The following is a 132,705-nucleotide window of genomic DNA, read 5'->3' as shown; positions in this document are numbered from 1 at the left end:
CTGAGGTACAGTCTTGGAAGTTAAAAAGCTACACAGATGAAGAAAAGGTCTAAAGGGTTGGGGTGTTTTTTTTTACTCTGAGCTTGAAAGCCATGACGTCCGACTCAATCTGCAATGAATGGGAGACAAAAGGGGCTGAAATGTGCACAGTGACCCAGGAAACTTTATTACAGACCTTTAGCTCGTCTGGAAAGGGAGAGTGGGGGAAATGTATGTGCTGTGACAGAGCAATGAGACATAATCAGGAAAATTGCAGGACTCAAACAAAGCACATCAACTTTATTTCTTCGTTGATATGAATTATGAGAAAGGCTGTCCAAATTAACCCGATAATAATGCGTTAACGCAAATTCATTTTAATGCCACACGTTTCTTTAATGCATTAGCACAACTTGGATTTTTAGGTTGTAGCGGGCTCAGTTTTAAAGCTAGAGTGAGGATACTGGTATCGTGAAACTAGAAAACCTAATGAATCCACTGGTACCAACCATGTACTAGCTTGTCGTGAAGGAAATAACGTTCTAAACTTACGCTTAATTTTTGCGAGGAAAAACTGGCATGGCCATTTTCAAAGGGTCCCTTGACCTCTGACCTCAAGATAAGTGAATGAAAATGGGTTCTCTGGGTACCAACGAGTCTCCCCTTTACAGACATGCCCACTTTATGATAATCACATGCAGTTTGGGGCAAGTCATAGTCAAGTCAGCACACTGACACACTGACAGCTGTTGTTGCCTGTTGGGCTGCAGTTTGCCATGTTATGATTTGAGCATATTTTTTATGCTAAATGCAGTACCTGTGAGGGTTTCTGGACAATATTTGTCATTGTTTTGTGTTGTTAAATGATTTTCGATAATAAATATTTACATACATTTGCATAAAGCAAGCATATTTGCCCACTCCCATGTTGATAAGAGTATTAAATACTTGACAAAACTCCCTTTAGGGTACATTTTGAATTTATAAAATGATAATCATGTGATTAATTGAGATTAAATATTTGAATCTATTGACAGCCTTAATTATAAGTGTTTTACCCCAATGGCTTTCCATACAAGTAGCTCAGACAGGCAACATAATGTCAGCCCACCTCAGTCATGACCTCTCACCTACAGCTGCTGTTTTAACCAGCTGATTTCTGTTTCTCTTGAGTTAATCTGTGTGCAGCTGTCAGTGTGTCACCTCAACTGTTCCACACTATAAACCTCACACACACAACAGTTGCACACCGACCTCGTGAGAAAATTAAATACTTTGGTGCGTCACCTCCACAGTTAGGAAGGGTTGATGTAAAATGGGGTGATGGAGAAAAAACATTTGTTAAGAGGGATTTGAATTCAGATTTTATTCAGACAGTGAGGTTTTATAGGTAGGTCATACAGGGGAGGAGGTGATATGAGAATATCAAAATAAAGACATTGATTTTATATTGATTACAGAGGTTGGGACACACTGCAGGACCACAACACATGAAAATGCACCTAGTGACCAGAATGTACTCGACAACCCAGCTGTGAGTCTCTGAGTTAAAGGGATAGTTTGGGTGTTTTGAAGTGGGGTTGTATGAGGTACTTATCCATAGTAGGTGTACAGTAGATGTATAGTCTGTGTGTCCCCAGCACCAAGAAACAGACAGGAGTAATGGCAAAGCAATACAGTGTTGTGGACGGGGACAGCAGAAAAGCGTATTTTAGCCACCTAAAAGAAAGGTTCAAAACAGTAAACACTAAAAACACGGAAGTTAGCATCGCCCTAGTTCCCTTGACAAAAAGCCAATGGGATTTATCCATTGGCTTTTGTATCATTGCAGAAAATAAGCTCTGTGGCAAACAAACGTTTATGATACTTACATGTTTTGTTCAGAACGATATGCCCCATCCGTCTCGTACCGACGCTCAAGGGTGCCTTGTGTGTAGGTCTCGTACGCAGACGGCCGGGAAAAAGCATTGGTATTTGACGCCCTGGGAGTGACATTGGGCTGGTGAATGACATCAGCTGACAGGAAGTAAACATGGAACCAAGCTGTTGTCTAGCAACGCAATAGAGTGCTGCAGGAACGAGTCCTAAAACCCGGAAATGAGTCAGCATTTTAGTACTTCCAGTTCCCTCGTCTTGAAGTCAATGGGTTTTTAGTTAGATGCCTTAAATAAGGTCTGCGGTTAACACAAGCTTAAGAGATTTTAACGTTTTGTTCTACGATATAAAATACGTCAACAGTTGTGGAAATGTGTCTTAAAAAAGGCGAATGCTAACAAGTGGCTAAATGAGACTACTAAACGTCATCACGTCAACTCATCCGCCTATACAGCCTCCTTGTGTATACTCACGTTCAAGTGACTGTGGTGTAGTTTGTTTATAGCCTAATGTACTGTCTGGCGATGGCATTCACACTTCAAAAATCATAAAAGTGGTCTTCATTTGTGAAGATTATCTTACGGAACAAAACGCGTAACTATCATAAACCTGTGTTTGCCACAGAGCTTATTTTCTGCAGTAATCCAAAACTCAATGGAAAAACCCCATTGGCTTTTTGCCGAGGGAATCCGTGCGATTCACACATCAAGGTTGGCCTTAAAAAATACGGCATCCCTGCACCACTCTATTCCATTGACTTCAGACAGAGGGTAAATACAGGTATATTCAGGCAGACAGTATGAGGAAAATAAAGTTTTTTAAAAACATGTTCTCGTAGAAACACAAAATAAAAGTGCAAACCTTCTGATGAGCATTCCTTAAGGAGGATTAAACTGACCTAAGATTAGTGTCTCTGAGCACTATCATCAGCACCAGGTTACTGTAAGGATGAGCTCCTCTCATGTGATCTGGCTGGCATCATGAACCAGCTTCTGGTGTCAAACACTCTCTGCCCCCTGCTGCCCGTATTTAAAGCTTGCCTGTACAAAATTCATGGCAATCCAATAGTTGACCAAAGCAAACCAACATTGCCATCCCTCGAGCCACGCAGCTAATAGTTCAGTCTGTTGTACCTTAACTGGAAATCTGTGAACACTTATCTTTAGTGATGGAAAATAGCAAAATATAAACAATGTTGGAAACATGTTATCACTTATCTTTGGTAGTGGAACAGATTTATAAATATAAAAGCATGAATAATGCTGTCAAGTCTGTTTATGTTTCTAGACGTGTGGGAAAGTTCGGCGTGTTTCTCTGTGGAGCATCTTGGCCTGAGCGAGGGGAGTTTGTCAGCAGTTACTCCCACTCACAGCTCACTGACTCTGTGTCCCTGAATAAATATCTACAACCTGATCAGCAGGTTGATTTCTGACACCCAATAACATAGTGTGTCCCTTACTGGGCAGCTCTGATAATAAATACCAGAGGGATTCCACAGAGCAGAAGAAAAGGAGAAAGAAGAAAGGAATGGTGTGGGATGTCGGGAAAATGCTGAAAACATCTTAATGGCAGCTCGGACAGGAGGCCAGACATGAATGCCTTCGGACAGAACAAAGCACAGTCAGAGGGACGGACGGAAGAAAGGGGAAAGAGAGAAGAAGAAAGGGATGGAGAGGAGGAGAACAGAAGTGCTGGCTGGCTGTAAAGATTATCTGCCACATCGTCCATGACACCGGCATCCATACACAAGAGCTCATTAGCAGTCTGAGCCACACTTCAAGGAGAGCTCTTATTTTAGACGGCAAGCCGTGAGCACTACATACAGGCAGGGTCATTTTTCCTGTTATAGCCCCCCGTCATGTCGATGACTAAGACAGCCGCAGTCAGCACTATTACTGTATTGATTAATGGATAGTGTGGGATGCTATAAGAGGGAGTGGTGCTGGTTATTATGGGATTAAATGCAAGCACGCCCACTCCGGCTATTTAACTGCACCATGATCCCAACGGAAGAGGCTAAACTGAGCACAGTGGTTTTGTCAGACTGTTAACATTTAGCTACAACATTATGGATTTTTCAAACAAACACTGATTTCATTATAAGAGAAGAAGCAAGCTACAGTATTAAATGCATCCATTGCTTTGATGCATCACTGCAAAGCTCCAAAAGGTGGTGCGTACTCCTCATAGAATCATCACACTGCTGCATCAAATGACTCCTCACTCGAGACAGCAAAAAGACAAATCCATCTTTTTCAATAGTTCAAACTGGAGGAGGTATTCAGATCCTTTAACGGGGTTGGTCGACCACACTTTTTGCTTTCATTTGAATCTCTCAAAAACTGCATCCTTAATAGATTCCCTTTCAATGAGTAATGGAAACCTGAAGTGTCAGGTAGGGATGGAGTGACCTTACTCTCCTGAAGCTTAGTCTGTTCAAAAGATGTAGACAACTACGTCTTGTGCACTCCTGACAACCATCCCCATCGTGGGGTTGGTTATCACACACTGGGGGGTTGGTTGTCCCTCTGTTTTAATGAGGGAGAATAATAATAAATGGAGGCAATCTTAAAAATTAATTTAATTTCCATAGAAATGCAACCTAACAACCTAACGCACCTCCAGCACTAAGAGAACATAAACAGGAAGCATCATTCCTATAAGTGCATTTTTTTATCCTTATATAATAACTCTCAACTCATCCTTATGTCAACTCACTATCAGTTACATGTGACAAGCAATCCCCAACTGGGATTTTTTTTGCTAGCAACTAAGCTAACAGCCACATGTTGTAGCCTAGCTAAGAAATCTAAACTATAGCTCTCCCTTCATACTTTTTAATGGTAATAATTATTTTATTATAAACCCATTATGTAAAAGCTAGAAGAGAATGTGACCTCTGACCCCAATTCTGAAATTTTCAGTCCCATCTTTTTAACAGCGTCCTCCGGGGAGCGAGAGCTAATGAATGTGACAACTCTCCCCGTTCTCCCCTACTAATAGCACAGTGCTGTAAAAAAGTTCTACATTGAAAATGTTACTAAAATAAAAGTATGCAAGTGTAATCAGGAGAATGTACTTAAGTATTAAAAATATAAGTACTCAAAGCAGAAAAATGTCTCCCTGTGACTGTTACTGTATATTATATCATTAAATTATTATTACTCATACATTTATATAAAAGCAGGGTTTTGCTGTCGTAGTTGGTTTAGGTGGAGCTATTTTTTCTATTTTGTATGCTGCAACTAATGATTACTTTCATTCTGTATTAATCGGCTGATTATTTTCTCCATTAATCGATTGATTGCTTGGTTTGTAAAAAATTAAGAAAATAGTGGCCAGTCACAAGGTCTCAGAGCCTAAAGTGTCGCCTTCCCAATTGCTGGATCAGATATCGGTGACAATGGGGCCGAGCTATTCAATTCACTTCTACGTTTATATACTACAGTATATACTGTACATTATATACTGGCATTTTAATTCCCGTGTAAGTTTGGAGCAATTTGTTGCTGCATTAAAGGGACTATTTGTAACTTTTTAAGCGTATAAATGTAGCGGGTCGCCACACATGCACGTTCGCATATGCGCGCTCGCGTGTGGCTGGAGCCTCGTCTCCGCTGCATGCTCTCCATCACTCAGAATGCGCGCGCGTCCTCGCTGTCTCGCTCCACCTCTAGACGTGAACGCGCGCTCACTCCACACTGCAGAAGAGTTAGTTTAGCTCTGAGAATATCTAGTGAATGCACAGGGGACGTTTGTGCAGAAATAAATGCTGCAGCTCCTCCAGACCAACAGAGCTTTCCCGTGTCTTGTGAAGTGGAAGGAGCTCTTCAGAGAGTTACGTTACCCTCTCGTTACCGACCGGGTGCCGGTGTCTCCTCTGCTCTCTCCGGCTGCGGGTGGAGAGAGCAGGGAGACACGCTGCAGAGCCCCGCTGCTTCAGCCTGCACTTAGGCAGGAAAAGCCAACACTAGGATCAGCAGTGATTCATGGAGAGACCTCCGTCTGGTCAGCTAACATTAATGCCAAGCAGCTGAAATATAGAGTGATATTGTGGTTTTAGCTGACGTGTGTCGCCTCACTGTTTTGAGTGATGCTCGTTCAGGTATATTTAGAGCGAGCAAGCGCGAGCCCGACGCTGACTTTCGTTGATTTCACGGCCACAGGTGTCGCTGTTAAGAAGCATTTCTGAAAGTTACAAATAGTCCCTTTAAAAAGGTTTACACTTGAATAGTAATTCCTGATAATTTTGGAGATTTTTGTACAAAAATGCTAGTGTACGATTTTGATGAATTAATTATTTTATTTAATTATAATGATAAATATCAATTCAGTAAATGTATATCCATGTATTTATTTGTTACATTTTGTTCTACAAAGTTAGGAAAGCAATGTTTGAGTCAAGCCTGACGTTGCCTTACACATAAAAAAATTATACCAGACCCAATCACTTCCACACAGTGAGGCATACAGAGTATTAATTAAACACTGGTATCAGATCGGTACTCGGTATCGGCCGATACCCAAAGCCCAGGTATCGCTATCGGGACTGAAAAAGTCGGATCCCTATTAAAAATGATTGTAAATGTATTAAAAGGAAAAGCAGCAAAACCCTCACAGGAGGAATCATGAAATAGTTTTGCATGAAAAATGAATTATCAAAATAATTGGCAATTAGTTTTCTGTCTAATCATTTCAGCTGTATTTGTAAATAAGGTTTTATTTACCTTTACATGTAACTTCAGACCAATTAGAGAGTTGAAACCTTTCTATTGTACCCGCCTTATAGTTTATAGTCTTCAATCATCCCTAAAAGTTTGTGTATATCAAGTTGTTAAAATACAGCAAATGTGATTTCAATGTCATAATGTGACAAAACAGAGTCACAGGTTTATTGTCTTGCATGTAAAACAATATGCTTGATAACACGAGTCGGTAGCTCCAGCATGCAGCATACAGTGTCCCACTGTTACCCCCTTCCATACAAAATAAAAGCAGGGCAGAGTCGACCTCTAGTGGCAGTTAGAGTTTATTAAAAAAAAAAACATTTTCAATAAAGTGCCTCATATTGAAGGAAAATCCCAAAACTCCTCAGTTAAGAATAAACAAAGTCTGAGCGCAAAGATTTAAGTAAATTTGTTTAGAAAATGTGAATGACTGAATTTTTAATAAATACAGAATTCTCAGAATAAATATCCCCTTAACTGCTGTGCCCATGCTTAAGGTATTTGTATTTTTCTCATAATATTTTTGTTTTTTATTTCTTTTCTCTCTGAAATGTGTGTTTTGATACTTGTATTTATCTTCTGAGACACATTTTTCAACATTCAACTCTTTCATTTAAAAGTGGCCATATTTTAAAATTGGATAAATTGCTAAACAAATGGCCATTACTGAAGCTATTATTCATAAACTTTCACCCATAAAAAAGCAGCTGAAATCTATAGCAATACATTTTAGTAGTTTAAATTGTGGACACATTAGAAAAATATAGATTTCCTAAGATATATTTGAATTGACATCCTGCAAAGGATGGTTCCCACTGTACCGACACAATGTCATCCACACATTTCACATTCCCATGAGAATGGTGCAACCAGGGTTTTCAAACATGCAGTGCTTTGGTCCAGCAAGCTGTCCGGTTTAAGGGTGTCCGGTATAAGAGGGGTTGTAGGGCGTTGCATAAGGCTGACCCGGGTAGGGCATCATCGGCTGACCCGGGTAGGGTCCCATCGGCGGCCCTGCAGGGTATCCACCTGGTGCAGGATTGGCTGGATCTAAAAAGACAAAAACACATTATTTGGTTTGTTGTTACTGAAAAAAATTGTGTTGCTTTCCCAATTATTCTTTTTTCTAAATAAGATGTTGGCCTGTAACAATAATCATGAAAGGACAATGCTGGTGTTATTCTTTATTTTGTTACAGTCAACATTTCCAATGACAAGTCTTCCCTATCCGGTCTGTTTTTAGCAAACACTCCATCAGGAGCTCTAGGTCACCAGGAGGTGCTCTTGTGAGTTTTTACAGCTGCAGGTCAGTATGTGTGAGACAGACTCAAATGTTCATGGTATAGGAAGGAACATGTCTCCCAGTACAAAGGTGTGGCTCCTGTGTGGGAGAGGCTGCTCATTCCAAAAAGTGATTTTCCCCCTTTCTGTATTACCATTTCAATGTTTTCTTTAAACGATATGCTCAATGTTACTACTTTTAATAATTTTCAGTTTACTTTCTGAGAAATTATCTGTGCGTTCCAATACCCATACTATTATACTATTTAGTATGCCAGAAAAAGATTTAGTATGTCCCAATACATAGTACGTCAAATGCCGTAGGCCAAAACACCAGGATGTCCTACTACATCTGGTCGTATATTGCAGTATGCAAGCCAGCAGGCTTTTCTGGCTATTCAGACCCACCATCCTCCGCACAGTGGATATATGAGCAAGAAGGTCAAAGTTCAAGGCGCAATGCTATGATGAAGTAGTATGTCCTAATTGCATGCATACTGCATGCAGCAGTACGTACTTTGTAAGGGCAGATGCAGTATGTACTGTACAGTATGCAATTTGGAGCGTAGCCTAGGTTTTGTCCGTCAATTTGGCATGATGGACAAGTCTAAATACTACAATACCCATGAGCCTCGGCTGCCATTGCCTGTAAGAGGAGCAAAATCAGAGTGGTAGGGAATCCAAAATGCTTCATCATTGCAGATGTAAACAAAACGCAGTGTCATAGTATCTGAATTCACCCTAAATTGACCCAGAAATGAAAAGTGAACTGTTTTACTGTTATGTTATGTTATGTTATGTTATGTTATGTAAAATAAATAAATAAATTGACTATGTTTCTTGTCAAAATGCACACTTGGAGTCCGGTTAACTTCTACCATAACTTGTACCTTTGACATTTTATCAAAGAACCAGACATTTTTGCAACTCTGCTGGTTTTGGACAACAATGGAGCTCCATAGCACAGAGGATTAAGAAGCTTTAGGTACGCACATAATACTTATTAGTAAGATCAGTTCATTGTTAGTTTTGGTCTTTTTATCTGACTTGTTGACTGTAAATAATATAGAATATCAACAGACTTATTTATTTCAAAAATCTTATTGCTGTCAGTAAGTAAGAAACAACACTGATTTGTTAATGGGAATCAGATGACAACCATTTAAATATATAAATACTGTATCTGTAAATCAAAGTACAAACTGATACATATATACAGGTGGATTAGTTTGGTCAATAGGAGACGTCAAAAAGCCTGCTACACCTGTATACTCTCTGGGTTCAGTGGAAAATGTACGAGTCACTGCTTAGTTTGTGAATGTCATGAAATGACTCACTGTATGATGGTGGTGCTGTAGGCATTGGCTGGCCTCCGAATCCAGGATCGACAGGTACGGGCTGGTAGCCTGGGTGAGACGGCTGATATCCGGGGGCTGCTGGGGGTTGTGGGAATGGCTGCTGGGGCCCGTTGATTACGGTGGTGTTCGGAGCTAGAGGTAAAGTCATAGACTGAGTTTTGTTTGAAAATAAAGTAGGCCTGCCAATTCTCACACAAACTGTGACACAACAATGAAACAAGATCAAGTTTTTGTTTGAAGGAAAGGTTCGACATGTTGGAAAATATGCTATTCGCCTTCTTGCTGAGAGTTGGTTGGCTCCTCTAAAGCTCACTAATTAACACATTGTATCTTGTTTTTTATGGGCTTTGTTATGTGCCAGATATTTGTTTGATGAAAACCAATTGCCAGGCAACAAGTGGCGATACTAGGAAGTTACTGGCTGCCTGGCAACTGGTGCAGACCAGCAAGAATCTGGCACATAACCGCCAGTAAAACAGTGATTTGATGTTGAATACAGAATAAACAAACAAGATACAATATGTTAGTGAGTTAGTAATCGCTTGCATATACAATATAGTACAAAGTTTTAGACTTTGTTGCCTGCACAAAATAAACAGAAACCAAAGATGTGTCCTACTGTGGGATCCTCGGTTGCCTCCTTTTCGACACTTCTTGTAGATCAAGCAGCAAGGAGCAAAACAGCAGATGATGAGACCCACGCAGATGATAATGGGAAAAATAGACCCTAAGATGCTTCCAAGAAGTGTACCCAGTTTGCTTTTTTTGTCGTTGTCATTGTTAGTAGTAGTAGGCCTGGGGCGGAAGACACAGAAAAAAGGCATTTTAATTTCATCTTCTAAAATGCTGATTTTGTTATATACTGTAACTGTACTTTTTTTTTTTTTTTTTAAAAGAGAACCTATTATGCTTATTTTCAGGTGTATACTTGTATTTGTGGGTTTCTACTAGAACATGTGTGAATGCTTTAATGTTCAAAAACGCTTTACTTTTCTCATACTGGCTGTGCTGCAGCACCTCTTTTCACCCTCTGTCTGAAACGCTCTGTTTGAGCTGCTGCCCCGCAAAGCCCAGTCTGCTCTGATTGGTCAGCCGGCCCACTGTTGTGATTAGTCAACCGAACCAAACTCTTTGGACTCCCCTCCAGCTCCGCTCTCTCTAGTTTTGTTTGAGGGCGTGCCAAACTAGCCGCTAGGCAAAGTGTGTTACTTGGTGACGTCACCACATTACGCAAGAAAAGGCGGGACTTCAATCAAGGCATTTCAGGCAGTTCATTTGGCGTGGACTTTGGGCTTTGTAACTTTGCAGACTTTTAACATGCACAAAAAAACTATATAACACACTAACGGAAAGGGGAAAAACACAAAAGCATAATAGGTCCCCTTTAAACACAGGTTCAAAACAGGTTCACACCTCTCAGCACAGCGTCTTTGTGCATCTAGAGTTAGCCGGTACTTCCTGTCACTGCAGCAGGATCTTCTCGCACAGGTTCCACAGCAGAACTGAGGGCCACATGTCTGAGCTGGATGGGTTCGACCACTTGTGTCTATGAAGGCGCCACAGAAATCGTCTGTAACATGTAAAACACAGGGTTGTGGTGAAGAGTTGTGAGGGCGAGAAATTAAGCAGTTACAGTATAACATACAGCTAAACTAAACATACATGTACATACAAGCTCAAAACAAGTGTCACTGAGAAGTAAAATCAAAGTTATGAAACTGTGGCACCTGATAATTACCTGATTTAACTTGACTGAGTCATATCGGTTGCATTATGTGATGTCTGCATATGACTGAGGAAGTCCTAAGATCCTATACTTGTAGAAAAAACAACAAAATTGAACTCACCCGAGGCAACCGGGAGCAGGATCACCCACAGGACACACACAACGCTGGACAAAACCCTTGAAACCATAACTACTATGATGTAGTGCGATAAGGAAATGACTGTGACTCTGAAGTCTAACTACTGTTTCAACCTGTCTGTCTGTCCCACCCTAAATCAAGTAGCCCAACAGCATTCCTCAGAACGTGACAAGGACTTGCAGCTCAATGAAACATTTCTGCAAAAGGGAGTCCTGCATATAAACAAATGTTGTTTGGTTGTGATTCTTAGTGCGGCTACTTTTCTTATTATGCGAGCTGGCCAAGACGGCAGCATACAAACTGTGTTACAACACTAAATACAATGCAGACAAACAACAGGCCAAGCTTTTAAATGTTGTAAAAATGTTTGTTTTTTTGCACACTGGCTATGATTCACCTTCCTTAAGCTGCACAAATTAAGTAAAATGTATTTTTTTTTACATGAATTCCCTGTATGGTAATAAAGGAAACCCTTGAAATTGAAACCAGCGCCTAACTCAGGCCACTGGTAGTATACTTTAGCTTCTTAAGTTCAGTTTATTTAGCTGTGGAGTTAAGCAATACTGTATGTGCAAAAAAAGTCAACTCCACCCAAATTTGCTCTGAACCAGTAGGTTGTTTCCTGCCTCCACCCACTCTTCCTTGAACAGTCTGTTGACACTTTGGCACTTTACACATTTCCCAACTTCCCCCTCCACGCCCTCAGTAAATGTAAAACAAAATAATAATAATTTTACTTAATTTTACTAAAACATATGTTTAGTGGTTACCTCAACATGGACTAGCAGGCCTAAGAAGCCACTTCATATATACATTTAGGGCCATTTGCATGTTGTACCTAACTTTTCAAAATTAAACTTAATTTTCAGCACTGTATCTAATAACACATACTGTATGTTTAACTATTAAAAATGTGTAATGGTAAAGCTCAGGCTATTTTATTTATTTTTTTCATGGATTTTCTAAATGTAAGATGGTTCATATAGTAACATGACTGAGGTTTTAGCACAGCATTAGCAAATATATTAAATGCAGCCACATGGCATCAATACTAATAGCATTAGCACCTCCTAGTGGTTTACCAAAACTCTTAAAAAGAAAAACATAACATCTACGAAATCATTTAGGTAACAGGACTAAATGTTGAGATTGACATTCTCAGTCATACTTATAATATGATCAAAAATACAGAAAAGAAGAGTGAGATGACTCTTCACATGACTTTCAGGAAACTCAAATGATACCACTTCCTGTTGATCATGTGACTTGTGTAATGTCCCACATTTTTAGAGGGGGGAATAATGTATTAATGTAACAGGACTGAGTGAAAACATGAGGACATGAGGACTAAAATGTGTATTTTAACTTAACATATTGTGAATTTCCAATGAGAAAATGTATTTGTGTGTCTAAATTAGAAATAGTCACACAATAATAATAATAATAAAAAAAAACATTTCTGAAGGATTTTAATCATTATATTTCATGGTGAAGTGATGTAGAGAGTGGGGACAGGTATAACATATTATTTTATTACTATTTTATCAGTCTTCTAGGTAGTTTTTTATTAAGGTTTTACATAATATATCTTCAGATTGCAATAAGAATAAAATGCAGGACACTTTGCTTGATGATATAATGTATTATTAAGATACTTTTCATGCATATTTATGCAGGTAATGTCATGGTTGTCAGGTTAGCTCATTCAAATTTGTGAAAAACGAAAATGTTACAGGTGTGTTCTGTTCTTATTCTTGGCTAAGGCTCTGCAGGATAATTAAACTCACCCTCTTCACACACTTGTATTTCTTCAGTTTTTATTTTTAGCCATGCTAGTCCAGACTATCTCATAAACTATTGGATGGATTGCCATGAAATTTGGTGAAGACATTCATGTTCCCCTCGGGGTGAATTTTAATAGCTCTCATTATCCTCTAACTTTAATTTAACACCATCATCACCAGCCCAAGCACGGTCTCACAGAGCAGCTGGCATGGCTGTTCAGACTTGTTATCTGAGGGTCTAAAGAAGGTGTCATATATTGGACAGCTTGTAAAGCCACTCAGGGATAAATTGAGCTACGTAAATTACATTGATATATGTTTTGCCTTAGTCTTGTTATGTATTCACTTATTTAGTAATTTGTAGTTTCGTGGAGTTGTTAAGCGTAGACACAAGTGTACTTTGAGTTATTTTCTTCTATTCTGAAAATTCAATAACTCAAAGTTGGGGCAAAACAGAAAATATATATTTTATTGAACTCTGCAGAGGAAGTGGTGGGTTTTTAACAAAATAAAAGTAATGTACATATATTGTCAAAGTATAGCATCAATGACTATTATTCTTGGATGAGAAACAGATGGAACAAGAGTAAATCTCTGCTGGTTTGTCTTTCATAAAGAACACAGATGGCTATAATCCACACACACAAACACTCAAACCAAAGTCATTTTGAAGAAACAACACTGGCCAAAGGACTGAAATCACAGGCAGAACACATTTATAAAGACAGATTTCACAATAAGGGCAAGCCTACAAGGAAGTACACAAATCACGAATCGCTTGGTCGATGTAAGAACGCATGCACATTCCTCACAAATTAACTTTTTTTTTTGTAAATTACAAAGATATGTGAGGACATCGGGCCTTTTATTAGCTGGTGTGTCTCACGTCAGCTGGTAAAATAAAATAAGCCACAGCATGGATGTGATTGAAGGGTCAGTCTGAACGCTGTAACCGTGATACTAAAATGGAATATATTAGGTACTATGTTCTTTGACCTAAAGAGAGGAAGCTGAAAAATCAGGGTGGCTAAAAATATGACTCGTCACATGAGCTGTGACTGTACTTCTACTTCTCCAGGGTCAGCTGGTTCATAAGAAAAAAAGGTCACTTTAGCAAAACTGTTTTCAAGTCATTTCAGTCAGCAGAGAGCAGAGGTGACAAAGCAGAGCAAGGAAGGCGCATTGGTTTAGTTTTTAGATAAAACACAAACACAACAGACTACTTATACTGCTATGCTGGGGCAGTCTAATAAAGGCAATGGTGAGGACACTTTCCAGAAAGAAAATGGACTGGACAGGGGAAATAACACAATACTGAATAAATTAAAAAAAAGATGACCTTTAAAGATTCATAACATGCACAGTTCGGAACTAAAATTGAAAGGCTGCATATTGCAAAATAATGTGGCCTGTTGAAATAACAAGTTACACAACGCTATGTGAAACAGACAAATCAAACGTGCGTGAAAAACTAGAAAATGTGGTTTTAAATTGTTGTAAATTGCATGCACACTTAAGTTTGATAAAAGTAATGTGGCTAAGAAGGCACAATTGTTTGCTGCATTTTTGTAAGTATAATATTTTTTGTGGATGTTTGGTTGATAAAAAAGAAAAAAAAAAAAAATTCTTTTGGTTATTTCATTCAAAGCTGCCGATGCATTTCTGCTCACTTACGCGTTGTAACATGAAAACAATGAATGAAAACAACCTGAGCAAAAAAGGAGAAATAAAACTTTGTGTACACGAACACACAAAACTTTCCCTGTGAACGAGGCTTCTTCTGTTCAACTGACGTGATGAACGTTCCCTTTTGCTGGAGGGTTAAAATTAGACCCTTTTTCCTGAACATCGTTAGTCAACTAACTGACAATGGCATGCTTCCTGTCCATGATAAATCCTCAAGTGAGACGTACAACACACTTTGAATTTGTTCCCAAGTAACACATATAAAGCATTATAAAGTACATGAAAAAAAAAAAGGTTGAAATCACTTTATCGGTCTGAAATAAATTGGCAGAAAGCAATGAGATTAAAAAATCAAAACTCCTCCAAAGTTTGACCACTGAGTCTGACTGCTATCACTGTAGACGGTGAAGGAAGAGGTCGGGCAGGTTCGGCCGGCGGGGACTAGGAGGGACGTGTTGAGGCATGTTCACAAGGCTGGAAAATGCCAAAGCACTCAGTGGTTTTATGTGTAATTTACCAAGATGACCAAGAAGGAGCCACTAAGAAATATATAAAAAACAATCTCACCACTTGTATATTGTAAGTCCATGCAATGCGAGCCGAGAGGTATCAACATTTTCACTTGGCAACTCTTTCGACAGAACAGATGCACTACAATGGTTTCAAATGTGTCATAACATTCTCATATTTCACCACCAAAAGACATGAATCAAGACGCTCAGAGACAATTTGCATCTTCTGATTCAGATTACAAAAATTTCCAGTTCTGCCAAGTTCGAAAAATGTTGCAGCACGTTTAAAGTGGCTAAGAGCGTGGCACTGCGGTCCATTATCCAGTAAAATCCGGGTTGAATGCTGGCTGGGCTGAGTAGTCTGTGTGTGGGACTGGACCTTTGGGCTGCGGCTGGACAGGAGGCTGCATAGGGTACGGTGGCTGGCCGGGGCCGAACGCAGCCTGGCTGTAAGGCATCGCGCCGGGAGGGAAGCCAGGGCCGGCTGCACACAGAAAGAAAAACATGGCATGAACATGACACCACAACTTCAGTTCCGTCAAACAAAGTAACCACAAACGTTTCATTTCCTATTTTACAAAACACAGATATGACCCAACTTTATACCAGCAGGTGTTATTCCCCCTCCACTGCAGCTATTCTGAAGCAACAAAATTGCATTACGTGTTGTTGTTTTTTTAAAGTTACAGTGTCTGGGTGCTTTTCTATAGTATGCTGGGTGTTTCACTATGTAGTCATCAACTTTATTTCTGTCCATTTCCTAATGATCCTTTTTAGAAACGTACCTTACCTATATTCGCCCTGTTTGAAACGGTCTGTTTTAGCGCCTGTCTCTTTAAGAACCCCTCCCGAAAAAAAAAGAAGAGAAGTGAAAAATATGGTGCACCTTTCCAAAGGTAGTTCTCACGCCAGGGGACAAGGAGCCAAATCTGAATGGCTTGTTGAATCACATGTTTTCTGATCTAAGCAGCCCACAATAACTGACTGGGTTGTCTTATTTCACAGTTTGTGGGTTGGTAGGCACTCCAGATATCCAAATGTATGTGCACAAGCACTGGAAAAAGGGAGATTTTCATAATATGTCCCCGTTAAAAAGGTGGTTATCATTAAAGGTGAGCTGGTTCATTAAAGGTGCAGTTTTAATTTTGAGACCTGATTTTGATTTAGTTATAGTTGTTTGACAAAAATGTTTATTAGTTTTAGTCAAATTTTAGTAATTTCGATTTTTGTTAGTTTTAGTCTAATCCAGTTTATCATTCCCAAGTTATGGATGTTTGAAAAGAGAAAAATGTATTACATTTCCTCTAAGGCTGCCCCCTCTCAGTTGATTAGTTAACTAATCAATTGTTTTGGTCTTAGACAACTAAGATTTCTTTAGTCGATTAGTCATTTTTTAAACTTTCTTCATGCTGAATGACTTATTGCCAAGAAACTTATGAGCACATCTCTGATAAACACAAGATTTAAAGTGGTGCTTTTGGGGGATTATTTGTGGAGAAACAAAGTTTCACAGATCTGTTGATTAAATCAACTAATCTATTAGTAATTAAAAAATCGTACAAGTGTTAGTCAACTAAGAATACCTTCAGTCGAGGACAGCTCTGATTTTCTCATAGTTCTCATTTTCAAAGGCTACTTTTTTGCTAGCGTCTAGTCGACAAATATTTCCGGAGTTTGCTGACTAAATGAATACTGGTAGGGTGTTATAAAGGGAAGTTGTACAATCCCAACTGTAACTCTTTGTCTAGGTTATTAAAAATCCACACTCACTGGCTTCCTGATATGTTGGTGGCGGTCCTGCGGTGAACTGTTGTCCATGGTAGGCTGATGTTGGCATGGGCTGAGCTCCGTAGCCCTGAGGCATGGGTTGAGCTGGGTAGCCCTGAATCATGGGTTGAGCTCCATAAACCGGCTGCACCGGTACGGGCTGGTAGGTAGGTTGATACTGGCCCCCCTGGTAGGACTGAGGCTGCCTAGCTGTTGCGGCTGGCTGCTGGGGGTACTGCTGAGGAGCGGTGGTGACCACTGTGGTGTGGGTGGAGGTAGCTATCACAGCTGGAAGCAAACAACACAGAAACAGATGAGAAATACAGATAATATAAGCTAGGCAGGGGGTTAGTTTCAGTTGAAGTGGAGGGATACAACCATGCTGAATAGGGGTGGGGGAAAAAAAAAAATCGATACAGAATAGTATCACGATATTTTGCGTGGCAATATTGCATCAATACACAGACGTCAAGTATCGATCTTTTATCATGTAAACTATTAACCGCTTAACAAGCCGACGGACGCTAATCTGTCTTTCAGGCGTCGTAGCGGGTTCAGTCTCAGTCAACCATGTCATGTTTGCTTGTCGGGAAGAACGCTAAATTACACTAAATTTTGGCGAGGAAAAACTGGCATGGCCATTTTACCTCAAGATATGCGAATGAAAACTCTGAGATGAACAGTGTGAAAACTGTATCTTATTAGATAAAACAGATGTTGACAAACTGCATTTGAATTTGAAAAAAAGACAATAAATCACAATATATCTTATTGCAATACTCAGCATATCGCAAAATGTTTAACATCACAGAAAGATCATATTGTGACTTAAGTATCGTGATAATAACGTGTGGGCCTCTGGTGATTCCCACCCCTAATGCTGAACAATGAACAAAATAAAGGACTAAACTAAAACTAGCTTCGACCAACAATATCTAGTTTGGTCTGAGCCTTTTGTTTGATTTTCTGCTGGTTAACGTGGTAAATGAAATCACTGAGGCTGACATATAAACTAACAGCAGCAAAAACTAACCCAAATATATGCAGCATGTACGTCACAAGGTTAACCCTACATTCATTTTCAGAGCATAACCACCACCACCACCACCAGACTAAGAAATACACTTACATAATAGAAAGAACAAAGCATTACAACATTTAAACAAAAGGAAGTTCATGTTTCATACAAAGGAGACATTCGTGTGATCCACAAATATGCAGCGAGATTTAACTCAGACCATCACTTCTGTTTTTATCCACTGTGCAAACTGGGCAGTGACTGAAAAAAGGCGGACTGAAAAAACGCCCATAAAGTCAATAAGCTTCTATAAATGTTCCTGTTGCATGAATGCTACTTCATTTGGTGTCACAAGATAATGATGCATTTTACACAGGAGGGGGATACAGGGACTCAAGGGTTTTTTTAAACTAGTGTTTTAGTACAGTTTCATTTACACTCTAAAATCCCTCTAAACACTTTCCTCTGACTATCCAGCTGCCAAAATCCAAATAAAAATGTTTACACATTCATTGTTTATTACCTTGTCACACAAATTGAGCTTTATGAGCAGAAGTGTGGGCTTTATGGACTTTCTTTGCTGAGTTATAGACGTCTCTTTCCCAATGTAAGTCTATGGGAAAAAGCGATTTTGGGCCCAATGGCATCAAGAGACGGACAAAAAAGTTGTAGTACCGCCTTTTGGCCACTACGAAAATTGGCATCAACCACCAGCGCTCTTCCTGGGGGCTTGGCCCTATATTATTGGTTGTGGTTGTTGAGGCCGTATGCAGCCTGAAAGGAAGACCTGCAGACAGCACTCAGGACTGAAAATAGCACACCTACAGTGCATGTTTTTCAGGTTACACAAGTCGTAATTCACAATAATTTTATTCTTAGTAAATATGGTCATAAAAGGAGACTAGAATTGAACATAAGGCAGTAAAGGACGGTGCTAGTTAAGAAGACAAGTTCTCTATCAGGAAACTAAACATGACTTGGTTAGTGCGTTAGCAATATATAGATGTACACAGCTTTTGAAAAACAACTTCATCATGATTTGTTACTTGCTAGACTGTTATAAATATATATAAATACAGAAGGGGAGCAGGGAGTAAACGTTAAGTGAAATCGACAGCACTGTTTAAAAAACAAAACCCCCTGAGGGAAGAAAGATGTGTGTGTCAGTCACTCCCCCACCATGTTTTTTTTTTCCTAACTGAGTGGGTGTAATCATGACCACTTCCTGTAAATGACGTGGGATGGTCTTAAGTTTTCCCCACTGTGGTTGTCGTGGAAACAATGAGTCACACGAGGTGGAGCTCTGACATTCCTGGAAGTGATCCCAACATGCATCAGCCCGAGTTGGGGAATCCACATTCCTACTTGTGTTTTAGCCTACCGCTCTCTCTCTCTGTCTCTGCCAGAGCTTCGTCACGGCGTGGCAAAACCAGAACAAGCTGGCTGAAAAGACCAAACTGACAGGTAGACTGTCAGAGTGTGTACTACTTACAACGGTGTACATGCTCGAGTGTCAACACAAATACACATGTATAGGAATTCATTTAGAGAAGCGGGTTAAAGGTTGGACACGAATAGATAAGTGATATCCAATCTGAGTACTGGGGAGAGAAGAGAACAATAGAATAAATCTAGCAGCAAAAAATACTGATTTGGAGGACTCAAGAGACTGGAGCTAAATCCACCCTGTTGTAATGGAAAACAGAGGATGCAGGATGCCTGTTTCTGACTGCACAAAGCTCATAACAAATAAGTCGTGGGAATTCACATGCCAAAGATTTTTTAATGTTTTTTTAACGATTTTTTTTATGTGCTTTCTTACTTCGTTTGTAAAGGTGTCTATCCTCACCACCAAACTGAAAATATAAACAAATATTCAGCCCAATTTATATTGTGTCTATTTTAGTTTTTACTTTCCTTCCTTCCAATATGGTTGTCTCAGTATCAACCCATTTTTTTGTACTTTTTCTCTTAGGTATTAATTAGTGTCGCACAACTCGTGTTTCAGACAGACAAAAAAAACTAATTTAACCTTAAATCATAATGCCATAATCTGAATGAATTTGGAGTTTAAATACGATACCGAAACTCATTAAAATATAATACATAACCGAGACAAACTTAATGCAAAAATAATATTCTGTTAATTATACATGGCTTGCCAATTTAGATTTTAGTTCTTTAAATTTTGAGATTTTTGTTTGGCACAACAGCAACACAATTTGTTGTGCAGGTTGCTGTTCAGTATCAACTACTGTAGGGTATAATATTTTCTCGTTACATCTCCATGACTGTCACATCCCCCTGTTATAGAGAGGCGAAGTCCCGCCCCTTCCGGTGGACCCCATGGGACCTTATTTCGGAAAAAATATGAACGGTAATCAACGTTGCTCATGCGAGTACATCCAAGTACGAAACACACACAGGCATCGTAGCTTCATAGAAAGAGACGTCACTTACGCGACTTTTGGGTGTGTCGTCTTTCTAATGACGTATTTTCACAGTCTGATACTTCAAACGATTTGCAATAAACTGCGACTTTCTTCACTTGCAAAATTATATTTTAAATTGACAAAAATCATATGTGTGATTCATGTGGCAATTCAAACGGGATCAAAAAAGTATTTCATTCATTTATTCATATTTTTTTTCAAAGTAAGGTCGCATGGTGGTCCTCCGGAAGGGGCGGGGCTTCGCCTCTCTATATTAATCATGTACCGCTTTTTTTTTTTTAGTATTTAACTTCATGTTAAACTATTCCCTCTTCATTTCTGTCCAAGTACAGGTCTGCTCTGGTGACAAGTTATGTTTAACAGCTGCACTATTAATAGTTTCTAATTGTTTCCCGTCATCTTACACCCCCAATGACTCCGCTAAACTTGTTATCTTTCTGTCTGCTAATTTCCGACAGCAGGACCTGAAAATCTGCGGTGTGTAATTCTTGTTTTTCACTCTTTGGCGACATTTTTGTAAATGAGACTTCCCCACACAGGGAGCGGAACAGGTAGCCTTATATGGCAATTTTAGGGGCGTGGATTATGCTAATGATCAAATCTCACATCTACCCACCTCCTCATCAACAGGTGGTATTCATAACGCTGAAACAAGCAATTTACGACAAGTTTGTCCAGTTTGGTGAATCTGCAAACCTCATAAAAACAGTAAGAGAGGTTCAGGATAAAATGTTCATGCATGAGGCCCATTGTTTATGTTTGTTTGTCTCACTGTAAGATTACTCAAGACCTTTAGTCATGAATGAAACTTGGTGGACAGAGGCCAAGAAAGAATTCATAAATTTTTTTCATGATCTGGATTGGAGATGTAGATGGGACTGTGCAAGACAGAGGCTTGGTTGCATACCCTGTTGGGGTGTTTCCAAGATCATAAAACTACTTGCTTGCTTACTTACTTTTGAGTGCTTACAGTTAATGATGGGGGGCTTTCGCTCATGAAGACTGGTTGAGTTTGTTTCTGACGTCGTGTCTCAAAAACCTTAAAGTCTTGTGGGAACACGACAACTGCAGCAGTTAAACCTCAGTGTGTGCTGCTCAGAGGCACACAGTATACCTGCATATAAAGCAACGAGGACGCAGACCACAATTCTGTGGCAGGAATATGAAAATAGAGTCTGTGTGTGATGTATCCGTGCCAGAGACAGCAGGCAAGCACAGACAGCTTATATTTACACTTGGTCTGTCAAAGTTAACGCGATAACGCTTTAACGTAAATTAACTTTAACGCCACTAATTTCCTAAACGCATTAACACAACTTGTGATTTTTAGGTTGTAGCGGCCTCAGTTTTAAAGCTAGAGTGAATATAGCAACATATGAAACTATAAAACCAAAAGAATCCACTGGAACCAACCATGTCATACAAGCTTGTCGCCAAAGAGGTGAAATAACGTTCCAAAGTAACGCTACATTTTCGCGAGGAAAACTTTCATTGCCATTTTCAAAGGGGTCCCTTGACCTCTGACCTCCAGATATGTAAATGAAAATGGGTTCTATGGGTACCCACGAGTCTCCCCTTTACAGGCATGCCGACTTTATGATAATCACATGCAGTTTTAGAGAAGTCATAGTCAAGTCAGCACACTGACACACTGACAGCTGTTGTTGCCTGTTGGGCTTCAGTTTGCCATGTTATGATTTGAGCATATTTTTTATGCTAAATGCAGTACCTATGAGGGTTTCTGGACAATATTTGTCATTGTTTTGTGTTGTTAATCGATTTCCAATAATAAATATATACATATATTTGCATAAAGCAGCATATTTTCCCACTCCCATGTTGATAAGAGTATTAAATACTTGACAAATTTCCCTTTAAGGTTAATTTTGAACAAAAAAAAAAGTGTGATTAATCATGGACAATCATGCAATTAAATACTAAATAAAATACATCGATTGACAGCCCTAATTTACACCTAACATTTATTGTTCACTTTGATTTTAGTGGAAATGATGTAAAGATGAACGTTACTGTAATGTGAGGTAAATAAAACTATATGAAGTACTTACAGACTTACTATGTTAATAGTAGAGACAACAAAAAAAGTTAAGTTAAAAATAAGTTAATCTAAATTATATTAGGATCTAAAGACTGAGGCTGGCGATATTAAAAAAAAAAACAGGTAAATAAAAAGTTTAATTTTTTTTAAAAGGGCAAAGATTTTCCTTCAACAACTGGGCACTATAGTTTTTAGCAAATGTTAGTCAAACAGGAGTAAATAGTGTATTTGTTGGGGATTATTTTTAGTCACAGGTTTGGTGCACTATTTATGGCAGCAGGATATATACGCATGTGTGATTGACACAAAATAAACTACAGTGCCCATATTTCTGGTAATTAAGAAACCTGTTACTCCCTGCAATGCTGTGGCGCATGCCTGTGTGTTAATCACAGAGGGATAAGATATATATATATACTGTATATGTGTGTGTGTGTGTGTGTGTGTGTGTGTAAGTATGTATGTAAGTGGGATTTGTCGACTCGACAATAACAAAAATATAGAATATCACCGGACTTATCCTTTAATAACAATAATTTGATTAAATTTGATTAATATCAAAGAGTCCCATAAAGCTGTTTTAAAGTGTCTTAAAGCTGGATAAAATGAGAAAATGAACAGGCCCTCTTGTAAAACAGCAGTATTAATTCAGTTAGGGTGTGATCTTTCCATTAATGGAACTACAGTAGTGTTCAAGTTTGGCCTGAACTCCAAACAGCTATTATCACAGATGACAACACTGGGTCATTAACCTGCGGGATACACGGCTCGGCACAGACGATCATTAAAAAGCCAAGTGGAAACCTGCACAGCATGCAGAATGATGACAAATACAAATATCAGGAACTCCACAGCTCAGGACAGAGTTTACTTCCCTCAATAAACTACCTCTTTGTAACCGTCGTCAGTGTCGCATATGACTTTGGGAACGTTCTGTGTCTCAATGTCTGTGTTATTAGTCAGACTCAGTCACTGCAGTAATAAAAGTCATGTGGTGTGTGGGCCAACAGACCTCAAATCAGTCCCCTCAAGTTCTGTTTTCAAAACTAGACAGAAATACTCCAACACACTGGAAACCAAAAGTCTGACTTCTTCATTCAAACAAGCACACCAAAAATTCAGACACTGCATTGTACCTAAGTTGAGAAGCTGCCAACAGACAGCAACTCAAAAATGTTGTTCCTTGTTGGTTGTGTGCAGGAAACCTACACATGCAGCTACATGTCCCATTTGAGAAGTAGAAACCAGTGAATCTCTGCTGTCATGCAGACTGGCATGGCCATTTTCAGAGGGGTCCTTTGACCTCTGACCTCAAGATATGTGAATGTAAATGGGTTCTATGGGTACCCACGAGTCTCCCCTTTACAGACATGCCCACTTTATGATAATCACATGCAGTTTGGGGCAAGTCATAGTCAAGTCAGCACACTGACACACTGACAGCTGTTGTTGCCTGTTGGGCTTGAGTTTGTCATGTTATGATTTGAGCTATTTTTTTATGCTAAATGCAGTACCTGTGACGGTTTCTGGACAACATTTGTCATTGTTTTGTGTTGTGAATTGATTTCCAAAAATAAATATACAGTATATAGTACATATATTTGCATAAACAAGCATATTTGTCCACTCCCATGTTGAAAAGAGTATGAAATACATGACAAATCTCTCTTTATGATACATTTTGAACAGATAAAAAATGTGTGATTAATCATTAATTAATCATCATTAATCATGGACAATCGCGATTAATTGCGATTGAATATTTTAATTGATTGACAGCCCTAATAAAAATGTATGACATGTGGTTGGTTACAGATTTATCTTCAACCACAGGACTGAACCAATGTCTCTGAATCATATCACTACCAGTTTGAGAGTGGGCGCTATGGATAAAATTTGCTATTTAAGTATCTGTATTTTCATATTGTGATATCATTATATAGTAAATTTTCTGATAAATCAATTGAGAAACTGTTAACGGATAAATAGCCAGATGGGAACATCTGCTTTGGCTAATCCAGTGAATTAAATACCTTACGGATCTAGGTACTTCAGGGAATTGATGCAATTACTTTCACTTTCCTTTTGCCTATTTAAGTTTCTGTTCATCTGAAACACTTGTTAACACCCTTCTGTGTTAACCTGTGTTTACCTGTTCATGTAGTTCCAGGATGTAAACTTATAAGGATTTAGCTGGTGAACTAGTAAACAATACAAAACTTATATTGTCTGCTGGTATATTGTAACATCGCCCAATCCTGCTACCAGTCACTCATACCACCTGATCACTAAAAATGCAAAACTACTCCTTTAAGATCTTTCTGTAACCTGGCAGTTAATTTAGTTAACAACGTTGGACCGTCCACATACTGTAAGATGGCAGCAAAATTACATCTTTCTTACGTCCTTCTACAGAAAAGGAAGATGAGGCTTTGCTGATTTAAAAAAAAAAAAAGTTTAAATGTTTCCTAATTAGTGGTCATTTTGAGAGGTTTTCTATTGCTTAAGATATGGCAACTAAAAATGGAGACTAAAATGAGGTGTCAGTGTCTCACTGATACACAAATGTTTGCATACACATTATGTCGCCTACTCCTTTAAGTCTGCCAAATCAATACATCCCACCACGGCCTGTTTCGAGCTCCTGAAACATTGGCAGTTGTACATATCAAGGCGGACGAACTCGTGGCCAAAGAACGAGCCGCCAGTTCTGCATCTGAAAAGCATCACCAACAACAAAACACAGATTTAATTGCTAGTGGAGGGCTACTTACGTCTTGGCTTGCGGCACATGTTGTACAGGCAGCAGCAGGGACAGACACAGCAGCAGATGAAGATGAGCAAAATGACAACGAAGCCACCAATACCAAGGATCATGGGCAATGGAGAGGCATCGAAGTGATAGTTATCTCCACTAAAGAAGAAACAAAGAAAAAAATCATACAAAACAATATTTATGTTGCCATTACCTTACTGGTACAGAATAGTAGACAAAAAAGCTGAATGATGTCAATCCTTTAACACTTATAACACTAATGATAGTAAACGTTATCCCCTGTGCAATGATCACAACTGGAAACATAAATGCATAAATAATATAATAATTACATAAATAATACATAAATACTGAATATTTCCCAGTTTTGTTAAATCCCCTTCCCTGTTTTCTTTGCCGATTAAATTAACATCAGGCATGTAAGCTAAACATATATTTCATGAATCTGTTGTGTCAAAGGAGACTTCTGCTGCTGCAAGTTGCAATTGAGTCACATATTAGCTTCATGCCGGTGGTCGTGCACAGGAAGACACTACTTCCTGTTGCTTGACTGCATGATCATTGCAGAAATTGCTGCAACGACACAGGGACAAAGAGAAACTGTAGTTAAAGGCCATTTATCATACAGTATATTATAGAATATAATGGAATACCAGTCATCTTGTTTATCCTCAGTAAACCGCAGGAAACTATTCGTACAGCAGTATCTGTAGTCGCAGGAACCACAGCAAAATCCAGTAGAGCATATCTTGGATGATCCATAAGAAGAGGCTTGACAGTTGTTGTCCCTTGCTGTAACAGAGACAGAGAGCAGAGAAGGGCAGGAAAGGTTAGCCTCGCTACCACTGAAGACAAAGCTGTAGTGGTGATGAGGTGCCAGAGAATGGCACACATATGCCTCAACCCACTTAAAAAAAGACATCAGTGCTAATTTTAGGAGTTCATATATTAGTTTGATAGTCTAGAACAACCCAATAAAACTGAAACAAATAGTCCATTAATGGACAGAATTTTTTTACAGGAAGCTATTTCTATAATCGACTAGTTGTTTTGGTAATTTGTCAACCAAAATTGTCAAACATTTTATACTTCTATCTTCTCCAATGAGAGGATTTTCTGATTTTCTTTGGTTAACGGTTAAACAGTTAATTAGGAAAATCCCTAATGTCATACTAGCTTGTCACCAAGGAAACAACACTCCAAACTTACACTAAATTTTGACGAGGAAAAACTGGCATGTCCATTTTCAAAGGGGTCCCTTGACCTCTGACCTCAAGATATGTGAATGTAAATGGGTTCCATGGGTACCCACGAGTCTCCCCTTTACTGACATGTCCACTTTATGATAATCACATGCAGTTTGGGGCAAGTCATAGACAAGTCAGCACACTGACACACTGACAGCTGTTGTTGCCTGTTGGGCTTGAGTTTACCATGTTATGATTTGAGCTATTTTTTATGCTAAATGCAGTACCTGTGAGGGTTTCTGGACAATATTTGTCATTGTTTTGTGTTGTTAATTGATTTCCAAAAATACATATACAGTGTACAGTAAATATATTTGCATAAACAAGCATATTTGTCCACTCCCATGTTGAAAAGAGAATGAAATACTCGACAAATCTCTCTTTAAGATTAATTGTGATTGAATATTTTAATTGATTGACAGCCCTAATAAAAATGTATGAGATGTGGATGGTTACAGATTTATCTTCATCCACAGGATTGAACCAATGTCTCTGAATCATATCACTACCAGTTTGAGAGTGGGCGCTATGGATACAATCTGCTATTTAAGTATCTGTATTTTAATATTGTGATGTCATTATATAGTAAATTTAGATTTTCTGATTTTCTTTATCATACAACTGATTATCTTTTGGTTTTGAACAAAGAAAAAATGTGGATATGTCACCTTAGGCCCTGGGAGATTGTAATGGGCGTTTTACACTATTTTCCTGACATTTTATAGACATAATCATCAGTTGGTAATGACGATAATATTAAGTTGCAGCCCTACAATCTAATTAATATGTGTAATGCAGTCTAATACAACAGTTCTGCAACAAATCCTACATTCATGAAGGTTATTATGTTCATTTATTTTGTTGAAACTGTATAGACAGGTGTTTATTCAACTTTATGTTCATTGTATTGTGTTAAAGGGACTGTTTGTAACTTTTTACACGTATAAATCTACCGGGTCGGGATCCCATGCGTGCATATCGCTCGCAAATGCGCGCTCGCATATCGCGCTTGCATATCGCGCGCTCGTATATGCGCATATCGCGCGCTCGCATATCGCGCGCTCGCATATCGCGCGCTCGTATATGCGCATATCGCGCTCGCATATGCGCGCTCGACGTCTCCGCTCCTCTGCCTGCTTGCCTTCACCCACACAACGCGTGCGTTCTCGCTGTCTCGCTCCACCTCTAGGCGTGCATGTGCGCTCACTCCACACTGCAGAAGAGTTAGTAGCTCTGAGAATATCTAGTGAATGTACAGCGGACGTTTGTGCAGAAATAACTGCTGCAGCTCCTCCAGACCAACAGAGGTTTCCCGTGTCTTGTGAAGTGACGGGGCTCTGCAGCGAGAAACGTTATCGTCTCCGACCGGGTGCCGGTGTCTCCCTCCACCACGGTTGGGAGGCTGAAGCAGGAAAAGCCAACACTTGGATCAGCATTGTTTCATGGAGAGACCTTCGTCTGGTCAGCTAACATTACTGCCAAGCAGCTGAAATATAGAGTGATATTGTGGTTTTAGCTGACGTGTGTCGCCTCACTGTTTTGAGCGATGCTCGTTCATGTCTGTTTAGAGCGAGCACAGGCGCGAGCCCGACTCTGACCTTCGTTGACTTAACGGCCACAGGTGTCGCTGTTAACAAGCATTTCTGAAAGTTACAAATAGTCCCTTTAAACTGATAATATTTTGTCCACCTTTATTTATATCATTGAGGGAAAATTTGTCAGAGCTGTCCATCTTCACAAATACTGCAATAGATTATGATTCATGTTAAGACAGAACATTATTTATATGTAAAATGATCAGATTGGGCCATATTGACCACTAGCTATAGCTACAGCTACTACAGCTACAGCTATAGTAGCTATGGCTATAGTAGCTATGGCTACAGGAACTAGCACAGCCTTGACAACGGCCAGTTGACGCGTTAAATCTGTCCGTGTGTTGTTGACCTTCATTAAACCATAAAATCAGATGAACCGGGTCCGGTTGATTCACCTATTACCGTTAGCAAGATAGAGACAAGCTCCCGTTACAATGTTAATACACCGTTTGAACAATAAACGGTAACGTTGACTCTCCGTTACTGCCGTCACTGACAGCGCCCCCCGGATGACTGTGGTCGTTTTGTAGCCTCGGTTTCTGTTTAGCCCCGGTTTCCTTCTAGCTAACTGAGCTAACACGCAGTCAAATAAACAATACAAGAGGACAAAGAAGACAAATAAGCAGAGATTAGAGTTTAAAACAAAGTAAACTTACCGGATACAGCAGGGAGCTGGACCACGTATAGAGCCAACACAACAACAACAGAGAGCAGGCCTGACGCCATGGCTACTAGACTCTCCGGACGCAGACAGGCAGACAGAGGAGTGTTAGTGAGGCTGCTCTCTCTCGCGCTCCGGAGGAGGACTGAGGACCGACACACTGAGCCGAGCTGAGCCGCTCATCCTCCAGACACACGGTGCTGCGTCACACTGACGAAGACCCGCCCATGTTCCGGTAATGGTTGGTTATTTACACCCTTGTTCTTTATATATATATACTTATATATGTTTAAACACTATTACAAACATGCTGTACATAAAGTAACAGAAGAGGAGGAGGAGGAGAAGAAGGAGGAGGAGGAGAAGGAGGAGGAGGAGGAGAAGAAGAAGGAGGAGAAGGAGAAGGAGAAGGAGGAGAAGGAGGAGGAGGAGGAGAAGAAGGAGGAGAAGGAGAAGGAGGAGAAGAAGGAGGAGAAGGAGGAGGAGGAGGAGAAGAAGAAGGAGGAGAAGGAGAAGGAGAAGGAGGAGGAGGAGGAGGAGGAGAAGAATAAGGAGGAGAAGGAGAAGGAGGAGAAGAAGGAGGAGGAGGAGAAGGAGGAGGAGAAGAAGGAGGAGAAGGAGGAGGAGAAGAAGAAGGAGGAGAAGGAGGAGGAGAAGAAGAAGGAGGAGAAGAAGAAGGAGGAGGAGAAGGAGGAGAAGAAGAAGAAGGAGGAGGAGAAGGAGAAGAAGGAGAAGGAGAAGGAGGAGAAAAAGTAGAAGGAGGAGAAGGAGAAGGAGGATGAGGAGGAGGAGGAGGAGGACAATAAGTAGGAGGAGGAGGGGGAGGCGGAGAAGGAGGAGGAGAAGTAGAAGGAGGAGAAGGAGAAGGAGAAGGAGGAGAAGGAGGAGGAGAAGTAGAAGGAGGAGAAGGAGAAGGAGAAGGAGGAGAAGGAGGAGGAGGAGGAGAAGAAGAAGGAGGAGGAGAAGGAGAAGGAGGAGGAGGAGAAGAAGAAGGAGGAGAAGGAGAAGGAGGAGGAGAAGGAGGAGAAGGAGGAGGAGGAGAAGAAGAAGGAGGAGAAGAAGAAGGAGGAGGAGAAGGAGAAGGAGAAGAAGGAGGAGAAGGAGGAGGAGGAGAAGAAGGAGAAAAAGTAGAAGGAGGAGAAGGAGAAGGAGGATGAGGAGGAGGAGGACAATAAGTAGGAGGAGGAGGGGGAGACGGAGAAGGAGAAGGATGAGAAGGAGGAGAAGGAGAAGAAGGAGAAGTAGAAGGAGGAGAAGGAGAAGGAGGAGAACAAGTAGAAGGAGGAGAAGAAGAAGAAGTAGGAGGAGGAGGAGGAGGACAAAAAGTAGGAGGAGGAGGGGGGGAGAAGGAGAAGGATGAGAAGGAGGAGAAGGAGAAGAAGGAGGAGGAGGAGGAGAAGAAGGAGGAGGAGAAGGAGGAGGAGAAGAAGAAGGAGGAGAAGGAGGAGAAGGAGAAGAAGGAGGAGAAGGAGAAGGAGGAGAAGAAGAAGGAGGAGAAGAAGGAGGAGAAGGAGAAGGAGGAGAAGAAGAAGGAGGAGAAGGAGAAGAAGAAGGAGAAGGAGGAGAAGAAGAAGGAGGACAAGGAGGAGAAGGAGAAGGAGGAGAAGGAGAAGGAGGAGAACAAGTAGAAGGAGGAGAAGGAGAAGGAGGAGAAGAAGAAGAAGTAGGAGGAGGAGGAGGGGGAGACAGAGAAGGAGAAGGATGAGAAGGAGGAGAAGGAGAAGAAGAAGGAGGAGGAGGAGGAGGAGGAGAAGAAGAAGAACAAGATGAAGAAGAAGTAGAAGCAGAAGAAGAAAAAGAAGATGAAGAAGATGAAGTAGAAGAGGGAGGAGGAGGAGGAAGATGAAGAAGAAGATGAAGAAGAAGAAGTAAAAGAAGGAGGAGGAGGAGGAGAAGAAGAAGAAGAAGATGAAGATGAAGAAGATGTAGAAGCAGAAGAAGAAGAAGAAGAAGTAGAAGGAGGAGGAGGAGAAGAAGAAGAAGATGAAGATGAAGAAGATGTAGAAGCAGAAGAAGAAGAAGAAGAAGTAGAAGGAGGAGGAGGAGAAGAAGAAGAAGATGAAGATGAAGAAGATGTAGAAGCAGAAGAAGAAGAAGCATAAGAAGAAGAAGAAGATGAAGAAGATGTAGAAGCAGAAGAAGAAGAAGAAGTAGAAGGAGGAGGAGGAGAAGAAGATGAAGATGAAGAAGATGTAGAAGCAGAAGCAGAAGAAGAAGAAGCATAAGAAGAAGAAGAAGAAGAAGTAGAAGGAGGAGGAGGAGAAGAAGAAGAAGAAGAAGATGAAGAAGATGCAGAAGCAGAAACAGAAGAAGAAGAAGAAGAAGAAGAAGATGATGAAGAAGAAGATGATGAAGAAGAAGTAGATGAAGAAGAAGTTTTTTTTAATACTTTATTTCAAAAGTTCATCACAGTAGATTCATATACATGTTCAGATTTTTCATCACGATTCTACAAATATATTTTACAGTATACAAATATTCTAAAAATAAAATAAATTATACAATAAATAAAATGTAAAGAAAGGAAAAGATGAATAAAACAAAATAAAATACACAAACAAAAAACAATCAGGGTCTGTTAAACAATTGGAATAAATTTAAATGTCTAAACAATTTAATAGTTTTAGCCAATTTAGATTTTTTTAGTTTTAAGTTATCAATCAGTGTGTAATATGTTTTAAAATCAATATCTTTAAAAATAAAAAGGAGGGTATTCTTTTAAGCCATATCATTTTATGTATATAATATTTTGCTAAGATAATAATCAAATTAATTATGTAAATCTCATCTGCCGAAAAACTGGAATTGTTAACAACGAGTAATAGCTCAATCTTTGTTAGTATGATATCTTTTTCAAAATGTTTTGAAAGGTTCTTCTATAAATTAAACCAAAAAGAAGTGGCATGAAAACAATCTACAAACACATGTTCAATAGTTTCCCCTTCACAACTGCATCACACAAGTGCATCTATTCTTATCAGTTGCAAAGAACTTGCACATATTAGCTTTGGCAGGGTTTGGAATATTTGGAATTATATATTTATGAGGTAACAGAAATATAGTGTCCTATTGTTTTCTATTGAAATATAGCCACCTGTAATTACATATGGGAGAAGTAATATGTTCAAGATGATTTCTAATAAAAGCGTTAGTACACTTTCTATCAGATATAGAAACCCCATTAATAGTAAGGGGACGTACATTTAAGTATAGTTCTTCGAGACATATGCTTTGTGCTAAAGACACTATATTGTTAGGTATTGATCTGATAACCATATCAAACTCCTGACGAGAAAAATAAGTAGTCTAAGTGAAGTACAGTGGTGGTCTGATTGAATGTAACTAAATAAAGTACAGAGAGAGTCAACATGATCTGAGAGGAATCTGTATGTCCAAGAAACAATTAGTGACTAATGCAAAAAAATATCATTGTATTACAGTCACAGGAGTTAATATATGGAATAGGCCTAACTGTAGTAAGGGGAAACTGGCATAGTAAGACAGCGTACAGGATAGGTAGGCGAGGTTGTTTTGTTTTTTGTTGGAATAAAATCTACAATATTTCCCTGAAAAATGTATATATAGATAGATAGATAGATACACTGCAAAAAAAAAAAGTAAAATAACGGAAATTTTGCGGCAGCAGGGGCGCCAGAAAATGTCTGTTAAAAAACAGAAAAATACTGTCCGTTAATTAACATAAATAAACTGTAAAAAAAACCCAGTAATTTTCTTTATATAATTAGCCTTTATTACTGTAATCGTACAAGAAATATTTTACTTTTCACATATATTTATTGTTAGAATAGTCATACACCATAAATCTAAGACCATTTACATATAAATCACAAATGAAACATGTAATTTTATGTTGTAAAAGCCCAAATTTACATTAACTCAGAAGTTTTGCAAAAAAATCTGTATTTTTACAAGAAATCATTTTAGAATTCCATGAATTCTTTTTCTTCTGACATAAATTAATTGTTAAAATAGAGTCATAAACCTCTAAAAAACAGAATAATTATCTTTAAAAATGATCAAGAAAAGCTTAAATACAAATAATTAGAGACCATTTACATATAAATCACAAATGAAACATGTAATTTTTTTCCTTTTGTTTCTGTCATTTTGAAATACAGACAAAAAATGTAAAATTTCTTGAAAAAAACTGTTAAAAAAAGTTTATTTTTTACAGTGTAGATAGATAGATAGATAGATAGACAACGTGCATCACTCACACAAAAAGACATGGACAAGGTAGGTATGAAAAACACTGTATTTACAAATCTCTATATAAATGTACATACCAACTACTTTACACTAGATAGTAGACATAAAAAATACAATAAAGTAGTATTAAAGATATATCTCTGCTGTGCAAATTGAGAGTAGAATATGCCTTGTGCATTACCACTCAGAACATAAGTCTCCTCTCCCGGCACAGAGGAAAGTCATTGTATATTGATATAGCTGCGGCCAACAATGATTTCCTGTAGCGGTCCTTATTACAGCGGAGTTGAAGAAGCATCCAACTGAAAACACTCTGCTGTCTGACCAGTAGATCGTGCAGGAGATGTGAAGTGCTGTCCATTATTGCTTAGCAGTTTGTGCAACATCCTTCTCTCTCTCAACAACCACTTGGGCTCCAGGGCAGTCCCCAGCACTGACACAGCCTTCTTAATTATCACTTTGTTCAGTTATGTAGCGTAATGTTCGTAATGTAGAGAAACATACATGGAAATACTCAAGTAAAATACAAGTATGTCAAAATTAGGCTACTGATATTACTCTTAAGTGCAGTACTTGATTCAATGTAGTTACATTCTGTACTGCCAATGCTTATTATACAAAAGTAGGCCTGTAACTTCTGTACATTTTTGAGTGCACGTGTAACTTCTGCATGTAAGATTCTAAAATAAATTTAACAATATCCACAATTACAGTATCAGCAGAAATAATGAAGGTCTTATTTTGACACAGGGCCCCTCTGCAGGGCAGGTCTTCAAATCAGGTATAATAGGACTCATGAGGCCCTTGTAATGGCCCACAAGACTGTTTGCGTTATGGATTAATCCTTAGTTCATCAGTTGATCTAATCATTTAGCCTGTATTTTCAATGAACAGAAATTGTAAAAAATGGCCTCACAATTTTGATAGGCCAGAGTCAAAGCCAGATTAACCCTATAGGGGCCAAAACTGACCTGTGGGCCCCTATTGACCCCCTGGTTTCCCCCACTTTCTGTGCACTGTGTACATTAGTCAGTAATTTGTAATTAGTTTGTGGTCTCTTGATTAAACATTTGATTACATGTAAACACAAGATAAACCAAAAATAATAATTAAATACATTAAAACTATATTTTAACTCATGTAGGACAGGGCTTCTCTACAAGATGGGGCTTCAAAATGATATAATAATGCAGGTGTCACTGGGGCAGTTGCAGGTGTTTGATCCAGCCTTTGCCAAGGTGACATCTCTTCAAACTGCTGGTTTTATCTGACGACCAGTCCAAACCTCAAAGATATTGTATTTCACCAATTGGAACCAATTATATACATTTTCCTTTGATCACCTAATTCATTTAATATGATGAAGTGAAGACAAATTGGCTATTCTGTCTGATTATCAGGCAAGAGCCCACCACACAGCACAATGACATTGTGCGAAAACAGGAAACAGTGAGAGCAAGACATCTTAGTTTTTCACTGTCTCATGTAGACTCCATGCACGACTCACCCATCATTTTGCATTTTGTGGTTAGAGTTGGTTGTATCCTCTGACGTAGACAGACTGTATGTGCATCTGGCTGCTGAAAGCAAGATTGGGCCATCTGTTGCATTTGTGGTTGAGAGATCAAAATCCCCTCCCTGATTTTAATATAACCTAACATTTGGAATAGGCCTAACTGCAGTAAAGGGAAACTGGCATAGTAAGACAGGGTACAAGATAGGTAGGCAAGGTTGTTTTGTTTTTTGTTAGAATAAAAACTACAATATTTCCCTGGAAAATGTAGATAGATAGATGGATAGATAGATAGATAGATAGATAGATAGATAGATAGATGGATAGATAGATGGATAGATAGATAGATACATAGATAGATAGATGGATAGATAGATAGATAGATAGATAGATAGATAGATAGATAGATAGATTAACCAATTGGAACCAATTATATACATTTTCTGTTGATCACCTAATTAATTTAATATGATGAAGTGAAGACAAATTGGCTATTCTGTCTGATTATCAGGCAAGAGCACACCATACAGCACAATGACATTTGCAAAAACAGGAAATAGTGAGAGCAAGACATCTTAGTTTTTCACTGTCTCATGTAGACTCCATGCACGACTCACCCATCATTTTGCATTTTGTGGTTAGTGTTGGTTGTACCCTCTGATGTAGACAGACCGGATGTGCATCTGGCTGCTGAAAGCAAGCTTGTGCCATCTGTTGCATTTGTGGTTGAGAGATCAAAATCCCCTCCCTGATTTTAATATAGCCTGACATTTCAGTTTCATACATAAAAGTAGTCTATTAATGAGAGTGGTGATTATTATGCTTGACGTCCCATGGTTCCTGGTAACACACTTCTGTTTCACCTACTCGTCTAACTTTATAAAGGAAATTCAAAGAACATCTATTTGTAAGGCAAACGAGGAACTGAGAGATTACATTGTGGGTTTCGCAATATGGCGCATGTGAAACCAACAATGGTGCACAGATTCTCATACTTTATGATAATTTGTCTGGACTCTAGGGGGCAGTGGTGGGAGAAGTATTCAGATAGTAAAAATATGAAAGTATCATCAGCAAAGTATCCATTACGGAGCACAATACCTCCTGTCACTGTTATGTTCATAATTATTATTGAGGTGTAAACAGCATTTTAATATTGTAGCTAATCAAGGTGGAGAGAATTTGTATTATTTGATATACTGTTGGGTAGTTTGTTCTATAAGAGTGCATCATATTTTATAAGATAATCATTGATTTGTAAGTAAAATATGTAAAGTAACAAGGAACAATAGCTGTCAGACAAATGTAATGCAGCTACATCACTGCTACATCCTCTGAATATAGTGGAATGAAGCATAAAGTAGCACAAAATTGAAATACTCAAGTAAAGCACAAGTAATACAAAATTGTAACACTGGACTTAAATAATGTAGTACATTTCTGCTGTCAGAGTAAATATAAAAACTAAAGACATGTAGTAATTAAATAGTGAGCAGGCTAACCTCTAAGATAATAAACAGACGTGTATATTAATATTAACTTACTATTATAGTCTCACATTGTCATGTAAGGCCCCTCTGGCTGATGAACTTTCACTCTACTCACAAAAAATAAAAACTTATTGGACTTTTGCCAGTCTCAATTATAAAAAACACATGTAACAAATACATTCAGTATACATTTAAATTACATACACTGTATAAATATCATTTTATCAATCCACATATGTCCTGCATTTCATTCAGTGCAGTTTAAAAAAAAATTTTAAAAAGCATTTTTTATTTGTAGTGTCCCGGAAAGGCTAATAAAAAAGTCAATAAACATAAAGCCTACATAGGTTTCCTCTACCTTAGTGCTGAATGTATCTGTATCTGAATCACTGTTGTATTAAAACTGTTCTACAATAACATCTTGTTCTCTAGCCAATAAACCTCCATTCTGAATGTCACACATGAAAACTGCTTTCAGTCCAAGTCAGCTGGTAGATTTAAGTCAAAGATAGCAGGTCAAACTTTATAGCAATCAGTGTCAATGCTTAAAGAGACCTGTGGGGGGCAGCAACACACCATGACTGTCTATCTATGCTGAGGAGGTACATTAAAACATCTTCATCGACATATTCAGATATCACAGAAATATATTACAGATGAAATTTGCTGCCAAAGTTATTTGCCTCCTTAATTCAGAGGACAATTTGGAGACAAACGCTCTTTTAAGATATGAGATTGTAATTACTGTTTTGCAGATGCATGAAACCTATTTTTTGCAGATAGTAAGTATAAGATAGTAAGTTTATTTATTTACTTTTTTTTATTTAATTTATTTAAAATCATAAGGCTTGCAGTTGCTAAGCAAATATCTTCTTTTTTTTTTTTTAAATCCACTACTTATGTTTGTTTAGCATGCACTTTCATCATGGAGCACTGGTAAAAAAAAACACAATTGTGACATTATCCTCCCCAAAAATGGCAATGTGATATAACCAAATGTGTGTTGTTGTAACTTTTACAATCTAAGGGATTATATTGTCTTTGTTGATGTTTTTTTATTTATTTTTTTATTTTTCCCCTACCATTTATACCAATGAGAGTAGACCATAGGCCGGTATGAAAATAAAAATATATAACAATTAAAACGAAAACCGAGCAATATTCATAAAGGTAGGAATTATTGCAAGGCGGCTGACCGATAGGTGCACCTAATACATTTGCAACTGGGTGCATGCTGTTTATGTAGCCTATATTGAGTTTAACTTAAGTTTTTTTTATCCTATTGATCAAATGTTTGAGACACACTGAAGGTGTAAAAATCAGATTTAACTCCTCCATTTTCTGCCAAAATCACACAAGCTAACCCATGTGCACAGATCATGTTTTCTCACCAACCCAACTTCAAGAACATAGACTTAATGTACAGTCTATGTACAAGAACCAGCAATGTCTCTTTTTCAACACCAGAGGTCACATGTGCACAGAAAATCTCTCTACCCCACCATCAACTAATCTATTACAGTTCATGTCATGTCATGTCCATTCAATAACACTAGCCTGTATCAAAGTTGGGCATACAGCACAGGAGCAGTTTGAGATGGCACTTTTGCCATAAAGTTGACAGATGTGCATAGACATCTATACCTGTACATACTGTAGGCTACATAATCATACAGTATTTATTTATTTGCTCTGTTTGTATAGTTTACAACTTACAGAACACTTGACTTGCAAAGAGACGTTTTATTTTTATTTTGTTGGTCATTGGTGCTTTTATACATAGCCTATTATGTAGGCTAATATTTCACCTATTTTTTTCCACACACTTGTGTACATAATAGTTCTGTCTTTTCTTTATTATTTGTCCAGCTTTGTTGTCCTTGCTATAGTCGATATGTCTATGTCTGTGTAAGTACATTGAGAGAGAAAAAACAGTCAAATTCCTTGTGTGTACACTTGTATACTCATTTTTAACAGTCTCTTCTGCACTATATTCACTTTTTAATAGTCATGTATCACAGCTGTTACCCTGAACTATATTCAGTTTTAACAGTTTTTCTTCATCTCCTTGTTTTTTTATATCTGGTATATTTTTTTTGTACTTTGCACTACTAACTTTTTTACTACCTTTTTACTAACATGTTTTGCATTATGGAACTGTGAAACTTGAATTTCCCTCGGGATTAATAAAGTTACTATCTATCTATCTATCTATCTACATATTTAAAGGTGATTCTGATTCAATGTCCTTTTGAATTTGCAGAATTTATGTTGATATATGTGCTTTGTTCAAGATTGAAGATTCAAGGTGTTTATTGTCACACCGGTTATACAGGTACAATCGTGTGAAATGCTTTTTGCTGGGAAGCTCCATTAAAATAATAAGTTATATTACAATTATAAAAGGAGATACTTTGTACAAGGGCATATTAAGAACATATACACATCAGGAAGTATGAATATACATAGATAAGAAATACTTTGTACAAGGCATATTAATATATACTTAACATATACATTAAGAACATAATACAGTATATACAGTATAAGATATATTTTTGTGTGAGAAGGTGTCGTATGAATTAAGATAAGATAAGATGAACCTTTATTAATCCCCGGAGGGGAATTCATGTGTCAAAGCAGCAACATCAGCAAACATCAGCAAACAGAGTGAAACACAGGAGAGGTAAAGGTATACACAAATTATAAAAACAATAATAGAAATATAAAAGATACAGAGTGAATGTGTGAACATAGTGTGTGCAGTCCGTCAATAAATAAATGTAGTATGTACAATAAATAAATGTAATATGTACATATGCAGTCTATAAAGTGGTATATAGGATGTATAGTGTAAAGTAAGTGTAAAGTGTGCCAGTGGTTAGAGTCCAACATGGTTGCAGATAGTGCATGTTTAAAGGTCTTATAGTCCTCATAGTTCTCATATGGAGGTCAGCCTTGGTTGAGGAGCCTGATGGATACCAGCATGAAGGACTGACCCAGGCGCTTTGTGTTGTGCGGAGAGGGGAAGTAATTAAATAAAGTAGCCTATCCTTAATTAATTATACCTTCAAACATCTACATAGAAAAATTCCCTGCGAGGTGTGTTCATTTGATCTTATGGTTTGGATCACATGCATGAGTCACACAGCTGACTGACTGGACTGACCTTTTGACGTCAACGAGTAAGATCTCGCGAGACTTCCGCTGGTGTGAGCTGTTATAAGCAGCTGCACGTCCTCGTCCTCCTCGTTCGTCCTCAGTGCAGGATAACGAAGAAGTAGTCCTCTGCTCTCACCTTCTCCACTCAAAACTACTCGTTTTACTCAAAGCAGCAGCTCCTCTGCTTTTATCCAACACACTACACGACTGCTGAAGAGGATAACACCTTCAAGAGTGAAGTTTTTACGAGGTAAGTTGTTTTATTTGATCAACACTCCTGGTTGTTAGCAGCCTCTTAGTCAACGTTAAGCTAGCTGACGGTAAGCTCGGTCAACCTGCAAGGATCACAACATTTACACTCAGTTTAGCTCACAGTAGCTAGGATTTATAATGACGCATATATAATAGCTGGTTATTTAAGTAGTAAGGTGAGGTAACGTTAGATACAGACGAGTCGTGACTCTCTTCATGTGTTATAGCACCAACACAGGAAATGCTCTGCGAGTCGTTGGCGCGGAACAAAACTTTTAAAGGTGCTTTGTGAACACCTGCAGACTATTCAATGTGTCTAATAAATCATCACGTTTATAATATATCAGTAAGTTAAGCTATAGGCTTGTGTCAATGCCAGTATTGTGTATTTATACTGTAGGTAAACGGTGCACGGAAGGATATCAGGTTACACCGGCTGACGGAAAGTTTTCACTGTAACACCAGTGAAGACTTGACTGAAAGGAGAGAAAGAGAGAAAAAACACGTGAAATGTGATCAAAATTATCATCAACACAATCTAATTTGTTATTTTATTGACTTGTTTTATTAAGTAGGATTAATTGTGCTTCAGTGTTTGGTTTTACTGACTTGAATCCCTGTTCCTCGAGCTTGGAAACCTCTGGGAGTGATGACTCTGTCGAGGAATGTCCAGACATGACTTACTCTGGGGGGAAGGGTTATTATGACATAGGGATAGACGTCAGGTTTCCCCTTTTTACGCAACTACACTTCACTATAGACAGACTTCATTTGTCTAACATGTTTATTACAATGCAACACACACACACACACACACACACTCACTCACACACTTGTCTTTTTTGACTAGTCTTCTATTTACTGAAAAAAATAACAATAAAACATAAAATAAGACACATTTTCATACAATTTGCAGTCGTGTTTAGCAGCAGAGAAAAGTGCGTTTATGTCCATAGTAAAGTGCTGTTTGCATATATATCTTGTCCTAATTGTTTGTTATCACTATTATGTAGTCATATTATCTCTTTATATTAATGTTGTCTCTAGGTGGAGGCTTCAGATAAGCCCAGTGGTTTTATTTGCCTCTTCCTGCACTTTATATTTTTCATTAATTTTTTTTGTTATGTTGTATAGTCATAAATTGTGCAAAATAAATAAATAAATAAATGTCATGATCTGGCACCTGTTGGACCCCGGCAGTTCGTCCAGTAAATTAAATACGATTGTAATGTGACAGTTAATTTTGTAAAAGATACGTGACAAAAACTGGAAAACTATTATGATATTTAAGGTTTCAGTGGAGGTACTCACACAAGGTTTTTAACGTGTGATAAAATGGCCAAGATTTTTTAGCTTGATGGTCCATTACTGACCTTGAAAATAGTAGTTTGGCCAAAAAAAAAAGTCTTCACACAAAGTTCACCTTGAACGTTTCTGGCGCATTCAGCCACCCCTTGAGACCTTCAACAGTGAATAAAACTGACTTTCCATTAAGTGGACATTGTGTTAAGAATTTATTGTCAAAGCCTAGATTTTGTTTTATTGTTTAAAGAATGGTTCACCACATAAACCACAATATTTTCCCCCCTTTCCTATAACCCATGCCTTAAGCCTGGAGCACACAGCCCGCTTCATGCTCGCGTGACGGCAACGTCGCATGTTGTTTTTTATTTCGGCATCCATGTTAACAGGTTAGAGTGGACACACTGCCCGCATGAGACGCGCGTCAGACGCGCGTCTCAGCAACAAGGTGGTGAAAAGCTCCAAGTTGCCTGAGATGTCGGAACATCAGCATTTGTAATGTAAATTGCTGTCCCGCCCCAGATGTAAATTAAGTCGTTTTCGATAAAAGCCGCAACCTGGAATGCTGTAGAACAGGAACCCGAAACCCCCTGGAAATGTTGTTTAAAACTGTGCCAGTCAAAGTGAAGAGGGATTGCTGTAGGCTCTCTCTTACTACTAATGTATTTATTTATTTTTTTGTATTAATATATAGCCCACAGAAATCCCTCTTCACTGTCAATGAAGAGGGATTTATATTTATATATATATATATATATATATATATATATATATATATATATATATATATATATATATATATATATATATATATAAGAAGTAGACGAGTCGGGTGATGAAGTTACTGACGATCGCACTCGGACGTCTCAAACAAACGGCGCTGATAAATGAGTGACACATTTAAAATATATTAAGCTGTAACACTGATTATCTTAAACATTGTAAATATTCACTAAACAAGCATAATTTGGCGGTGTTTTATTTGGACCTATTGTCTCCTAAGTACATGTATAAAATCATTAATGTCATAATCATTAATGTATATATATATATGTATATGTATATATATATATCTATATATATATATATATATATATATCTATATCTATAGATATAGATATAGATATATATATATATCTATATCTATATAGATGTATATGTATATCTATATAGATATATATATATCTATATAGATATATAGCCCATAGAAATCCCTCTTCACTGTCAATGAAGAGGGATATATATATATATATATATATATATATATATATATATATATATATATATATATATATATATATATATATATATATATATATATATATATATATATATATATATATATATATATATATATATATATATAAATCTCTCTTCACTGACAGAAAAGAGGCATTTATATGGGCTATATATTAATATTTATGTATGAATTTATTTGCTTGTTTTTAATAATATTTACAAATTACCACACAGTTCTTACCCTTTTTTGTCTTAAATAAATCACATTTATCATGAAGTTAAATGGCCATTAAAAGGCAAACTCTATGTAGAAAGAAAGGGCTGTCAGCAACAGCAAAAACACAGCTGACAGGTAGCTGAGACGCTCCCGAGACGTGGGTAACTCGCGTCTAGTGTGAACACCCTAGGTGAGCATGACGCGGCCACGACGTGACGCTGCCGTCAGGCGAGCCTGAAGCGCGCTGTGTGGCCCGGGCGTAACAAATAGTTTTGGTCTGTCTGAACAACCGTTGACATTTGCTCTGGTCTCCAAAAAATGTTTGAAAACCCAACAGTAAACTCTCTCCTCAGCAATAAAATGACCGCTATAATATTCCACTGAACCTCATGGTGAATAGTTTCATAGGGAACAATTTTCTACGAATGTACTCCAAACGGCTGTCTTCCCTGCACAGAAAGAAGAAGCTGTTTACTGAAATGTGTGCATGTCATTGAGTTATGTTTTTTATTGTAGCATACACATCTATTAAACAGTAGTACAAATGGGAGAATAATAAAAAAAAAAAGATATATTATAAATAGAAAATATGTATTTGCTTGACCTATAAAACAGTAAGATATTGCATTTCATATATTGCATGTTGCATACACAAGTTCTGTATACATACAAAGGTACATACACGTGACACCAAAACGGTTTGAATGGACTGATTGCATTTCAGGTAAAATTGGGAAAAACACATTCCTAGGTTCCCACAATCCTTTGTGTTTTGGTTGTACTGTGAAAAACAAGTTTTTGCAGCGCGTAGAAAGAAGTATCTGAACTGTCCACAGCACAAGTTTCAATCAAGTTTCAACTGTCTCCTTTAGACCTCTGGACAATCATCATCACCACTGCTGACTATGGATGTGATCATGCGTCGCTGTCCGTTCCTGGCTCGTGTGCCCCAGGCCTTCTTCCAGCAGCCCAAAAAGTCTATGGTGGTGTACGCCCAGCGATGCCCCATCATGATGGAGCTGGCCGCTAAACCCATGGCTCCATCGATGGCCCGGGCCCTCTGCTCCTCCTCCTCCTCGTCCTCCCACCACAAGATTGAGGACATCATGTCTGCCAGTGAAGGTGAGGATGACAAAGAAGGAATAGAAACATATTTTTATCCTAATTCAATGCGGTAGCTACATTATATCAAGTGAAATATCTCAGTTAACGTGATGACTGACTAAAACTTCTTCTTGTCCACCTGCAGGCCGCAAACAGGAAGGGGAGCCCAAGCTGCCTGGTGGCCACCCGATGCCATCTTCAGGCCAGGCGGTGGCCTCCAAATGCCCTTTCCTGGCCGCTGAGATGTGCCAGAAGAACAGCAGTGTGGTCCGCCAGGTCGGCATGGAGTACCAAGAGGATGTTCAGGAAGTCCGCACTGTCAAGAAAGGTAAGAGTTGTTTAGAAATTGATTAGACTTCAGTGTTTCGGCCCATCTTTTTGTTCATAATTTGATACCATTTTCTTTTTGTCCTCCCTTGCAGAAGTGTCCCAAGTGACCCTGGCCAATACCATTAAAGGAAGCGGAGGGGAGAAAGCCAATCTGCTGAAGACCCTCCTGAAGCAGCGCCCTAAAAGTGTCACCCACTTGCTGCATGACAATCTGCCAGGCACTAGTAAGTTTGAGTTGTTAAGCCACCACATTATCCTCCAAGACTGTGATCATACTAGCAACTATTTCACTCTCATATTGCCGTTTACATTTTGAGTAAGGTGAGCTGAGACTTTCATCATGTCAGGCGTTGCTTCATCCGTCACAATGCAAGCCTCATTAAGCAAGCTTTGCCTTCCTGTTGTGTTGCAGTGTCCCGCTACCAATACGACGAGTTTTTTGAGAAGAAGATAGACGAGAAGAAGAGTGACCACACCTACCGCGTGTTCAAGACCGTGAACCGTCTGGCCAACGAGTTCCCCATGGCCGACAACTTCACTGGCTCCTTGGAGGAAAAGAAGGAGGTGTCCGTTTGGTGCAGCAACGACTACCTGGGCATGAGTCGACACCCACGGGTCGTTCAATCCATCATGTGAGTACTGGAGGAGTTGTTTGTGCGTGTGAGTGTAGGAAAAAAACACACATGAGTCAGTCACTTGGGTCCAGATGTGTTTATATGTAATGGGACAAATATTTGTCTTGGCTGTCCACGTCTCCTGTTGACGCTTTAGTGAGTTCACAGCACGTAATAATTGAATACAACCTGACACCTGTGGGTGATCCAGTCCATTGTTAGTGTGGGCGTAGAGTGTTAGTCTGCCATAGTTCACACTTGAACCTCATGGGAACCCAATGAGGTGGGATGTTTTTCTTCTTTTCCTTTCAGCTTGTTTGAGCTTGTCCAGCTCTCTTACCTCCTGTGCAGCAGTAACATCTTGAAACAAGGTGTCACTTACTACGTGGCAACTCTCCCGCTTACTTACTTACATTTTCTTGTAGTCTTACCCCTCCTTAAGCTTCCATCCAACATACATATACTGTAAGTGTGTGCGATTTAAAAAAAATAGATGGGATAAAACTAACTTTTGTGTATGTCTTTTTCTCTGTTTCCAGGGAAACTTTACGAAAGCATGGTTCAGGGGCAGGAGGCACCAGGAACATCTCTGGGACCAGTAAATTCCACGTGGAACTGGAGCACGAACTGGCCGACCTTCACAAGAAGGACGCCGCACTGCTCTTCACCTCCTGCTTCGTTGCCAATGACTCCACCCTCTTCACCCTCGCCAAGATGCTACCCGGTATGCAATAAGTCCGTTAGTCGTTAATTAATGTGTGACATTTATGTGCATTAGTCACTTTGTTGCCAACTGTCATTCTCACTTCCTCTCTTTCTTTTTTCCGAACTGTTTCAGGATGTGAAATCTACTCGGATGCGGGCAACCACGCCTCAATGATCATGGGTATCAAGAACAGCGGAGCCAAGAAATTCATTTTCCGCCACAATGACGTCGCCCATCTCCGAGAGCTTCTACAGAAGGGAGATCCCACAAAACCGAAGATCGTGGCCTTTGAGACCGTCCACTCCATGGATGGTTAGTTTGGGATCTTCCCCATTATTTTTTTTTTTTTTAAAAAGCATTTTCAAAACCTCCTTATTACCTGGTTGCTCATTGATTGTCATAATAATGTTCACTGAGCTGGTAAGAATGTCGATTAATGCTTAACTTTTTTTGCACAAGAACCATCATTTAATAGTTGTCTAGAAAAGGAAATGGATGAAATGACCTATTTCGTGCCTGTATTCTGGCTAATGGTTAAATGTTTACTTTCTATCCATCTTTCTGTAACACAGGTGCTGTGTGTCCGCTGGAGGAGATGTGCGACGTGTCCCACGAGTTTGGTGCCATCACCTTCGTAGACGAGGTTCACGCTGTGGGCCTGTATGGCGCCAGAGGAGGGGGCATCGGAGACAGGGATGGCGTCATGGACAAGATGGATATCATTTCAGGGACACTAGGTCAGCACTTAATCTCTACTAAAACAAAAATAATCATGATGTTCTAACTATGCATTTTGACTTTGAAGCCATTAAATGAACCATTTATACTTGACATGAATGGCTAGTTGTGTCAGTATCTTACCATTTCTATTTTGCTATATTTTTAATTATGTTTATGAATCACAACAGTTGCTCCCAGCTAGTGGGAATCTCTGTTTTGTTGCTATGCTCAGGATCAAGCCTCATCTGTGTCACACAATATGCCAGAGGGCTTAAAGAAGCCGGGGCTGCTCTGTTGTTGCTAGGAGACTGTGGGCTCTTGTTGCGCTCTTATTGAATTACTCCCTGCGTCTGTGTGACGCTGTCAAGCTGAAGGGACAATCATTTCTAACTGAGAGCTCTACAGCCCCTGTTTTTCCTGCTGCTGCCTATTTCAGAGTGATCTAGTTTGTGAGATTACAGCGGGAGGATTTTTCATAGACCACTGAGCATAATGTAGTGAGTGTTTTGTCTCCGGAGCTGTAGCAACTACCCAGATTAAAGAGTAACCAACTGTGTGTCATGTCTTCTTCCAGGCAAGGCCTTCGGCTGCGTGGGAGGCTACATCGCGAGCACCGCCGCTCTGATAGACACGGTGCGTTCCTACGCCGCGGGTTTCATCTTCACCACCTCTCTGCCACCAATGCTGTTGCACGGAGCCAGGAACTCCATCCAGGTTCTTAAAGGGGAGGAGGGACGCACACTGAGACGTAAACACCAGCGCAACGTCAAGCTGCTCAGACAAATGCTGATGGACTCGGGGCTGCCAGTGGTGCACTGCCCCAGCCACATCATCCCAATCCGGGTAATTTATTATTTATTGCCTAACAACAGGAAATTGACACTCAGTAGTCCTCAGATTCTTATCATCATGTGTGGCTTTTTATTATTTTTAGGTGTCAGATGCAGAGAAAAACACTGAGGTGTGTGACCTCATGATGAGTCGCCACAACATCTACGTGCAGGCCATCAACTATCCCACTGTTGCCAGGGGAGAAGAGCTCCTGCGTATCGCCCCAACGCCTCACCACTCCCCCGAGATGATGAAATACTTTGTTGGTAAGAACATCTAAGTAGTCTTTGTTCATGTATTTCAGTTAAAATGTAAATTCACCTTGTATGGACATGAAACTTTCTCTCAGTGATAAAAGGTTAACTTGACTTCCACTCTCTTTCCTGTTTTCCCCTCCACAGAGAGGCTGGTGCACACATGGAAGGAGGTGGGCCTGGATCTGAAGCCCCACACTTCAGCAGAGTGCACGTTCTGCCAGCAGCCGCTGCACTTCGAGGTGATGAGCGACCGTGAAAAGTCTTACTTCAGCGGCCTCAGCCACCCCATCTCAGCCTGCGCATAACACTACTCACTACCGCTGGCTAGAGACGGCACATACACACTCAACACCCATTCCTCTTATCACTGTCATAGAATGTATTAATTATCTTTGATAAGTCCTACACATATTATTTAAAATATTCTATGTTCAGATGTTCTATATGCTCAGAAAATAAAATATGGGAAAGAAAGCGACTTTGTTTGTTTGTGTGGTTTTTCTTCTTTAGATTTATACAGCCGCTGATTTGATAAAGGAACCATGAACAAGATGAGATTCTTCCATACACATAAAACCTTTGACTGCACTTTTGATTGTTTGTGTGTGCAACAGTTGTCCTATAGTACAAGGAAACATAAATAAAACTAATCATAATGTGTGTCCAGATTGTCATAATGCTGACTTAATTACATATAACAGAAGATTGTATTCATCAAATTAAACCTGCAGTAGGCAGAATTTCTTTTGGCATCATTGGGCAGAAATTCTATAATAACTTTCAGCATATTGTAACTCAGGTGTTCTGAGAGAAAACTAGACTTATGCACCTCCTCATGGCTCTGTTTTCACGCTTTAAAAAAATCTAGCCCGTGATGGGAAACTTTGACCAATCACAGGTCATTTCAGAGAGAGAGAGAGAGCGTTCCTATTGGCTGTTCATTCAACGGAGGCAGCTGTAAATTACTTGCGAACTCCGATCAAACGGTCAAATTAGGCAGCGCTGATCGAATATGAATTAATATTCTGTTACTGTAATGTCTATTTCTCTCCTCAGATGTTTTCAGAAACACACAACTAAAACTAAAGACCTTAAAAGTATGTAAATTGGTAGCTAGTCAATATTTTAGTGCTTCTCCATCAAAAGCAATCAATTATCTGGTAGTTGTAACATCAATAGCAAACATAATTTACAAATCACAGCTTTGGGTGGCCAAATTATAAACTTACCAGCCAATCTTTTGTGAATGTAGTTATGCATTTATTTTATTTATCTCCATACATGAAGTACTGTAATGCCTATTTCTCGCCTCAGATGTTTTCAGAAACATCTTGTAGTGTACTGTTTAGCTGTAAAATGAGTTCGCTCCGGCTGGTGGGCGGTGCTTGGTATTTCCTCAACTGATCTCAACATGGCTGCCGGGTCACAAACTTTCTCATTTTACAGCTAAACATGATTTTTATTTCAGATTACCTGTCTCATGCACTACTGTCAGGATATAGTGACCGTTTTATAAGAATAACTTTTTAAAATTATATTTGCTCCAATTCTACCCACTGCAGCTTTAACTGGGTGAACTGACACCTCAAGTAGCATTTAGTCACATGCTTCTGACCAGAGCTGGGGTCAAAACCAAAGTGGGGCCCATGGTTCGATTTGGTCCGCCAGATGTTTCTAGCGAAAAATATAAAAAAAAATGTTTTTATATAAATCACTGTTTATATTGGGGTTTCTTTGTGACGTAAAATACTCTTAAAAAAGGAGTGGCACACGGACAAAAGGCATTTCAATTAAGGGACCTTGGGATCCTCGTACCATTTGCATCTTAACACAACACAATAGGTGTTTGCTTTTGGCCTGTGGCCCACCGTTAACACAAAGTTGGGGCACTTCTGCTTTTGACGTGCAGAGGTAGAATGATTTCTAGCTGCTCTCGTAAGGCTATATTATAAACTGGGTCACAGCAATTTGTCTGGCTCAGCAGATGAAAAGACTAAATCTTTGTGTTGTGGTGTTGGTGACCTAATTATTTTGATCCGCTGGCCTACTTGCTCTTGTACACATGTATTGATTAATTTCCTGCGTGGTACTGATAAACACCTGGAACAAACAATACTATCACTGCAATCTGTAGCAAATAAGCAATAAATTAATGAATACTTCACATGGTACCCAGTCAATTTGCTGACAAACGGTCATGTATTATGTACACACGTAGGCAAAATTGTTGGTACCCTTCTGTTAAAGAAAGAAAAACCCAAAATGGTCACTGAAATAACTTGAAACTGACAAAAGTAATAATAAATAAAAATGTACTGAAAATGAACTAATGAAAATCAGATATTGTTTTTGAATTTTGGTTCAGCAGAATCATTTAAAAAACAAACTAATGAAACTGGCTTGGACAAAAATGATAGTACCCCTAGAAAAGACGTAAAATAATGTGACCATAGGGACATATTAAACTAAGGTGTGTCCTGTAATTAGTATCACAGGTATCTTCAAACTTGTAATCAGTCAGTCTGCCTATTTAAAGGGTGAAAAGTAGTCACTGTGCTGTTTGGTGTCATGGTGTGTACCACACTGAACATGGACCACAGAAAGCTAAGGAGAGAGTTGTCTCAGGAGATCAGAAAGAACATTATAGACCTTCATGTTAAAGGTAAAGGCTATAAGACCATCTCCAAGCAGCTTGACGTTCCTGTGACTACAGCTGCACATATTATTCAGAAGTTTAAGGTCCATGGGACTGTAGCCAACCTCCCTGGACGTGGCCGCAAGAGGAAAATTGATGACATATTGAAGAGACGGATAATACGAATGGTAACCAAAGAGCCCAGAACAACTTCCAAAGAGATTAGAGGTGAACTCCAAGGTCAAGGTACATCAGTGTCAGATCGCACCATCCGTCGTTGTTTGAGCCAAAGTGGACTTAATGGAAGACAACCGAGGAGGACACCAAATCATAAAAAAGCGAGACTGGAATTTGCCAAAATGCATATTGACAAGCCACAAAGCTTCTGGGAGAATGTCCTTTGGACAGATGAGACAAAACTGGAGCTTTTTGGCAAGTCACATCAGCTCTATGTTCACAGACGCAAAAATGAAGCATCCAAAGAAAAGAACACTGTACCTAATGTGAAACATGGAGGAGGCTCGGTTATGTTATGGGGCTGCTTTGCTGCATCTGGCACAGGGTGTCTTGAATCTGTGCAGGGTGCAATGAAATCTCAAGACTATCAAGGCATTCTGGAGCGAAATGTGCTGCCCAGTGTCAGAAAGCTTGGTCTCAGTTGCAGGTCATGGGTCCTCAAACAGGATAATGACCCAAAACACAGCTAAAAACACCCAAGAATGGCTAAGAACAAAACATTGGACTGTTCTGAAGTGGCCTTCTATGAGCCCTGATCTAAATCCTATTGAACATCTGTGGAAGGAGCTGAAACATGCAGTCTGGAGAAGGCACCCTTCAAACCTGAGACAGCTGGAGCAGTTTGCTCACGAGGAGTGGGCCAACATACCTATCGACAGGTGCAGAAGTCTCATTGAGAGTTACAGAAATCGCTTGTTTGCAGTGATTGCCTCAAAAGGTTGTGCAACAAAATATTAAGCTAAGGGTACCATCATTTTTGTCCAGGCCAGTTTCATTAGTTTGTTTTTTAAAATTATTCTGTTGAACCACAATTCAAAAGCAATGTCTGATTTTCATTAGTTAATTTTCAGTAAATTTTTATTTATTATTACTTTTGTCAGTTTCAAGTTATTTCAGTGACCATTGTGGGTTTTTCTTTCTTTAACGGAAGGGTACCAACAATTTTGCCTACGTGTGTATATGTATTACAATGAACTTAGTTTGCTCTTTTCGTGTATTGCTGCTTCAAACAAGTTGTTAGGTTTGAATGCAAGCAGCCCTTTTTTGAACAAATGAATATTGTAAGTATGAAAAAAATCCTATTTTTACATGCTTTATTTTCAGAAAGACATGTTTGGAAAATAACATGAATCTATGAATAACTTAATCAAATGCAATAGATTGCACATTGGGCCATTTTATCAGGTGAAATTGCACTGTGTGTGTGTGTGTGTGTGTGTGTGTGTGAAGGGAACCCACTAACCCTGTAATTCAGACGGAGATGACATAAAACATAGATGTTGCTGTGAAACTGGAGGTGACCGAGATTCACAAAATAACAAGGGTCACAATGGGTCACAACCAGACGTGCACACATCCTCAAGATCCACATAAGCCTCGGAGCGTACCATGGACGGCTCATGTTCGCTATGTTTGCAGAGCTGAGATGAAACACAGACAGGTGTTATGAAATGATTTGGATCAGTCTTTTATCACTCCTTTCTTATTCAACGCTATGGATGAACGTGTGCTTGCATGACTCTAATCGCTAAATCTTGCAGTTTATGCATTCAACTGTTTCCCGAGTGTTCAGGTGTTGTACAAGCCGCTGTTGCTTCACAAGAGACAGAATTACTGTGAAAATGGAAGTGAGAAATATTTGATGTTGCCACAGCAATGTGTAAATAAAGAGACTTCCACTTTTGAGTTGACTCCTCGTTGAAGCTTACGGTCATCACACAAACATGTTAAAGGGGATTTACTACATCATGTGGTGAAAAATGTATTTCTATGTTAACTAGATATTGTATTTATTCTCTGAAATTTGGAGTAAAGAGATATTTTTCTGAAGTAGAGTAAAGGCTGTAATAAAAAGATAAATCTTTTTAAATGAAAACATACTACATGTTGCGTGCAGCCAAATATCAACCATGAGTGTTGAAGTCTGGAATATTAGTCTGTTTGATTATTTTCTACATAATCTGTCAGAGAGGATCATTAATGGCAGCAGAAACGGGGCATAAGAGTTTTTTCTGTAACCGTAACCTGAGTTGAGAGGTGATAAGTCTCTTTACTGTTTGCCTAAGAACATCTTCAGACATACTTGCAGAGAGTTTATCTGGTGTCATGAGGAGATAACTTGTATTCAAAATGGCCAAATCAGCTCTTTAGGGTACAAAATATTCCAGTCAGGTATTTTATCTCTATGACATTTTGCAGTTTGTACAGTTTGTAGTGTGCACTTTACAATAAACAGATATGAATATTTCAAGAAAAAAAGTATTTCTACAAACCCAACCTCAAATCCGTTATACAAACACAGGAACGAAGTAAAATTATGTGCAATCAGGGCCTAAATAGAGAGCTCACTGTCCATGTATTGTTTGATGAGTAATGCTGTATATTTATGTATGTTTGTAAATTGTCAATATTAAACCAGATTCGGTCATGTTGGTAAAGTAATTTTGAATTTGAGCGGTGAGAACTATCAGGAGCGTGTAGGGTCAATAGTTCAGTCACATCCAACACAGTATTCTGGCTGATTGACTCCTCAGCTATTTTTATATCCTCAACTATGTGACTCACTCTCTCACTCTCTATGTGACCCATACAGACATACACAAAAATAAACTCAAGTGTACAATTGGCTGCATTCCAAGTTTTAGTTGTCACATGCTCATACGATCTGTGCAGTATAACATGCAGGGTGGCATACTCTTGAGGCTGTGCTAAGAACGAGAAGGTGCAATAAGATTAATCAGAATGAATAATGAGTACAATGAGTCTTTAATATGTACATATGTCGGTATATAAAAATGTAAGATGTACATATGTCAGAATATATAAATGTAAGTACATGTGTCAGAACTAGGGCTGTCAATCGTAAAAAATATTGAATCGCGATTAAACACGATTGTCCATAACTTTAATCTTGATTAATCACAAACTACAAAAAACAAATTAATTGACATAACATTTTTTTATCTGTTCAAAATGTACTGTAAAGGGAGATTTGTTAGGTATTTAATACTCTTATCAACATGGCAGTGGGCAAATATGCCTGCTTGGCACTGCTTTGAAAATGGCCATGCCATTTTTTCCTTGCCAAAATTTAGCGTAAGTTTGGAGCGTTATTTAACCTCCTTTGCGACACGCTCGTATGACATAGTACCAATGGATTCCTTAGGTTTTTCTAGTTTCATATGATGCCAACATCCAAAATATCATTTGCGTTAATGCGTTGAAGAAATTATTGGCTTTAAAATAAATTTGCGTTAACGCGTTATTAGTGTTTACTTACATATGCCACAGTTGTATTTAGAGTTTCATTTCGACACATACTCATCCTAAATGGGTGACAAATTAAAGAAGAAGAAAAAAATGTCTTCATGTGTCGACATGACCTACCAGATAAGCTTCAGTGCTTTTTGGCCTTGAATCGCTAAACTCTACTGACATTCCTCCAAAAGATAATAACGTTGATGGCAGTGGAGAGTGCTGCCTAACATGTTGGTCTAAAATCTACTTTAAATGGTCAGTTGGGTAGAGATGAAGTGACTGTGTGAATGGTAGCCTACAGTATATGAAACACACCATTTTCATTTTCATCAAACCATTCAATGACTCTCTTTACCTGTACGGAAGCACCTATATTCATTAAGTTTCTCCACCCATTTATTCAGGTTATAATTTGTCACCCATCTCTTTATTCCCACACACACACACGTACAATACAGGAGTTGATCATCAGCTTTTCACAACCAAACCGCAGAAAGCACATTTCTTATTTGTGGACGTTGCTCTCGATTGTTGATGTTATAGGACACGGTGCACTGTACAGTCCGTACCCATTTGGTTAATTGTTAATTGTTGGTTATTTACTTGATTGGTCTGTAATGTTCCTGTACGTTTGTCCCTGTTATGTTTTGAGCAGATGATTCAATAAATTACATTTATATTTTTGTGAGACAGTGTGTGAGTTAGAGAGATTGTTTTGTGTGTGATCTCCCTGACCCCCCTACTAGCTGCATGTGTTTCACCCTTATTATCCAACATTTCCATGACTACTGGTTCTTGCAACTTGACGGCCAAACTATCATGGTCCAGACAAAAGAAAGCAAGGACCAATGAGACCTACAGCAGGCTCACAGCTGAGGTTGAATGAGTCAAATACTTCTCACATTGAATAATTCAGTTTATCTGCCTGGTAACAAACGCTGAATGGCACTTTGGAAACTTCACAATGAGAAACCACACATCCACTGACCCGAAAAGAGGCTCGTTGTGGTTATTGGAGCTATTAAAGATCTGGGTAACACTTTACGATAAGGTACACAAAAACGTGAGTAGTTACTGAAACTCAAACTGTTATTTGTAATTTACAGCTGCCTCCGTTGAATGAACAGCCAATAGGAACGCTCTCTCTCTCTGAAATGACCTGTGATTGGTCAAAGTCTCCCGTCATGGGGTAGATTTTTTAAAGCCTGAAAACAGAGCCATGAGGAGGTGCAGAAGTCTAGTTTTCTCTCAGAACACTTGAATTACAATATGCTGAAAGGTTATTATGGAATTTTTACCCAATGATGACAAAAATATTCTGCCTATACTCTCCCTTTAACAGTGGATATATGAATAGTCGGTGCAGACCAACCCTGGAAACTCATGTTGTAATGTTGTAATGTCAGTTTATCTGTGGGGTCCACTGAGATATTGTAGCCTACAACAAGATGTTGTTCTAAATTGATGCAAGTTTATATCACCTGAAGTCAAAAATACAGAGATTAGTGTAGCTGAACAATGGCTCTGTGTGTTTATACCTACATGAAATAAATCAAGTAAGTAAATCAAATAAGAACCTTGTCATGCTGCGGTTGTGCAAGTGACAAAAAGAGCATTTTAACGGGCAGACTGTGCTTAAGTCTGGTATTTTTTTCCGGGTAGCAGAGGTGATCAGCCCACAGGCTACTGAGAAATCAACGAGACAGCTCAGCTGATTGAAGGCCGCTGTCTCTCTTTCAGAAAGGTCACTTCCTCATTACATAGAGCGCGCCAAGGTGTGTAGAGGAAAACAGATAACATTTACTAGTTAAACAGCCCACAGTCCGTCACCTAACAGTCTGCAGATATGCGCAGTCCCACACACGCATGAAGACACACAACACAATGCTTTGTTCTCATGAAATCTCTGACTGTAACCTTGTCATCGTGTGTCTCTGGGGCTGATTAAAACAGAATTAAATTTCAAAGTTTGAGACATTCCTCTGTATTTTCAGGGAGCGCCCCTTGTTGCAGCTGGGCTTCGAAAACAATACGTCCCTTATGAGGATTGCAGTGTCATCCTTCAACATTAATTTTCTTTGAGATGAGACATGATCATTTCATCCCTTTGCGTTCGACCGGCTTTCAAAGAACAAGAATAGATAACGGTGTTGCTCTATTGGGGTCAGTGTCCTTTGCTCTACTTAAAGATTTAAAGATTTTGTTAAAAAATGCAGAATGTACATGTTGTACAGAGAGGCAGAAAGTCCAACATCAACTCAGATATAAAAAAAAAAAGACAAAGTGATGCACCAGATGAGACCTGGTATCATTTCTGCTTTCCGTGATTCAAAGGAAAAAGTCTGTGACATTGTAAAAATAGCTTTGGCTGCTGTTTAAATATAATACCAGCTATAGGATTAATGTAAATGGTTATTTAAATAAGAATTGTCTTTTTATACAGTTTCGTGTTTTGGTTGTCTTTGACACTGACCTCATTATCTTGCAGCTGCCATCAGGGTCCAGAAAACTGTAGGTCCTTGGAGCCTCCAGGAATGTGACCATGTGACTGTTTCGCTGTTTCAGCTCATCTAATGAGTGCATGTGTCTGCATGAATTGCGTGCAATCAAATGTATATAGAAAGGTGCCTTAAGGATATGTAAACGCCTGTGCTACGTCATTGCTGGGATGAAAATAGAGGAATTAATGTGATTGCTGTGCAGAAGTTATTATACTGTATATTGAATGAAAGTCAGTTGAGGCCCAGTCTGTCACATTGTATTTATTTACAGTAGAAAAACTAATTTACACTCAGTACTGCACACTGATTCATTGCACATGAGCTCATCATGGTGACATGTACAATATAGGGGTTATTATGAGTAATACAATGCATTAAAGACTGTGACTCCTTCCTGCATATGTGTATTGACGTTGAATCACCAAAGACAAGCGGTTATTGCACTGGCTATTGCACAATTACCTCTGTTGTGGTGAAAAAGATCACAAGAGACAGGCCTGTTCTTGCACCGCTGTAGCAAAAAAAATCCCCAGAGAACTATAATGAAGACTTTCTGTCTCCGTTAAAGTAACCAAATAGACAAGGACATTGAGTTTGGCTCAGGTACAAAGGGTTAGACGCACTACAGTTGTAATTCCTTGAGACTATCATGTCCAGATACTGACTTTATCGTAGCGTGGGCAGTTTCACCTCTCAAGGACGTCTCCATCAAGGACAGAATACGTGCAGATACAAATATTCTCTTCTTGTTTTTGACTGAGTGAAACATGCCGTAATTGCTTTATAACACATTTTAAAAGTAAGCAAAAAAGTGCCAACCTATTCTCACGTTATATTCTTTGTTTAATCTTTGTTTGCTATTACACAACTGTTGCTGACTGTAAGGAAATACTACTAACTACCTGCGGTCTTCGTTGCGTGCAACATACAGGAACTACATTCATTTACTGTGAGTCTCTTTATGACTGTCAAAGTTTCCTCTTTGGCTTTCTGGAGCATGAAATCAGACCAGAAGGAAACTCTAGGAGCTGATAGGCTGCAGAACAATCTCCACCCTGAGTGGATTGTTGAAGGAATGAGGGCCAATTATCTGTCTCACACACACACTCACACCCCAGTCGGCTGTTTTAAGTGATGGCTGCCATTACGTGTGAAGCTTTTTCAGAGCACAAAGGCTGCAAACAACATGGCAGTTAAAATAAGTGCTATGTTTTGAGAGCAATCTGCAGTATGAAGCAGGATTCATACAATACTGGTGTCTTTGGGGTCATTCGGTTTAAAGAAAAAATATTTGGTGACGCTTTATTTAACAGGTCCACAGCTACCTATCAACTCCTAGAAAAAGCATCCTGGAAAGAACTGGAAAGAGCATTACTATTTTTTTTAAAGAAAAGATTCTTTTAAATCAAATATTATATTAATAATACTCATGTATTCATGTGTGATGATGTTAGTCCCCATAGCAGCTATTTCATTGTAGTGAGACCATTTTTAAAAACGTGACCTGACTGTATAAAGTGACCTGTGGTGACCTCTAGGATAATCACATTCTCATGAAACTTTACAGCCACAAACTAGAGACCTAGAGTATTCAGAGAGCAGTTTCTAGAACAAAAAAAAGGAATTCTTGCAGAAATCTCCAAATGTTAAAAGTTTTTTAATTAATCAAATATTATTAATAATATCAAATATTCATTATTAGAAATGTATTATTCGAAACTTAAATATCTGGGTATGTTGAATTTAATGCTTGCATGTCGACAAATTTCTATTTCATGTTCAGCTGACCTGAAGACACCTATAATTTGGACTAAATTATTAGTTTTTTCCACAAGACTTCTTGGAAATTATTAAGACATTATTAAGAAATCACATACTCTTAAAATAAAGCACTATTATTTTTGACAGTTTCTTGTATGTAACCCATTGGATCTAGCAGTGTATGAGGAGTTTGAAGTTTTGGATTACATTGACCTCGCTGCACGCTCACGGACACAGACGTGACTGGCCGATGTCCAGGCTCGCCATTCTGCAGATTCCTCTCCCTTCGTGTCCTTTCATGTCCACCAGTCCCTGGTTAGAATAACCTAACAGGTCATGTTACAGATCAGGGCAAAACAGGGACAACACTGGAAGGGAAAGCAAGTTTTTATTTCTTGTATTTGAACTGAATTTCACCTCTATTTGTCAAAATAAACTATTATTTATTCTTAATTAAAGTATAATAGTGATCATTATAGGTCGAGGAAATACACATGTTTATGTTTAGCCTGACTTTCTGTAGAAGTGACCTCGGCTGTTAGTCAAGGTTGAGTCCTTGTTATTTTCCTCATGGTAGCAGTGGTGTTACAGTAGTATTCTTGTGAAAATGTCGGTATCTTCCGTATTTGTTTAAACACGTGTTGCGTGTTTCAACCTTCACTCCAGTAAAAACCAGAGTCAGACTTTGCCCACGACCGCCCAAAGCCACACCAGGAACAAGGATGTGTAAAGGTAACAGACCAACAGGAAAAATCACTCTGTCCGTCAGCGGCCGTCGTATCAGATTAACGATAACTTCACAGTATTTAGACCATGTCAAACTTCCCTGTTCATGTCCTGTCTCGTTTGGTGAACAAAAGAGTATAATAAAACAATCTAGTTCCAACCCTAAAACCCATAAAAAGTCAACGGAATTCGGAGTTGGACTATAAAAAAGGCATTCAACTTTTCACTACACTCATTGAACTTGAACAAAAAGTGGGTCATTTTTTAAAGTGGAGACATTTCAATCCCACAATTCAAAACACCAAGAGCAACTGGCCATGATGTGCGTGACACCAAAATCTGATAAAGGGATAATATACACAGAGTCTTGAATGAGGTCAGCAGTTCCTTTTCCTCCCTACAGGCCAAGCAACATACCATTCTTCTTTTTTTTTTAGTAAGATAAAAAAGAATTAAGTTTCAATGAACAAATCTGTTACGCAACACTAACACCATAAAAGCCCAGGAGAGCATTGTCATGCATGCATTAATGTGATTTCAGAGTCAATAGAAAACCTGTTCATTTCTTTTCAGAAGTGTTGTTATAGTGAGCTGTGCAGTCAACTTGATAAATGATACTCTCTGTGATATGGTTCTGGGTGAGAAGGCATCACAAATTGCAGTCGTGACTTTGCCCTTATAACCGGTAGTGCTACCAACTTGTTTCCACACCATGCAGGTAAAAGGGTATCAAGAATCAAAAGACACTGAACCTTTATGAACCCTTTACCTTCATAAACGACTGGCATTACTACAGATGCTTGTTTCTTTTTGCATAATTCACTTCATTTCACAATTGTGTAATTTGTGTTTAGGGGATGTGGGTTCCCCACAATGCTTGTCATTATTCTTGTTTAATAATCCTGTTCTGATAAATGATCAGCCTGTTGAAACAGTAGAGGAGTTTAAATATTTAGGGAACCTTTTTTCATCGCACACAGCCAACACAGAAAACATTTTTAAAAAAGCAATACAGCGCATGCCTCTAATCAGGAAATTAGATTCAAACAATAATAAGTAAGAACATCTTAAAGACTGTCTATAAAAAGTCTTGTTGTAAGTGTCTTAACTTTTAGTATGTGTACATGGTATGGGCACCTGGGGGCTAAGAACAAAACTAGACTATCCATAATCACAAACATTGCCAGTAAATGAAAGAGCAAAAACAAAAAGCCAGACAAAGTGTGTCTGGTCCCACTCATCCTCTTTTTAAAGAATTTATAAAACTGCCCTTGGGAAGACACTAAACAGTAGATCCGCCGCAGCAACCAAGAACATTTACAAAATGTCTCTCATACCAAATGCAATAACTTTACTTAATTCATAAACACCATTCACACTGGGACCATGTCCGTTATTGTTATCTGTACTGTGCATGTTGTGCTATTTATTGTATTTACTGGGATTTACTGCAAGTTGTGTTATTTATTGTATGTATTGTGACTTACTATGATGTGTTTTAACCAACCTGTGAAGCAGGAGGTAAATTTCCACATTTATAGACAATAAAAATGATTATTATGATTATTATTAGTAGTAGTAGTAAATCTAAGTGGTTCCTGTTTTTATTTCCTGTTAATCATCTTGATTAGTGTTGTTCATTTCACAGCTCACAGTCACATGTCACAAGGCTGTCAGCTGGGAGTTCAACAGGGTTTTTCCTCCATTCCTTCACACAATAGAAGTCATCACAATTACGAGAACGCATTCTTCGTCACTGCTGCAGGAAGAGCACGGTACAATCATTAACTGCCACTTACAGTATGTCTGATGTCTAATATTTCTTTGACGGATCAGCTCCAGTCGTGGGAACGAGACTCTGCTAGAGCCATAACTCATATTTTGCAAATTTATTTCAAAAATCTATTTGATTATTCACTAAATTAAGAATGTAAATTTGCCATTGATCTCAAATAGTTTTTAATACACAGACCAAAACAAGCGTCATCAAAGCCTGCAATTATTTCTACATTCACATGCAGTAATTTATAATCACAGAGTAGAAATCAGAATGAAGCATGTTTTACATTATTAAACTTTAAGCTGAAGAAAGACCAGTCCTGACTGTGATGGATTTGACGGTGAATCTGTGCAGCCAATATGTTTTGGGGGAAAAATGAATCCTGTTTAATAGTTATTTGGCATAGTTTTCTTGTTGTTTCTAGCACTTGAATGGAACAGAGAACCACTGGACTCTCCTGTCAAATTCCCAATTCTTTTTTGGGATTTATGCAAAATTAAGGTTTGTGTAAACAAGCCAGATAATTATCTACATAAATTAGCCTTGTTAGTTTGAACTGTGAATTATCAGGCACTCACAGGTGTGGTTCGAACATTGAAAATTGTTTTGACCTGTCCTATTAAAAACATATGAAATCTCTTAGACTTTGATTTCTTCAGATCTTATTTTCCTACTTTATCCAAAATCCAGTTCAAAAATGTGTACGAAGAAATTACTAATCAGATCAAATACACAGTGTTCAGGCTCGCTTTTTCACACTTGGCATGATTACTAGTATTTTATAAGATGACAATAGCCCCTAACAGTAGAAGTCAAGGCACACATCACTCAGGTGAAAACAGAAATGCACAGAACAAGAAACAGGATGATCTCCACTGCTCTCCCATGACACTTTTATCTGTAACTACAAAGCAACACATTAGACTCAAAATGTCAAGTCAACCTTCTTCTCTTTAGGAATGTTCCTTTAAAATATGCAAGCATACAGTACACCTACATTTTTAAATGCTTTGTACACACCTTTCAAACGAAACGCTCTGTCCCAAGTACATTAGCATTAAGTGACAGTGTGTCACCAAACCCTGACATTAAGAGCTGTACAACCACAGTTAGAGAACAAATAGACAAAGGTCGTGCATTGAGCAAATATAATTATTTGTGTTGTCTGTGTCTCAGGAGGGAACATGTACCTGTACATTTTCAAAAGGTTTCTTTTCCATTATATAACCATTATATAACTGACAACAATGCATTGATGCCGTGTGCCATTAGAAACTCTTCAGTGGATCTATGAGTCTTCACATTTCTTCATTCATGAGCTAAATAGTTGTTTCAGTCTTGTCTCTTAAAATAAACCACCAGTAGTTTGGCATTGTTGTGATTACAGCCTGACACGCACGCCTCAAAGCTGTGGAACAACGCCGTGAAATTCCCTCTTTGAGGCTCTACGTGAGACGACGGAACAAAACCACGTCTTTAAAAATTGGAGGAAGGTAGATGTTGTGGAATGTTTCTCGCACGAAACCGATCCATCACATGAAAATCTATTGTGTGAGTTACATAAGAGCTTTCAAGCATGATGGATGTGTTGCTTTCTTCCCAAAAGGAAATCAAACTGCTTTATAAATAATATATCGGAAGGAACATAAAATTCTAAGAATCTCTTCGTTTGTGTGACTCAGATCTTGTCATACTTTTGGTCGCATATGCTGTCATCAGTAGACATTCACATGACACACATGGTTTCACACTAATTATTTCTAAGTGAGATAAGTTGTTGTTGTGAAGTCACTTTCTGTTACCAGTCAGAAGCATTACCTCGGCCTCACAGGGATATACTAATGGCAGCTGTTTGGTTTATATATATATCCTAAAAACTCAGTGAGCTTAAAATCTCTTTTTCAAGTGTGACCTGGCCAAGAAGGCAAACACAGACCTTGTTACAACAATAGAAACAAACAATACAAGCATATAAATACATCTGTCACACACCACAAGTGAGCAAACATGACATTAAGTTTGTGTGCAACACAGAAACAGCTGTAATGCACAAACGATTAAGTGAGAAATTCAAGAACTATCACATAGACCTAGAGTGCCACTTTCTCAATCCCTGAAAATGGACTTAAATTCCCCCGTAGTAATCAGCTCTGACAACTTCAGGTCCTTTGGTACATTATTCCAGGAAGAAGGAGCAGTATATTTAAAAGGTTTTTTTTGCCTCGTTCTGTTCTAACCTTTGGTACCAACATCTGTAGAATATTGTGAGATCGCAGGCCATATTGATTTTGGTTTGTGCAAATGTAGATACCAAGGGATTTATGAGAGCCAACCAATGTGAAAGTCTGCAGTCTGCAGTTTGATGTCCATCCATTATCTGTAACCGCTTATCCTATACAGGGTTGTGGGGGGGATGGAGTCGATCCCAGCTGACATTGGGCCAAGGCGGGACGGTGTACACCCTGGACAGGTTGCCAGACTATCACAGGGCTGACACATAGAGACAGACAACCATTCACACTCACATTCACACCTCAGGGGCAATTTAGAGTCAATAATTAACCTGCATGCTTTTGGACATGCAAACTCCACACAGAAGGCCTGGTTTGAACCTGCAACCCTCTTGCTGTGAGGCGGCAGTGCTAACCACTGCACTAACATGCCGCTCCATGTTGGATGTCACATTTTTAAAAAAATCTGTTGCACAAAATACCAAGAACAGAAGAATTACATATTTTACATCCAAATAACAAGTTCCTTTAACTAGGTCATATTTTAATTTAAGTGTATTTGTGAGAGGGGCACTTTAAACTAAAAGCCCACTGTGTTATTTTAAAAATGACAACAGCACATCCGTATTTGAGACCATTTTAAACTTGGTTCCATTTACAGGTCAGGTAAAATAATAATAATCATCTATACAGATAATTAACTAAATAATTGATTTAAACCTGCAGTAGGCTGAATGTTTTTGGCATCATTGGGCAAAAAAATCCATAATAACCTTTCAGCATATTGTACTTCAAGTGTTCTGAGAGAAAACTAAATTTCTGCACCTCCTCGTGGCTCTGTTTTCAGGCATTAGGACACCGGAGGACTCAAAGGCACATGATTTTTTTTTCAGATTACCTGTCTCATGCACTACTGTCAGGATATAGTGACCGTTTTATAAAAATAACTTTTTAAAATCATATTTGCTCCATTTCTACCCACTGCAGCTTTAATTATTTGGTACTGTATTGTAGTTATGTACCTCTCGACCTCCGCAATACGGTCTATTCCTTACAATGATTATACAATTACAGAAAATAACATTGTTCCTGGTCAAAGTTGACGGTAAGGGAGATAAGATAGGAGCTCTTTGCAGGTCATAAAGGACTCAAAGACTCCTACAGATAAAAGAAATAACATCAAAAACATCCTCTCTTCCTGAAAAGGAAACGGCGTGTTTGTGGACCAAGCCCAGATTTATTTTCAGGTAACCCTACCCTACTTCCCTTCAACAATATAAGAACAATGACCCTGAGTGCAGATACTTTGGACACGTTCACACAGTTTTCAGATAAACGAGAAGGCTTGAAAGTTCAAAGTTTAAAGCCTTGTAACCTTGAATAAAGTGTGTAAACCTCTATGTGGCGTAGAAAATCCCCTAGGTGTGTGTGTGTGTAAAACACCTGTTGAGTGTTTCTTAAAGACAACCCTACAGTTCCTTTACAAACACTGAATATGAGTCATAGGTGTTGTTAAAAGGATTCCAGTTCATTCGTCTGTTTTACTTCCTTCTAATACAGGAAACTATTATCAAGAAACATTCCCATCATCCTATTCTTGATTGGTTGCATTGCATTGTGCAAGGGTGTAGCAGAATTACCGTAATGTTGACAAGAGAGTATAAACCTATGGGTGTGCCTCATACAGAGTATATGAGTTGATTGTTTAGTGTAATTAGAATAAAAGAGAGGCTGGCAGAAGGAGAAATGTGTTTCTTAATTAATCAAATTCCAGAAAGGCATTTGAAAGAATCAAATCTACATCCTGCTTTTATTACATTACGGTAATGTCATTATAACATTTGAGTACTTAACAGGTGAAAAGCAGCCTGTTTTTGCATCCTAAAATGGAAACATGACTTCATGGTGTGCAAATCATATGAAAACAAAATAATTACAGACAGTCATGTGGTAAAGAAGGGAACTTATGGTAATATTTGTGGTTTGACTTGTTGGCTATGTGACAAAGCAGCCGTCCAGCTGAAACGGCCCGCAGGGGATGAAATGCCACATTTGAGTATTTGTCTGTGCAGTTTCTGTTTACTCTTTCCACCTGTTTTACATTTTTGCAGCGCTGCGTGCGGTGTGCTAATTGTATTATGAGTTATGACATAATTAATCCTCTCTTATTGCCAGGCCATATCTTATAAAACAAACAATACTACACTTCAGGTAAAATGAACTGATTTGACCTTTAGTCAGCGAGGTTAACTATGGTGACAACACCCTATAACTTGGCATTGGTGATATTATTAGCCAGGGAAAGCAAACAAGTGCCACAAGGCTTAAAAGTGTTTCAACCGGTTTGTGCTGGATAATTAAACATTTTTGAATATGCACCACTAAAGCACAATATTTACTAACACAATAAGGGCCTTAAGGTGGGTCCTGCTTTATTACCATAACCTTGAGAACAGAGAGCTGTTGTTAGACTATCATTTTTCACTGCAGCATGTGCTAATAGCAGTGGTGGAGGAAGGAGTTTAAACATTTACTTCATACTTAAAAAAATACTAAACAGCAAATAAAACACATAAAATATTACACAGCAAGTAAAAGTCCTGCATTCACACTTGTACCTATAAGTATAAGTACAGAAGTGTTTGCAACATGTAGTAATAATCAAAATAGTACACATTATGAAGCATGTCCACGGTCAGTGTTATATTATTATGTTATTGGATTGTTATTATTGATGCATTAACATGTAAGCAGCATTTTAATGTTGTAGCTTGGCCTGAAGCCAGTTTTAACTGATTGATATGCATCATATATTATGAAAAACTACTAAATGGCTGTCAATCAACAACATTTTTATCAATCAACATTTATTTGTATAGCCCTTTACGATAACCAAAAAGGTACCCAAAGTGCTTCACATTAACATAAAAAAAAATAACAGGATTAAAAAACACAACATATCATAAAATCATGTTGGATAAAAGTATTGGTGTACAAAGTACAATATTTCCCTATAGATTTTTTAGTGGTGTAGAAGTATAAAGTGGAATAAAAATGGAAATACTCAAGCAAAGTGCTTCAAATGTGTATTTAACAATCCTTGTACAAATTTGTGTTACTATCGCTATTGACTGCTAACATCCATCACATATTTTCTTACTGCCTAAAAATGACCTCTGTTTAAATTCAAGACAATGTTTTTATAGATTTTCAAGGACTTAATGCATCAATTTGTTATAAAATCCACTTTTCCACATCCTTGATACAAACACTACATCCAGCATGGTACACTGCTGACACCTGGCGGTAATGGTGCGTCACTACACTTTAAAATGAAAGTTTTCACTTCAATATCTAGATGGATTAATATCATATAAATGATTTAATCTTGATTTCTCAACTGAAAAGCATTTTATTTCATAAAAGTTGTACAATATTATAATTTTTCATTGCAGCATGTGCTAATAGCAGTGGTTGAGGAAGGAGTTTAATCATTTACTTAATACTTTATACTTATACTACACAGCAAGTAAAAGTCCTGCATTCACACTTGTACCTATAAGTATAAGTACAGAAGTGTTTGCAACATGTAGTAACAATCAAAATAGTACACATTATGAAGCATGTCCACGGTCAGTGTTATATTATATGTTATTGGATTGTTATTATTGATGCATTAACTGATTTATATGCATCATATATTATGAACAACTACTAAATGGCTGTCAGATAAAAGTATTGGTGTAAAAAAGTACAATATTTCCCTATATATTTTTAGTGGTGTAGAAGTATAAAGTGGAATAAAATGGAAATACTCAAGCAAAGTGCTTCAAATGTGTAATTAACAATCCTTGTACAAATTTGTATTACTATCGCTATTAGTATGTGTATAGAGTATGTGTATTTCAGTCTGTGGGGTGGATTTGTGGAATGGGTTAGATGATGGGTTGAAGCGGAGCACAAATATAAATCCTTTAAAAAGCTATACAAAAAAGATATTTTTGGGAGGTATATGGTTGAGGAAGAGTTGTGATAAGGGTTGTGTTAAGGGTTGGTTTATATCTACTTTTTAACTCCGGATGGATATGTGGGTTGTAAATAAACTTGGGATGCTGTTCATATATTTAATTTGGGATGTAAATAAATCTGGGATAGTTTATATATTATATTATATTATATTATATTATCATTCTATGATATATGAGCTATTAGAGGAGAAGTGAGAAAGGGGTAGGGAAATTTAAGTTTTACTTCTACCTATACTCCTTTTCAGACACTATTACTCTTGTTTTGTTTGTTATTATTTTGTATCTGTTTTTATTTATTTTTATGTTCGAAATAAAGTCTTTCATTCATTCATTCATTCATTCATTCTATTGACTGTTAAAATCCATCTCACATTTTCTTACTGCCTAAAAATGACCTCTGTTTAAATTCAAGACCATTTTTTATAGATTTTCAAGGACTTAATGCATCAATTTGTTATAAAATGCAGTTTTCCCACATCCTTGATACAAACACTACATCCAGCATGGTACACTGCTGACACCTGGAGGTAATGGTGCATCACATACACTTTATAAAGGAAGTTAATTTAAATTTACATTTTTTAATTTAATTTTGTTTTAATTTATTTATTTGCACATATATAAAACTGCACAAAATCCAGACAATGAAAAAGAAAAAACAAATATATCAGGAGAGTGTCAAAGGACCCCCCTGTTCTGTTAAGTGGAACTATAGTGAGGTTACGTTAGAGGATGTTACACTGTTACACAGATGTTACACATGTCTACTTAATCTGCACTCTTACACACACAGTAACGTAACACCCCCCCCCCCCCCCCCCCCCCCCCACCAACCCCAGGAGTTTTCACTTCAATATCTAGATGGTTCAATATCATATAAATAATTTAATCTTGATTTCTCAACTGAAAAGCATTTTATTTCATCAGAATTTAGTAGTACAATATATCATCTCTGTGATGAACAGGTATTAAAGGTGCAGCGGCCCCTTTAAGAAATCCGACCAGAGCTAGAGCGCCCAGTCGCGGCGCGTAAACCGAATTCTGTTGTTGTCAGCAGCAACCAGCTAATGTAGCTGTAAGCTAAGCTAACGTTAGCCTACCGGTTAGCCAGCACATACACTACCGTTTCTCTCATTCACCGGAATAAAGAAGTAGAGTTACGTTACAGTCGGTCGCTGCCTCGCTGTCACCGGCTGTTTGTTGTCAGGACATCAGTGAAGATGACTTCTGCCCCGGTGAGTGTACAGTAACTGTTAGCTAGCTGTATATGAGCTCACTGAAGTTGGTTTCTGGTTGGTAGCTTCACTGTCGCTGCTCACCAGCAGCTCAAAGACCAGAGTAGCAAGACAGAGTTATGTTATATGATATGGGAACTCTCCTCATGAACATAATTTACCCTATTTGTGTTAATAAATCATCATACATGAGGGTGATTGTACCCTTGTTGTTGGTATTGGGTGAAATGTCTGGTAAAGTTATTTCAGGCAAAGGGGTCCCTTGACCTCTGACCTCTAGTTAAGTGAATGAAAATGGGTTCTATGATACCCACGAGTCTCCCCTTTACAGACATGCCCACTTTATGATAATCACATGCAGTTTTGGGGCAAGTCATAGTCAAGTCAGCACACTGACACACTGACAGCTGTTGTTGTCTGTTGGGCTGCAGTTTGCCATGTTATGATTGGAGCATATTGTTTTATGCTAAATGCAGTACCTGTGAGGGTTTCTGATAATATTTGTCATTGTTTTGTGTTGTTAATTGATTTCTAATAATAAATATATACACACATTTGCCAAGCAAGCATATTCGCCCACTCCCATGTTGATAACAGTATTAAATACTTGACAAATCTCCCTTTAAGGTACATTTTGAACAGATAAAAATGTGTGATTAATCCTGATTAATCATGGACAACCATGCGATTAATCACAATTAAATATTTTAATCAATTGACAGCCTTAATAAAAAAATACAAAATCAAGTGAAATATGAGTTATGTGCAGTGCAGTGTGTTGCAAGGGTCCGGGTCTTTTTTCTTTTGGTCAAGATAGTTTGAATATTACATTTTAAATACATTTCAAGAACTTTCTAGGTACTAATGTAGGATGAGGATCCGTACAGGCAGGGTCTGGAAGTAACATTTTTCCTCACCTGCCACTGTGGCAGGTCACTAAACATTTCTACCGGTCACTCAATTTCTTTGTCTGCCACTTCTGAAATCTAAGTACAACACTGAGTCAGTGGTACCAGACTGTAGAATTATGGAATATATCATGTAACCTTAATCAATGACTATATTTGCTAACACTTCATTTTACAGGTCAGCAAATTTCATGGTAATTAGATGATAATTAGAAAGTTACCTATTTGAAATTTCTTTGGAATTACTGCCAAATTACCCCAATATTTACCTATAAATGTAACGAATATTCTTTATTATAAACATAATTTAATAATGGTATGTTAAAATAGCATCTCATGGTTAAAATAGGGCCCTTAGGCTTGAGGCTTAAATAAATTACCAACTATTGGGAAATAGCAGATTAAATAATGTTTATAACAAAGTAATTTTTGATCAATTTTGAGGTAAATATTGGGGTAATTTCACAGTAATTCCAAAGAAATTTCAAATACTTGCTAATTACCATGAAATTTGTGGACCTGTAAAATGAAGTGTTACCATATATTTAATTTAGGCTTTAGAATTGCTTTTTAAAAATAATATTTCTTAATATAAGGAAAACCTTTCTACCATGGTGGCAGGTGACCTGAAATTTTCAGACCGCTCCTCTGCCTGCCTGCCTTCACTCACACAACGCGCTCGTACCCGCTTCACCTCACGTTCATGCGCGCTCAATACACACTGCAGAAGAGTTAGTTTAGCTCTGAGAATATCTAATGAATGTACAGTGGACATTTGTGCAGAAATAAATGCTGCAGCTCCTCCAGACCAACAGAGGTTTTCCGTGTCTTGTGAAGTGCAGGGGCTCCGCAGAGAGAAACGTTATAGTCTCCGACCGGGTGCCGGTGTCTCCCGCTGGCTGCGGTCGGGAGGCTGAGGCAGGAAAAGCCAACACTAGGATCAGCAGTGATTCATTGAGAGACCTTCGTCTGGTCAGCTAACATTACTGCCAAGCAGGTGAAATATAGAGTGATATTGTGGTTTTAGCTGACGTGTGTCGCCTCACTGTTTTGAGCGATGCTCGTTCATGTCTATTTAGAGCGAGCACAAGCGCGAGCCCAACGCTGACTTTCGTTGATTTAACGGCCACAGGTGTCGCTGTTAACAAGCATTTCTGATTCTTACAAACAGTCCCTTTGACTAGTCTACATCCCTCTGTAATCCTAGTTGACATTGGGCGAGAGTGGTCTGACAATAACATATCAACAAGGGACCAACTTCATTATGACAATACTTTCTTTATTTACATATCTAGTTAGGTTATATAAAAAAAACACAAAAAGTACAAAACTTTACTAAATGTATGTAAGAGCTCCTCCTGCTCAATATAAAACCCATCACAAGTTCCAGAAGTCCTTTTTACCGTGTTCAACTCTCGACGCCATACTAACATACAGTAATTCCAAAGAAATTTCAAATACTTACAAATTATCAGCTAATTACCATGACATTTGTGGACCTGTAAAATGAAGTGTTGCCATATATTTAATTTAGGCTTTAGAATTGCTTTTTAAAAATAATATTTTAGGGTTAGGGTTAGGGAAGGGTTAAGGTTAAGGAAAACCTGTCTGCCATGGTGGCAGGTGACCTGAAATTCTTACCTGCCACAGCCAACTTTTACCCTGTTATTTGGCAGGTGCTAATTTCATTCCCTGCATACAGGTATGATGTAGTTATAATGGGTGAATGATCTGGTTATACTCTCCATCCATTAACTACTCTCCATCCCTCTAATCCCAGCTGACATTGGGCGAGAGTGGTCTGACAATAACAGATCAACAAGGAACCAACTTCGTTACGACGATAGTTTCTTTATTTACATCTCTAGTTAGGTTATATAAAAAAAACACAAACGCAAAAAGTACAAAACTTTCCTAAAAGCATGTAAGAGCTCCTCCTGCTCAATATAAAACCCATCACAAGTTCCTAAAGTCCTTTCACCGCGTTAGGTTAACTCTCGACGCCGTACTTGTCAAAGTGTCTCATGATGATGCCCAGCTCCAGCTCCACGGTCCCCATGGCCTCGGTGTGCAGCCTGTATCTGTCCGCCCCGCTGTAGATGAGGTCCGGGCTGCGGAGCTGCGGGCCTCCGCCGACAAACATGTGAGCCAGCTGCTCCTGCCAGGAGCCCAGCGGCCTCCAGGTCACACAGCTGACCCGGTGCTGTCCGGGGCTGGAGGGGACATGGCAGTACCCGTACCCGTACAGCTGGCCGCGGCCGAACGAGTCCTGGTGCCACACCTGGAGGTGGATCTTCGGCCAGCCTTGCAGCCCTTTAGTGGCGTAGTGCAGATCGATGGGGTGGCTCCAGTACGCCATGTCTCCTATCTGGGGGACGTCCACCTGGGTCTGTCCCTCCTTCAGCCCGGACAGGAGACGCCACGCTCCTCCTGTGTGGACTCCCCATTTGCAGAATAGGCTGTTCTGCGGGAAACCTCCGGCCCCGACGATCTGGCCTATAATGTGCAGCTCTGCCATGTTACAAATGCTCCCTTTACAAAGAAAACATGCAGCACCGAGAGTCCTCTCCAGTCCTCCGCCACTAGCACAACAGCTCTCCACGGTCTCCTTGGTAACTGCTGTCGACGCGGCGACTAGTGATGTGTTGGTCGAGAACGAGCCGGTTCAAAGAGCCGGCTCTTTTAAGTGAACGACGAGATCCGGCTCCCGTCCGAGAGCCGTTTTTTTTCTTCTTCAATTAATTCAAGGCAGAATGATAGGATGATCTTCTTAGCGCCACAGGCACTCCATGCGCTGACTGTGACTGAATGTTGTGTTAATGACGTCCGTGCGATCAATCAGGTGAGGACAGACAAGGATCATACCATCAAGCAGGGAGGGGCGGGCGCGCTGACGGTCTACAGGTACAGAGCAGGAGGGAGAGGAGGAGAGAAAGAGAGAGAGGAGTGTGGTGCGCGAATAGCAGACAAGATGAGTGACAGTTGGAAACGAAGCAGCATGTCAAATTACGGTATTCTGGAAATTATAAGGTGTAGTATAATTAAATTGAATAATTTAAGTGATATATGTGCACACACACTAATAATGGGTCCAAACAGCGCTAAATTTGGCTGAATTATAAAAGGCAGAAGTTGTAAAACGAAGAGCCTTTTGGGAGCCGAAAGAGCCGGCTCTTCTTGGTGAGCTGAGCCAAATGATGTGGCTCACTAAAAAGAGCCGCTAATTCCCATCACTAGCGGCAATATTCCACCCTGAGTGTGGTTTCTCAGGCAGCACTTCCTGTCACAATGCCAACAGACCCCTGCATTCTTGAATAGCATCTAAAGACCTAAAGCCTAACCTTTGCCAAATTAGTGTTAAGTTTTCAACACAATGCCAGATATCCAGCTAATTTGACGGGTGGAGATTTTTACTTGCGTTGGCACAACTTTGAAAACTGCCGCCTGACAGGCTAAGCGGAGGGCTTAATAAAGTTGTGAGGTCTCTGCGTTTGACGTGTTTCCTTGTTGGCATCGTTTATGAAACAAAATAAGACAGCCATAAAAAAAATATATATATATATATATATGTATATGGCATTTTCATAATAAATATAATACATATATATATTCTATATATAAATATATATATTCTATATATATGTATTATATATATATGGCATTTTCATAATAAATAGAAGTGTATATATATGTATATATATATATATATACATATATATATATATATATATACTCTATTTATTATGAAGACATCGCTGCATGTTCATTCATCATAATCAACCTGTTATGATGACTGAATTCAACTTCACCGCAAGCCTCAAAACGAGTCTTAATTTGTTGGTGTTTCTCTGGGATTTAATCAGGCTTTGGAGTCTAATAATGATAACACTGTGAAACAGCGCCACTCCACGGCTGTATAGTGCTTCCAACTCCAGCCAGTATATTTTGCTGCACATAATATTTGCAACAATTTCCCTTGGGATAAAGAAAGTTCTATCTTATCTAAATGCCCATGGTTTATTAATGATGTTTTCAACAATCAGATATGGGTGTAATGGGCCTTTATTATCACAGAAGACATTTAGACTAGTCATAGTATAAAAAGCACAGGTGTCACTAGTACCATTAACACAACAACTCTGCTGTGTTCTATTCACATGTCCCAGTATGTCATGGCAGTGTGACTGTGAGCCAGCATACACAACACCAGGAGCCTGAAACTGTATCAGCTACATAGAATTCAGCCATCATTCATTTTATTATCAACACCTGAGCTGACCTATTGTGACATGTCCAAATGTCTTAAGTGAAAAGGCCTGTTGCTCTGTTGTCCTAATACTTTTGGCTACGTAATGTATGTAGCTGGATTCTCAGTAGCATTTTTAATAGTCAGTATTTTACCAGCCAAAAGTTTATCCTGCATTACTTGCCTATAAGCTGTATTGAAAACTGAGTAGACTTATCTGTACAAACTCTTAACTCATTGCAGAGAATGCTATCAGTTTTTAGCTACGTATGACAATTAGGGGCCTGTTTGCTTATGTTGCCAGGCCACTGCCTATCATGTCACACACCCACACAGATTGAACTTTGATTGTTGCTTCTTTACTCATATTTAATGTTATTGACAAATACTCTGAAACAAGTGCTCACAAGCTTTAATATGTGGCTGATGAAACCTGTCTTCTGCCTTTTTATCCATACAGTCTGATCCAACTCTAGAGAGACATTTCAAGGGTCACAGGGACAATGTTACAAGTGTGGACTTCAGCTGCAACATGAAACAGATTGGTAACTGCTACTTCATTTTACTCTGTGCCTCTGTGTTTATCTGTCTGTGGCCAGATCATTTGCTGCAACTGATTTCTTTTTATTTTATTGTCTGTGTGGTATGGTTTCTACACATTTTGCTCAGTTCCCACACCTGTGCTCCCTCCCCTCCCAGCCACAGGCTCTCATGACTCCTGTGTGATGATCTGGAACATGAAACCTCAGATGCGAGCGTATCGTTTTGATGGACACAAAGATGCTGTCACTTCTGTTCAGTTTTCTCCCTCTGGCCACCTGGTGGCCTCTGCCTCCAGAGACAAGACTGTACGTCTGTGGATGCCCAGCATGTGAGTTTTCTAACTTATTCCACCTTTTGTTTTTTTAAGTACATCTCTATCATCTCTCATTATTATTTATTGTATTGTACTGGAAAGCTACCACAAAGGACAATGATACTGACTCATAAAAGCAACTAATCTCCTGCTTCTGCCAATACAGAAGAAGGCACACATTTCTGAACACCCACTTGTTTTAGATAATTTGTTTTAAACTTTAGTGTTGTCTTGGTGTTTGTTTGTTTGTGTGTTTATGTGTGTGTGTGTGTGTCTACAGGAAGGCTGAGTCAACAGCTTTCAGGGCTCACACTGCCACTGTGCGAAGCGTTAACTTTTCTGGCGATGGACAGAATCTGGTCACAGCCTCTGACGACAAGACCATCAAAGTGTGGACCGTCCACAGGCAAAAGTTTCTCTTCTCTCTCAACCAGCACATCAACTGGGTCCGCTGTGCCAAGTACGATGCACACACTTACACACACACACACACACACACATACCTGCACACATACATACAGTTTTCACAATTAGATATAACTATCTGGCTGCTGCAGATATTTGTTGTATTTACATATAGATATATCCTATACATTTCTGAATTGTTTTACAATTTGGGTGAAGGCAGCCGACGCTAATAGACTCAACAAGCTCATCAGGAAAGCAGGTTCTGTCCTAGGAGTTGAACTGGAGTCTTTGGTAGAGGTGTCTGAGAGGAGGATGCTGAGGAAACTACTCAGTATTAGGGACGACACCTCTCATCCCCTGCACACCACACTGGAATCATACCAGAGCACCTTCAGCCGTAGACTGAGATCACAGAGGTGCACCACAGAACGCCACAGGAGGTCTTTCCTACCAGTGGCCATCAGACTATAACTCCTCCCCCTTCTGCAGGAAGGACAACTGAGAACAAAAATAATATCAATATCATGTGCAATACTACTTTTTTCCATTCTCATGTGCAATATCACTGTTTAGTGTGTGCAATATTAATGTCCATCATGTGCAATGTTACTTCTTCTCTCATCTGTGCAATATTACTTCCTTTTCTGTTTTTTAGCTTACTTTACCTTTTTTATTTTACTTATCTTATTGACTCATTTAACTAAATGTATCTTACTTAATTTTTATTCTATTAGGGCACTGGTGCTAGAAATAGTACTTTTTTATTTTATACACTTGTATTCTATACACTTGAACTTGTGGTAATTTTGTTGTAATTTTGAGCAATCTCTGGCACAAGAATTTCTTTCGGGATTAATAAAGTTCTATCTTATCTTAACTTATCTTATCTTTAATGAATACATGTCATTAGTAAAAAGTGAAACTGAAGTCGTAGGTAATGGACAGTTTTTTATCTATAATTTTCAATATATTTTTTGCAGGTTTTCTCCAGATGATCGTTTGATTGTGTCGTCCAGTGATGATAAGACTATAAAGCTGTGGGACAAGAATAGCAGAGAGTGCATTCATTCTTTCTATGAACATGCGGGGTGAGTAATTGAGACCAGAAAAAAAGATGCATGTGAAAAATGTGGATAAGAAATCTTCTGATGTGTGTGGGAGAAAGAATTGCAGTGAGTGAACAAGAATAATCCATCTTATTGTGTTTCTCCTGGTATTTTTGTAAATGTTGAGGGTTTAGAGCATTATATACTTGTGTAATTTATTTATTTTTAAAACACTGATGTTTCAGCAACAACAACTTAAAAAGGCGACGGGTCCCATAACCATGTGTTATGTCAAAATCACTGTAACCAAGGCACTGAATTCCTACTCATTCATTACAACAAATGTCTCTGAAAGCATCCGCTAAAAGCCTCAATTGAGTGTTTTTGAGTTGTGTAAAAAATATTTGAAGAACAGAAAATATTCTCTGGTGGGTGTTGCCAAGTAATATTTTAGATCAAAAGTGTTGTGTTAGTTGAATTAACCTGGAATAATGAATTTGAAGTACTGTTAAAGCTTGGCCAAGGGCTTAATTTCATTAAATGTCATGTTTTCTTTCTCCTGAAGTTATGCAAACCATGTGGACTTCCATCCCAGTGGAACATGCATCGCTGCAGCCAGTACTGACAACTCTGTCAAGGTGTGGGACATCAGATCCCATAAGATGCTACAGCACTACCAAGGTAAAGACCCCTCAAAAAACGTATAAAGGAAGTATCTGGTTTATAATGATGTCATTTGAAGATCATGGTCAATTGCTACAGCGAACTACAATTTGAATTCAATCACTGCGTATTCGTAGCTTTAATGCAAAGTCATTATTTGAATTAATAAGGCCTGTCAAAGTTGACAAGTTTTATTAACCTCTTAAAAGTCCGACGGGCCACCGTCAGGCCCGGCGGCTATTCAATCTTTCAGAGGTTGTAGCAGGCTCAGTTTTAAAGCTAGAGTGAAGATACTGGAATCATATGAAACTAGAAAACCTAAGGAATCAATTGGTACCAACCATGTACTTTGCTTGTTGCAAAAGAGGTTAAATAACTCTCCAAATTTACGATACATTTTGGCGAGGAAAAACTGTCATGGCCATTTTCAATGGGGTCCCTTGACCTCTGACCTCAAGATATGTGAATGTAATGTAATGGGTTCTATGGGTACCCACGAGTCTCCCCTTTACAGACATGCCCACTTTATGATAATCACATGCAGTTTTGGGCAAGTCATAGTCAAGTCAGCACACTGACACACTGACAGCTGTTGTTGCCTGTTGGGCTGCAGTTTGCCATGTTATGATTTCAGCATATTTTTTATGCTAAATGCAGTACCTGTGAGGGTTTCTGGAAAATATTTGTCATTGTTTTGTGATGTTACTTGATATCCAATAATAAATATATACATTTGCATAAAGCAGCATATTTGCCTACTGCCATGTTGATAAGAGTATTAAATACTTAACAAATCTCCCTTTACAGTACATTTTGAACAGATAAAAAATGTGCGATTAATTAGTGATTAATCAAGATTAACTACGGACAATCATGTGCTTAATCACGATTAAATATTTTAAACAATTGACAGCGCTAGAATTAATAAATGACAACCACATCAACCCTTAAGACAAACATTTAGGGAAGCATTTACTTCATTTTTTGCTTAAAGAAACTCAGTTTATCCACTCTTGATGCCTTATAGAATAAATTAAATTCTCGGGCTTCTATGGCAAACCAAGTCAAAGTCTTGTCGTCCACTCCCACCCAGACTCTGCAACACAGCTAAAGTAAAGCCTCACCTTTAAACACAGTGAAAAATACAGCAAATTACTGAAATAACACCAAGATCAAATTAAGCTTTTTAAAGCTCACGGTTAAAGTGGTAATCAAGATTCCTCGCATATTCAATAAGCCAAATGTTGATGCCTTTTGTCAGTCTGCCTCTCGGTCTGATTGTTCTAATCAGCTCTCTTAAATGGATTTGAGCTGTGAGATCTAATAATGGATAATCACATCTGTCTGAGGAGATGGGGCATGAAGATAAAAGCTTTTCCTCTCCTCTCATGTCTTCTCCTCTCCACAGCGCTTCACTTTACATACTGTAGTTAATCACCAATTGTGCCAGCCTAAAGTGTGAAATTGTGGTCAAAATGTGGCGTGGTTACTGTTAGATCTCCATGAGAATTAGTGGTAGTAGGTATCATGTTTAGTTGTCTTTTCTCTTTTAGTTATTTTTGCCCTCTGTTGGGTGGTTAATTCAACTGGCTTTGAATTTATTAGGGTGTTTACATTGCTCACTGTCCTTGCGTGAACCTAAGCCATACCTAAAGAATACATCCCCCTGCTCTCAGTATAGTCGGATGCAGCCTTTCAGCATCGTGTTGCAGCTATAGAGGTACCAGTGTATCTTATATATGTCATAGCATCTTGTAGCCAGCAGAGGGACCATGTCGCTCGTCGAATGTCTTGCTTGTCCTCTCATTTGTCTCAGTCAAGAACCCAGTCACCAGATGGTAGATTGATTTCAGGTCCGGGGAAGTTTTGATTAGTTGCTATAGGCTACTATACTTGACGTAATGATATGTGCTAATGTAAACCTGATGTTAAGCCATTCTCAAGTTACACAGCAACTGAGGCACTGGGATGTACAGCAGCAGCGCACTTCAGTGGGATCCAGGCAACCGTGTTAGGAAGCATCTGGTCTGCTGAAGTGTCCTTGAGCAAGACAGTGAACTCTTAAAACACCCCTGAGGTGTTGGTGTATAACTGAATTTGTACTCTGACATCCACTTGTTTGACCAACACTATTTTTTTGGTGTTCTTATTATCTGATTTTTATAACGTGTCGTATTTTGTCTACGTCTCAAAAGTTAAATATCTTTAAAAATGTGTCAAAGTCATTGTTATTGTCATGATTTTAATCACAATGTTTAATAATGGCAGACAAAATTGAACATGTAAATTTGCAAAACACAGTAAAGCCTGATGAACAACAATGAGATTTTTTACTTTTTGTCTTTAACTGCACACAGGAATACACTTCAGTTTGAATTACAGTAACAATATGTCTGTTTCAGTCCTGTCATAAAGCCTGTGACTGTGTTTTCCAGTCCACAGTGGTGCGGTGAACAGCTTGTCTTTCCACCCGGCTGGTAATTTCCTCATCACTGCGTCCAGCGATTCCACAATGAAGATACTGGACCTTGTAGAGGGCAAGCTACTGTACACACTGCACGGACACCAGGTAAGACACACACACACACACACACGACACATGGATACTGTTTAGATATCCTACAGATATCCTACAGGCCTAACTGTGCAGTTAACCCAGTCATGATCATGATAGGTCATGTCTGTAGTCTGCTCTGCGGGTCCTCAGTGTGTGGACAGTTATGTGTGTGTTTGACATTTCCTTTGTGCATGTTTGATTCTGTGAAGTGTGTGAGAGTGTGCGTATGATGCCTTTTTTGTATATGGTGTATTTTAGTACTTGCCAGGCGAGCGGGCAGCCCACTCATAATGACTCATCTCAGGGTTGTTGGAAGGAAACAGAACTGCGTTTGTGCCTCCGTTCCTCTGGATCCTCTCTTCCTCCTCTTCTTCTCTTCTTCCTCCTCTCTTGTTTCCGTCCCGTGCTTTTTTCTCTGTGTGTTCTGGGGACGTTTTAGCGTTACCCATCGTCATCATCATCCTCATTTTCCTCCTTGTCCTTCTCTATTAACTCCCACCTCTCATGTACTCCCATTTTGGCTGGCTGGACCAGTCGGCCGGACGGCTCACTGACTGTATCTGTTTGTTTGAACAGCTGATGGACTGGCGTGCTGGCTAGTTGTGGAAATCAGTGGCTTGCCAGTACCACATGTGGTCCATCTGTTTATCTATCCCTCTGTACACGTTGCCCGTCTCTCATTTCTGCCTCTTTTTGTCTGTGTCACCCGTGCTTCTCTTCAACCGCTTGCCAAGACTCTTCTCTTTGTCAAGATAAAAAAAGCAATTTTTTCCCCTCTTCTCACTTCACACCTCCAAATTTGTCATCTCCTGCACTCTGTCTCCGTTTCTGTTGTTGTTCTTTTTGGCTCAGTGGTGACTTCGCCAATCTGTTGGTGCTGCAAGCGCTCGGGGTGTTAATTGTCTCTCCAGTCGCATAGCTTGAAAATGGGAGAGACCCCCATCTGTTCGGTGTGGGTGTTTAGGTTTATGTGTGTTTATGTGTCTGCTCGTCTGTGTATGTGCGTAGACCTATGAGCATGTACTGCATGTGAAAACACATGAGGGATCTGTGTTTTTTCTGCTGGATCTGACAAACGTGTTGTTTACCTCGCCTCAGGGGTTACCTACGTACCTGGCTGGGTTGAAATCTGGCTAATTTAGATTAATTTTTCTCTCTGCTCCGCTGTCTGACAACTGACTTTCACAGTGTGATACAAAACTTTTTAATGTAGAAAATCTTCAACTTAGTACATGAGTACTTTAGCTTTTAAAGACCCAACGAAAGAGATGACATGCTAGTGTTTTACATAGTTAAATGTACTCCTGCTTGAAACGGGTTGTAGGGTGGGACATAATGTCAGGTTAGATTTGATTTTTTGAAGTTAAAAAGTAAAAAATGGACACTGACAGCCTTCATGCTGTTCTATTAAAGGTACACTATGGAGGTTTTTTTTTTTGCTAATAGGAGTGCTCTGAAGCAATGGTTTCAAGAGTGGGTCCCTGCTTTGTTTGTATCCCTTGTATGTGCACAAATATGCATGGTGCATATGTATGATGTGATACACATTCCTGCCAATGGTTTCATGCTATTCCACCGATCAACAGTTGTTGGTAAGAAATGTAGCAATGCACCAACAAAGACAAGGAAGAAGAAGGAGACTGCTGGCAGGCGAACATGCTTGTAAACAATATGGGTTTCATATTTTTCTAAAAAATAATTTCTTGGGAATGCATTCGACATATTTATTTGGCCTTAAAATACACCACCCCAGTTTTAATCCTGTGTCCCTGTGTTAATATCTTATTATATGCCAAATATATGTAAAAAAAAAAAAAAAAAAAAAAAAAGGCCGGGCGCCACTCATCTGCACGTACTGCCCACCCTCCAGCGACACAGAGCTAGGTACACACAATGTGGAACATTGAATGCTAACATAACTTTGTTTACAGGAAAATTTCACAGGGTACCTTTAATAAAAAAAAAATAATAATAATATAGTGTACAAAGATGGCATCCGTTCATTACAATGAAATTTGCGTTGTTGCAAGCTGACGCCCAAATATACACCTTCAACACATTACTAGTGCTAATGCCAGTTAAAGGACAAATGTAGACCTGCAGGTTTTCTATGACGGCAGAGTTTTACTGTTAACATCCTAACGTTTATGATCAGATTTTATTGGTGAATCTAAATATGTTCCTGAGTGCAAATATGTGTAACATATGTTTATAGGAGGAGGAAAAGGCAGAATTTGGGACTAAAATTCATCATATTTTGATGTCCTAAGACCAGATATATAGTGATGCGCTTATCCCATTTTCTCCCCAATATCAATTCTAATGTGTAAATTGAACGTATTTGTTGACACTGAGTACCAATCTGATACCAACGCTCTCTGCCTTTTTTCAATTAAGTGCTTGTTTATCTCCTTTCTGAAGTGTAACCGGAGACATTCATATCCAAGATTGATTTTAATCATCTTTTGTTTGTTATTATTTTAGACGCATTACAAGGCCACGTCATTACAGTTTTATAGCAGCACAGACTAAGACACAGATCTGCTGTTAAATATATAATTTTAAAGAAATAACGGTGTACAAAACATAACCAGCTCAAGCATTTCATTGTTTTTGTTAGTCATAACGTTATGGAGAACAACATGTGGGACCTGTCTGGTTTCTGCAACCCTTGTTCATTTATCAGCATGCGCGTGTGTGTGTGTGTTTTATGTGTGTGTGTGTGTGTGTGTCTGGCCATGGCAAGTGCCAGCCTGGCAGCAGGCATTAGTCAGAGCAGAGACAGAACATGCTGTCTGTCAGGCCGTCGCGTTGCCATAGTGACACTGTCTGCTTCTCTCAGGTGCTTCTGGGAAACCATTCCTCACCCAAACCAGCCTGTCTGGGTGCCATCCGCAGGACACACAGCTCCTTTTTTTTCTTCCCAGCAGCCTCCCTGGCTGTTTCTTTTCCCTTCTTTTGTTTGTTCTGTCCTTCATCCTCTCTTTGAACACAGTCAGAGGGCTCAGGCTGTAATCGTTGACCCCATTCTGCATTGTGAGGTAGAGAAAAGAAAGAGAAAAACGAGAGCGTGATTTCTGAGTTTTTCAAGCTGGATTCTGTCTGCACTCCAGGTTCATATACACCCACACAGGGCATGCCAAAGTCTTGACATCCGCAGGTGATCGTTTTTTGGCTCTGACCATGTGTGACCTCACATCACCTCAGTCTCTTTGTTATTGATTGCTCTGCCACAGCCACACACGCCCACTCACTCCTCCACACACACAAACACACACGCACACACACACACACACACACACACATGCAGGAGTTTCTGTTCTGAGCAGAATTTTGTTTCCTCAAAGAAGAGTTTCCTAAATACTATAAGTTATAGACACAAAAAAACACTTAATCCTCTTCATTTTATGTTATATATAACTTTTTTGTGTTTGTTTTTATTTTTGTATTTTGATAAATTATGTAGTGTTTACTTCACCCTGTATTTAACACTTACACTGCAGCTATATTGCTTGGCAGAAAAGAAACATTTTTAATTATTCATATTTTTCAAAGGTAATATATGTAGGGTTAGAAAATGAATGAATGGGCAGAATGCAGCACATGGACTACACCATTTTCATAGGGATTGCTTCATTCTTTTCAAGGCTGCAACTAACAATTATTTTTATTATTGATTTAATCTGGCTATTTATATTATTTATCTATTAATTGTTTTGTCTATAAATTGTCTGACCAACAGTCCAAAACCTACAGATATTCAGTTTGTTATCACATAAGACAAAGACAGGCAGCAAATAATCACATCCGAGTAGCTGGATGTGGATTAGCTAATGTTTGTCATTTGTGCTTGGAAACTGACTCAAGAGATTAAGCAGTTATCAAATTAGTTGCTGATTAATTAATCTGTTCGACCGACTAATCGTTTTAGCACACTTCATGAGATCTGCTGTAGATTTCAACAGCATAGATCTGCCCATGCTTGTTGTGTATTTTTCTTCATTGGGATTTGTTGTTTTTTGAGCGCAACATTTCATAGCAATAATTACATTGTTTTCCTTTTCAACTTGAATAAACAGTTTGCAGCTTTATAGTTTCAGGATACTTCTCTTTGTAAGAAAGATAAGGCAACGTTGGGATATGTTTTTACTGTTTTATCACCCCCATTCTCATCTCTGTGTTTCTCTTTCCCCCCTCACTCCAGGGTCCAGTGACCTGTGTGGCCTTCTCCAGAACAGGAGAGTATTTTGCCTCTGGAGGTTCTGATGAACAGGTGATTACTTAGTCTTCTAACTGATCTATTGATATGACATGATATTGACAGTCTGTTGATATATTATATATATTATGTACTTTCCTTATACCTCTGATAGTGATACCGAAAGCTATATTGACAATTTATGAAACAACCGTCATGAAAATGAATTAAGAACTTGAAAAAGAGAAAGCAAAACTATTTTTACGCAGCACATTTCATTCTTTGTAGATAAGATTATTGGTGATTTGACTTTGGTGTATTATTGTGGAATAAGCAATAATTTATATTTACCTTACAGGTAATGGTGTGGAAGAGTAACTTTGACTGTGCTGAAGGCAGTGATGGTGCCAGGCTACAACATAGAACTACTTCCAGCTTGCAGACGCTACCTGCCAGCTCCACGGCTCACCCCGCTTTTAACTCCCATCCATCTGGGCTCCGCAGCCAGGTAAGTTCAAACAGCTGGAGACAACCACAGCAAACTGACAGCAAATCTGCTTTGATGTCCCATTTAGATCCAGCTTTACTTTTTATCCCAGACATGGACATGCAGCACATATCCTTCCCTTTCCCTAACACACATAACCCTTACATGCACACGTTGCTGTTGTCCTTAGTTAATATATCTGTACCTAGAGATCTCATCAGGAAGTCTTTACATCATGTGTCAGATTTTCAGCAAGCTTGGTTTTTAAAATGTAAAAATTAGTTTTGTCTGACTTCAACTTTGTCAAGCAGCAGCAGCTTTTTATTCATCTATTTATTAGGGCTGGGAGAAAAATCGATTCACCTTTTTTTCTACAATTTTGAAATTGATTTTTTAATGCCAGAATCGATAGATTTGCTTTATCTGAGTCTATGCGAAGGTAGACGGTAGTTACCGCTTTTATTGTTGTAGTCTGAGTAGCGTGACGTCAGATAGCTGAAATGAAAAAGTAGAAAACGGTGGAGGTTCCACGTGGATAGGACCTGCACCTTAACATTTTAAATCCAGCGTGGTAAACACTACACCTACAGTAAAGTATGGAAACATTTTGGGTTTCACACATTGCCAGGAAAAGCAGAGCTAGACATCATGGCTGAAGCTGCGTGCTAACTCTGTCATGGACAGGAAATGTTATCGTATTGCGGTAACGTGCGGTCAACAACTGTAGAGCATCCATATACTGACATTAATGTTAAATACAGTCAAAAGGCCCCAATGGAGCTGACCATGGATGTATAAAGAGAACGTAGCTGATGGGAGAGCTAGCGACGAACTTTGCAGAAGTATACACATGTGACTACATCAGGTTTTCAAAATAAGGTGTTAACAAAGGGAACTGTATATACAAAATACATATATGGAAATAAGATTGATGGATTATAGTCACCAGAAGTATAAAACATTACATGTTCCTTATAAATTAAAAAGAAAATACCACAAATTTCTTGAGGGAAATGTCTTTATTTTTGATTTTTGGGTTGCTGGAAAAAATGAATAATGCCTGATAATGGCTAATATATTTGACTTCAGGACATCTCTGACTACATACATGCTGAAAATCAAACATTTTTACTCTATCAATTTAGATATTTTTCAAAGTAAAAGTCCCTAGAAGTGTATGATTCAACTTTTTCCCATGGTCTAGTGTTAAAAAAGTTAACAAAAAGTGCAATAAATCGTGATATTGAATCGCAATACTTCAAAATTGAATACATATCGAATCGGCACACAAGTATCATGATAGCATCGAATCGGGAGATAGGTGCCCCACTGGCTCGCTCACGGCCGCTGCTCTGCACTGCTCTCATACGGCGGTTACAGCTGATAACGGTTTCCGGTCCCACCCTGTTTTAACCCTGTTACCTCTGTCAGCAGTTTTGCTGTGGTTTTCATTGTTAGCGCTGTTAACACAGTTAGCTGCGAGCCGTCAGCTCAGCCATCGCCATGTTGAGAGCCGTGCGGAGGCAGAATTGTTCCCAATCGCGCATGTATCGTTTATCACCTTAAAGGTTGATTATAGCACTGTGTGATCATCTGGAACTTTCTGATTTCAAGCCCAAGGATTTCCATAACCGTAGCGATTCTAAAACCTTTTGGCACTAGAGTCTACAATTAAGCAAAGTTTTATGATATTCTTAGAGCTTTACCAGTCGTGCGGCTAAAGTATGTATTTTTTTCCTGAGGGTTGCTCAAGCAAAACCCTCATGAAAACTTCAAAATGATGTAAAAGTGGGGTCATCTTATAGTTTGGCCACAGGGTATATACACACAAATTTATACACACGCACACACAAATATGTCCAAGTGCTCGCATTAGCACAAAAAAGACTAATTGAATGTGCACACACATTTGCATGCGTGTGTGGCGACTGGCACTAAAGTAAACATAAGGAAACACATGCACGTGCACAGATGCCCCTCAGAATTTCAAGCTGCCTGTGTGGCTGGCTTATTTCCTCCCTGCATATCCTTCCTTTGAAGTCTGCAGTGTGGCTCAAAGCTACATTCATATCTCACATGCAGGGCAAGAAATACCCCCTTATTCCCACATCTACACTTTGATATGGAGGAAGTTTTTTTTCCATCTCTCTGACCACATGGAATTAATTAAATATTAATCTGTGCTCGGTTTATGACTACGTCCTCAAAAACCGAGATATTTTACTGTTCCTCAGGTGAGTTTTGAAATTTGGATGATGACAAATTATGAAAATTAAAAACAGCAGTAAAAAGTAATGAAGTATGACTGTGTTTAAAACACTGTGATTACTGTGATTATTGTGTGTTATGAATTAAGTACAGTGATGAAATGAGGCACTGATAAACAAAAATGAAAGATATCAATGAAAATGCTTTCTTGTCGTATACAATCTCATTTTAGTGTCTTTAGATATTAAACTTTACTGCTATTAGTCCTAATGTCGATGCTGTACATGTGACACTCCACTATCCTGATTTATACAGTTTTTATGTAATATGACAACTAAGAGGCTTGGACAATATTCTGAGTTAATAAATGCCATGTCAGTTATATTATAACAATATTAAGATGGAAGCCCTCCAGACACTAAAGCTCATTTTGTGGCAGCATCGCCTCCGTTTTCATGACAGTAATTTAATAGAACATCAGTAGGAACATCTGCTTGCACTGTTTCCACCACACCCTTTCTGGCTGCTGTGTAAGTTTGTCCAAGAAGAAAGTGTAGTTATGAGTGATCGTACAGTTTCAAGCACAAAGCTTGAACACTTCATGATTTACTGTTTTTAAGTGTGGGTTTACTTCAGGTATCTTCAGACTGAATTCAAAGCTGCTGTTTTTTTGAGAGTTCAGGCTGATGTATTATCAACTAGAAAGGTGTACTCAGTAGCGTCGCAGATCTCCACCAGGTGTGTCTGCAACGAACACTGCTGTAATGTTTGATGGAATGAATACGAACCCCAATTGACCTTTCGCTAAGTCCCGCCCCTCAGATGCAGACTGGCCAATCATAGCGTAGCATCGGTCAGCTCAGTGCAGCTAAACCGCAGTTCACTGTGTAACGCTTCATGTTGACTGTTTTACACTTCCTCTGAACAGAGACTGTCTGTGCTGCTGTGTGTTTAGTTCTGTTAGCTGTATTAGCCCCATTAGCTATTAGCCAAACACACCACATGACTCTGCTGCCCACCAGCTGCTAACTAGTCTCCTCCTGCCGACATTAGAGGACGCGCTCTGTTGTAGTCAGCGCTCGGTTCAGTTGCTAAGTGGTTTATTCAAACTCAACAGAAACAAAATCAGACTCACCAAAACTTGGTTAGTCTTTTCACTGTTCCAACTAGGGATGTTCCTAACAACTATTTCCCTGACGTTTAAATGAAAGTTTAAAGTTAGGCTAGTTAACACTCAGGAAACAGTCAAAATTGATCACAATTTAAAGGGACTATTTGTAACTTTGTACGCGCATAAATGTAGCGGGTCGTCACACATGCGCGCTCGCATATGCGCGTTCGCGTGTAGCTGCTGTACCCTCCTCCTCTGCCTGCTCGCCTTCACTCAGACAGCTCAGCTCGCTCCACCTCTAGACGTGAACGCGCGCTCACTCCACACTGCAGAAGAGTGAGTTTAGCTCTGAGAATATCTAGTGAATGTACAGGGGACGTTTGTGCAGAAATAAATGCTGCAGCTCCTCCAGACCAACAGAGGTTTTCCGTGTCTTGTGAAGTGACGGAGCTCTACAGAGATTTACGTTGTCTTCTCGTTACCAACCGGGTGCCTGTGTCTCCTCTGCTCTCTCCGGCTGCGGGCGGAGAGAGCAGGGAGACACGCTGCAGAGCCCCGCTGCCTCAGCCTGCACTTAGGCAGGAAAAGCCAACACTAGGATCAGATCTAAATCATGTTCATGGAGAGACCTTCATCTGGTCAGCTAACATTACTGCCAAGCAGCTGAAATATAGAGTGATATTGTGGTTTTAGCTGACGTGTGTCGCCTCACTGTTTTGAGTGATGCTCGTTCAGGTATATTGAGAGCGAGCAAGCGCGAGCCCGACGCTGACTTTCGTTGATTTCACGGCCACAGGTGTCGCTGTTAAGAAGCATTTCTGAAAGTTACAAATAGTCCCTTTAATCTATAAAGTTAAACATTGTGTATAAGTTAATCACGTTAATCACTTTTTTTCTACAGCCAAATCATATTTTCAATGCCGTTGAAATCAATAGGTCCCCAGTGTCTGCTCCAGTCAACTAGTTAGGAATGCGCCTCATGATCCCCGTGTGTGGTGTAATGTTTGATGAAATATTAGTAATCGACTGCAATATTAACGTTTAAAATGCGTGCTGCGCTCATAGAAAACTCTGCTGCATATGAAATCAAGCACTTCCTAAACTAACAGCCAGCCAGCAGGGAGTGATCGATATGTTTTAGCTTCACTTTTGGAGAGCTGTCTACAGTGGCAGCCTGTGAAAAACTTTGAAAAAGTGTTGCAGCTGCAGAAGAGTTAGATACTGTTACTCATTTTGCCCAATTCAGGTGAAGAAGAGCATCATTTTAAGTCTTATGTTGATGCCAAGACTTGTTAATTAGCAGGAATGTAGCACAACGTGAAAGTGAAAGCAGTGCACTGTTGATTTAAGTTTGGGTAAAAGGTTTTGGTACAATTTTATTTATATTTTGCTTTTAGGAGATGCACTGTGAATAAGGACTAGTTTTAATGTGATTCAAAGATTGGTAAATTAGCAGGAATGTAGCACAACATTAAAGTGAAAGCAGTGCTCTGTTTATCCAAATGTGAAAGTGTAATTAAAATATTTTGTCCCTGAAACCAATGAATCATCTTGATAAATAATCATGATCTCAATATTTATCAAAATAACTGTGGTTATCATTTTTGCCATATTGGTGCATCCCTCGTGTGTGTGTGTGTGTGTGTGTGTTTGCGAAAAGAGTTAAAAAAACATGAAGGTGACAGAAAAGTTCAAACCCAAAGATTTTAACCTAAAGATAAACGTTGAAACAAACAGAAAGTGAGAGAGTAGTGCAGCTATTAGCAATGTTTAAATATTAAAAGACCTTGTCAGATGTCACACACACACACACACACGCACACACACACACACACACACACACAAAGGGGACAGGGTGTCACAGGCTGGCTGGGGAACCAATGGTTTGGATTTCAACCCCTTTGACTGCTACAGTGTTACTTACATCAACAAGGGCACAGCCAAGGTTCTCTCTCTCTCTCTCTCTCTCTCTCTCTCTCCCTCACACACACACACACACCCTCCCTGACTTTGCTTTCTCTTATTGATCGCTCTGCTAGAAGATCCACCCACAGTGATGCTGTCTTGCCTTTACACTTTATTGGAAATCAAGAATAGCACAAGACTCATGACTAATAATGAATGTAACAGGTGGAAAAACAGACATGGTGTGATATTAAACCAGTACTAGTATCACTAACTGGGAATCTTAATAACTTTGAAGTTTTATGTTAGTTAACGGCTTTGAAAGACAAATCTTTAAGCGAATCTTAAAGACTGTAGTACGTAAAGCATTGAATCCTTAGATATAATTGATATGGATAAAATGCAGTGGTAAGGAACACTTCTTATAATGTACATGTCAGTATCTTATTACATTGAAACTTAATTACAAAAGATTTAGGAAAATTTTCAACAAATGTTCCTTTAGCAGCTCGGTAATGACAAACAAGATGTTGATGTCAGATGTTTCTCTAACTCAGGATTAGTGTATGCAAACGTTTCAGCAGCATCAGCTATGTGAGGATGGTTATTGCTAACATCTCCTTCACATTGTCCTGAGCAGTGTAGATTTTAATGTCCTTTTTTCTTTGTGCCATCCCACGGACCCTTTGGGGCTCTTTTTCTTCTCCTCTGTCTGACTGTGCCTTTCTAAATTGATTTTAATAGCTCCTCCACTCGACAGCTGTTATTACAGACGTGCCTCGAAGGGTGATTAGAAAATGGGCAGTTGGATCTTGGGGAGAGAGATGATTAGTGCAATGTCTGAAATGTATTCTCATCTTCTGAGAACTCCTGTTCTTGTGAAACCTCACCGAACCCTTTCTTTGGGAAATATGTTTTTTCAAATACAGCTGTCTGATGCTTCAGCTTTTTACTTGACATCAGCTTGATTAAGAAACTAATGGTTCAACTGTTTGTGTTGGCTCTATATCTCCTAGAGAGAACATGCATTGACAAGACACATTTTGAAGTGATGTGTGTATGCACAGTCACTGGCCTTCCATAATTGCATAATCTGATAGACAGCAAAAGTGCTATTACAATAGCTATATGGAAATTGGTCTCATTCATGCCTGTGATGATAATGATGCAGTTTGTATGTGCATGCAGAGCATTTCAATGGCTGAGTAGATTCAAAATACAGAGGTAGGAATACATAATGTGGAAACAAATCAATGCAAACCCCCACGCATAAATATAGTGATTCATCAAGTTTCTGTAAAGGCAACAAGTGTTAGTTTGGCTACATATTAGATTTGACTGATGGAGGGAAACATGTCAGAACCGGCCCTGGTGGAGTTTGACCTTTTAGTTTTTTTTGGCTTTTGTTGACTGCTGCACGTTAAGCATGTTACTAGTGTTGCTGTTACCATGAGCGCTTGTTCAGTGGCAGGAATCGTATCCACAAAGATCACTCAGTTTTAATTGAAACTTCAAGTCATAATAAATACATTAAAAATTGATTGAAACAATAATAATACATGCTGCTTTGGCATTTCACTTCACACACTAATTCCTGCTAATACCAAGTAAATATTTTGACTGCGATGAGCACTATTCAGATAATGCTCTAATTTATTTACAGTTAGAGTGTATACACGCACACACGCACGCAAACACGCATGCACGCATTAACCTCATTAACCTCACTAAGCTGAGTTAGTTCCTGACATTTCTTTCATCCTCTTTGATGAGTTGTTATCTGCCAGTTGTTACAGTTAAAGTAATGGTAGTAGCTGCACCTGGAAGTGCCAGCTTCCTAGATTTTCCTTTTTCATGTATTATTTATCCATTCATAATTTATTATTAATACAGGCCCTTTCATCTCTCATAAACTGCCGCAAGTCTCAGACACGTGTTGCCTGAGAGGAAGCAGCGAGGAGAAAAATGTCACCAACTTGCCTAAATGTGTTCGTTTTCCTTCTCTCTTGGAAAGAGTCTTCAAAGGCTTTAGTTAGAGTTTAAAAGGAGAGTATTTAAAACAGAGAGAGGTACTCTAATTAGGGCTGAACGATTAATCAAATTCAAACCAATATCGCATCGCATGTAATAGACCTAGGGCTGCACGATTATGGGCCAAAATTGACATTTAAATAAACAGAGGCCATCTTTCACTTCCATGCTGTGCTATATTCCTAATGTACAAATCTTTGCATCAAAATGAGACTGGTCCTTCCGACAGCTCCCCAAAAGTGCTTGATTTGATATGCAGCGGAGTTTTCTATGAGCGGAGCACGCATCTTAAACGTCAATATTGCAGTTGATCATGTTCATGTAATTGTGCGAAGGCAAAATCACGATTACGATTAATATTGGATTAATTGTGCAGTCCTAAATAGAACGCAATTTTCAAACGACAAAAGCTGCGATTGTTTGTTTTTATTAATGCTACACAATCTACAATTCTGCAGTTTCATTTATCTTTTGTCCAAAGCGACGTACATCTGAGAGTTCATACGCAAGCAAGGATCTAGATAGGAGGGAGCAACGTGAGTAAGTGCCAACAACAGCTTCAAGTCCGATCGGACACGACTAATCTAAACGACTATAGGGTCGGAAACACCTAGCCTTGTGGGCTTCATGTGCACACACGCTGCCCTATGCTCCACGTGACCTATGCGAATGAGAGTATTGGAAGAAAACAAACTTGTAAAATATCACGTGCAAGCTTTGATGCTAGCAGTACTACCATGTGAAAAAGACCTTGGCAGGACCGAACACTGAAGAGCAAGCGGTAACTTTTTACTTTAGTGTCAAAGAGGAACAGCATGTCGGTTGTACTTATTTTGAGTTTAGACAAGAAGATGCTCTACAGCGGGGGTCTCCAACATGTCGCTCGCGAGCGACTAGTAGCTCGCGACAAGTTTCTGAGTCGCTCGCCAAAGGTTTAAAGAATATGTAAACAAGTTTGATAAGACAAAGTCACTTGGTAAACCTAAATTTCTATCCAATCCAGTTCACAGACATACCGCCTCCTTCTGACACAAACTGATTATTTGCCAATCAGCTGTCAATTAAACGAGTTACGCTGCTGCCAACTTTGGTGACATCAGTGACGTTAGGCGATGTTAGCAGGCTAGCAAGCACACACACCAGATTTGACAATGACCATGGAAAATAGCCAGGCCGAGAAAAGGCAAAAAAACATACTACTTTCATGAGGAATGGGAAACAGAGTTTTTTTTCCACGAATGTGAATGACGAGTGCATGTGAACTACAGAGGATGAAGGGAATGTGAAGGGAAGTGATGTGATACAGTGATATGTGGACAGACAGAAAATAAGGACAAGTTAAATAAGTAACAACATTGTTTTATTTTCTATGACATTAATCTGATGTGAAGTTAATAGTGTGAGCTTGACACATTGAAAATGTAAAGAAATGCATACAGAAAAAAAACATACACATGCTGCTGAATTTAAGATGTTTTGATACAAAATGCGAGTGTTGGATATCAACATTTTCTAAATGTTCACACAAAAGAAGCTTATTCAGCTGGTTTGGGTGAAGCTGAGCAATGTGAATAAATGTTACTAATAATATAAATATGAATAGCTCTCGGCTACTTTCATTTTGTCGAAGTAGCTCTTAGAGGAAAAAAGGTTGGAGACCCCTACTCCACAGAGTCCGGTATTGTCACAAGGCCGCATATGACGCTTGCGTGGCTAAAAACCCGACTACCAGTGTGTCAAGTAGGCTGACTACCACCCAGCAGGGATCACTGCTGTTTAGATGTTTAGAGTGGCAGAGCCATATGCAGGTGTTGAGATTTGATCTTTTTTATATTTCTGCATTTTAGTTTGTGTGATTTGTTACTTTAACTGACTGGAGATCTGTAAGATTCATATTTATTTTTCATATATTAATGTTCACAGCAGGTCTGTTGTCCTGTAGTGTTTTGTTGTTCTTTTTTTCAGATTTTATTAAAAAAGGTAAATCATGATGATTCTATTACATGTTTACCAGGCTTGAAGTTACAAGTTATAATATTCCACTGTGACTGAAGGTTTATAAAGATATGTTATTCATCTTGTTTCATCACAACATGCAGGCCTGGCCTACAGGAAAGAGCAGTTTATATGTTGACTGTCTCCAGTGTTGTGTTGGTCATACATTGAGTTATTGCTTGTGTACTGAATAATACAGAAGATAAGATAAAAAAAATGCATACTGAATCCCAATTGCAATATTGGTCTAAAAAAACTGCAATTTGATTATTTTCTAATATTGTTCAGCCCTAATTCTAATGTAGGAGAAGTGGATCTAATGTGCTGTTGTAAACTGACTTATTTTCAGAGAGGCAGAATATAGTAAACAGGATGTTCTTTCTGAAAGCAGCCGTGAAAGGAGTTGTGGAACAGACTGCAGCGGCTCATATGTCCAACAGCCAGACTGCATCTAATTAAAGACAAGCACAACATTTGAATATTATCAGCCTGTTTACACTCAACTTTACATTTCATATGCAAAAATTGAAATGACCAATGGGACCTCCGCCTCCTTTCCCCCTCTTATTCTGGGACATTTGACTGCAGATAATTAATGGTACTAATTTAATGTAAACAACAAAAACTAAATTGATAAAAAGTTTTGTAGGACATGAACGTCAAGCACTAAGCAGCAAGTTGCGCATGTTAATGTACACTCAGTTGCCAGGTAGCTAAAACTAATACAGCCTTAATACCCCAATCCTCCCTTTATGAAGGATATAATGTTCAGTTTTTGTTGAAACTGTTTAAGAAAGGGGTTGATTCAACTGTATGATTATTTTGGAGGATGTACTTTGTGGTGCTGCTGAACTGTATTGCATTATACAGAGAGGTGTTTTTATTATTTTAGCCTATCCTTATTAATATATGACAAAATAACTTAACACCTGCCAGTATAAAACAATACAGTTAAACCTCTCCAAACAAACAACAACAATATAACCTTCATAAAGATGAGGATTTATTGCAGGACTGCATTAGTTTTAGCTAGGTGTACCTAATAAATTGGCAACTGAGTGTATCTTCTCAACATATCCTCTTTCAACGTCTTGTATGATATCTTACGAAAAGTTATGCTTCATTTTTCGTGCGTTTTCCTACGTATGTCCAGCAACACGTGTTAATATCCGCTCGTACATGCATATAGTCAACAAAACTACTTAGTTAGGTTTAAGAAAAGATCGTGGTTTGAGTTAAAATAACTCCAGAAGTGGCGTAACTTAAGTACGGAAGTTACGTGACAAGTCAACGTTGACTTCTGGTTTCACATGCGGTACGAACGGCGGTCTCCTGGGTGAAAGTCCGGTGTTTTTTCACCCACCCATCCACCCCGACCTCCTTTCTTTGCAGCGTTTGTTGCTCTTTATACTTTCTGGTTCACGATTACATTGATTACATACGAGTTGATTTTGTTGGATATATAGGAATTACAGTGCATAACTCTTCATAGGTATAGCTACAAACGGCGTCTGACAACAACCTGATCTTCTACATTCAAAAATATTTTCCCATTTTCCAGAACAGCATTTAACAACTACAGTTCCCTCGAGGCTTTGACATCATGGGATATGTTGTGTTTGTATTCTCGCAAAATAATCAATTCATCATTAAAGACAGATACCTATTATTAAGCTTATAATATTTAAAGAAAACCACAGGTTAAGCCTTTCAGAAAAGACAGATCAAAGAATCTCAATGAGATAATTGTCGGCTGAGGCTCGTGGTGCAGTGGCCTGCCTGGACTTCAGCCCTCTAGTCTGAGTTTAAATCATCTAATGCGACCTATAGGTGTTAAACCCATCCCTCCGAACATCCAGCATTACACACAACCGCCTTTGCTTATGATTCATGTCACCAGGAAGAAATTGACTAATGAGACAGTAATGCTGTGCTTATTCATACAGAGGTAAAGGCCACCCATGGCTGCTGCCCTCTTCACAATCAAACCCACGGGGATTTCATAAAGAGCTAATTTGATATGCTGATCCTTTAATGTACTTGGATGCGACGCTCCGTGATAATTTGCCAGCGATGGGCGCTGTACCAGGAACATGCAGGCCTATTTGTTAAACACAATGAGCCATCTTTAAAATGAGGCCTCTCCACCTAAACATCGAGAGAGTGGGTGGTTCAGTCAGGCCGTCTCTGCGCTCAACACAGCTGAGCAAATTCTTTATGTGCCGCTGTTTCGGCGTGTGAGAAAAAGATGCATCGGTGTGTGCGTGAGTGCCAACCATTGCTGACAGGCAGATCAGCTCTCTCTGATCACATCCGCCCTAATCCCGCCATCCATCCCCTCCTCAACCCCATCCCCCCTTCCTGTCTCTAGCTTCACATCTGGGTCTCTCTCCCACTCACGTGTGCAGACAGACGAGCTGCACACTCGCAGCAGGCTTCCCTTCACAGCACACACACACACACACATCACTGCACAGCTCTGCTCGGCTTTAGGATGTGGATTGAAGAGCAGGGAGGGAGTTCTGAGACTGCAGTAGCTGTATGAACTTCTATCTCCTCCACCGTTATTTTATTCATTTACAGCTAGTAGGCTGCTGTAACTGTGCTATAGCAGACCAAAACTTTACTGGCACTCTCCTTAATTAAAGACTCAACGAGCGGTGAAACAATCCTCGAGGATATATTTAAGATCTAAGAGCATTGCACTGAAGACTGCAGTTTCTGATATAGTTTGTGGTCGTGTGTGTTCATTTTTAAAGCTGCTGGTATGGAAAGGCAGGTGGCATTGTTCTGACAGCGGGAGTTGAATGCGTTTGACAGCAGGGGAAAGAGGGAAAGGCAGGGGGGTGTGACAAGGGAGTGTTGAAGACAAGATAGCAACGGAGTTAAAGAGAGCCTAATGGTCTAGTGGAGCGAGAGAGCATCAGCGAGGAGGGAGAGGGAAAGGTAGCGAGTGGGGAAACGGGGTGAGCCCGTGAGCGAGCCAGACAACATGAGCGCATGCAGTGGAGACACAAAAAGATGAGAAGTGGAGGCATGAGAATAATGAAAATTTAAGAGCCATTAACAGACACCTGTTCATCCTTGTTACCGTACAGACAGAGAGAGATTAAAAGAGATGAGGATCAGGAGAAATGTGGAGAAAGCGGCAGACAAAAGAGTAGCAGGGAGAGAAAGGGGTTATATATATATAAAGAGTGGGGGAAGCTGTCAGAGAGAAATGGAAAATCAGAGTTTGCATTAATAAAAGGGTTTAGTGATTTGATTCTGTAAGCTATAGCCGCGGCCAAAAACATAAGTCAGAGCTGAGTCACATCACAGCTTCATTCATCAGAAAGCGTCACTAGCCGTTTGTCATGAAATGTTTGCTCCACTGTAATTAACTTAGATGTCAGCAGTTGGTGAAAAGATTTGTCTACATCTTATGTAGTTATATTATGACACCCACACTCCAGTTTCACCTAAAGAGAGAGATATTGTTTATAATTTAATTTATAATTGTGATTAAGCCTCAGAAGGCATGTATGAGTTATTGTCTTTGCTTGCAGAATGTTAAAACTTCAGCAGGCAGAATGTTTTTGGCATCATGGGGCAAAAATTCCATAGTAACCTTTCAGCATATTGTAATTCAAGTGTTCTGAGAGAAAACTAGACTTCTGCACCTCCTCATGGCTCTGTTTTTCAATTTATTTATTATTATTTTTTTTTTCAGGCTTTAAAAAATTTAGCCCGTGACAGGAGACTTTGACCAATCACATGTCAGATCTTAGTGCTTGTTTTCCTCCGGTCTGTGAAATCTTGCAGATGCCGTTAGGAGCACAGGAGGACACAGAGGCACATTTTCAGGTTACCTGCTTCATGTACTACTGTCACAGATTAAAATAAACTTTTTTTAATCATATTTGCTCCAATCTACTTCAGCTTTAAGATCAGTGGAGTTTTTTTTCACACTGTACAATAATGTACGGCAGAATACGGCTTCTTCTGTGGCCGAACAACAACATCTATTATAGCCAGCTGTGCTAGGAGTAATGTAAAGGAAAGGGCGGACCTGGATGATCGGAAAGTAAAACATAGACATTATCCTTAAACAGTCAATTTAAACTCAGAGGCATGTTAAATAGAGACAGCTGGTGTCAACACACAGTGTATTGTACTGGGTCCATGTTGTTGTTACTAACAGTATGTGTCTTCTTCCCGCAATTTTTTCAGTTGAATCGCTGCAATTCTTTTGACAAATTTTGATGCATCAGCCTGAATCAATCTGAAAATCCTGAATTACCAATCTAGCTCACATTTATTAAGATATAACATTAACTTGACTACTGAATAACATTCAATATATAAACAGTATATTATATTCATTCATTCATATATCTAATTGTATCAGCTGCATAGTTTGCCAGTTATGGTAATAGTAACAAACTCCAAGTAAATTTAATCTGACATTGTTTTTAGATCAAGGTCACAACCTCTAATGTTGACAGCTCTGCACTGTAGCTGCTTCAGCCAACAAGAGCTTTAGGCTGTCTACACGTAGAAGGATATTTTTGAAAATGGATATTTTTCCCATGTGCTTAAAAAAAAATTCTGTCCATGCGACCTTCGTTTTACAAAATATCTGTCCACACTGGAACACAAAACGTCGGTAGGTGGCGATAACGGCCCCTCAACAAATCGTCAAATAACAGAGAAGAAGATTCTGGTCATGCGTAGGGAGCTTATTTTCCTCAAACAATAGGAAAACGGTAGTAGCTAATTATTTCTTTATGCATATTTGATACCTATTTATTTGGTTACTGGCGCTTGCTCATGACACAAAGCAACAATGCGCATACGCAAATTGAGGAGATGGCGTCATTGTTTCCCAAACGCTCCGTTTTACATGTCCACTCAGATACAAACAAACTGGAGCTTTGAAAAATCTGCACCTTCAAAAAAATCTCCATTTTAGTGAACCTAAAACTCTCTTTGTGTTCGGACCAGAGGCCAAAAAGTAGAGGAAAATATCTGTTTTCAAAAATATCTGTATACTTGCAGACAGGGCCTCAGACCGACTATGTCACAGCTTTGAATCCCAAAGGTCCCAGTTCAGAGATATCAAGATGATGAGCTTAAAGTGACGATGCTGTGTGACTATAAGTTTACTGTGAGTTTCCAAACACTCTGTTGTCTTATCTTTTACATTTGACAAGTGCCAAGCTTCCTGTCTGAAATTGACGTGATGCGTTCAATTAGATTGTTGGAGAAAGAGACTCTGTTGCCACTCTGTTGGTCATGACAGTCGTCATATATTATATTGTAGCCGGTAAAATCAACAGTTGCCAGTTTAAACTTTTACCCGCTACACCTTTAAACCCTTTTGATTACGATTATGTCATGTAAATTGTAATGAAAAGCACTGCTCTTTGGGATTTCTACATAAAAACAATTAACCATTCAGCACTAAGGGTAGCATTTTAACAAATAATAAAACACCACTGTTTGGTATAAGTTCCTCCTCTTATCCTTAGCATTTTGTACCAATGTTGGAAAAAAATCATATAAAAGTGTTGGAGAATCCAGTTTCTCAATTAACACAATAGACGATTCTAATGGCAGATATTTTGAGTTTTCAAAGCACAGGTGTAACTAATAACATTACCGCTGGCTCCGTTAAATGTGCCAGCATGCATCATCATAGCAGAGCGCTGGCACTGGTGCAAGTACATGAAATGTAGCCATCGTTAATGTGATTAGTTACACCTGTGTTTGACTTGGTACACGTTGAGCAAACGACATGACTTGTGCTCTTTCTCAACTGGAAACTTTTACTGTTACTAGTGCAGTCATCACCGTCGTTCACACATAAAACCAGCTGAATGAAGTCTCACATGGTCAGATATACAACAGCGTCCCCGGAGCAGTAACGGTTTCTAGATGGATTCGGGGAGATTTAGCAGATGCTTGCTGCTACAAGAGGGTGAACTTGGCCTTTTAACTCTCAGTACATCAACCTGCCTGTTGCCCCTTTTATTGTGAAGATTTAGCATTCAGTTTTTTATATCCTCTGCTAAGATCACCTTAAATGTCTTTATCAGGTGTCTTTAAGGTGCTTTTGGTTTAGTTACAGCTATCCTCTGTTGGTGTGGCCCTTTTTACCCCACATATCACTCTATATATCCAAGGCAGGGAGAAGAAATTTTGAGTTTTACACATCTCTGTCGCTGCTTTTTTCACCTCTCTTCACTTTTCTGCTCTATTCTCAGAACATTTCAGGTGAGGAACCTACTCTATGTGTGTGTGTTTGTGTGTGCATGTACATACGTGTAGAGTGATGAATGGGTTCGTATGCAGCTTGCAGGGTGTATTGATGGCTCGCTGTGTCAGACTAAGAGTTTAATTTGGGCCTCAGGAAATTTTCCACTGTTGGTTTTTCCACTCCAGGTGATTCATTAGGAGGGTGGTTACTGTGTGTGCTGTGTTTGCACGCGCACGTGTGTGTGTGTGTGTGTGTACACTCGTGCGCACCAGGGTTTTCCCTGGCTCCGCGTAAAGGCTACGGCGGCACAGGACGTGTTGAGTTTGCCGAACAATATATTGTTTTAGCAATATAGCAATCAACATCGCCGCTATGTACACATGTCACATTGCAAAGGATGGTATGTAATAAGTTGAATAAAGGTACTGTATAAACTATTTTACTGTTTACTAGTCATGATGCCATAATTCAAGTGATTACAACAAGTGATTTTTATATTTTGTTTTTAAAGAAAGACGCCTTTCTTCATTTTCCGCAGCAACTTTTTCCCCACGATCACCTAGCTTTCCAAGCCATCAACAGAAACACCATGCAGGCGAAACCCTGTGTTTATCTGTATGCACATATGTCTACATCCAATTTTGCCTCTGCGTTTCTGTATGAGCATGTGTGTGTTTATGTGCGGACCAGTGAATGCTGTGTGTTTAAGCAGCTGTTTTAATACAAAGCTATAAGTCGTACTCTCAACAAGAGTTAATCCAGTCTTGGTGGAGCTTGTAGGCTCAGCAGAACTGCTCTATTGTCTCCTCTCTCTCCATCTCGCTCTCTCCATCTCTCCACCTCTCTCTCTCTCACTCTCCCTCCCTCTCTCCCTGTCTTTGTAAAGCCTCTAACAGAAGATCAGAGCAGGAAATTAGAATAGCAGAAGAATAAAGCACCATAGTAAAAGGCAAAAACAAGGACATCTACTGATACTGTGTTTTATTCATTCATCAGGTTTAGAGATTAATAAAGGTGTATAGAGCTTCTGTAAAATGATTGAAAAGAATTGTTTCCTGGTGGCAGAGCGGTTTAAAACAGATACCATGTAACTGCACTGTCCACCTCAGCTTTACATGAATGTGTCCTGCACAGCAGTTCATCGCTACACCAGTGACTCGTCTGCTCTATTTCCCCTGAATCTCTGTGTGAGGAAAAAGTGTTTATTTATTTTGTGATATCCTTAAAAAAAGGACACTGCTGATGAAAACAGTGGTGATAGAATTGGAGTTAGGTGGGTGGTTGTATCAGCATATTTGACTAATTTAACGTCCAAGTTGTTATGTGGGAGCATATGACCTGAACGTCTTCATAGTTCTGACCTGAAGTTATTACTGTCGCAGTGGAGGAGTAATCACTGACTCTACTGCTCTATTCAGGATGTTTAATTAATCCACTTGTCGAATCGTCTGCATAGTTTTTGTTTACAGATTACTTTTGTTCACTTAATCCAAATATATATTTTGCCACATAGCTAAATTGTAAACCATTTTAGCACAAACAGTATTTGACAGAAAGGGCAGAAGGTTGAAAGTTGATCCAGTTATATTACTGCAATAATGACAATTTTTTTGGTCGGACAATATCTACATTGGTGATAGACTGACACAAACGTGCACAATGTCACAGTTTCAATTGTTTCTTTTAGACATGCTGAGCGATTGGATAGTTTCTTTCCTCTGCTTTTTGCTCAGTCTAGGCATGCATCACGTAGTGTTTTAATATCACATCGAACCGCCTGCAAGTTGGTGGCAAAATGCTGAAGGGCATTGAGCTTCTTCATCAGCAATTGCAATTAATTCTGGCCACGTGATCTCATTTTCACATCTTAGCGTGCTTTCCTTCAACCAACCTCTGGTTTTATTCTCTGTCACTTTTATGCAATATCTAAAGGCTCTGTATCATTTGTTAATCATGCTAATGCGCTCAAGGAATGTCACATTTGGTGAAATGTCTTTCTGTGAACCTTAGGTTCTGTTTATTGTTTTATTTTGGCCGAACTGACACAGGAAGAGTTCTAAATAATCACATCAAGGAACATCTCATTGCCCATGTACATGACTGCAGGGAATGACTGCCCATTTTCTTGTGGCAGTATACAGTATGTATTACCCCTGTCTGTGTCAAATGTGTAGATCCAGGTGACAGCTGAGTGCTCCGCTCATCTGGCTTCATTTAGGAGCAGCACAGTTTGACACGGCGGTCTTGAACATGCTTATCTGAGTGTGAATAGATTTCCTGTTGCGTGGTGATGAGTAAAACAGTTGTTGTCTCCCTCACTGAGACGGAGACGAGATGCTGTTGTCTTGGAACAGATGAACACACACACAAATATACACACACACACACACACACACACACGCATATATACGCACCCACACATGCACACACACCCTTATCACAACCAGACGGAGGTCTGCGGAGACGGACAGAAATATGAAGAAACCTATAGATGTGTTCACACATTCTTTAGTCACGTAGACATGGTGATGGAGAGATGTGGTCACTGACCTTCACGTGTTTATGTCTCATTGAATTCATCACAACGCAGACAGACCGACTGGCAATTTGTGTGTGTGAGAGAGAGGGAGCGAGAGAGTCAACAGTTTCCCTCTTTTGACTTCGTAGCCCTTCTGAAGTCAGTCTAAAAGGCTCCTTTATGGAAACAAAATTGATTCAAGCAAAGTTTTCCAATGTCAGGGTGCATTTTAAAGTTACTGTGGTGTTATATTCAGTGGCAAAATATAAAAACAAGTGAAGATTTGTTATGATGCTGAAAGTCAATTAATCAATTAGTTGGAAAAATGGATTGTGCTTTATCAACTCTTAGTTCAAAATAGATTCAAAACCAAGCGTCTTTTATTCAGTTTCATATGTTTCTGTTTTAATGATTTCAGATAAAATTGCAAAAAGCATAATAATTTGGTGAAAAGTATTTCTCTAGCTCTGTAGATCTGACACTAGATATTTGTTTCCAAATAATTTCATCAGTGAGTGATGTCATGTTTCTGACTGTAGAGCATTTTGCATTTGTATTTATTGGGATTTTTTTATTTGTTAAGTCAATACTTTCTGACTTCTTATCTCGCCAGGAAGGTTGCACATTTGACAGGAAGCGACAAACTTTGAACAAACTGCACATTTCATTCACCCCTGATATGCTTAATGAAAAAAGTCAATTTTCAAGTAAAGTCAATTTTATTTATGTAGCCCAATATCACAAATATGCCTCAAAAGGCTTTACAGTCCATACTGCATACACCCTTTGTCCTAGGGGCTGTCGCAATAACCACAATATTGACAAGCCAACTGCATGGGATGACAAGCAACGGCCACAACCACAATGTTCACAACTTTTTTCTTTTTTGAATTCTCTGCAATGGGAGTGCTGCATTTTTACACTTTGCAACAAACGGCAGCAGCGTGACAAAGTGCTAAGCGTAGAATAGCAAAATTACAATATGGGAAATCAGGATGACAATATTACAGATAGATTGTAAATATAAGACTATAATGAAAAGAGAGTATGTACAGTGGTACAGAGCAGGAAGTGCTGATAACTGCAAGATGATCATTGTAGTCAGAAAAACATTTGAGTCATAAATGTTTGTGGTATCAACACCGTAAAAATAGTCTGACTGAGATCTATATGTCGCTCATACCAAAGAAAAAAAAACAATTGCTGATGATATATATATATAACTTATGGGCTAAGTAAGTCTCCGGAGATCTAATATTACTACTATTGTCGCTACATGGTACTAATACTATTACTGCTATGATGACTGTTCAGAACATCAGTCTGTGATTCATCAGTGATCTAATTCAGCTATTTGTTCTGTCTTTCTGAAAAAGACCAGAGCCATAATTTTATTTTCATTTTGTAAAGTTATTAGGAACAAAAGAAAAGAGTTGTGGTTTAAGAATTAAACAAATTACAACCCTGTTTCATTGTTTCAACCTTTTTCTTTTGGGTTGTACACTCAAGGAGCACGAAATGGCATTTCAGTTTCTCTGCACTATATAGTATGTCATGTGAAGCTAACACCATCTGAGTTTCTAACAAACTCTTCACCTTCCTTCCACTTTGTTTTTAGGCTTCCGAACCATCAGAATATTGTAACGGACAGGACTCCCACACCGCTGTCCACACTCAGAGCAACAGTCGCAGCCACAGCAGAGCGACTCAATCCCACACCCACAGACACCTCAGCGCCAGTTCTTCCTCCACCCACCAGACACAGACCCGAGGTCGACCACAGGACTCACCCCAGGTCCAAGCACAGTCCCAGGCCTCAGATGGAGGAGTCCCGCCTGGTCTAGCCAGCACCCTGGAACACATCATAGGTCAACTGGATATTCTCACTCAGGTAAGCAGAAGATGTGTCGATCTGTCATGACAAACAGCATGCATTGTGCTCTGGCTGTGCCACCCACTCACACTGTTCAGAACAAAAGCTTCCTTTTATTTTTCAACCTGCAGGCCAGAGATGGTTTCAGCAACAAAGACACACAAATATTAAAAACAGAACAACCTCTTCTGTGCTGTTTGGTACTATATTAGACTGGCACATTGGCTCTGCACAGGTGTATGTGTCTGTGGTAGAGTTTATTCCTCACATTCATAGTTACATTTCAGTATTTCATTGGCAACCATTCTCTACAGAAGGTGGAAAACACTGAGACTGTCCACAGTGAGTTACCTGGGACAAAGTTACTATTATGTTTTTGAAATGTAATTTTGATGCTGTATGCACCACAAATGAAATTCCACTCACCTCTGTTATCTGGAGGAAAAAATGTAACTATCTTCACTTGTGATATGGGTGAACTGACCCTCTAACATGCATACATACATACATACATATATACACCAGACTGGCAGCTAACTGTAACTGAATTGCACTGAGACAAACATTTGCACACTCATTCTTTATTTTCACAAATTTGGGGGGACAAGAATAACAGGGTGTAATGAGACCCATAAGTTGCTTTAGTTATTGCTAATTATTATTGTACAATCATTTTTCTTTACATAAAAATCTTTCTTTGTCAAATCATTTATGTTCGTCCAGCCTGTACAAGTATGAGACATTTGTACCACGATGCTATAGTGGAGATATTTGACTTAACCAGTTAACTTGGTATAATCCTAAATACACACAAGTGAGGACAGAAAAACTTTCCTGACGAAGCAAAAGTAAACCAGAGCCTGCAGGACAAACTAAATCCTCGAACAAAACCATAAAAAGAACAGCAAGCAGTTAAGATCTGAAGGTCTGCTTTGTACACATTTTTTTTGTCATTTTTTAATGTTGTGTGCGTTCGTTTAGCGTCAAAGATGTGATCAGTGATGAGACTCCTCACGTGTGGAATAACTGTTGTAGAATACAGCAAAGTGTTAGAGGCTCCGCTGTTGGCGCAAACCTGCAGGAAGGTGCATTTTGGCAGCTATTTTAGATTTAGTCTTTAGACGAAAATGCTTCTTAGCTTTTGTCACATTTTAGTCATTTTTATCCTACATAGTTTTAGTCCAGTTTTAGTCGACGACAACTCAAAATGTTTTAGTCCGGTTTAGTCACCAAAAAGTCATTTAATTTTAGTCAAAATGCTTTCTCTCTTAATTTTGTCAGCTATTTTTTTTTATTTAATCTTAGTCCTGTTTAGTTATCAGATCATATTGAACATTTCTGTCATTTTAGTCAAACTGATTTCACATAAAATTTGATAATATTCATTATCTGATGAAAAACAAAGGGCTGAATGATTAAGAATGCAGTTTTGCAGTTTAGTTCGAGTCCTCCTGACTGCGCTCATTAATGATGCGCGGTTCAGTCACACCCACCTGTCCATTATGAGAGCCGATCCGCCCACCCAACATGTAGCAAACCGCCAACTTTATGCATTATAGCTGCACAATTGTCAGGATTGAGGTGTGAGACAAGAAGGACAGAGACGGACTGAGCGCCGCCGCCGCCACAGCAAAAATACAAAATTAAAGAGAGATTAAAGAGTACATTTTTTATGTTTTTAAACTACATTTTAGGTATATTTTGTTCATCAACGATATTGCATGTTTGATACCGTCACAGTTAGCGTTTAATGACCTTGGTGCCGTCTCGTCATCGTCTCGTCATGGAAAAAAAGGTAGTTGACGAATATATTTCATCATAGCTCACGTTAACGAAATCAACACTGGTAGTCCTTTTAGCTGACCAGTCCAGTATGACATGAAATGACTGCAGCTGTTGGATTTGCAACTTGGTATTAATCAGTCCATCAGCAATAGACAGCAACACATCTTTTTGTTGCTGTTAAAATTTTTATTTAACTGACCCAGCTCCCTGGCAAAGCCTGAGGTTGCAGCCAGTGGCGGCTCTGCACCAGACCACACCTCACTGCAAGGTGTTCCTAACACCTCATTTATTTGATGTAGCTATTTTGAAGTTTTTCCTCTCAGTGTTGAGATACTGTAAAAGACCATTTTCTGCCGATGTTTAGAAGCCATACAGTAATTCCTGTGAATTGTTAAACACGTGCAGCTGTGGATGTCAGATACTGGAAAGAATCACCCATTTGTTTTAAGCTCAGAGCATTCATGGTATGATGATCACAACTTATATTTCTAATGCCTATCCAAATGCGTGTAGGATTAAGAGTCTTTGATTAAAATCACATATCTACATTATTTACCATTATCCTGTAATTGCTGAACATTTTCTATTAAATATTTAGTTTGAGCTTGTTGAAAAAAATCCCCAAAAACACTTTGTTCTTAGACATCTAATCTCAGGACATCTAAGACCCATTTTATTTATCAAATACCAACAACTCATGTTATTTTGATTTGAGGATGTGTGCATTTTATGCTTATAAACTGTATTTTCCGTAAAATATGAGACATAATATGCTATTTCTTCCTACAAAATGTATGAGCTCACGTTGACATTATAACTTTTTTTTCTTTTCATTAGTAACAATACCACTGGATAATGGTGGTTCAATGAACAGTGAAGGATTTGACCACAAATACATCCATGAAAAGCAGAAAAGGAGAGAGTTTTTTGCCTAGGTATAGCAAAGAATATATTTATGGTGACAAGTGAACTGAGGGAAATGTTTGAGTGGAGAGGAAGAGGTAGAAGAGGAGAAACAAGAGGACAGGAGTACGGAGAGATGGGAGGAGTTGAATGTGAAGGAGAGCGAGCAGGGAGTAGTTGTGTGTGTGTGTGTGTGTGCGTTCTTCATGTGTGCAGGGTTTTAGCTGGAGGTTGTGAACGTGCCCTGAGGGAAAATGCATCATTCATATATGAGCGCTGGCAGCACTCTGCCTCACTCACTGATATTAAGTGTAAATGCTTAATCGCCACACTGAGACGCAGAAACACTTCTCGTATGAGTGTCTTTCAGGCTTTTTCTTTTCCTTCTTTCTTTCTTGCTTACTTCTTCTTTTAAGCTGCAGTCCAGCATGTGGGAGCGTTTAATATTGGCCCAGGGCAGCCAGGCAGCTAGCTAACCCGTCCCAGGGGGGGTGGTGCCAACCTCTTCCTTTCAAGCCCACTGTACCCCAAAACCTGATACCAGATGGATCGTCTGCATCTGGTTTTATGCTTCTGCTCTTTTATTGTTTGGTTTCATTCTTCTTTTTTTAGATTGGGACAATAGAGTGAGATGACTAGAAAATAATGTATGGTGGTTTCTGTAGAGTTTTCTTTATATATTATAGAAATGCAAATTTCTGACCACCTATACAGTATATACTGTATATATCTGACTGTCTTAAGTCTGTCATTGAAAAAGCATTGTTCTTCCCATGTGGCTTTGCAGTGACTTCCAGTAGTGTCAGTCCAGTTCGGGACATAGCCGTTACACCTTTTAAGGCTTGTAACTGTGATTTAATAGTTTTTTTTTACTGAGCTGTTGCACCAAAGAAACTTGATTTAAAGGGACTATTTGTAAGATTCAGAAATGCTGCTTAACAGCGACACCTGTGGCCTTGAAATCAACGAAAGTCAGCGTCGAGCTCGCGCTTGCTCGCTCTACATAGACATGAACGAGCATCGCTCAAAACAGTGAGGCGACAGACGTCAGCTAAAAGCACAATATCACTCTATATTTCAGCTGCTTGGCAGTAATGTTAGCTGACCAGACGAAGGTCTCTCCATGAATCAATGCTGATCCTAGTGTTGGCTGTTCCTGCTCAGCGCAGGCTTCAGCAGCGGGGCTCCTCAACGAGTTACGTTATCGCCTCCCGACCGCAGCCGGCAGCCGAAGACACCAGCACCCGGTCGGTAACGAGACGATAACGTAACTCGTTGAGGAGCCCCGTCACTTCACAAGACACGGAAAACCTCTGTTGGTCTGGAGGAGCTGCAGCATTTATTTCTGCACAAACGTCCACTCTACATTCACTAGATATTCTCAGAGCTAAACTAACTCTTCTGCAGTGTGGAGTGAGCGTGCTATCACGTCTAGAGGTGGAGCGAGACAGCGAGGATGCGCGCGTTGTCTGAGTGAAGGCGAGCAGGCAGCGGAGACGAGGCTCCGGCCACACGCGAGCACGCATATGCGAACGTGCATGTGTGCCGACCCGCTACATTTATACGCTTAAAAAGTTACAAACAGTCCCTTTAAAAACTAATAAAACTATGCAGACATATAAAAACAATAAGGAATAAAATCAAAATTCAGTGAAGTGGAGTGGAGTGGAGGCTAGTCCTCTAGTAGCGCTATGGAGCGTTTTTTTGTTTTTTTTAGTGAGTCCACATTTAGTTTGTCTCATGCGTTCGCTTGGGGTGATGCAATTCACAGGCCTGCCAATGGCTTCACATGAATCCCCTGATCTACAGGTGCCGGTAATGCACAAAGAAAAGCAGCAATACACCAATAAAGGCAGTGAAGAAGAAGACTTCAAGCTTGTAAACATGGATTTTAACAACACAGTTTTGAAAAAGTTTACCAATTGTATTTGCAAATGTTTTCTGAGGAAGAAAATGCATAATAGTTTGACCTCAAGGATACACTCAATGAGTTTTGGCGAGTAACATTAAACGTGTAAAACATCATTTTTCCTACCTACAGTAGGTGTTGAGTGGGACGTGAAACTGAAGAATCTCAAAGCCTGCATGCATTTCAGAAAAAAATGCAGCAAATAGCACAGCTGGTACAAGCTTCGACACGCTTTTTCACCCATACAGATGTTAACGCTGGCGGATCAGTGACCTGCACCTCACCGGCTGTCTTATACACGGCTTGTTGATGAAAGTATTTACAGAAGTGAGTTCTATAAAAACACAGTGTAGCTCAGACAACTGCTAGTTACATGTGATCTGCATTATGTTGTAAAAAAAACACTGGAAATTGAAATAGTTAGGTATTATATAATATCCAGGAAACAGGTTTGTGAAGCACAAACAGCTCCTCTCAAACCAAAAAGTCAGATTTGCTTAATATAGATTAAAATATATAGCAGTGTGCTTGATTTAGCTTACAAAGCAAAGTGCAACCCATGAGACTGTCAGTTCCCTAAAATGCAGACTATGCATACAAGGCATGTTAAATGCAGCCCACTATTTCCCAGACAGGCTCACAACCCAGTTGCGTTGTAGTGTTACCTCCAAAATGCACTCGTACTGTTTTACAACGAGGTGTGAGTAGAAATAAAGCAAACACTCTTGTTCTAATTTCTGTTCTGTTCAACTTTGGCTCGCATAGAGATTTTAAATCAAGTCCCCTCCATCCTCTGAAGATTAGGCTGACAAAGCGACATTATTTATTTCTGCACTATATTCCTGCTCCTTTATACGTCTTTTCCCCAGAATTATTTTTCACTATTACAGCTCTTTGTAACTCTAATAGTCGAGGAGACTGAGAGGGAAGATGATGAATTATTCAACGTAAGACTGAAGCTTCCAAAGCCACAGTTTGCTGTGTTAGCTGCTTTTCACTTGTCTGCCCACCCCCCCTCCAAACCCTCAGCCCCCCCATACCCTTTTCTTTTTCCTCTCCCTCTGTTTGATAATTCATCGCTCTTACATGTCCTCTCACACTAAGCCTGCAGTACCCACACTTATCCCCTTCTTTCACTCTTCCCCTCTTAATTATGGAGAATCTTGAATGAAGAATTGCTCTCTCTCTCTCAGTGGCGCCCTCCCTACCCCAATACACCATTAGACAGTAGGTGAGAAGACTTCGTGAACTTTCTCTGTGAAGTAGCTCAAGGGGAGACAACCGTAACAGAAAGTCTTTTATTAACACTTGCTTCCTTGAAACAACATTTTTCTTCTGTAATTCCCCCAAACTACCAGAGTAGCCAGCCCACAATTCACTTTTTTTCTGTTTAACCTATGTGTGCGTCAGAATAGATATTCATAGATGTGGACTAGTGTGGTGTGGTAATGTGTGACTTTGTATTCCTGTTAAAACAGCTATAAGTGGAGCTGCAAGTAGCATTAGGAGAAAGTGAAAGAAACATGTTCCTGTTCCTCAGAAAAGATTAAAACCGTTTCTGTGAAGTGCAGGTTCTGGACTTTTACAAACCACTAAACCGCCTTGCTAACCAAACGCTCTTTGAAGCATTAAGTTTTCACCGCAGTGTTTGAGATTCTGAGGAATTGGAGGCAGTATCTGATCTGTATGTTTATAGCGGTGCTCTGGGAGAATGAAACACTGCAATAAAATTTAACCCAGGACAGTTAATATACTTTCTCTCTGAGCTGTAGAGAAAGAAAGAAAAACAGAAAGAAAGAAAGAAAGAAAGATAAAGGAAGGAAGAAATAACAAAATCCCAAGATAAGTCACCCTAATTCTGAGAAATGTGATAACTTCAAATTCCAATGAGGCACTTTTATCATACATACTATTTACAAATCATTACAACCTCTGAATTTTTGCCATTTTGTCTTGTAAAATATATAAAATACAGCATTTAGTTTTTCAAGTGATCATTTTCAGGAGAGGTTAAGTATAAATTTAGTAAAAAACCTTGTTAGCCTGTTAGCATGCTATGGTAGCATTAAGCTTGAACAGCCAACGTTAACATTAGGTAGAGGCTTGTAACTGATGACTGTTTATTGACTTTCTGCCAATACAATGTGTTTTAATCTGGTTATAGATGCCAACACAACAGCAGTACTTGTTTTAATTGGTCAGTGGACTTATTCACACCACCAGTCCATCAGGTTGTTATTTATTTTTTTGGGTTGGACCGCAGCAAAGTGCGGACCAGCCAAACACGACTGACCGCTTTTATACCAGACATTAAAATTTGTCCCGTATCCAGATTGTATCTAGACATGATTTAACCTGATACATTTACACCTGGTATTAATATGTGTCTCCACTGTCCACATTGAGATCCGATTTAGATCTGATCACTCAGTCTAAAAGTGCTGAGTGGAAGCCTCCGGAGGCTGCGCAACGCACAGGCGATGCGGAGAGGAGGTGTGTAAAATGCACAGACACATCAGCCTCAAAACGCTGCTGTTTAGGGGGAGAGGAAAATAGATGTTGAGCGTAGACAGAGTAGTGGCGTTGGATCTCTCTGGTCACGGCGGTCCAGTGACCGGGGGAGTGCTGAGAGCGCGCTGCAGGTTGCGCGCTGCCCCCCCAAACACACACACACACACACACACACACACATACACGACTGAAGCTTTGAATATTTGCTGTTGATTACTACTGAAGCTACAGAGCCCAAAAAATTATACCCGGGACAGCCCTAGCATTACGTAATTCCGCCGACGTAGCTTTTGTATGTGAATTGAAAACTTAATTGCATTAATACTCGTGTTCAATGTGGTCACAATGCGTCCCTGACCACCTCCGAAGGTGGTTTGGCCGATCGGGACACAACCAATGCATTTTGGGTGCATTTACACGCGTACTTTCATGTGGTCAAGCACCATCTGATTGTAATCCGGTCACCCAAAACACATTTTAATGCCAGGTGTAAACAGGGTCACAGTTACATCATTGGCCGCTGCTCTTTCAAAATGAATAGGCGCGACAGTGTTTCCACTGGTAACGTCTTTGCCTCTGCGATCAATTATCTGATCCACCTCCTCAATACATTCGCGGTTGTTACTCTTTCTGCAAAGCTGGACCCAGAAAGCCTCATTCGATAATTTGGGGGGAGCTCTAAAATATCGCAGTTTTTGGTGCCACTGTTTTTTTCTGTATAAATTTATATTTTTCCTGTATATGTGTTTCAAACATGTGGTGTTTGAATCCTAGAGAGAGTGAGAGAGTGACGGAGGATGCGCTCAGAGCAGACGGCTGTTGGCCAATCGGAGCAGTGGAGAAATTAGCAGTAAAAGCTGTCAAGTCTTGGTAGTCAATGTACAGTTTAGATTGCAGTTTGTCCATGAACAAACGCTGCAGCTCACCGAAGTGAGCATCAACTTCGGCCCTGTAGGCAAAATAAAGTCCCCCCTATACTTTCCGACCTACAGTGTGGAAGTTGAAGCAGGAAAGTTGTCTTGCTCTGTTTTCACGTATGATCAACATTTGAGGCTGTGAGAATGCTCATAACTGTCATGGGGTGTAACCCAGGTCTGGTCTGTTCAACAAAGTAACACTAATTACACAATAACACTTTAGATGAGTAATCCAGTACACTTTGAGAACAAATATTAATGGGACCACTACATCAAAAAATTGCAGTTGAACATTTAATATCCTGGAATTCACATTATAGACACTACTGACTACACCAGTTTGGCCAAAATGTAGCGCTTTGACCCCCACACATGGTCCAGCCATATACTAGTTCTCGATCTAGTCTTTTTTTCATTCATATTTTTAGAAGTTCCACAATGATTTTATTGGGATCACTAAAACCAGTCTGTTATTTCTCTCTCTTTAGTAGTGGCATATTTAATAATGCACATCAGTTACCTACATTTATAGAAAAGAACTGACTTTGCCACCTTTCACCAGCATCAGTTTGCCTCTCTTTGACTTTCAGGCTATTGTAGTGTGGGTCATACCAAAGCTATGAGACTTTGTAACAGAGGCCAGTACTGCTCAGGGCGATGGAGAGTATAATGTGTTCTGGAGAGAAAAGAAAAACAGCTCGCTCTATTTTTAGGAGCATAAAGATTTGGTTTCTACTCCAGATGAAAACTATATGCCCGTATAATGTTGCCGCTGCCTGGGGACACGTGCAAGATCACTCACACACACACACACACACACACACACACACACACACAAACACCCTTAGCTGGCTGGGCTGAGGTCTGGGTAGCCATATCAGGTTGGTAAGATAAACAGGGTGGTATTGATCTAGAAAACGGAGACAGGCAGAGGGAAGGAGAGAAAAAGGAAATACAAGCCCTTTCTCTCCGATGATGCATGAAATAGCAGGAGATGTTATCTAGTCTGATGACCCAAAAGAAAACGCTACTCGCCCACACATTGTTGAACTCAGTGATGTGTGTGCTGAGTATGAGATTATCTAAGAGATTAAACGATCTTTGTCAATTCCTTCATCGTTACTCGTTCGTTCAATCGTTCATGCCTGATTGTGTGTGTTTGTTTGTGTGGCACTGCGGGGTCAATGCAGGACCTCGAGAGCCAATTACAATACGCAGCTGGATTGCTGGAACATGCTGCACATGATGTCTTGGGTTTGAAAATGACTACGTTTACATGTGCACTCAAAATTGGGGTGAATATTGAGATGAAAATAGAAGTTATTTAGTGTTTAAATGGTTTGCAGTAAACCAGAACTTCCGGGTTCTTTTACAGAAATAAGAAATCCCATTCAAATATCCTATTCATATGTCTTGGTAAGGATGGTAGTTTTTTGGAAAAACGAGCCACTATTGTACTATCGTTGTTGTACTTAATATTTCTGTGTTTTAGCAGCCTTTAACAAACACCATTTCCCATAAGCCCTAGACCTTTCTGGATTAAACATAACAGCTCGACCAGAGAATCAAGTTAGTGCGAATCGAGGAGTGGCGGTTTGCTCGATCATATCTGTAACAATAACAGCAAGACAGAGAAGATTCAACGCTGTAGAAGTTTTTAGAGAGCAGAGATTACATGATACATCTGTAAATCACACAATAAGAGAAAAGACAACGAAAAGACTGTTTTAGTGTTTTTGTTGTTTGATGTTTGATGACTTTGGTCCACCAATCAAATTACACCTGCAACTGTAAATTATATGATTATTATATGGAATCTGATTATGCTGCTTATGGTGGTTATAATGACACTAAAACATTTACATGCGGAGGAGCGTGGATTTTTAATCTGAGTATTGAGCGTATGTTTTGTCCTCTTTCCTAAATCTGTCTCTGGATTTCTTGCTTTTAACTTTTGTTCTCTTTTGCATTTATTCTCATTGTTTCTTGCTCTGTGTTTTCAAATTGGAATCAAAGGAAGTTTAAGGTTCAAGGGCTTCCACCCGGTCGTCAATGAGTTAACAATTTGTCCGTATGCATGTAAAAAAATAATAAAGAAAATCTGGCATGATGATATATACATATGCTTTGGTTTTCATCAGATCTTAAGAGACTCTGCAGGATAGGGTTAACTTGTGGAGGGAGACTAATACTGGAGACATAATTAAGTAGTCTTTAGAAATCCAGTGGCCATTCTTTGACTAAGAACTTCCTTAGTTAATGAGACATTGTTACAAGAATAGCCCTGATTGTATGAAAAGACCATTAACTGATCGTGAAAGAGAGACATTCCTGGAACATAAATGAAATAAGAGATAAGGAGAAATTGTACCATCGAGATCCTGTTATTTAGACCCTGCGTTTGAGGCTCGTATCATATGGTATAGTTTTAATGAATAAACCCAACATCGGGTTCATTCTCAATGAAACGAACTGGAAAGGTTATGAAAGCCGACCACTTTTGAGGTAAAGTAAATTGGTTTGTTTTTCTGTCTCTCTATCCAATGTGTCACACACAGCTGGTTATATTTTGATAAATGACTCATCTCCGCGCTGCTTTCTAGCAATTTCAAAATTACTCTCGCTGGCACAAGGAGACATAAAATTACAGGTCGAGACATGTTGACATATCTTTCACTCGCTGGCCCAAATCTAGAGAGTCTCGTATGTCGAGGGGAAGACATGTTCACTGTTTGATTGTTCCTACACTGAACCAAATGTACGTTGCCAAGCACTACCATCCAAAACTGACTTCTTACTAGCTGGGATTGTGTTTGTCACCGGGCAACATTAGCTCAGTTAACAATTATGTCGGAGATTCAGAGGGAACTGTCGCCACTTTAGTGTTTCAAGAAGAAGATTCAATCAAATTACTGTCATCTTTTTTCATCTCTTTGGATTAGCACAACATTCGTGTTTTACATCCCAATCACCTCGCAGATTTAACTATTGAATAGATTATAATAAAAGAGCAAAAAGAAAAGGAGGTATCAATCAACGCTTTAGACCCATGTGCTTGTGAATCATGTTGGCTATGTAGTTATAATTGCAAGCCAAGGCAAGTTTGCCTGTATAGCACCTTTCAAACACAGAGGACAGTTAAAGTGCTTTATAAGATACTATCTACACTATACTATAAGATAAATAAAACCCAGTAAAGTAGAATAAAATGAAAGAAATAATGTAAACAGACAAAACATGATATATACTGATAGATGATAGCCTAATAGAGTTTGAGGTTATAAAAGTGCAGTAGACAAAGTAAATCAGTCAAAGGCACACAAAAATAGATGTTTATAATTTAGATCTGAAAGTACATTTATCATCCAGAGGTTGCTAACAACTCCTGACAATATAAACTAAACAGTGAGTGTGCAACATTATTTCCTGAGTTTGTCTTCTTTCAAACTTTCTTAAGTTATCTAAACAGTCAGAGCTGATCTGGAGTCTGCCGTCCAGCTTCTGTCTATGAGAGCCACGAGTCAATCACTCGTGAATTCTGATCAAACGGTCAAACTAGGCAGCGCTGATCAAATATGAACCAATATTCTGTTATTGTAATGCCTATTTCTCTCCTCAAATGTTTTCAGAAACATCTTGTAGTGTACTGTTTAGCTGTAAAATGAGAAAGTTTGTGACCCGGGAGCCAGGTTGAGATCAGTTGAGGAAATACCAAGCACCGCCCACCAGCACAGCCAATAGGAACACTCTCTCTGAAATGACCTGTGATTGGTCAAAGTCTTCCATCACGAGCTAGATTTTTTTTAAAGCCTGAAAACAGAGCCATGAGGAGGAGCAAAAGTCTAGTTTTCTCTCAGAAACACTTGAATTACAATATGCTGAAAGGTTATTATGGAATTTTTTGACCAATGATGCCAAAAATATTGTTGCTTACTGAAGTTTTAACACAACTAGCTCGCCCTAAAGTTGAGTAAACTCACAAAGACTTTGCGTTTCCTCAACTTTTGCATTTTTACAGTATGAGGAACTTACTGGGTTTATTTTGTTCAAACATATCAAATATATTTTTACCCAAGCAATTAAGTTAAAGGTTCATTATACAGATATTCAGAACATTAATAATACAGCAAACACCTATTTGCTATGTAAAGATATGGAGGAGTAATGTCTACCTGAGCAGAGAATGAAGTCACTCTTCCTCTGTGTGTGTTGTAATCCGAGTTTCCGCTGCTTTCATATGGCAGTTACAGCTGATAACGCCATCCCGACCGACGGGGTCGTTGTGTTCCCCCTCAGGTTAACACTGTTAGTCTGTCAGCACTGTTTGCCTTTGTTTCCGCTGTTAGCACCGTTAGCTGCGAGCCGCTGTAGCCATGTTGAGAACCCTGCAGAGGCAATAGAAATGCTCCCAATCTCACATTTACCACCTTTAACTAATTGGAATCCACTAAAAAGATTTAAGAATTATAGTACTTTGCTCAGTTCTGCTGGTTCTAGTCAGAAATCCTCTAATTCTTTTCATTTGTTTTAGATGATAAAAGACCGATTAAGTTATTGCCTTAATGTGGCTGCTGAAGCTCAGATGCAATAAAAGATAGAAAAGACGGCGCTATCCTCAGTAATCGATTCATTCAGATGGTGAAATTACACCTCGGGGCTCCTCTGGTAAACAGGCTCAGATGACACAAACGCACAACAAATACTGTCACTGTTGGAGGATGCTGAGAGGAAAAGTATGTCGCACTGTGATCTCACTGCCCACACATGCCCGTCCTGTTTCGGATAGCGACCTTCTTGTACTCTCTGTGTGCGTAAGAGTGTTTATGCAACTGTGTGAGAGGGAGAACAAGAGAGACTGCGTGCCAGACACAGAAACTCTGGTGTTTTCGGCTCAGGCAGCAGATCTCTCTACGATAATCAGCTGGATTGTCTTGCACGCACAACATCTGTCTCAAACACACACAGAACTGCCTCTTTCACACACACAAACACAGCCATTATAGAGTCATTACTGTCAGGCTGATGCTGTACAGCCCTCTCTAACTTGCTCTTTCTCTCTTATCCGTCTCCTTCCTTCCCCCCTTTTCTTTCTTTGTCTTGTCTCTCTCCTCTTGTTGCCTCCATCCAGACGGTTTCGATCTTGGAGCAGCGGCTGACGCTGACAGAGGACAAGCTCAAGGAGTGTTTGGAGAACCAGATGGAGATCGGTCTACATCTCCAGAGACAAGGGGAGGTCTAAAGATGGCGGCATCTGAGAGCGGTTGGGTTGTGGTGTGAGGGAAATGGGGTCACACCAACAACATTAACAGAATCACGTATACAGTACTCTCTCGCTGTTGTTGAATCACACTTATAACGTGCGATCTTGCACACAGTCCTGAACCGTTTCCCTGACTGACTTCAAATGCACACTGAGCCTTACTGCTGATGTTCTGTGTCTGGTTATTTTACAAAGAGATATCAGAAGTGAAGGAATTGAATATTAGCAAAGTTGTTCTTCTACAAGAGTGCTGAGAGCGCAGTCCCATTTTCTGCTGACGAAGGACCCGCTGCTACTAGTCACTGTGTGTGTGTGTGTGTGTGTGTGTGAGTGTGTGTGTGCGTGGGTGTGTGTGCGCACGATGGCAGCCTGTACAAAAGTATAGACACATGCAAGAGACTTTCATACTTGCCTTTGCACTACATGTGTGGGCATTTTTTTTTTTAACTCTATTTATGCTTGTGCTGGCTCACGCAGAATGGCATCAGTATAAAATGCTCTTTTTCATCAAAAAGCACATAAACTGTAAACGTTATACACAACCAACGTGTCCATAAGGCACAGTTATTGTTTTAGTCGCACTCCGGTCAGCACAAGAATTTAATCATTTTTAAATTACAGAAAGACGCTCATTGAAAAAGTCATTAAAATAGGAACCTGAATTTGACCTTATTCACTAAGTTTGCTGTCCGCAGATACTTAATGTTTGTTTACCCGCCATCATTAGTAGAAGCATTGAGAGAAGTTGAACTGGTGCATCGTTAGTAAATACTCACTGTTTGCTAAAAACTACATTGCCTAGATGTTTAAAGGTACAGTGTGTAGGATTTGGCGACATCTAGTGGTTTGGTTGCAGATTGCAACCAACTGAGTACCCCTCCGCTCACTCCTCCCTTTCCAAGACCGGTAACGCGAGCTGCTGAGTGCAAAACCGTGGTAACGCCGTTCGCCTCGCTCAGAGGTCATCCTTACCATAATAACACTACTTTAGGAGCAACAGAACTCAGACGGCGGCTGGCGGTACCACGGTTTGGCTCTCTGCAGCTCACATTACCACATTTTCACAAGCGTGTCGGAGAACTACGGTGGCCTTCATGTAACGTAAAAATGTGAAAGACTCTCTAGAGCCAGTGTTTGGTTTGTCCGTTCTGGGCTACTGTAGAAACATGGCGGACTCGTGAAGAGGACCCGCTCCCTATATAGATATGAAGGCTAATGAAAACACAATGATTCTTAGTTTCAGGTGATTATACACTAATGAAGACATAGTTATGAATATTATATTCCATTTCTGCCCCAAAATGTTACACTGTCCCTTTAAGGGACTTTGCCTCTTTTTAGTGAAATTATATCTTGTGTCCCGTTTTTAAGGATTTACACTGTGAGCGAATTGGCTTACAGCTGAGAGCCACAGACAGGGTAGGAAAGTCGGAAAGTATAGAGAGATGAACTAACACATTGTTGGTTTTGGTCTTCTTACTGGATTGTTGACAATGAAACAACATGTAAAATAAAGGCAGTCTTATACTTTAACTCAAAGGAGCAGTGTGTAGGATCTGGCGGTATTTAGCGGTGAGGTTGCAGATTGCAACCAACTGAAGCTTCTCCTGTGTGCCAAGCGCGTAAAAGAACTACGATGGCCGACGCGAAAACGTGAATGTCCCTCTCTAGAGCCAGTTGTTGTAAGAGTAGCGTAGGTCATTTAGAACAGAGCCAGTGCTTAGAGTTTGTGTGTACGTGGGAAGTGAGTGGTGAAGCAAGAGAGAGAGAGCAGCAGTGACAGGAGTAAGTAACGTTATCGACTCCGGCCCAAGCAGGAAAAGTTAACAGAGTTTGGTTTGTCCGTTCTGGACTACAGTAGAAACATGGCGGTGCAACATGGGGGACTCCGTGAAGAGGTGCTGCTCCATATGTAGATATAAACGGCTCATTCTAAGGTAACAAAAACACAACGATTCTTATTATCAGGTAATTATACACTAATGAAAACGTACTTATTAATATTTGATTCCATTTCTGCCAATAGATGCCCCTAAATGTTACACACTGGTCCTTGATGGTGCTATTTACATTTTCTACTGTGTGAGTGCAGAACGGCTGGTTGTAATTACTGCGGTATGAAAGATAAGGGTCTTGTTCCTTCCCTTTATGTCCTTTGTCTGAAACTTAAGTAACTTATTGTGTACCTTCTTAATAAATGTTTTTCACTCTTATCTCTGACTCGAAATTAGTTGATAAAACAATTCCGGCTGCTGTTTTATAACACTGAGCTCTGTTTGTGTAACGGGTGAAAGAGAGTTTGTTTTCATAATCGTTGCCAAATCGATGATGTCACCGGGGTTGCTTTTAAAGAGACTGTTTCCTGCTATGATTGGTCCACAGAGGCCCGAGCAGTTACCCGAGAAATCATGACTTTTTCTGTCTTTATAGTCCTCAGCAGAGACGTTAAGATCATGAGCCGTGAGCTGCGTCATCCATCGCTCATTTTCAGCCCCTTTCTTTGCCAGATTTTGAGTAGTGATTCATTATAAAAACATGGGGGTGGCAGCTGAATACACCTGCCCTGCTTGTGTCCAAAATCCTTACGTTTCACCCCCCGAGTAATTTATGTAACCCAACCGCTGATGCTGGATCAGTACTTTTTATTTTTAGAAGCTACAATGAAAATGAGCCCGAGGCCACGCTTAGACGCACGCTGTGCTTTCTCCAGGAGCAGATTCATCTGAGCCATAAAAGACCTATTCATTCATCTGACTGTTTTATTTAACAAACTGGTAATATGTTTACATACTAATGTCATGAATCAAACTGAGTCCTATTGTGGAGGTCCCAGAGAACAGTGTGGCGTCATTAAGAGGGGGGAAATATTAATGACTGTTTCTTTAAGACCCGGCTCGGGCTCTGCACTGATGGAAAAAGAAGAAAAACAAAACCGGAATTCTGGAGCTGTGCTGCCGGGCCCACTCTCTTCCTTCCTGTCTGGGGCCCGAGGACACACACACACACATACACACACACACCACACACAGACACACACACTCGTGCCAGAGAAAACGGCTCCCTTTACTATGGGCCTCAACCAGACGGCCTGCCAGGAGCTCTAGTGGAGGAGAGGAGGAGCTGAAAGAGTGGGTTCAATAACTGCAAGTCTTGACTCTGTGTGTGTGTGTGTGTGTGTGTGTGTGTGTGTGTGTGCGTGCGTGTGTGTGTGTGTGTGTGTGTGTGTGTGTGTGTGTGTGTGCGTGCGTGCGTGTGTGTGTGTGTGTGTGTGTGTGTTACTTTGTGGGGACCAAGTTCAGTTTTAAACCATGGGAGTGAGGACATTTCTGCAAAGTAAGGGTCTTTTTGGCCGGTCCTCACTTTAAGGCCAGACATTCACAGGATTTGTTTAGGATTAAAGTTAGAATTAGGTTTAGGGTAGAGCTGAAACGATTCATCAAGTAGCCAAGTTAGTCAATCGACAGAAAGTTTCAAGCAGAAACACCAACTGTTGTTTGTTTCCAGCTTCTCTACTGTGAGGATTCACTGCTTTTCTCTGTTTTATATCATAGTGAAAGGAATATCTTTGTGTTTTGGACTTTAGTTCCGACAAAACGAGATGTCACCTTGAACTCTTAGAGGTATTTTTTCTCTATTTTGTGGTATTTTACAGGCCAAACTTAACTATTAATGGAGGAAATAACGGGAAGAGTAATCGTTCATGAAAATAGTTTTTAGTTGTAGTCGTAGTTCAGTTTAGGGTGAGGTCTCTGTGCAGCGTTTTTGGCATCTGATAAGCCTTCAAACTAATGGATCTGTTACTCAAACAGCACTTCCTGGATCGTATTTCATGTCTCATCGGTACCTGAAGCAACACTCCCCCTATCAAAGCAGCCCACTTACGGTTAGGGTGAGGGATTTAGTTGTGATGGGTAAGATTACGTCTAGAGGGAATGCATTATGTCAAAGAGAGTCCTCACAAGTATAGCTGTATAAATGCGCGCGGGTGTGTGTGTGTGTGTGTGTGTGCATACATGAAAAAGAAAGGAGAGAAAAGAGAAGTTGGAGAGCAAGCCTCTGTAATATGTAACCCATGTGTGGCCCACAAGTGTGTGTGTGTGTGTGTGTGTGTGTGTGTGTGTGTGTGTGTGTGTGTAGGAGGGGGTTGGTGATCCTATGAGGAGAACATCTGGATATGTTTTTCCTGGTGCGCTGTGGTTGCTGCCACTGCTTGCCTGAGTGTGTGTTTTACTGTTTTACTAGTTCTCTTTGTCAGTTTCTCTGTACTCTCCTGCTCCTCTTGGCTTTTTGTGTCCTCTAACATTGTGTCATATTCCGACTTTATGAGATTTATGAGATTGAGATGATCCCCGGCCGCTCTCACGGTCAATGTTGCAGCAGGTGGAGGCTGCACTGCCATACATAGTTTCACTGTGGCTGCGGGGTGAAAAAAAAACAGCCGGATTTCCCAAAACATCTATTGCCAGTGCGTATTCTTAGATCTACAAGTTGTACTAGTCTGTGTTATAATAATAGTCTTTGGTGATCATCACTGAAATGTAACTGTGCGGCGGTCACTGCTCAATGAGCTGAGGGGGAACTGGACATTTTGTAGTTCAAGGAAAAAGAAATGAGAGGCGGTCTGCGGAGACAAAATACTCAGAACCGTTTTGAGGAACCGCAGCAGAAAAACATAGAATAAGTCTCTGTTCTGCTTGTGATGTACAAGAGTTTCCAGTGAGTCACCGCAAAGCAGGTGCACTATAAGTTTTTACAAGCCCAAAGAGATGCTCATGAATGCAGACAGCCGTATGCATGGGGTAGACAAAATAATGTAAACACCCAAGAACTAAAGAAGTGACTCATATTACTCCTGATGTCAGGTTGTCAGCTATAAAAGTGCTGTCGATACGACATGAGCTAACAAATGAAGCCTCAGAGAAGCCTCGTGTCCAAACTGCAGCTGCATTGTTTTTAGTGCTGTCAATCGTCATTATTTAATCGCGATTTTTCGCATGATTGTCCATAGTTAATCACGATTAATCGCAAATTAATCGCACATTTTTTTAATCTGTTCAAAATTTATCTTAAAGGGAGTTTTGAGAGAGTATTTAATACTTTTATCGACATAAGAGTGGGCAAATATGCTGCTTTATGCAAATGTATGTATATATTTATTATTGGAAATCAATTAACAACACAAAACAATGACAAATATTGTCCAGAAACCCTCACAGGGACTGCATTTAACATAAAAAAAATATGCTCAAATCATAACATGGCAAACTGCAGCCCAACAGGCAACAACAGCTGTCAGTGTGCTGACCTGACTATGAGTGGTTACCCATAGAACCCATTTTTATTCACATATCTTGAGGTCCGAGGTCAAAGGACCCCTTTGAAAATCACCGTGGCAGTTTTTCCTCGCCAATATTTAACATAAGTTTGGAGCGTTATTTAGCCTTTTTCCCAACAAGCTAGTGTGACATGGTTGGTACCAATGGCATCTTTAGGTTTTCTAGTTTCACATGATACCAGTATCTTCACTCTATCTTTAACACCAAGTCCACTACAACCTAAAAATTGCAAGTGTCGTTAATGCGTTTAAGAAATGACTGCCGTTAAAACAAATTTGCGTCAATGCGTTATTATCCAGTTAACTTCGACAGCCCTAATTGTTGTAAAAACTATTTATTTAACATGTTCAACTGATAATCTGCAACCAAATTATGACCCGCTTTCTGAAGCAGCGTTTGCAACGATACTCAAAGTCCTTTTTTGTAAAGTCTGTGTTAAATTGTGGAGGCGAGACGCCTAGCCTGAAATATAAACCACCTCCACTAACATCATAAACAATTAATACACTTTTATAAATATAAATCATTAACCAAAAGAGCAGAGGTGCATATTCACACACCGAATGCAATATATGTAATGAGTTTAGTCAAAGGAAACCCGACCTTTGCACCATGGACCGTTAATTTGCTCTGTATTTCATTGTGGTTACTTTCTACTTAAAAATAATGTAGATAGATATCTCCGCCACATTAAAGTCACATTAATGATATAAAACAGTAGTATGTGCAGGTGTGGAAAGTCTTTACAGAACCTTTTAAAAGAGGAGAAACTTGTTTGAGCCTAGAGTCCCGCCATGTCTTCTCTGACCGCTGCTGGATTTGGCAAAACTCCCCAGTGCCTCATTTCCTGCTTCACCCCTCCTCCCCCTTTGTCCCCCCTTTCTCTCCCCTCATCGCCTCCCACTCCTTCCCCCTCCGAGACTGAGCCGTGCTTGTCGGCCGTGGCTGAGGTTTGGCGCTCTGCTCCTCCAACCCACGCCTCAGCTTCTGCTCCAAAACTATCTTTTCCATTCGATCCCAATGGGAGTGAATGGACAGAAGGAACGAGGTTTCTTTTCTTCTGTTGTAACACGATAGAACAACAACAATCTTATTGACCAACTAGCCTGTTATGGCAATCTGGAAAAGGAGCTGCAATGTATGCCGCCCTCTTATCATCGGTCTATTTCTGGATTCATTTCAGAGGACAAAACCTCACATCTGCTGCTCAGCAAAGATTTTCAATCCATACACATCTATAATGTATATTTACTATAATATATAGTTAGTGAAAAAGTCCTTGCAGTAGAATATGAAACTACAGCGTCTGCAGTTGTAACCTCAATGTCAGCTCTAAATCACACATGACCTGCAGTGCAGTGCTCAGGTAACACAAATATAACCAGCTCACACACGCTTCAAGGTGTGTAAATATGTGCTAAGAGTTTTGAAATTGATGACCTACTTTACAACGAGCCAGCCCATAAAACAAACCTGGTGATAAGTCGGAGAACAGCCGTCCCCTCCGCTTCGCCTCACCTTAAAATCACCTGCCTCTCTAAAGGTTGACTGCTCTCTCACACACACACACACACACATGATTTAAGGCAGAAATGCAGCTCAATCTAAAAGGAAGATACCATATTTGTTGCAGCTTATGTTACTTTCTTGAATAACATTTATTTGAAGGGGTGTGTATCAGGCTTTACTGTTTTCCAACATTTTAATGACCAAACTGTTGTAAATAAATCAAGAAAATAATCAGCAGATTAAATGATAATGAAAATAATCCTCCCTAAAAGTGATGTTATTAACTTAATTACACTCAATCGCATCAGTCATAAACATTATATTCACGTTCAGATTACTTACTCTCAGATTACTCTAACGCTATGTTCACACTATGAGTGACAAAAGCAACAAAACGGCCAATGTGGTCAGCTATATTGTCACCGAGTTGCCGTCGAAATGTTTTCTCAAGGGCTCGTTGACGTAGTTATGTCGTTAAATAGCACTGGGAACTGGCTAATGGCATTTTCTTTAGATGGAACAGAACATGTTGAAACAAAAACATGATTGTTTGACGCTTCACCGCGTCATTGGAGCACTGAAAGAAATCAAGACCAGCTCAACTATATTGTAGCGCGTCACGCAGTGACAAGTGTCGAGCTTCAGTTTGTAGTTTCCTGTCATCGGCTTCCATTGAAAATGACGTCGCTCGTAGTGTGAATACAGCTTAAGACTTTTTACGCTATCGACTTTTGTGACCTTAAAGTAATAACTCAATGATCAACCCGGTATCACGCCAACGCGTGTAATAGACCCGCCTGTCAACCAGAGGATAGCATGTCAGTGTCACGTTTTGCCTCGCCGAGTCGTGAACATTACAGTACCAGCAGGGGGTGACAAAACCACTTAGTTAGATTTAGGAAAAATGCCATAGTTGGCAGCTAGTAAAATAAGTACATAAACTAAGTAAAATACGTACAGAAATAAAGGTAGCATCAGTATGGAAAACACGTCCCAAACATCTCTAAAAAGCACATCACAATTGTCACTAACGTAACTGATGTAACTTACAAAACAAAACACCGGTCTCCTGGTTTGTTGGACACATCCTCCTCCCCCTCTGCATTAGCGGTCTTTCTCACTTTTTTTCTACGTCTCTGGCTCTAAGCGTAGCATATTTATGTGGATGCATTTACATTGCAGTCAGTACAGACTACATGGCTAACAAATGGCATGCCAAAAGCAAGAACGGCGTTCTCATGGCACGCTTTGGCCTCGTGCATTATCGTGTACTGTAGCTGTATTATCATGGACAGTATGTCAACTCACATCCAAACTGATTTTTCACACCCACATATGGCAGTTTTACATACCTAAATCTTGAGCATTGAGCCCTGTTATTGTATTCATGTAACAGCAGTAGTTTTGCTTGTATATGCTTTAAAATGGCTGGATTAATGTTGCGTTGACGTGCTGTGAGTCAACTCTTGCTGGAGCTGAAACAGGGAAGAGGAAAGTGAAACTCTTCATGAGACAGAACAGATCGTTAGCGTGTTATTTGGCCACCTTTGACCATCTGTCTTTACGGGCCTGCCTCTCAGCTGTCATAGTAATATAATGGGGTGAGGCTGAAGGTGTGTGTGTGTGTGTGTGTGTGTGTAAGAGAGGTGATGACTGAGTTAACACACGATGACTCACCTCACTGCTTTTACAATCTTTGCCTACGTAGGTACAGTGTGTTTGCTCTGCGGGTTGATTAGATACAGTAGGCAGGGTGAAGATTACAGGCGGGTTAAAAAAAGATTTAAATGTTCAAATAAAGAGTCAAACAGAATGAATGTTGCTTTTGTCATGTTGGTTCAGTGATTTATTAAATACTCACTCAAACTGGGAACAAAACCAGTCAAATGTGTTGTTTGGATCGGCTCCAGACTCCGAGAGCAGCAGAGTGATTTTGAGGACGGGTTGGGTGACTCACTTTTAGGGTGGATTTCTACCGTTAACTCTTACCTTCTCCATTGTGGTTGGTAGACTTTTCATTCTTTGGCGGGAAGCACTTTTCTTCAGCCCTACTGAAAAGTCGATTGAATCAAAAGAGGCGCTGATCCTCCAAACCCTGTTGCTGTGACAACCTTGTCTCATAAAGATGATGTCTATATACAACGTATTTTCATTAGCAAATACATCCTGAGGCAATTCAAAGCACTTCAAGTTAGGGAATAATTGTGGTGTTTGGTTAAATATTGAAAAGATCAACAGTGACATGGAGCACAAGACAGGATGTGTAAACTTTTTAACAAGACTAAGAGTCTACAGCCGCCATGCTATCTGCTCCGTGAGGCTGTACTTATAGGCACAGTGGTGCTTTGACCTAAATAAATGCATGCTAACATGCTGATATTTAGCAGGTATAATGTTTATCACCTCAAATTTGACCTGTTGTTGGCGCCAGACAAAAAGTCGGGGTCACCAAAGTAATTAGGATTCATCCTCTGGGGACCATGCATGTCTGTACAAAATGTCATGAAAAGGGTTAGTCTAAGTCTTTTGTTTTGTCAGCAAAAACCATCCTTAACTTCAGTGTAGTGTGAAGTTCTCAGTATCCATGGCACTGCACGGCTCCACTCAACTCGACTCGCTCTTTTTTGGCTTTCCATTAGCAAAAGTTGTGGCTGGTACTGGGTACGATATACTTTTTTGGTACCACCTCGGCCGAGATTCAAAGCGAGATGAGCCGATACTAGAAGGTAGAGCAGGGAACACCACGGACCACCGATTGTTCGGAGAGAATCGTCATTCGCATGACACGGGACATCCCGCACAAACCCAACGTTTTTAAATAGCCAACCTACCGCCAATCACGGCCGCAATTTATTTATTCACAATTGACGAACTGCAGCAGCTCCTCTGTTTGTTTGTTTGATGAAAGGATTCAGTGAGCGTCACATTGAAGATGATGTCACGGCAGTTTCAGGCACTATAGTGATCAGCTGAGCATCCTGCCTACACCGAGGGGGTACTGTACGCAGTGGAGAACGAAATACAGAGAAAAAGACCTTGTACCAAAAGTGAGTTGAGTCGAGCCGAACTACGCAGTGGAAATGAGACTTAACGATGTCTGAAACTCTTTCCAGACACATTTTTTAAATTGGAATTAAAAGATTAATTACGTCTCGCTCAGATATTTTGACTTTAGTCACGTGGTTGTACAAACCAGTTTGTTTAAGGTACTGTATACCGAGACCGTAAGGACATCACACTGCCTAGATTGGATAAAACATTGCCAGTGACTGTAATCCAAACAGGAATCACATTTCCTCCAAAACCTATTTGGCCAATCAGCCAATTAGCAGTATGGAAATGTATTTTTCTAGGATAAAGGGTTGGCGGTGAAGGACGGCACATTTCATTCAGTTGTTTTCTCTCATGCTTATGGCTAGACTGAGGAGATTTAATTCAGATTTCACTATTGACACTCAGTCAGCTCCTCTTTAAATCCATTCACCCTCAAGATTGTTGTCTCCATCTCTCTCCAACTCTCCTTTTCTGCGTGTTGTGTTAGTCTCTAGTCTCTCTCCTTCTTTCTAGTTTGGTCTTTAATAATGAATTCAGCTGAGAGACTTCTCCGTGGCTCAAAGACTGCTCAGTGAACTGAGTTCACAGTGTGAGCATGTGCTCACCGCTCTTCAATAGACACACACACACACACACACACTATACGTACAGAATATACACTTAAATGCACACACAGCCTGACACACTTCTCTTTCTCTTGGATTCCTGAAAAATTCATAGCAGTCAGTGCTCACACACTTCTACTGAAAGACACCAGCATTAACACTGGCCTCCTTTTTTACCTCTGTGGACACTGAGCGCTCCACCACTTCACCCGACAATCTCATCCCACATGTTTTGTGGCGGCTATTGAGAAAGAGTGTTCTGTTATGTTAACACATTTGTCCGACATGAAGCATCATTCCGGCACCTTAGCGGTCTCTGGTTGTTAATCGTCATGTTAATAATGTATTCCAGTCCTGAACCTTTATGATATTTGAAAATGTTTTGGGCCGCAATGATCATTTTCATCATAAATTAATTTAGATTTTTTGGTTTTGTCCATAAATTGTCAGAAAACAATGAAAAACTCCCATCACAAGTTCCCATAGCCCGAGGTAATGTCGTCCAAAACACAAAGATATTCAACATACAACGATGTAAAAAAAAAAGAGGCGATCAGCAAATCCTCACATTTGAGAAGCTTGAACCAGCAATACATTTTTTTTTTAATTCAAATTATTTTAATAATTATTTGATTATCAAAATTGTCAACAGCAGATTTTTTTTGTCAATTGACTAATTGATTAATTGTAGAACAAAACAAAATGCTCTTTTTTATCTACAGAGCTTTATATTCCTGACTGAGTTGGGTACAACCTGTCCAAACTTCAGCTGATTCAAGATCTAATGCACATAACCCCAATTTTAGCCTCGCTACAGTAGTTGCCTGTACGTTTTAGATTAGATTTGTAGATCTTAACAGTTACCTTTAAGGCACATATGGTACTGGCTCTTAACAATATTTCGAACCTGCTAACTAGGGCTAGGTATCAGTACTCCATACCTTTTAAGGTATCGACCAAAATAACCCAGTACCAAGTAGTATTGAATCTTCTCCAGTCAAACGATACCTGCAATTGACCTATTTTGTACCTAGTTCTAGAAAACAGTGACTATTTGTATGGTTTTGCTCGCAGCCAATCACTGCAAGCATTCTTCCGTTTAATGCTCCATGTGATTGGCTCTCTACCGCAGCAGCTACAGCCCATACAATCGGGATTGCTGTAGCCAGCTAGCCAGTGGGACACACATACAGCTTCCATTCATACATTCGAATGAAGTACTCTATTGGTATCGGTATCACTTTGAGGGTAGCCTACTGGTGTTGTTACTGACATCATAATTTTTTAAACTCGACCTAACCCTACTGCTAACCCCATACCACCCAGAGTTCACCTTGAGATTCTCTGGTAGATCTTTATCAGTAGTTCCCAGGCCGAGGTTAAAAACCAGAGGAGTCTGTGCAGTCTGGGCTCCTCGACTCTGGAACCGGGTGCCAGAGGAAATCAGGCAACGTAAATCTCTACTAGAAACCATCCCAGTATCCCTTGGAATTACATTCATATTGGATGAGTCTGCGTCTCCGATTTATTTATTTATGTCCAGTGCCAACGTTCAGTGCCAATACAGGAAGCAGTTTTCCCTTTATGTAGCGAGGTGGAGAATAGCATGTCGGGGTCAGGGATGGATGTGACTTATATGCGAGAGACCTGAATTTGCTTCCTGTCACAGACCTTTAATTAATGTTTGCTTTATTATTAGCCATACGATCTTCTCCTAACCAGAGACATTTTATAATGGCGAAGCGGGAATACAAAAAACATCAGCTTTCGTCCAATATCGATATTCCTGTCTGGCTATGGGGGTCACTAAAAACGGAGAATTAGAATTGCATCTTCCTAAAACGATCATATTTTTTGCTCTTACTGCAACTTTTGATTTAATTTGCATTTTACTTTATTCTTTTTATATTTTATTCTACTAGTTGTTGGTTTTGTAAAGCACTTTGGAAACTTTGAAAACTACTACTGTATATATAGAAATTATTGCTGGAAATGCACCTAACCTACAACTGCTGGAGAATAATACCTAAAAAATCAAAAACAAAAGTGCTTTACAGGGAAAAAGACCATATAAAATGATCAGGAGCAGAAGAGCATTGTTGAACTGTGTAATCTAATGCAATGCAATCCACTTCAGTACACTATACTGTGATGCAAACAATAGCCTTGCAACAAAAAGTAATTTTCTAATCAAAGTAGTACAAACACCTTGGAAAACGTGCAACTAAATCAGTCACTACATGAAAACCTAACTATTATTAAATATAACAATCTCTGTACCTGCATATGTTTGTGATTAATGAACAGATACAAATCACAGAGCGCCTGAACAGAGACAGACAAAGTGCCTTGATACATTTTCCAGGCCTGTTTTTTATGTGCTGGCGACCTGCGTGTTTGGGGGCAAAGGAAACAGCAGAGGAAATGCCAGCGTTAGCGTGGGAGAGGGGTGGCCACTTCACTCCATCACTGAGGTGAGTGGGTTTAAACCACAGTCTGCCTTAAAGAGACCTCAGACAAAAACAAGACACACCGCTTACTGCCAAGTTGGTATTTTCCTAGTTTTCTTAAGAAGAATCATGATGTATATGCAGCATATTTGGATAATAATAATAATAGACAGGGTAAGAGATAAAATACATGACATATTCATGACATAGTTTTATCAGCTTATTTGAGCTACAAATGTCTTAATGAACAGGAACAGTTCAGTCGTGTGAACATGAAGTTTAAATCTCTGCAGAAGCTTGAATCAAGAACATTTTAATCTGTGAAAAAAAGGTTTTGGAGCCGTTCCACTAACAATGAATAGGAGACTTTTTCTGAATACTGGATACAACCCAGGGTGATTTTCCAGGAACATGGGCAGATTTTCTGGTTCAGAAATGATCAGTTTAAAGCTGTCCATGGGTAAGAAGGCCCAGACGAGTCCACAGTAGAGATGCCATGGCGGGGAAATTTTCCAAATGGTTAGTAAACTCGTGACAACACCGGTGTTACTGATTACTCTGGACATTCATCAATGACGCTCAATATCTGTAGACGGCTTTAGATACAAAATATTGCCAAATAGGTGCTTTTACTTTTGAAACCAAATCCTCTGCCGTGGTTTTGTCTGTCAACTCAACTCTCATCAGGTGATTAGTGAAATTTGACCCCTGCGACTCTGCTGCTCTACGGAGCAGAGACTTTCAGTGTATAATTGTAGCGTCCATTGTCCGACTAAGTAATGATAACATGCCAAGTATTTTACGAAGTAAAGTTAGAGTTTTTTATTTGATGAATGTGGGCACTGATACATGAAAATGAACTAAATGTGTTTTATTTCTATAAAAAAAAGAAAATCGAAATGACGGTGGCCAAATAATGCAATCGGTGTATGCCCGAACACCATGTCACACCGTGTCACACCATGTCACACTGGTAACACCGACTACCATGGTAAGCCTAGTCCATAGAGTTCAGATTAATCCCCCATTGGCTGTCGGAAGTGCACTTTTTTCCATAGATATTTATGACCTGAAATCTGAATTTTCCTCCTTTTTTATAAGGAAATATAAACTCTATTGACACTGCAGCTTTTGTGCATATATTTTTAGTGAGACTGTCTAAGCTTCAAGCCTCTATAGAGGATTCTTTGGGAGCTGATTGTGTGGATGTCTGGTTATGTTTTAAAATGGGGATCAAACTTGGAAAGATACTTAATTGGTGGGAAAGTTTGCGTCCTCCTGCATTTCCACATCAGCTAACTTCTTGGATTAAGTAAAGAGACAGCCACCTGCACTAGTCTATATTAGTTAGATTGAAGATGCACTTCGTTCGTTGACTTAACGGCCACAGGTGTCGCTGTTAACAAGCAATTTCTAATTCTTACTAGAGTCCCTTTAAATTTTCGCTAATTACAATTTTGACCAAATAACTACATGATTCAAAACAAACATGGATGAGATATATCCTGATTTTTGTTTGACTTTAAGTTATGATTCAGAAAATGTGACAGTCTGAGAACTTCGAGTGAGAGACAAGAAGTTTTTTCAGGTGCAGTTTATGAGGACGTAGAATCGCACAGCCACTTCATCCGTTTTGTTTCTCTCTATAAATCCCGACTAAGACAACACTTCCCCTCCCAGAAAAATCTTCACATAATAAGATTTATCCTTGTCCTTGTTTTTTAGGTGCTGCATGGATTTGAGTAATATTTTTGGTAAGTGGCTTTTCATTCAGAGAAACAACCCTTCATTCAGGCGGGGGGAGCTCAGTTCCAGTTTTTGGATTTACAAATGGGACTAAGAGACTGTGCGCTCATCTCAACACCACGCTTCAGAAAATTACATTACCATTCTGGAGTATAGATTTACTGTAAAGTGGAATTACGGGCTCCTCCATCTGGCTGAAGGAGTTTTTCCATCAGTGAAAGATGACTCTCTGTGTCAACAGCAAATAGATTCATATTGCATATATTGCTTTTTCTGTTTGAATAGGTTATACTGTACAGACGGCTCCTCATATTGCATTTCAATATGAAGAACAATAAAGCTGATTAAAACCCTCAAGAGTCGTGGTGAATGGAGGAGGGCAATTTTCTAAACACTTGATTGTGTTGACACAGACTAGAGGTATTGTGAAACAGGAAATGTGTATAGACGATCTGAAAGCTTCTGTGCTTTCCAGAAGTGGCAGATTAAAAGCTGCCAATGCGTCACCGTGCGTGTATGAGCAAGTAGACTCACAATGGTGGGTAAAGATGAGTTAATGTCTTTTGTTTTCAGCTGTGAATACATCCTAATCTTTACATAAGCTCATTTGTCTTATCCTGCTTTTATTATGAAATGCATCCTGCTCGGTACCTCCAACAGTTGTGAAGAAATACCCATCAAAGGCACTGAACACTTATCTTCTCAATCAGCTTCTTACTATGAGTAACGTGGCCCAACATGAACTAAATGATGTCACGTACTTCTGAGCACCAATTAGGATTTAATAACATTTGAATCAAAATCTGATGACAGGCGGTAGGTTGTTTGCAGCCTGCCCAGCGCCTTCCTGGTTCTGGTTCTCCCATGCTTCCCTTCCCTCCAGCGGGCCCAGCAATACAGCCTGGGTCTCCAGCAGCGTGGTGTCGGTGTTGGCTGTACCGACGAGGAGCCACTGCTGCCGGGCGCAGAGCTCTCCACATCCTGCCGGAGCTCCCGACTGCAGATCGCTGCCGGTTCCCTTGTATATATTATCCCTGCTTCATGCCGCCCCAAAGTATGTTGACCTATGTTTCTTTTTTTCAAGCTTGTCCGACCTAGCAACAGTAACTAAGGTGGGGGGCAGGACTTAGGATCAGTCAATTACAAACCAGCCAATCAGGAATATGACACAAAATGTACCATGGATGTATTAAAAGAACTGGATACAGGATTCCAAGATGGTACCAAGTCATTGGAATGAAAATTGTTTGCTAAACGAAAAACAGCTTACAGATACAGATACAGATAGCTTTATTTATCCCCGAAGGGCAATTCAGTTTCTGCAGTCCACCGTGACATATACACATTCATACTGCACAATCATCAATGACAGAGGGAACACAGTAGGTGGTATATATATGGGGAAGTGCAGATCAATAAAAGTACAAGAATACAAATATTCGCAATAAAAACAATAAATACAAGAATAAAAACAAGACGAGATAAAAGAATAAAGGAATAAATAGAATAAAGTGCCAAGAGCTTACGTTGGCATTATGAAGCCCAAGTGATTTCCTCCATATCCCGCTCACTCACACTCTGCCCATAGAGACTTTACATCGCAGTGACATCACATGCATTCTCACTTTTCTCTGCATAATGCTACCACTAAACATTTCAAAAGCAACATTTCATGTTGCCCTCTTTGCCATGGCCTCACAATCTCCTCTTCCTCTTAAAGATTTTTTGAAGTATAGTGTTCATTCAATACACAATCTGATATACACTAAAAAAAAAACAGTGTGACAGTGTGCCACTAAGATGTTCTTATCACACAGTCTATAGGTGCTTTTAAAGCAACAAGTTATCATCCTGTCATTCACTAAATTCTTCTAATAAACTCTGATAGAGCTTCATCATGAGTTTCAGTCCTCAGTCATGAAAGTTCAAAATAAGTGACGATAGTTTGTGTTTACTACTAGAGAGCACAAACACACACAGAGCGGCTACACATCTCTCAGAGAGCCTGTTGTTGTCCATGAAGGGAGTGGAAACACAAGAGCCCTAAAGTTTGTGTGTGTGTCTGTTTGTGTACTTGTGCGTATGCATGTATGTCTGTGTTTTGTTAGTGTGTATGTGTGTGTGTGCATAAGTCACTGGGGGGGATAAAGAGCCATTGTCTGCAGCTGGTGCATCCCCCACTCCTCCTCTCTGCAGCTGTGAGGAAATCAAACGCTCCTCTTTTCCCCCTCTCTGCTGCTGTCACAACCTGCTGATGCCTTATTAGGTCATTCATGGTGAAACGTAGTGATGACCCAGAGCAAGCAGGTACACCAGCACCATTGAGATGTTGCAAAATGTAAAAAAAATCCTACACAACACATCATCATGACACCCAGCATTAATAATAATAAACTTTATATATACAGCACCTTTCAAACAGTTAAAAAGTGCTTTCCATAAGAAGTATAAATTAAAACAATTC

At 39.5% G+C, this 132,705-nt stretch overlaps 5 protein-coding genes across 10 annotated transcripts; 2 read left to right on the top strand and 3 right to left on the bottom strand.

The window, feature by feature from the left end:
- Positions 1-6,865: 6,865 nt before the first annotated feature.
- On the bottom strand, positions 6,866-11,227 carry LOC119490329 (protein shisa-5-like). The gene is made up of 5 exons (XM_037773660.1): positions 11,068-11,227; positions 10,634-10,790; positions 9,840-10,015; positions 9,200-9,352; positions 6,866-7,631 (listed from the first exon to the last, which is right to left on the bottom strand). The coding sequence occupies exons 1-5, from the start codon at positions 11,132-11,134 to the stop codon at positions 7,498-7,500; spliced, it is 687 nt and encodes a 228-aa protein (XP_037629588.1). The 5' UTR covers positions 11,135-11,227; the 3' UTR covers positions 6,866-7,497.
- A 2,089-nt stretch (positions 11,228-13,316) lies between these two features.
- LOC119490996 (protein shisa-5-like) lies at positions 13,317-28,870 on the bottom strand. The gene is made up of 5 exons (XM_037774553.1): positions 28,642-28,870; positions 25,794-25,932; positions 25,139-25,278; positions 16,838-17,122; positions 13,317-15,551 (listed from the first exon to the last, which is right to left on the bottom strand). The coding sequence occupies exons 1-5, from the start codon at positions 28,709-28,711 to the stop codon at positions 15,385-15,387; spliced, it is 801 nt and encodes a 266-aa protein (XP_037630481.1). The 5' UTR covers positions 28,712-28,870; the 3' UTR covers positions 13,317-15,384.
- Positions 28,871-39,112: 10,242 nt separating this feature from the next.
- alas1 (aminolevulinate, delta-, synthase 1) lies at positions 39,113-47,091 on the top strand. Of its 3 annotated transcripts, none has more exons than XM_037776830.1 (11): positions 39,113-39,291; positions 42,924-43,173; positions 43,301-43,483; positions 43,578-43,709; positions 43,898-44,117; positions 44,639-44,823; positions 44,938-45,117; positions 45,378-45,542; positions 46,100-46,368; positions 46,460-46,622; positions 46,758-46,918. In XM_037776830.1, exons 2-11 carry the CDS (start codon positions 42,957-42,959, stop codon positions 46,916-46,918), a joined length of 1,875 nt encoding a protein of 624 aa, XP_037632758.1. In that variant the 5' UTR covers positions 39,113-39,291; positions 42,924-42,956. The 3 variants fall into 3 exon arrangements, with proteins under 3 accessions (XP_037632758.1, XP_037632765.1, XP_037632773.1); XM_037776837.1 differs by having other exon boundaries at positions 39,123-39,291; positions 42,932-43,173; XM_037776845.1 differs by lacking the exon at positions 39,113-39,291 and having other exon boundaries at positions 42,957-43,173; positions 46,758-47,091.
- A 19,634-nt stretch (positions 47,092-66,725) lies between these two features.
- On the top strand, positions 66,726-115,707 carry poc1a (POC1 centriolar protein A). Of its 4 annotated transcripts, none has more exons than XM_037782223.1 (11): positions 66,726-67,005; positions 72,620-72,704; positions 72,829-73,030; positions 73,296-73,475; positions 74,404-74,511; positions 75,035-75,150; positions 77,568-77,701; positions 81,894-81,962; positions 82,246-82,395; positions 102,002-102,274; positions 102,388-102,826. In XM_037782223.1, exons 1-11 carry the CDS (start codon positions 66,991-66,993, stop codon positions 102,466-102,468), a joined length of 1,413 nt encoding a protein of 470 aa, XP_037638151.1. In that variant the 5' UTR covers positions 66,726-66,990; the 3' UTR covers positions 102,469-102,826. The 4 variants fall into 4 exon arrangements, with proteins under 4 accessions (XP_037638151.1, XP_037638143.1, XP_037638146.1 ...); XM_037782215.1 differs by lacking the exon at positions 102,388-102,826 and adding an exon at positions 115,410-115,707 and having other exon boundaries at positions 66,730-67,005; XM_037782218.1 differs by lacking the exon at positions 102,388-102,826 and adding an exon at positions 115,410-115,707 and having other exon boundaries at positions 66,732-67,005; positions 72,859-73,030.
- b9d2 (B9 domain containing 2) lies at positions 69,745-70,779 on the bottom strand. Its single transcript, XM_037782245.1, has one exon. The coding sequence runs from the start codon at positions 70,429-70,431 to the stop codon at positions 69,904-69,906; it is 528 nt and encodes a 175-aa protein (XP_037638173.1). The 5' UTR covers positions 70,432-70,779; the 3' UTR covers positions 69,745-69,903.
- Positions 115,708-132,705: the final 16,998 nt, after the last annotated feature.

Source organism: Sebastes umbrosus, chromosome 1 (assembly GCF_015220745.1).
Source record: "Sebastes umbrosus isolate fSebUmb1 chromosome 1, fSebUmb1.pri, whole genome shotgun sequence".
Classification (NCBI taxonomy): domain Eukaryota; kingdom Metazoa; phylum Chordata; class Actinopteri; order Perciformes; family Sebastidae; genus Sebastes; species Sebastes umbrosus.
Note: the sequence above shows the minus strand (reverse complement) of the source record. Positions and strands in the feature narration are given on the sequence as shown.

What these genes read in the sequence shown, in the direction of transcription:
- LOC119490329 (XM_037773660.1), bottom strand. Translation starts at nt 11,134, where the DNA reads ATGGTTTCAAGGGTTTTGTCCAGCGTTGTGTGTGTCCTGTGGGTGATC. An exon ending in CAAAGACGCTGTGCTGAGAG is followed by an intron (nt 10,016 to 10,633) that starts GTGTGAACCTGT and finishes CTTCCGCCCCAG; the next exon opens with GCCTACTACTACTAACAATG. An exon ending in AGGCAACCGAGGATCCCACA is followed by an intron (nt 9,353 to 9,839) that starts GTAGGACACATC and finishes CTTTACCTCTAG; the next exon opens with CTCCGAACACCACCGTAATC.
- LOC119490996 (XM_037774553.1), bottom strand. Translation starts at nt 28,711, where the DNA reads ATGGCGTCAGGCCTGCTCTCTGTTGTTGTTGTGTTGGCTCTATACGTG. An exon ending in CCAGCTCCCTGCTGTATCCG is followed by an intron (nt 25,933 to 28,641) that starts GTAAGTTTACTT and finishes TCTCTGTTACAG; the next exon opens with CAAGGGACAACAACTGTCAA. An exon ending in GAGGATAAACAAGATGACTG is followed by an intron (nt 25,279 to 25,793) that starts GTATTCCATTAT and finishes TTTCTTCTTTAG; the next exon opens with TGGAGATAACTATCACTTCG.
- alas1 (XM_037776845.1), top strand. Translation starts at nt 42,957, where the DNA reads ATGGATGTGATCATGCGTCGCTGTCCGTTCCTGGCTCGTGTGCCCCAG. An exon ending in AGTCCGCACTGTCAAGAAAG is followed by an intron (nt 43,484 to 43,577) that starts GTAAGAGTTGTT and finishes CCTCCCTTGCAG; the next exon opens with AAGTGTCCCAAGTGACCCTG. An exon ending in CCTCGCCAAGATGCTACCCG is followed by an intron (nt 44,824 to 44,937) that starts GTATGCAATAAG and finishes GAACTGTTTCAG; the next exon opens with GATGTGAAATCTACTCGGAT.
- poc1a (XM_037782215.1), top strand. An exon ending in TCTTTCTATGAACATGCGGG is followed by an intron (nt 74,512 to 75,034) that starts GTGAGTAATTGA and finishes TTTCTCCTGAAG; the next exon opens with TTATGCAAACCATGTGGACT. An exon ending in AACTGGATATTCTCACTCAG is followed by an intron (nt 102,275 to 115,409) that starts GTAAGCAGAAGA and finishes GCCTCCATCCAG; the next exon opens with ACGGTTTCGATCTTGGAGCA.
- b9d2 (XM_037782245.1), bottom strand. Translation starts at nt 70,431, where the DNA reads ATGGCAGAGCTGCACATTATAGGCCAGATCGTCGGGGCCGGAGGTTTC.